Below are 119173 nucleotides of genomic sequence, written 5' to 3'. Positions count from 1 at the left end.
CTTCCATTCCCTCATATGTACTCTCTCAGGAATAATCATGCTCTCTTTGTTTTTTTTCTTTCCTTTTATAACTCCAAAGATATGTGATGGATGAGTTAGAAATTATGTGCATTTTGGCTGATAGAAAAAGCTTTTCTGTTTTTTTCCTTTTCACTTCAAGTGTTTGTAATTACAATGGTTGAACTACCTCATCCATGAACTTGAAAGAATACACATCATCCATTCATGTCCAAGAAACAGCACAACCCAGGTAAATAGACGAGGCCGTTATTCAGAACTTGGAGTGGGCATATTTAAAGCATTCAGAAATCATTCGCACAAAAAAAAGGCCCAAATGGTTCTTCATAACAACTGATTCCTCCAAGAAATGTGGCACACAGGATATTTTTTGTTGCATTATAAGACTGTTAAGAAATGGAAAATATTACAATACTCTATGTCATTAACAGTAAGATTGCATATGCACTAAGCTGTGAAAGACTGAAGTTACAAAAATAACTGTCCTAATTAAAGCAACCCTTATTCCGTCTGGGACTATGCTATACCTCCCAGAAATGTAAGTGAAAACATTACTGAAAGTGTTTTAAATGTGTAGGATATTATATTTGTGAGACATTTTTGTATTTATGTCAATAGGGTGTTATTGTGTAATACCAATATATTTTAAAGGTTTGTGTATTTTTGAGAGAAGAAAATGTATATTAATATTAAAATATTTTAATGAGCCTTGGTGTTGTGAACATAATTATTAGTTTCATAAAAAGTGATTCAAATGTTTTGTGTGTAAAACTTGAACTATCATAGCTTTAGATAGCAGCCAATCTTTAAAAAAACTTCTGTCTTTGTGTATAATATAGAAATGAGGTAAAGTAGTTTACATTTCGGGTAAAAAGTGGAGCACTTCTCCATTTACAAAAATGGCTTTCTATCTAATAGTGGTGGCAATATCTGGCTGACTTCAGTGTCATCTTCATACCCCAGAGGACCTGGGGACATTATATCTGTTCGATAGCAGAACGTACGAGTATGAAGTATATAAACACAACACTCTCCAGGGGGTTGGGGGGGAGGAGGTTCAATAAATAAGCCAATCTTTTGGAAATTTATCAAAAATTATAGTTCTTGAGAAGACATTTTTGATATGCTATCTCTTACAGGGGGTTGGGCTTCTGGGATGAGCCTCCCATTACAGGGCAAATGATTCTGAATACCCACTCCAACTTCTTTATGACAGATACTGTAAGAGAACCAAAGTTAGCTACAGCAACGAACCTTGAAAGTGACAACGACATTTATTGTTTCCTGTGGTGTTGCTTTGGTTTGCTACTGACTGGCAGCACTTGTAGCTTTAAATAAATTGGGGAAGAGAGAGTACACAGGAGAAATGTTGAATAAGATCTCAAAATATTTTCAGTGGGAGAATATTAGTGGTAACATTTGAACTGCCTTTTAAAATCTGAGATGTGTTTGGGTCATTCAAGTTATCTCCCAAAAGTCATCCTAAATTTTAAACAAGCAAAAGTACTATCTATCAAATGATTACTATGATAGCATTAATTTTAACTCAAATTTATGACTGAGTTTTTGTTATACATCATGGCTCTCCTTCCTACAGTATCAGTGTGTTTAATAATTTCATTTTTAACATTTGAAGCAGGTACTTATGATGAGGTTAGAAATTTTTTATTTTTTTAAAACATATTTTATTTATTGTGCTATTAGAATTGTCCCATTTTTTGCTCCTCTTTATTACCCTCTTCACTGTATCGCTCTCCCGCCATCATTTCCCCACCTTAGTTTATGTCCATGGGTCATACATATAAGTTCTTTGGCTTCTCCATTTCCATACTATTCTTCACCTTTTTCTGTCTGTCTTGTACCTACCTACCATTCATGCTTTGAAAAAAAAGATTTTCTTTATTTATACTTAGACGGGAAGGTAAGGAGAAAGAGAGGGAGAGAAACGATGTGTGGTTGCCTCTGCAACCCAGGCATGTGCACTGACTGGGAATCACACTGGTAACCCTTTGGTTTGCAGGCCTGTGCTCAACCCACTGAGCTACACCAGCCAGGGTCCACTTATGCTTCTTATTCCCTGTACCTTTTTCCTCCTTCTCCCCGCTCCCCCTCCCTTCTGATAACCCTCCATGTGATCCCCATTTCTGTGATTCTGTTCCGGTTCTAGTTGTTTGCTTAGTTTGTTTTAGTTTTTCTAGGTTTTGTTGGTAGTTGTGAGTTTGTTGTCATTTTACTATTCATATTTTTATCATATTCTTTTTCTTAGATACGGCCCTTTAACATTTCATATAATAAGGGCCTGGTGATGATGAACTCCTTTACCTTGACCTTATCTGGGAAGCACTCTATCTGCCCTTCCATCCTAAATAACAGCTTCGCTGGATTGAGTAATCTTGGATGCAGGTCTTTGCCTTTTGCAACTTTGAATAATACTTCTTTGCAGTCCCTTCTTGCCTGCAAGGTTTCTTTTGAGAAATGAGTTGATACTACTCTTATGGGGACTCCTTTGTAGGTAACTATCTCCTTTTCTTATGCAGCTTTTAAGAATCTCTTCTTATCTTTAATCTTGGGTAATGTAAGTGTGATGTGGCTTGGTGTGTGCTTCCTTGGGTCCAACTTCTTTGGGACTCTCTGAGCTTCCTGGATTTCCTGGAATTCTATTTCCTTTGCCAGATTGAGGAAGTTCTCCTTCATTATGTTTCCAAATAAGTTTTCAAATTCTTGCTCTTCCTCTTTACTTTCTGGTACCCCTATGATTTGGATGTTGGAATATTTAAAGTTGTCCTGGAGGTTCCTAAGCCTCTCTTTATATTTTGAATTCTTTTTTTAAAATATTTTATTTATTTATCTTTAGAGCGGAAGGTAAGGAGAGAGGGAGAGAAATATCAATGTATGGTTGCCTCTGCCGAGGACCCACAATGTATTGTGTGTCCCCTGCCAGGAACTGGCCTGCAACCCAGGCATGTGCCCTGACTGGGAATCGAACCACGATCCTCTGGTTCTCAGACCCATGCTCAATCCACTGAGCTACACCAGCCAGGGCTATATTTTGAATTCTTGACTCTTCATTCTTTCTGGTTGAATGTTTATTTCTTCCTTCTGCTCCAATCTGTTGATTTGAGTCCCAGTTTCCTTCCCTTTACTCTTGGTCCCCTGTACATTTTCCTTTATTTCACTTTTCATGGCCTTCACCTTTTCCTCGATTTTACAACCATACTCAACCACTGCTCAACCACTCCTGTGAGCATCCTGATTACCAGTGTTTTGAACTGTGCATCTGGTAGGTTGGCTATCTCTTCATCGCTTAGTTGTGTTTTTTCTGGATTTTGATTTGTTCTTTCATTTGGGCCATATTTTTTTTTGTTTCCACATGCCTGTAAGGAATGGAGCCTTAGGTATTCTCCAGGGTGGGGCACCCCACTTTGCTGCCTGTGGCACTGTGTGGCACGCTGTGGCAGGGGGCAGTGAGAGAGGGAGCAATGCTGCTTGCTTGGCTCTCACCCACTTTCAGTCACTTCCCCCACTACCCACAACACAAGCAAATTGAGCCCTTCTGGTGCTGATTCATGGGTGGGTGAGTTTGTGTATGTTCTAGGACTCCATGGGTCTCTCCAACGAACTCTCCTGTGAGGCTGGGAGTTTCTCCCACTGCAGCCTCAACCCCCACAGGTTTTTTTTAGTCAGAGGTTTTGAGGCTTCATTTCCCTGCACTGGAACTCTGGGTTGCGCAGTCTGTCTCACTTCCCGGTTGTTCCTGTCAGTTAATCTGCACACAAATGTAGGACTGCCTGCTTCGCTAGTTGCCACCTCACCCACCCTGGCTCTCCAGCTACACTGCCTTGCCATGAGTCCTCTCCACCCCGGCTGCCCTTCTCTGTTCCTCCTACCAGTCTGGATGAATGTTTCTTCAACTCCTTTGTTGTTGGACTTCCATACAGTTTGATTTTCTGGCAATTTCTGGTAATGTTTTGTTTTTAAATTTATTGTTATTCTTTTGGTTGTGCAAGGAGGTAAAGTGTATCTACCTATGCCTCCATCTTGGCCAGAAGTCTCCAAGAGTTTTAGAAATTTTTTATTTAATAATACCTTTTAATTAATGTTTTGCATAAGTACAACATTCATATGGTTGAAAGTCATAAATAGGTTCACAGTGAAAAAGTCCTCTCTCCTCCAGCTATGCAGTCTTTATTCTGGAGGCAGCAGGAATTGTCACTATCTTGTACAGCTTTGCAGAGATATTACATTTATATATAATAAAATATACTGCCTACATTTTTACATAAGTGGTAGCATACTCTGAATACTATATTATACATCTTGCTTGTTTCATTTTGTAGTGTACCTTTGAGAATGTTCATCTCAGGTGGCCTGAACACAGCAACCTGATTCTTTTAAAATGACTGTACAGGTTCAATTTTATGGATTTACTGGGTTTTTATGTGTATTTTATTTTTAGGGTTTTCTTATTTTGTTCTTGCTGTAACAATGCTACAACAAATAACCTGGTGCTGTCATTTCACATTTGAGCAACTTACCTATAGGACGTATTCCTAGAATTTGTTGTGTCAGCGGGTATGTGCCTTTGCAACTTTCATGGGTATTAAGTTGCCTTTGATGGAGGTTGAACCAGTTTACAGTCTCATCAGTAATGTATTGGGGTACCTGTTTTCCCCAAAGTCTGACCAACACAGTGTATGGTCAAACTTTATGATCAGTCCTATTTAAATTAATAGCACTGATTAAAATAATAATAGTATAATTTAAATTTGCATTTTTCATAATATGACTGAAGTTGAGCATCTCTATTGTGTTTGAGACATTTATATTTCCTTTTCTGTGAGCTACCTTTTCCTATCCTTCATCCTTTTTTTCTTCTTTAGTCTCTTTAATTAGTCTCTTTAATTTATAGGAGCTCCTTTAGACACTAGGGAAACTCACTCTTTAGAGAATGAGTTGCAAATACTTTTTCCAGTTTGTCATGTTATTTGCCTTTTGGCTTAGCTTGTGGTATTTTTTTCACACATCTAAAAAACACAGTGTATCAATCTTCTAGATTTTATATCTTAGTAGAAAGGTCTTTCACACTCAGAAGTTATAAAGAAATTATTCTATAGTTTTATTTTTTTCATTTAAATCCTTGATACACCTGGACTCCATCCTAGTGTAGAGTGTGGGGGTATGGATCCAACATTTTTGTCTTGATGGCCCATTTTTCTGGTTGGGAAACTTTTTATTGGAGTCATTTCTTGGATTATTCTGCACAAGCATGTGGATCACATTCTGTCCCTTGCCCAGAGATCACAACTGAGATGCCTGTGGAGACGAGGCAGATTCCATAAAAGGGTGAAGACTGCCAGGTGGGGAATATAGCCAAATGGAAATGGGATGGCATATTTTTCTGAAGAGGGCAGCCACTACTCACCGCCTGCTGATTATTCCCTTGAAAGAATGCAGCAGCATCCAGTGTTACCAGATCTTTGTCAAGATAAGTGGGAATTCCAGATGTACAAAGTCTCTTGATTTTAAAATGTTAACAATTTTAAGAATTTAAAGATAGCCTTGGATAAACAAAATGTGTCTTCAAGCCAGATTTGGCCTAGAGAACATTTCCAATATTCTTGGCCAAGAATGAAATGTCCATAATAACTTGACTCTCCTGTAAGAAAATACAATCACAGTCTAGAAGTTTGCTTAGTAGTTTATGGCTGGAGTTCAGGAAGAGGAGAGAAAAGCAAAGACACTCTATGTCAGCCTGTCTTTGCCCTCACTGATGGAAACTTTAATTGGAGAAATACATGCATTTCATTTTTATCCTCAGGACCTGGGAATGTGGGTGTCATCATTTATTAGAAGATATTCTGGCTTTAGTATATACTTGGATTAGAAAAATGATCTTTTAAATTTTCCAACCCTGCATTCTGATCTTTGCAAAATGACAGAATAGTTGGTGTGTGTTTTAAGGGAAGGTAATCACTCAGGTACTGATCTTTGAACTAACGTGTGGCAGACATTTTTTGCACCTTTCCTCTTTCCCTTCCCTGCTGCTGACAATCTATTATAATCCATATGCTCAGCATCTATAGTGGGATGAAATTTATGTTAATGATAAAAGTTTCTAGAGTCGATGCCTCTTTAACTCAGGAAAGTTTATGGTTGGGATCTTTTTGGAGTTGCTACTGAGTATGGCTGGGCCAGAGAGGTGGATCCAGGTTTTGTGGTACCCGACGCCTACACAATTTGGAGGACACCATTAAGAAAACAATTCAAAAATATCTTTGGAAAGTTTTACAAAAACGATATGGTTTTGTGAACACACAGGGGACAGTGCAAAAGAAGGACCTTTATGTTCAAGCCTCATTAACGCCATTGTTATCTGCCTTTTCTGACCCTACTGTGGGCGAAGGGCTTGCCACGCCTCACCTCCTGTCCTCACAACACCCCTCTATGATATAGTTACTACCTCCTATATACTGAATAGCCACGTGAAACACAAATACGTTAAATACACTTCTTCCTCTCCACATCTCCACGCTGCTTTCCACGACCTAAATCCTGGGGTTGGACGCGCTGGAGGAGTGGAGGATCGTCTCGGGAAGATTGAGAGGAGTGAGAGTCTGTAAAACGCAGTCACTAAGTTGCAGTCTGTCTCCAACAGGATGCCAGCAAATCCAGGAGAGAGACAGACTCCTGATGCCAGGAGCCCCAGGCTCCGCGTCTCTACGCACCTCCCACCCCGCCCGGCCGGCGTCTCCGCCTGCTCCCTGGTGCGCATGCTCCGTGCTGGCCTCCCGTAGTGACCGGGTCTAATGGGCGGGGGGCGGTAGAGGGGGTGGGCCAAGTTGCGACGGCTGTGACCCCGGGCTTAGTGGCGGCAGTGGGGCGCTGTTCGCAGCTGCTAAAGGGTTGTCTGTGGTGGCCAACCCTGCGTGCGCCAGAGTGCGGCTCGCTGGTGCTCGGTCTGTCCCCAGGGCCCTCTGGAGGTGACTTGGGTGGGCCTGGCCGAGTGGCGTTGCAGCTTGGGAGGGTGGGGATGAGGGGTAGAGCCACCGCCGCCTGTCTCCGCCTGCGGCAGCCGTAGCGGGACTCGGGGTGGGGGCAAGCCAGTCCTACCCCGAGGAACTACGAACCCAGACAAAGGAGGAGGAGCGGCCCGAGGCTCGAGCAGTGCCTCTGGGAAAGAAAGCCGCAGCCTGGGTCACAGCCGGGGTCTCCCAGGCTCACGGGCTGCCGAGCTTCCTCTGCGGACGCAGCGCCGGGCAAGGCCACCCGGGCGAGGAAACCGCCCCCGGAGCCCCCGCCCGCCCGCCGGCGCCGCCTCCGAGCCGCCTCGGCCGTAGCTGCGGCCCAGGCGGGAGGCGGCGGCGGCCGGCGAGGTGAGGCGGCCCGCGCTGTGCCTGTCAGGCCACCGGCACTGCCCGGCTCGGCCCGCGGGCAGCCCTGGATGAAGAGGCGCTGCCGCCGGGGCCATGCAGCAGGCGCCGCAGCCCTACGAGTTCTTCAGCGAAGAGAACAGTCCGAAATGGCGGGGACTGTTGGTCTCGGCCCTGAGGAAGGTCAGTGCTGGCGTCCCGGCAGCCACGGGGGCCGAGGGAAGTGCAGGGGCGGTTTGCTCTGCGTGGGCCGAGGCGGCAGCAGGCTGGCGGGGGGCCTGGCCCGCGCCCCCTCGGCGTTCTAACGGGGAGCGGCAGGTCCTGCCAGGTTTCGGTCCGGCGGGCCGAGCTGTTTCTTTCTGGCGTCAGGGGGTCTCAGGATTGCCTGTTGCATCCAATAGAACGTTGTTTTGGGTTGTTTTTGTTTTTTCTTTTCTTTTCTGTCCGGGCCCGGGAGGAGGGTTTTGTTATGACCATAAAACTGAATTTGATGTTGCAGTCATTTCGTCAGGCAACTTCCGCCGTTGACCAATTTGTTGTCCTCAAGGCTGGCTGGGGGCAAGAGCAAGTCCCGCTGGTATTTAGAGAGTTTCTAAAGCAAAAGCGCATTCTCAAGCTCGGTGATTACTTTAAATCAAGTTCTTTGGGGGTGTTCTCCTAGGCAATTTGCTTGTGAAGGGCCTCTACTCGCTTAAAGGGTAGTACTTTTTTGTAACTTAAGTGTGTTTGACATGTGCGAAATGTCAGTGCGCGATCCTCTCCCATTTACATTATTAGAGGTAACTAAAGTACCTCTTCACTTCCTGTAAGAGGTGTCCTTGTTTACAAAAGATTTCCCCTATAAAATTTGGTCGGATTCTGTAGTGAGTGCAATTTAGAACTTAGATCCATTTTAAGAGGACAAAAATGTAACTCATAAAAAAAATCTTTTAAGTTGGGTGCGTCGCTAGGGCGCATCTCTCCTGCAGATGCTGTTAGCCTTCCTCAGGGAGTTTAGGTAATAATCATACTATCATGTTTATAATGAACACTTTTGTAAGGTCAAGACAAATTTAAAGACTTTGAGTGTAGGGTATGATAGCATGCCCGCTGAGCATGGTCGTTCTATGCCATCCATGCAAACTTGGTGCCTTCTGCCTTTTGTGCAAAATAAGCAAGAATACATTTTAAAATAATAAAGAGAAATACATTTAAAAGATTGAACTTGAAAACTAAATCTTTATGCGCTAAATTTGTATAAATGAAAGGTGATACATTTTAAAGGTAAAACCATTGTCCTCATGCATTCAGAGTTTCAGATTTTCCCTTCACATAATTCTTTCAAGGAGATATGGCCCCCTTGGGCCATATCTGAAGAACTTGGTGGAAGTGACTAAGGGCCAGCAGCTAGACGGCTATCGTTTCACTGGTACACTAGGTGTTAATGTATTAAATTGACCTTCCTTCCATGGGCAGCCCTATTCTATAAGGAGAGGGAAAGAAATGGAAAGTGTGCTGAGTGGTGATTATGAACTCTGGCCTTCTTTTCCTTTCCAAAAGAAGGAAATGTTTAGATAGTAATTGACCCTTCAGTCAGACAGAAGTGTGAATGCAATTATCCAGTAGGTCTGTATTGTTGGCTCTGTGATGTAGGTGTCTACCTATTAGTATTTTCAGGCAGCAAATAGTATTTGAGTATGTGTTGTATAACTTATTCAGTAGGTAGCTTTGACCCTAATAAACCTTAATGCACAGATACAAATTTCTTTCTTCAAGTTAGTCTGGAAACAAAGCCAGGACTAGCATCCAATCCTAGTCCATTGCTTGGAGAGTATTATGTTGCATTTGTGTGTTATTCTTGTTTTTCTGGAACTCAGGTGTTACGTAGATCCGTATTGTCTTATTCCACAGTTTTTGTATATCCTTTGCTAATAGAATAAGTGCATCTTAGAGGATTTGGTCTTTTGAGGTAAATTCAAAAAACAATTTCTATTTAATTTATTAATTTGTTATTATTATACAATTGAGGTATAGCCCCACAGAAGACTGATTTTTAAAATATTTTTGGTGTTAGTCATTTGAATTATGTCTAGTTTTGTGGTATTTGGGCATTTGTGGTATTACAACATCTAGGTTTATAGTGCTGCTAAGAGTTGTAACTCTTAAGCAACTCAAGGTTCACTCTTTCTTTGCTGGATGTGTTAAATTCTGGTGTGTACCTACCACCCATGTCCTTGTACAATGAGAATTCCTGCCATTTCTGGAGGGGCTCAGTCTTCATAAGTATCTGGAACTTGGCTTCCTTCCTCCAGCTGACCAGATAGTTACAAAGACTACTGCCTTTAGTATTAGAAGCAGCAATAGACTAACAGGATTTTTCTTCTCCAGCGTGTGCTACTGTTGAACATGTGGTATACTCTACTTTCATTTAACAGTTGTTGAACATATTTTAGGTACTTGGCACCGTACTGGATCCTAAGAATACAAAGATGAGTAAAAGCAAAGGCCCTGATCTGAAGGTGTTTACCATCTAGACTGAAATTTTAAACTTTGAGGTTTTGGTTTATATAAGTGAGAGCAATTATGAGCTTAGAGTTCTGTAGGGAACATGTATATGTGTGTATGAGAGGAGCAATGTAGTTTTTTTATCCTGTTTTTCTTTTTAAATTTATTTCCTTTTTTTTGTTTGACTTGGGTTTTTCTCAGAAGCAGCGTAGTTTAATTGGCTCTGTTAAGGTAGTCCACATGGGTTTAGAGGTGCAAGCCCTAAAGCTGTTAAAGTATAATTTTGAGAAAGATAAAATCTTGACACCCATCAGATATGGGAGAGAGGAGGGGAGCAAAAATTGTTCATATGGAAAATAATACAACAATTCATAAATAATAATAGAAGAATAAAGCTTTGTGTACTCACAACTATAAATCTACTCTTTCCCCACCCTGTATAAATGAACATGTCAATGATTTTGATTCAGCTCATTACTTAATGAGGAAATGCATAAGATGTTAAAGCCACTTCATCTGAAAATTTGAGGAGGTGGGTATTTATAGGCAATTTAATAAAGGAATATTGAGGTGAGATCATTGTTTTAAACACAGAATTAGTTAATATCCTACAGAAACATAAACAGTAAGTTCTCAGTTATCTTTCCACTGATTAGCATTTGCATCTGTACCAGGCAAAAAAGTCTCTAAATTAATCTACAGATTTGTAAAAGAGCCCAGTGAAATGATAGAGAGCAATCAAAGGATCAAGCACAGGCTGGTATGGCTCAGGGATCGAGTCCTGGCCAGTGAACCTAAAAGTCGCCTGTTCAATTCCCAGTCAGGGCACATGCCTGGGTTGCAGGCCAGGTCCCCAGTTGAGGGCATGTGAGAGGCAGCCGAGGTTCAAACATAGCACTGCGCTGAAGAACACCTAGTAATTTCTTTTGTTTATTTTCAAATTTTTGGTAATATTTGTGAAAACCAAAAAAGTATGTGTGTGTATTTAGCAAAGTCTCCATTGTTGACTTTGAAAATGTAAGGGATTTTTTTAAACCAACATTAAGCATTCATTTCATTATGTAGAACCATGAACATTGATGGGAAGGTAACTTTGGAAATAGAAATGTGTTCTTTAGCTTTTTGTTTTGTTTCATTTTTGTTTTTTAACTTTTAAAACAGAAGTTTACCTTGAACATTTAAAAATGTACAGAACTACAAAAGGGTAAAACAGAGAAAATGATACTACTAATGGATAAATACATGCATTGTTAACATTACTGCTAAATTATGTATTCTGCCTAAAAGAGCCAGAAACATAAATGCCTTCAACACTGATCCCCAAGAATATTGATGCTGTCATGTTACTTGGGTGAAAAAAGAGCTTGGGAATATATATTTGTAAATGCAGCTTATTACCTGTGTGTTTGAAATGCCTTTGGTACTTTGTGTATATGCTGTTTGATTGTATGCTGAGGAAAGTCAGTGTAAGCGATCTGCATGTGGGAAACATACCTTAATGTCATTTTATCAGGTTTTTTAGTCCCCGATATTTTCCTTGTACATGTCTTTTCTGTGAAGTGTTCTTCAGCAGGCTAGCCGAGGAAGAGAAATTATCTGTTGACCTACTTACTCTCGGTCTATGTGTAGTTAAAGGTGTCAGAGAGCTGGAAAGAATTGGTTGAATCACTTTGCTCCTGAGCCTAATTTAATTCAGGTTAAATATCGACTCCTTACCCCAACCATTAGTTTGCTCTTAGATATTTGTCTAAAATTTAAGAGGTGTGAGAGAATGCCCGAGTTAATTAATAGCAGGCAAGGAAAAAGAGGGTGGGGAGTTCCAATTTCAGAAATCTGAAAGATTCTAGTGTTTCTGCCTTTGTACTATTGTCTCTTGGAAGTGTTTTAGAAGATTGCATTGGATTTTTCCTGGGGCCTAGAAGAAAAGTATGGGGCTTTGAGAAAATAAAATTGATGTCACTGACATGAGAAGGTCAAGGAAGTCACATTGTGCTGGGTTCTAGAGGATATATTCAGATACTTATTGAGTGCCTCCTATATGTGCCAGGCACTATTCTTGAAACTGTGGTTGTAGCAAGGCCCCTGCTCTCATAATGCCTTCATTCTAAATGGCGGTGACAGAGAGGCCTGAGAAAGATAGAAAATAAAGAAGTAAATAATTATTTGAAAGATCAACAGAAATTAAAGCAAAGGAAGGAGGTGACTTGATCAAAAATTGCTTTTTGAAAAGATCACTCCGGTTGAAAGCTGGAAACGAATTCGGATCCTATGATTTTTGTGGCCTGTTCTGGATTTCCTGAAGCCACTGATTGTAACAGTAGAACTCCAGGGAGTCATTTGGAATTATTCCAAACTAAAAATGACCCATCCTGACCCAAGGGGTACTGGATGAGCATTAGGGATGCATTTTAACTTGCTGCATTTAGCTCCCTGTCAGCCATGATTTAGTAGTCTTTTTCTAATTTCATTTTAATTTTAGTATGGTATATTTGGAGCAATGCTATTCCATTAAAGTGTTTTATGCTGAGTATGCAAAGCATTACCTGTGTTACCACTTGACATAAATCAAGTGTACGTCTTTTATGTTAACCATGGCCTCTCTTTCGAGGGAACAGCAGTTTGATTATATCCTGTTAGCCTGCATATTTGAATCAGTGAAGGAATTTTAATGGAACTAATGGATTTAGCATTATCCCATGTAGTCATGTTAAAAATTAACAACCTTAATTTTTTCTTCTTTTACATAAAACATGATAGTTAAGTAGAAAGCTTTGGAAATATATAGTGTTCCACACTTCACATTTTAATGTGTAGAGGTGGAGCAATGCAGTGAAAATAAATTAAGATTTAGATGTGAACACTACTGATGTCTCTTCCTAGTAAAGTTTTCAGTATTCCAGTTTTCTTATCAAATCACTTTCTAAATGCAAATACTACATCTCATAACATAGTGCTTAGAAGCATTTGACAATTGATCTCTTCTTCCTTGAAATCCTTTCCTTATTTGGTTTCCAGGACACCAAACTCTGCTGATTTTCTCCCTCTCTGGCTGTTCCCTGTAGGTCTTCTCCTGTAACTTGGTGCTATCATGTTATCCTGTGTTGATTCCTTCTCATCGCCCTAACTACATCATCCTAACCTCCCCAGAGCTTAGTTTTTGGACTTCTGTTTCTATTTACAGTCTATTTTTTAGAAATCCTACCAGGCCTCATTGCTTCACATATAATCAGTATCTGGTGATTTCCAATTTAAAATTTTGGCTCAGCTCTCTCCTGAGCTTGGATATTCAACTTCTTTCTTGATGCATCCACACTGGTGTATAACAGGCATCTCAGCCAATACCGAATTCCTTTTCCCACCAAAACTTGCTCCTTTTGTAATATTTCCCATATCAGTAAATGGCTACTCCATCATTGTAGTTGCTTAAAATAAAAATCTTGAGTTATTCTTGAATTCTGTCTTTCGAAACCCATATCTAACCTGTCAGCAAATTGTTTTAGCTCTACTTCACACTATAGCTATATTCAGCCACCAGTTCTTACTCTTCCACTTCTACCCCCTAGGACCAAGTCATCTCCACTCCCCTAAAGTATTAAGGTAGACCCTTAACTGGTTTCCTCTCTTCTGCGCTCAGTTGTTTCTCAGCACAGTAGAGGTCATTGAGATCATGTAATTCCTTTGTTCAAAACTCTTGTCAGTGCTTCTCAGAACAAGTCAAAGTTCTCAGTGGCTTTCTTGGCCCTCTACAGTCTGGTGCTGCCTTCTTTCCCCTTTTCCTCACTGATCTCATTTATTACTGTCCTTTTTTTCCCTTCTTTTTTTGCTTTACTCCTGCTCCTGCTCCACACTGACTTCCTTGTACCTACAACAAATAGACATGTTATATAGTCTTAGGGCTTTTGTACTTGCTGTTTTTTTTTCAGGCTAGAACAACTTTCTTGCAAATAAAAAAAAATGAGCAGCCCTTTAAATTTCTCTGTCTTCAGGCAAGCAACCATCATCTGCTTGAAGAAGCCTCTTGCAGCCTGTCTAAAACTGCTAAGTCTCTTCCTCTCCTGTGTGGATGGTCAGAACATGACTCAATCCAAGCTTATTATCATCTTGCATAAACCTGTGTCTCCAGGATGACTGATATGCTCAGTTCTCAAGTCAGAAACCTGGTCATCATCCTTCCCTTCTCTTTCATTCCAGGCTTACAACTAATCAACCCTGCATCTTGATTCTTTCTCCTAAAAGGAGTTTTCTAATTTTTTTGTTATGTATCCCCAAAAGAATTTTGAAAACCTCACACATTTTCATGTTGACATCTAAAAATTTTCATCTTTAAGTTCAGATAGTGACAGAAGATATAATTTGTGTTCTTGATGTTTTAAGATAGTTTCATCAGTCTCTTAAATGTATCCAATGAAATCTAAATACCCTAACAATTTGATACTATTCATCCTTTTAAAAATATGCATAACAAAGTGCTTTTTTAACAGTTGAAAATTTTATATTGTTCTTTTTTCTATGAACTTTTCATTCCATTTCTCCTACATAATTATATTCTAATATAATATTTTTGTGTTTAAAAATCTGATCAATCCTTCTTTTATATTTATATTTTGCAACAACAAAAAATTCTATTAAATTAAAAAATTTCCCCAATGACTATAAAGTTTTAAACCTTTCTTTTGGATTGAATTATTAGTAGGATATAGTTGATCAAGAGAACATAAATGTCATGAATTTTGAAAAATAATCATAAAGCTTTGTTGAAATGCATTATTCATTGTCATATATGTAGCTGTTTTGAATTATGTTTACATTAGTTCATGTTTTATGGCTAAAGATCACCTATTGCTAGAATGAGATAGGATCTTATTGTCATGAATCAGGCAGGATTCAGCATCAATTCTATTCCTGTTTTCCATGTCTGTAGATGTAATTCCTGAGAACCCTTGTTATCATAAGCAGAAGAAGAAAATGAAAGCAGTCAAACTCATTTTTAAAACTTTCTTCAAATTATATGCAAAAATTTATGTTGTGATCTATCAAAAATCGTTTTTAATGTGCTATCAGCTAGCAATTGAATTAGGTTCTTCTTCAGTTTTGTTTAAAGAAATTGGAAACCACCTGAGTTGCAAAATGAATTGTTCCCCAGCCTTTAGAGTTACTCACTTTTTCTTTCTTTTTTGAAAAATCCTCACCTGAGAATATGTTTATTGATTTTAGAAAGAGAGAAAGGGAGAGAGAAAAAAAACCACATCAATCAGTTGCCTCCTGAACAATCTTAACTGGGGATGGAACCTGCAACCTTTTTAGCACACAGGACCATGCTCCAACTGAGCCAACTGGCCAGGGCTACAGTTACTTTTTCATTTTCTAGTTTTTCCATGACTTGTCAAATGACTGATAATTATAAATATTACTTTTTCACTTTTTTATTTAGAGGTACTTTGTGTAGTCCAGTATATCCAAGAAAAATAAAGAAATAAAACAGTATTAACTTCACTATACCTTAGCCATGGCAGTATTTGTTGGTAAAATATATTTTACCTTATCACATTCTTTAAATATATTTTCACTGAATCCTTGGAGCTATAGATCTAACTCATTGTATTAGTTTTCTCTTGCTGCATAACAAATTATCAAAAACTTCATGGCTTCATACACCACATTTATTTTCTCACAGTTTCTATAAGTTAGAAGCCCAGACATGGCCCAGCTGGATTCTCTCCTTAGGGTCTCACAAGGATGGAATTAAGATTTTGGCTGGGGTTACAGTCTCATCTGAGGCTTGGTGTCTTCTTTCAAGCTGATGTGGTAATTGGCAGAATTGATTTCCTTGTATTTGCATGTCTTAGCCCTCAGCTCCTATTGGCTGCCACCATTCCCCACCCCCCCTACCCCCCACCCCCACCCCGTGACTGACTCTCCCTATAACTGTCAGTTTGCTTCTTCCAAGCCAACAGGAATGCATCTGCTGCTGTTTCTTGTCTCACACACTTCTAGACCCTTTTGAAAGGATTCTCCTGATTTAGGTCACATCCACTCAAGATAATCTCCCTTTTGATTAACCAAAATCAACTGATTAGGGAATCTTAGTCACCTTTGCAATATAGGGTAAGCTGATTACAGGAGTGATACTCCATTAGGTTCACAGGTGCTGCCCTCACTCAAGGGGACAGATATATACCAGGGGTGGAAGTCTTGGGGACCATTTTAGAATTCTGCCTACCACATTCATTTTATAGAAGATACCACCTCATGACTTAATTGTCAAGCCAACTAGCCCAATCATATTTATCTTCTTTCAAACAAAGTCTGGCCTAATTTTTCAGTTGAAATGAATGTAACATGTCACATGCCAACCATCTCACTTCTGAAATCCCATCGTAAGATAGAAAGGTTGATAAGATATGAAAACTTGCTTCAAATTTTTCCTCCTGAATGAAATAAGATAATGTTGCCTTTAGTATTTCTAAAAGATGCTTTCTTTTTTTGTTGTTCTCATGAGCTTTCCTCTTTGTAGGATGCATTTTTTTGACAAAAGGCTAGGGCAGCAATTTTCGACCTTTTTAATCTCATGGCATACAAAGTAATTACTGAAATTCTGCAGCACACTAAAATATATTTATTATTTTTGTCTATTTGATAATTTTGATTCATTCACACCAGATGGTTATTGTTGTGTTGGTTATTGTCATTTTTTAATTTGACAGTCTAAGGGAAGAGGGGTCCGTGCCCTTGACTAAATAGTGTCAGGTATTGCATGTTCTAGAAATTCTGAGCCCTGGCTGGTGTGGCTCAGTGGATTGAGTGCGGGCCTGCGAACCAAGGGGTCACAGGTTCTATTCCCAGTCAGGGCATAGATATATGCGGTTGTGGGCCAGGTCCCCAGTAGGGGACGTGTAAGAAGCAACTGCATATTGATGTTTCTCTTCCTTTCTTTCTCCCTCACTCCCCCTGTGTCTAGAAATAGATAAATAAAACCTTTAAAAATTCTTTAGGCACACCAGTATGCCTCTTGTAGCACATGGTTGGAAATTACTGGGCTAGGGGTTGGAAGAAGCAAGGTACTTAAATGAAAAATGTATAATTCTGTCTTTGTTTAGTGTCCTAGAATTTCTGTTTCTTTATTGTACCCCAGGGCAACACAGCATAGTGAGATTTAGGGTAAGTAAGACATCTGCCTTTCTTCAGTAAAGTGGGAGGAGGGCAGTTGTGAAGGAGAACCTACATTACTCCTTGAGTACAGGTACTTTGTCAGGCAGATCTTTTTTAAGAAAGAGTACACATGGTAGTTTGATAGTTGGCTAAAGGATGTGGATATTTGGCCTAATGAGTCTTAAATTTTGACTGAATAAAATACATTTGGTAATAGTAATAATTTCCTAGTATACAGGGGAAAAAGCCAATATTTATTTTTAATTTTATTTTTTTCTCATAAGCTTTTCTTGACTCTGTGTTCCTGCTGCAGCTTACTTGATAGTGACTAGTGGAATACAAGAACAAGAGATAGGGAGGTTTTAGAGGGAAAATGGCTTGTGGTACTTTTGGTTTTCTCTTACAAACATGGGCCTATAGTTTAAAATTTTACAGTCATTTATACTAACATATCTCTCCTTACTATGATGAAATATAAGTATATTAATATTTCATGTTCTGCTAAGAGCACTGTGACTTCCAGATGTTCTGCCACTGGAATAAGTTGGGAACCATTGATCTAATCATGGATCTAACTTTTCTTAGCTTTACAAGCTAGTGGCCTGCTTGTATGGGAAGGCACTTGCAGATCACATGCCATTTCGTCCCAATCAAGGAAAATTTTAATGATAAAAATTTTAGCTTCAGCTGATAGACTTTTCTACATGTTTTTATTATTTTATGGTAAGCCCTCACCTAATATTAACCTAATTAGAATGAGATTCCTGGCCTGTGATTTATTTTAAATAAACCTACAATACATTGAAAACCAATCAAGAAAGCACCTAATTAAGAACACTGAATCTAAGCAAGAAGTGAATATTAATAGACAGTGGGAGTGGGGGAACATGGAATAGGAATCTCCTAATTTATAATGTTTTATGAGATAAGTAAGTCTCCAGGTATATATCTAGTGAAGTTAAAACAAATATTATGGAGTGCTTAATTTTTCCCAGTCTCCAGTTTTCAGCCAGGCCAAGAAATCTGTTTGCTACCATGGATTTATTTATTTAACAAGTACTTACAGAGTGCTTTCTTTATGCACACATAGTACGTACTAGGTTACCTGTGTGTTAGTAAAAAGGGGTGGGCAAATAGGAAGAAACATTATAAGAAATGATTCCTGACCTTAGTGAGTTTATAGTATACAGCTGTGGTCTCAATTCTTTTTTTAAAAAAATATTTTATTTATTTATTCTCAGAGAGAGGGGAAGAGAAGGAGAAAGGGAGAGAAATATCAATGTATGGTTGCCTCTTATGTGTCGCCCACTGGGAATTGGCCTGCAACCAAGGCATGTGCCCTGACTGGGAATGGAACCGTGATCCTTTGCTTCACAGGCCCGGGCTCAATCCACTGAGCTACACCAGCCAGGGCCTGTGTTCTCGATTCTTGATTATGTACCTTGATCATAAGACTGATACCTTAGATTATATTTTTATATTATTTTAACAACTTTATTGGAAATATAATTGACTTAAAAACTGCACATATGTAAAGTGTACAGTTTATGTTTTATGTATATATACATTAGTGAAACCATCACAATAAAGATAGTGTATCCTTAAGCACCATAAGTTTTCTCATGATTCTGTGATTTTCCCTCCTTTTCCTGCCCACTTGTCATCTCCAAGAAATCACTGATTTAGAAATCACTGTTTTCTATCACTGTAGATTGCACTTTCTAGAGTTGTGAAATAAGGGAATCATCCAGTATATACTATTTTGGTGTCTTTCACTCAACATAATTATTTTCAAATTCACTCATGTTGTTGCATATATCAGCAGGTCATTCCTTGTTACTGCTTAGTAGTTATTCCATTGTCTATATATACCACTGTTTGTTTATCCATGCACCTGTTGATGTGCATTTGGTTTTCAGATCTTAGTTCTTACAACTAAAGCTGCTGTAAACATTTGTATACAAGTATTTGGATGGCCATATGTTTCCTTTTCTTTTGAATAATTACCAAAGAGTGGCTGACTCAGGTAGTAGGTGTATGTTTTCATTAACTGTCAAACTGTTTTCCATTCATACTGTTGTACAATTTTACATTCCCGTCAGCAATATGAGAATTCTAGTTCTTCTGCCAACACTTGGTATTTAATTTAATTTTAGCTACTCTGGTAGATGTGTACTGGTATCTTGTAGTTTTAGTTTGCATTTGCCAAATGATTAATAATGTAGAACATATTTATGTTCTTATTTACCATCCATATATTATCTTTGGTCAAGGGTTCAGATCTTTTGCCCATTTTTGTTGTTTTTTAAAAGTATATTTTATTATGCTATTACAGTTGTCCCATTTTACTGTTGCCACACTATGTCCTCTCTGCCTCGGCTCCCCATCTGCACCCCTCCCACCTGTCTGGATGAATATTTCTTCTTTAAATCCTTAGTTGTTAGACTTCTATACAGTTCAATTTTCTGGCAGTTTTGATTGTACTTTCTTTTGAGGTTAGTTGTGATCCTTCTTATGGTTGTGCGAGGAGGCGAGGCATGTCTACCTACACCTCCAACTTGGCCAGAAGCTGTTTGTTTTCTTTCTTTTTTTTTTTTAATTTTTTTTCTAGATTTTATTTACTTAACTTTAGAGGGGAAAGGAAAGAGAGAGAGAGAGAGAGAGAGAGAAAGAAATATCAATGTATGGTTGCCTCTGGTGTGTCCCCCCACTGGGAACTGGCCCGCAACCCAGGCATGTGCCCTGACTGGGAATTGAACCGCGATCGTGTGGTTCACAGGCCCAAACTCAATCCACTGAGCCACGCCAGCCAGGGCTGTTTGTTTTCTTATTGTTGGGTTTTGATAGTTCTTTATCTGTCTGAATACAAATCCTTTATCAGATATATGCTCTACAAAAATTTTCTTCTAGTCTGTAACTTTTTATTTTCTTAATGTTATTTTTGAAGGGCAGGTTTTAAATTTTTGTGTTTATTTGCTTTTGTAGAGACTATGCCTTTAGTGTCATATAAAAGAAATCTTTAGTTAATCCAGAATTACAAAAAATTTCTTCTATTTTTTCTTCTAGAACTTTCATAGTTTCAGGTTTTACATTTTGATTTATGATATATTGAGTTAACTTTTATATATGATAAGAGCTTTGTATATGTTATGTTTGTGTTTTTGCACATGGATATGTTTTTTTCTACCACCATTTATTTTAGTAATGGACTATAGAAATGATCCCTCAAAATATAGTTTCGACCATTTATTTTAAAAGGCTATCCTTTCTTCTTTTAGCCTTTATCAAAATTATTCATCTGTATATATGATTTTATTTCTGTATTCTCTATTCTGGTCCATTTATCCTTCTGCCTATCTTTATATCAGTCCAATAATGTTTTGATTATGGTAGCTTTATAAACATTTTTGAAATCTGGACCTGGCTGGTGTAGCTCAGTGGATTGAGCTGGGCGGGCCTGTGAACCAGACGATTGCGGTTCGATTCCCAGTCAGGGCACATGCCTGGGTTGCAGGCCAGTTCCCGGCAGGGGACTCATGAGAGGCAACCATACATTGATATTTCTCTCCCTCTCTCCTTCCCTTTCCCTCTAAAGAAAAATAAATAAAATCTAAAAAAAAAAAAGAAAGAAAAAAATGGTAGAGGTGCTGGTAATTTACTCTAAAATTTAAAAAAAAAAAAAGAAATCCGGTAGTTTTAGCTCTCCAACTTTGTTCTTTTTCAGAGTTGTTTGGGTTATTTTAGGACCTTTGTATTCCCATAACACTGTTAAAATCTACATATCAATTTCTCAAAAAAAGAAACTGCTGGAATTTTGGAATTGTGTTGAATTTATAGGTAATTTCAGAGGAATTGACATCTTAACAATATTGAGTCTTCTAACCTATAAAGTATGTCTTTTCATTTATTTAGGTCTTCTAAATTTTGTATCAGTAATATTTTGTAGCTATTAGTGTATATCTTTAGAATGAATTTTTTTTTCTTTTTTTGTCCTTTCTCAAGAATGCTTTGGCTAAGCTAGGTTCTTTGTCTTTTTCTACAAATTTTAGGATTAACCCATCAATTTCTATATTATAAACCTTGCTTTTTCTTTTTAAGTTGAATTTTAACTCTTTCATAACAAACAAAACTTCCAGTATTCTTAACATCTGCAACCTTGCAGAAATCTTGGCAATGGAATGAAGAATTTGGCATAAATAAATGTCACACTGTGTAGCCAAAGGGATTTATTTCTACATTGTGCCAGAAACTCAAATGTTAGTTGATTAAACAAATACACTGGCAGGAATTTTTATTTGATTATAAATTTCAAGTACTTAAAATATGAATTAGAAAATAATATTTTGAAATTTGTCAAATCTAAAGTTTCTTTGGGTAAAAATAATTTAAAGTTTAATGTTTTTTTATGTGTCTATGCCTGGATCTATGGTATGACTATTTTGTTAACAGTGTGTGTGTAAGGAAATACCTCTGGCAGTTTGAAAACATGATGTAACTAAAATACAGGTCTGACTTGTTAATCTATTAAAGACTGAAAATTATTTTAATTGCTCTTTTTCTGACTAGTCCTTCAGAAAATTATGATAGGTGAGTTTGTTCTAATGTGGTAGTTTTATGTTTACTGTTCTGAAGGTGCTAAGATAGTAAATACTGTCAAAGTGCGAAGTATGATTGTATTTTATTGTCATCTTGATGTCTGAAAATATTTATGGGTGAGATTTTTAACATTGTATATTTGTTTTTATGAATTTTCATATTTGCAATTATATTAAGAAGTTTGTCATATGAAACTTTCATGTTCAATGTTGAAGTTCCTTTGCAGGTTATTTACTGAAATCTTAATCATAGAGAAAAAAATCCATCCCTATTAGACATTATGCTTTTTTTAACTTTCTTTTTTTTCCATAAACTTGATGTCCTTTTTAAAAAGATTTTATTTATTTATCTTTAGAGGGGAAAGAAAGGAGAGAGGGAGAGAAATATCAATGTATGGTTGCCTCTCATGCGTCCCCTGCCGGGATCTGGCCTGCAGCCCAGGCATGTGCCCTGACTACCCTGATCCTCTGGTTCACAGGCCCATGCTCAATCCACTGAGCTACACCTCTTTCTTTTTTTAGAGTATATCTTATTGCTTATGCTGTTATAGTTGTCCCATTTTTTTCCCTTCCATTTATTCCCCTCAGCCCGGTACCTCCATTTCCTCCAGCATCTCTGCCTTAGTTCATGTCATGGGTCATGCATATAAGTTCTTTGGCTTCTCTATTTCCTATATTGTTATTAACCTCCCCCTGTCTATTTTGTACCTACCAATTTTGCTTCTTAATCCCTGTACTTTTCCCCCCATCTTCCCCCTTTCAGCTGATAAAAATGATCTATCTATGATTCTGTTCCTGTTCTAGTTGTTTGCTTACTTTGTTTTTGTTTTTTAGATTCAGTTGTTGAGAATTCTGAGTTTGTTGTCATTTTATTGTTCATTGTTTTGATCTTCTTTTTCTTAAATAAGTCTCTTTAATCTTTCATATAATAATGGTTTAGTGATGATGAGTACCTTTAGCTTTACCTTACCTGGGAAGCACTTTATCTGTCCTCCCATTATAAATGATAGCTTTGCTGGATAGAGTAATCTTGGATATAGGCCCTCGCTTTTCATCACTTTGAATACTTCTTTCCAGCCCCTTCTTGCCTGCAAGGTTTCTTTTGAGAATTCAGCTGATAATCTCATGGGAACTCCTTTGTAGGTAACTGTCTCCTTTTCTCTTGCTGCTTTTCAGATTCTTTCCTTATCTTTAACCTTTGACATTTAAATTATCATGTGTCATGGTATGTTCTTCCTTGGGTCCAACTTGTTTGGGACTCTCTGTGCTTCCTAGACTTCCTGGAAGTCTATTTCTTCACCAGATTGAGGAAGTTTGCTTTCATTATTTTTTCAAATAAATTTTGAATTTCTTGTTCTATTATTCTGGCAACTCTATGATTCAGATGTTGACACTTTTGGAAATGTCCCAGAGGTTCCTAAGCCTCTTTTCATTTTTTGAATTCTTGTTTTTTCATTCTGTTCCGGTGGATGTTTATTTTTTCCAAATTGTTGGTTTGAGTCCTGATTTCTTTCCCTTCACTGTTGGTTCCCGGTATATTTTTCTTTATTTCACTTTGCATAGCCTTCACTTCTTCTTCTATTTTGTGACCAAAGTCAAGCATTTCTGTCAGCATCCTGATTATCAGTGTTTCAAACTCTGCATCTGATAGGTTGGCTATTTCTTCATCACTTACTGTACTTTTCGGACTATAAGGCACACCCCCGATTTGGGAGGAAAATGGGGGTGCATCTTACAGTCTGAATGTAGCTTACCTGGATCTCTGTGAGGGTGGGGGGCAGCGGCCTATGTTAATTATGTTGTTATATATTTTACCACATTTTTTGCTTCAAATTTTTTTTTTCTATTTTCCTCCTCTAAAACCTAGGTGCATCTTATGGTCCAGTGCATCTTACAGTCCGAAAAATTAGGTATTTCTGTTTTTGGAGTTTTGATCTATTCTTTCATTTGGGCCATATTTCTTTGTCTTGGTACCCCTGTGATACTGTAAAGGGTGGAGCCTTAGTTATTCCCCAGGGTAGGGCAACTTATGTTGCTGCATTGTGGTGCTGTATGTGGGGGAGGGGTCAAACAGGAAACAATGCCACTTGCTTGGGTCTGGGCCCACTTTCAGTTACTTCCCCCGCTACCCACAAGCAAATTGGGCCCTTCTCATGCTGATTCCTGGGTGGGTGAGTTTGTGTATTTTCCAGGACCCCATGGGTTTCTCCAACGAACTCTCTTATAAGGCTGGGAGTTTTTCCCCCTGCTGCAACCCCCATATGTTTTTACAGCCAGAAGTTTTGAGGGTTTATTTCCCCTTGCTGGGATCCTGGGTTGTGCAGTCCGTCTCACTCCCCAGTTGTTCCTCCTGGTTTATCTGCACACAAATGTGGGACTGCCTGCTCTGCCAGCCACCACCTTGCCTTGCCTTGCCTTGCCTTGCTTTGAGTCCTCTTCACCCTACCTGTCCATCTCTGCCCCTCTTACCGATCTGGGTGAATGTTTTTTCCTTTAACTCCTTGTTGTTGGACTTCCATACAGCTCTGTTTTCTGGCAGTTCTGGTTATTTTTTGTTTTTTAATTTGTTGTTGTCCTTCTTTTGGTTGTGTGAGGAGGTAAAGTGTCTACCTATGTCTCCATATTGTCCAAAAGTCCTTCAGTATTATCGTTTTATATCATGAGAACTTCATTAGATATATTTTTAATAGATCCAAAATCCAGCTAGAACTGATTTTTATGTAAAGTGTGAATAGGTGTTGAGATTCATTCTTCTCCATGTGGGTATTCAGTTGTTTACTATTCATTCACTTCCGCCACAACATGCCTCCTGCTCTCTAGTGTTCTGCAGTGCCACCTTTGTTGTAATAACTGTGGACTTGTTTCTTTACTCTCCCTTCTGTTCCATTTGCTTGTCTATTATTATTATTATTATTATTATTATTATTATTATCCTCACCTGAAACATGCTTAGAGGGGAAGGGCAGAAGAGAGAGGGTGAGAAACACTGATGTGAGAGAAACGTGATTTGGTTGCTCCCTGCATCATCTTTGATGGGGAGTCCAACCCATGACCCTTTGGTTTATGGGAGGACGCTCCACTCAACTGGACCACACCAGCCAGGGCTGTTTGTCTATTATTATATGAGAATCACATTCTTAATTACTGTAGCTTTGTAACAGATCCCAGTAACAATTGCTGGAAATATTTATACTACTTTAAGAGCTTGTGACTGATTTTCTTAGCCTTTTGCATTTCCACGTTAAGTTTTGACATTGTCTTGTCAACTTCTGCAAAATAACCTGTTTGGGTTTTTATTTTCCAAAATAAAGGGAGTGAAAGGGAGACTTGATTGAAGCCCCAGGGTGATAGGGTTCAGGCAGAAGGCTGCCCTGTTGACCTGAGGAGGTGGTGGAGGGGCCTTATATAACCTTCTTGGGGTACAGGTTGTTGGTATGACTGAGTGTAACAGTTAACAGTGCAGTGATGTGCAGCTGGGTGTAACACCTGAGCCAGATCATGTTGTTGGAATTGTACTTCCAGGCAAGCTGGCAGAGGGAGGGCTTGATGATGCCACCCTACAGACGAAGCACCAAGTGCAGGGTAGACTCTTTTTGAATGTTGTAGTTGGAGAGAGTGCAGCCATCCTGTAGCTGTTTGCCTGCAAAAATGAGACATTGCTGGTCAGGTTGGATGCCTTCCTTGTCTTGGACTTTAGCTTTGATGGTCTCAGTGGTGTCGCTAGACTCAAACTCAAGGGTGATGGTCTTGCCAGTGAGGGACTTCACAAAGGTCTGCATCTTTGTGCCTGCTGGGGAGTCTGCTCTCATGCTTCATTGAGAAGGAGAATCTGTTTGGTTTGGACTGTGATTGTATTAACTTTATGGAAAAATTTGAGGTGAATTGATATATTTACAATATTAAGTTGATAATTCATGAACATGTTGTATTTCAGTTATTTAGATCATTAATTTTTCTCAGAGTCTATAATTTTCTCACTAGGGATCTTAAACTTTATTTGTAAGATTCATTCCAAAGTACTTGATACATTTTAAAAATTCTGTTGTGATATTTTTAAATTTTATTTTCTGACTGTGTTGCTGTTACATAGAATACAGTTGCATTCATTATGAATTCAAGTAATTTATTTGTACAATATTTTGATTTTCCTTCATGGGTATATTAGTCTGGTGTCTCCACAGAAACAGAATCAGTTAACATCCCCCCACCACTTTTGTCCCCCCATTCAGATGTTAATCTAATCTAGAAACAACCTCACAGATATACACAGAATAAATGTTTAACCAAATATCTGGGTACTCTCTGGCCTAAAAGTTGACACATAAAATTAACTATCACAGCGGGCAATCAAATCATCTATAAATTTGTTTCTAATTTTTATTTCTTTGTTTTGCTGTACTGCAGTAGCTAAGATCTCCAGTATAATGTGGAATAGAAATGATACAATTATTTTTCCTGATCTCAAAAGGAAAGCTTTCAGTGTTTTACCATTAAGTATTTTTACCTTTCTTTGTAGATCTACTTTATCAAATGAATGAAGTTCATTGAGAGGTTTTACTATGAACAAATGTTGAATTTTTTAGATGTTTTTTGTGCATCTATTGAGATCAGCATATTATTTTTTTCTTTTATTATGTTAACAAGATAAATTACTTTGCTTAATTTTCCAACATTAAACCAAGTTTATATTCCTGGGATGAACCCAACTTAGTCATGTTATATAATTAAAAAAATATATATATAATGGAATTTAGTTAGCCGATATTGTATTTAAGCTTTTTTAGGTTCGTTTTTTAGGTTCATGAGTGAAAAATAATGGCCTATAATTTTTGTCTTTAATTTTGAATTTTTATATCAAGGCTGGCTTCAAAGTAAGTTGGGAAGTCTGTCTTGTTTTTTTTTCTGTTCTCTGGGAAAGTTTGCTTAAGATTGTTGCACTTCTTCCTAAAAAAGCTGATTAGGGCCATATACTGAGCTATAAAAGCAAGTTAAACAGTTTCACATACTAAAAATTAAAATAAGAAAGTATCTTTTTTGACCACAGTGATATCATTCTAGAAAACAGTTTTTAAAAAGATAACTTTTTAAGCCTCATGTAAGATCATGCTTATTGATTTTAGAGGGAGGGGAAGAGAGGGAGAGAGAGAAGAAGAGAAGCATAGATTGGTTGCCTTTGTATGTACCAGAGTTGGGACTGAACCTGCAACATCTGCCAGTGCCCTGACCAGGAATCAACCTTTCTGTTTATGGTCAAGCTCCAACCAACTGAGTCACACTGGGCAGGGGGGTTAAAAGGTAACTTAAAAGAGTCCCTTATATGATACTACCAGGGTTCTGCTCTTCTGAGGATACCCCAGACTCCCGGAGACTGTGATGGCAATGCTGCCCTTTGAGGAGCAATTGTTCTGTTACTCCTCCAGCTGCAAGGACCTCAGGCTCCCATGGATTGGGCCTGTGCATTTTATCCCAGTAATCACTCTAGGTCTGCAAAGTGCCCTCATTCCCACCCTCTGGCTCTGCAGCTATGCCTTCTCATCTTATTCTATCTTCTGTGGTGGACAGTGCTACCATTACCACCACTATGCAGCCAACCGGCAGTGGGTGGAAGACTAAGAGATGTAGAAGAAGAGATACCAAACAGAGGAGGCTGAAAGAAAGGAGAGGTCTGGGGACTCAACAGTTCCTGAGATGTGGGGGCTGTCTCCAAAGTATCCTGAGAACTGGAATTTGATGAACACAACTCATTTGAAGATGAGATAAAGCACTCAGAAGACCAGCAGTTCAGATTCCAGCTCCAAAGAAAAAAGGAAAAAGACCAGCTTTGTTCTGTTTTGTGGTGTTCTGAAAACAAAACAAAACAGGGAAAGGAAGAAAAAGAGAAAAAGTCCAACAGAATGTACAGTAAATATAATGATAATAGTGATAATAATTCAGACTATGACACTGATTTTAGCTCTGATGATGGGAAACAGAAAGCCAAAAAGAGCCAAGAACAAAGAGAAGAAAAAGAAACACGGGGTTGGGGGTGGGGAGACAAGAAAAACAGAATAGGAAAACTAAAAAAGAACCCAGTGACTCAAGGTATAAGGATTCTGAAGGGGAGTTGCAAAAAGATAACTGAGCACTCAAAGACTGCAGATACCATGGATCCAATAAGGCCAGAAGCACCTATAATACACACCTCTCAAGGTGAGAAACCTTTGAGCTATGGCCATGTTCTGCTCCCAGGTGAAGGTGCAGCTTTGGCTGAGTATGTAAAAATTGGAAAGTATATCCCATGAAGAGGTGAAATTGGGCTGAAGAGTGAAGAGATTGCTACATTTGAATGAATGCTCAGGGTATGCCATGAGTGGTAACAGGCATCACAGGATGGAGGCTGTATGACTACAAAAGGAGAACCAGATCTACAATGCAGATGAGAGGAGAGTCTTTGCAGCCTTTAACCAAGAAGAGAGACAAAACAAAACAGAGAAAGGAAGAAAAAGAGAAAAAGTCCAACAGAATGTACAGTAAATATAATGATAATAGTGATAGTAATTCAGACTATGACACTGATTTTAGCTCTGATGATGGGAAACAGAAAGCCAAAAAGAGCCAAGAACAAAGAGAAGAAAAAGAAACATGGGGTTGGGGTGGGGAGATAAGAAAAACAGAATAGGAAAACTAAAAAAGAACTAAAATGAGAAAGGATAACATTTTGGCCACTTTCTAAGAGATAGTATACAGAAAGACAAAAGGGAAAGATGACAGATAAAGACTTTTGTTCTACAGAAGGACTTTGAACAACAGTTTTATATGACCAAAATAGTGTTAAAATGCTTTATGGCCCTACTGTACTTACTATGTTAGTAAGCTCTACAAGAAGAAGCTGCTTTTTGATATCTCTTCAGCAATTTACTTTTTATTTTTAACATATGCACATGGTTTTAAAAATACTTAAACAGTAGAGGAGAGTCAGTAAAACGTGAGTTGTTTACCCAAGTCCATGACCTTTCTCTCCAAAGAAATCTGTTTTGTTGTCTTCTATATCTGTCCATGAGTTCTTTGTACATACAAGCATATTCTTGCAGAATAAACAGCTATGAAAAAATAAAATAATTAAAACCCCATATTTTTAGAAATTAAGAAGTACGCTTGTAAATTTTAAAGGTCAAAGAAGAAACCATACTGGAAATTAGAAACTATTTTGAAATGGGGGACTACAAAATATTCCATATCAAAACCCGTGTGTCTTTTTTTTACCAAAGTAGTTCTTAGAGAAAATATACATATAAAAAAAGAAAGGATGAAAAATACAGATGAAGTATCTGTTTCAAGAAGTTAGAAAAAAGAAATAAAACAGAAGAAAATATGAAGATGAAGCAGATGTAAATGAAATATACAATAAACATAAAATAGAGAGGATCAGCAAAGCCAAAAGTTGGTTCTTGAAAAGTTTAATAAAATGAAGTTGATAAATCTCTGGGAGACTTTTCAAGAAAAGAATGAACACACAAATATTAGGAGTGAAACAAGGGGCATTACTAAAGATATTATAGACTTATAAAATTCAAGAGGCTATAACGAGCAATTTTATGATAAATTTTGAGAATTTAGATGCAGTGGCCAATTTCATGCTATTGTGGGAAGGTTTTAATTACTTAATGAGTTTTTAAGTAATATAAGACTTTAAACTTTTTATTAATTTTTATGTCAGTGGCACTGTGTCCTTCGAATACTGTGGCATAAGGTTACAGTAGTACTGTTTTCAATTATTCTTAAATACTTACATGGCATCTACTATACACTAGCTACTATGTTTTACCGTATTATTCTTCATTCCAGTTTGACTGGATTACTTTTTAGGACAAAATAAGGTTCTAAATTTTAAGAAATTTAACAACAGACCTCCGGTCAAGATAGTGGAGTAGGTAAATGGGGTACTTGCATCCTCCTGTAACCACATCACAATTACAACTAAACTTCAAAATAACTATTATTCAGAACTGTCTGAAATCTAGTTGAATAGAAGCTCTGTAACTAAGGATATAAAGAAGCCAGGTGGAGACTGGTATGAGGGGCAGAGATGTAGAATGGGCTGGTCCCATACCTACGTGTGGTGGTTAAAATCAGGAAGGATAACTCTGCTACACAGGTCCTCCCTGAGAATCAAGAAGTCCTAGTCATACACCAGGCCTCTTACACAGCCCAGGATTCCAGTGCTGGGAAGAGAAGTCCCCATAACTGGAAACCAGTGGGGATTGTGGCTAAGTGAGATGAAGGCTGTTGGAATACCAGGTGTTCCTCCTAGGACTTACTCTCTCTGAGCCTCCAGCATTGGGACAACAATTTAAAAAGCACCAGAGACATTTGGGGAGGAATTGAATTGTCTGGCTTTGGGGTGAGAGTTGGGGAAGCAGCTTTCTTTCAGCCAGAAATGCTGGCAGAGGCCATTGTTCTTCTCTGAGTCCTCCCCCCACAGAGCCAGCAGGCAGGTACCATATGTGAATCTCCATCGATCTGGCCAACACTGTTTGCCCAGCAATTCCCTGAGACCCTATCCACACCAAGCTGTTTTCAGTGGCTTTTCCATACAAATGGCCTGTCGTAGTTCATGCTTTGAACTTGCCTAAAATCTCTCAAAGGTTCACAAACCCCAAGAAGCAGCATCTGGCCAGTGTGCCTTGTACCTCTTGCTATGTTGCCCCACGCCCAGCACTAGCAGCAGTCAGCCTTATTTCTTAGCTTGTCCTCTCCTGGGCACCTCCTCACCTAGCACAAGTAGTGGCCATCTGAATCCCTTTGTAACTCATGCTGGGTGGCCCCAGGCAGGCAACAGGCAGGCATCAGGCAGGCAATAGGTAGAGGCCAATCTTGGTCTGCACCTCCCTGGAGGACCCAGAGCCAGCAGACTGGGTGGACAACTTCAGACCACATCAGTGCATTACCCAACCACCTCCATGAGGGACATACTTAAGGGATGAACTCATTGCTGAAGTGGGTCCTGCTGCATGAAGATGGCCATGCATTGCAGTTTCTTCTCTGTAGTTGCAGCCAGTACATTACAGCCAATTGGCCTGGGGGTAAATCCCTCCCATTGACGTGCCACAGCAATCAGGGCTCAACTACAACAGGAGGGTGTACACAGCCCCACATCTTTGGTGACTGGGGAGGCTGTACCACTGGGACATACAGGACATATACTGTATAAGGCTACTCTAACAAGACTGGGAGATGTAGCAGCTGTACCTAACACATAGAAACAAACACAGGCAGGCAGCCAAAATGAGGAGACAAACATGTTCCAAATGAAAGAACAGAACACAACTTCAGAAAAAAAAAATAAAATGAAGGCAAGCAGTCTTAATAGATGTAGAGTTCAAAACACTGTTGCAAGGATGCTCAATACACTTAGGGGAAGAGTGCATAAATTTAGTGAGAACTTCAATGAAGAGATAGGAAACTTAAAGATGGAGATAGAGCATATATAGAACCAGATAGAAATGAAGAACATAGTGCAGGGAGTCAACAGTAGAGTAGACAAAATGGAGGGTCATATTTGGAAAATAAGAAAAGAGAAAACAATCAGAACAGCAAAAAGAAAAGAGAATTAAAAAATTTTTTAAAAATTAAGGAGTCTCTGGGGTAATTCAAGCATACTAACATTCACATCATGGGAGTGCCAGAAGAAGAAGAGAAAGTAAGGAATTGAAGACTTATTTGAAAAAATAATGATTGAAAAATTCCCTAACCTGGTGAAAGAAATAGAATTATAAATGTAAGAAACACAGAGAGTCCCAAACAAGATGAAACCAAAGAGGGCCCATGTCAAGACACATCATCATTAAAATACCAAAGATTAAAAACAAAGAATATTAAAAGCAGCAAGAGAAAGCACTTAGTTACTTACAATGGAGTTCCCATAAGACTGTCAGCTTACTTCTCAACAGAAACTTTTCAGGCTAGAAGGGATTGGCATGAAATATTCAAAGTGGTGAAAAGTAAAGACTTATACCCAGGATTACTCTACCCAGCAAAGCTATCATTTAGAATCAAAGGACAGATAAGGAGCTTCCAAGAAAAAGCTAAAGGAGTTCATCCATCAAACCAGTATTACAAGAAATGTTAAAGGGTCTTTTTTAAGAGGAAGAAGAAAAATAATAAAAATATGAATAACAATTGACAATAACCAGATGCCTATCAACAGCTACTTTAAATGTAAATCTATTAAATGCTCCAATCAGACATAGGGTGGCTGAATGGATAACAAAGTAAGACCCTTAGATACACTGCCCACAAGAGACTCACTTCAGATCAAAAGACACACAGACAGAAAGTAAAGGGATAGGAAAAGGTATCTCATGAAAATGGAAATGAAACAAAAAAATGTAAAACTAGAAGTGCAATACTAATGCCAGACAAAATAAACTTTAAAGCAAAGACTGTAATAACAGACAATGAAGGACCCAGCAGTTCTACTACTTGGTATTTATCCAAAGAAACTCAGCATTATGTACAATAACCAAGACATGGAAGCACCCTAAGTGTGCCTTGCTAGATGAATGGATAAAGAAGTGATGCATATATACAATAAAATATGATTCAACCACATAAAAAAGGAATGAAATCTTGCCATTTGCAACAACATGGATGGACCTACAGGATACTGTGCAGTGAAATAAGTCAGAGAAAGAAAAATGCCATATGATTTCACTTATATATGGAATTTAAAAAATAAAATAAATGAACAAGCAGTCTAGAAAGAGACTCTAGATACAGAGAAAGTTTTGACAGATGCCAGATTAGAGGACAGTTGGAAGGATGGGAGAAAAAGGTGAAGGAATTAAGAAGTACAAATCGATGCTAAAAAATAGTCCTGGGGATATAAAGTGCAGAATACGGAATACAGTGAATAATATTGTAATAACTATGTATGGTGTCAGATGGGTAGTAGTTTTATCAGGGTGATCACAAGTTATATAAATGTCTAATCACAGAATTTTACATCAAAACTAATATAATATTGTACATCAACTATAACTGAAAAGTAAAAAGTTAGTAAAAGGCAAAAAAAGAGTGATATCTAACAACAAAACAACTCATCAAAGCCACGTGGTGACAATGAGGAGGGAGTGCATTCCATTGTAAGAGAAAGTGGACTAGTGTCTACTTCATAGACTAGGCCCATAATTTGTAAAGTGTTATGGTTATTTGTAGATACCTCTGTTGCTGGGATTTCTGAGCTAGTTTCAGGGACTTTTAGTAGATATACTAGTTAACTTCAGGGTATTTGTGATTCCTCTGAAATTATACAGAATATTGTATGTATATGTGACCTTTTTGGTGGTAAGGAGGAGAACAGTAGATTTTCATATGATACCAGAAAGCTTAAGAATCACTCCTCTGCAGGATAAGAAAAGTTTACAAAAGCCACCAAATACAGGTGTTTTTTTTAATTTTTGTGATTTATGTCTCTATTTGAGTATACCATGCTAGTAAATTACATAGATATGACTCTCTGACTTCTATTCAATAATATTATTTTGCCTGTATGTTAACTAAGACCTTTGTTTTTCAAGGTTCAGGAGCAAGTACATCCCAATCTCTCAGCTAATGAAGAATCTCTCTATTATATTGAAGAGCTGATTTTTCAACTACTCAATAAATTATGCATGGCCCAACCAAGGACTGTTCAAGATGTAGAGGTAAAACTATTTCATTATTTCAAAAACACACCAAACAACTGTACAAATTAATTTTTGAATCCAAATATATATTATTGTTAATTATTGTGGAAACTAATGCTATTGAAATCATGTGGATTATATGGTCAGTTCATTTTCAACAAACATCAAGACAATTCCATGGGGAAAGGAAAGTTTGTCAGAAAAAAAAGTGCTAGAACAACTGGATAAATTTATTGGGCAAAAAACCCTTGAAACATGTCTCACACAAAAATTAACTTACGATCATGGCCTTAAACATAAAAACTGAAACTATAAAATTTCTAGGAAAAAATGCAAAATATGTTCACAGCCTAAGATTAAGCAAGTATTTTTTATAGAGGACTCAAAGACAGTAAGTATTAAAGAATAAAATTGATGAGGAAAAAAACCATTAATTGATGAGGGAAAAAAACGTGTAAGTCATAGACTGAGAGAAAATGTTCGCAATTTCTTACAAAGAATCTGTGTACAGAGTATGTTAAGACTCCTACAAATCAATAATAAAAAGATAGCCTACTTTTATCCCAAAGGGGCAAAAGTCTTGAACAGACATTTAATAACAGAAGACCTACTAATGGCCAACAAACACGTGAAAAGATGTTTAAGCTCACAACTCATCAACAAAATAGAAATTAAAACCACAACGAGATACTATTTCCTAAAAGGGATGAAGTTAAAGACGGATAAAAGCAAATGTTAATGAGGTGTAGAGCAGCTAGAACTATTTACACTGATAATGGGAGTGGAAATTGTATAAACACTTTGGAAAATTGTTGGCAGTTCCTTATAAATATGTACCTAGCTTATGACCCAGCAATTTTACTCCTAGGTATTTAACCCTTAATAAATGAAAATTATGTTCACAAAAAGACTTATACATGAGTATCAAAGTAGTTTTATTCAGGATAGCCAAAAATTAGAAACAACCCAAATTTCTATCAACAAGAAAATGGATAAACAAATTATGGTGGATTTATAAAATGGAATACTACTCATAATAAAATGAAAGAATGAACTATTGATATATACAGTTACATACCTACAATTCCCTGACATGATATAGAGCAAAAAAATCCAGACCCTAGGGAATACATATTCCCTAGGGAATACATATACCACCATTTAGATGAAATTCAGAAATAGCTAAAATTAATGGTGATAGAAATCAAGATGGTGGGTGGTTGCCGTTGAGGGGTGGAATGTTCTATATCTTGATTAGTAAAGCATTTTCCAAAATTCAGTGAGTTGTGTACTTCAGATCTGTGCATTTTGCTGTATGTAAATATTGCCTCCATAAAAGACTAGTATAACTCTTACACAGACATCACTAAAAGATCATGTCTGATGTGCTGCTAAAATACTATTTTGGTTCAGTGACATGGGAGTATTTTTAGGTTTTTAGTAGTATCTGTCATTATAGCTTTTTGAAATTAACTTTTGCAGTAGACTGCTTATCTTACCTTCCTTTGGAAATTGTTTCTGTAATAAGGCAACAGCTTTCAGTATAATGGAAAATCTTAATTTGGAGTAATTGAGCTATTACGAGTTTTAGAGACTCTGGGAATTAAAGTATTTGTTTTCCTATTCTCTGCTGTAAGAATTGGTCCTTAAATAAATATAATAAAAGTATACTTTTCAGTAGCTAAATAATCTCAAAGCTGAATATAATTGAAAAAATAAGAAATTCTGCTCAACTGGGATTTGATTCACTTATCATTACTTCCCTTATTTGTGCTAATTACTGGTTCAATTTAAGGTTAGGTGAATCATAAATCATAATTTGAAAGGCTTGGATTTTTTTGCCAAGAGATGCATTTCCTTCATTGTAAGCTCTGCTACCCAGTTGATTCTCTAAGAGGTACATGATCTCTCTTCTTTTTAAAATTCTTCTCTGTATTTGAAGCTTCAAGGTTACCAAAAGGGGAGTGACTGCATAATGAAAATAACGATTAACTTTTGCTGATAAAGAATTTTAACCCTAGAAATATTATTGTAAAATCACTGATACAATATTTTATGCTAGCTTTAATGTTTCCTAGCATTATTACTTTTGAAAATCCATTTCATTTTAATTAGGCTTATAGTTAAAGCTTTCTGTTTAAATTTTAACTTTTTATTTACCTATGGGAGTTATGTTGAAGAATCTTGATAATCCCATTGATTTTTTAAAATTTTACTTATTACAGGAATCAAAACTTTATGTTACTGTTACCTGCTACCATTAAGAATGGTGGCAAAGTTATACGAATTTTCTACTTAGAGCACTTCTGTTAACAATAGTACTGCTATGATCTGAACAGGAACGAGTTCAAAAGACCTTTCCTCATCCAATTGATAAATGGGCAATAGCTGATGCACAGTCGGCCATAGAGAAACGAAAACGAAGAAATCCTCTCTTATTGCCTGTGGACAAAATCCATCCTTCACTGAAGGTAATAAAAAATTAAACATTGGGGAAGTTCTTTATAACAAATAATACTTACCTATAGTATTTGTGTGTGTGTGTGTGTGTGTGTGTGTGTGTGTATAGTATAGTCTGTTATTGTATATGTGCACTTGAGTTGTTTATATTTGTACTTATATATTTCTTACTATGTGTACAAAATGAAAATAAGTATACTTTGATAAAATCGGATTGCCTTTCAAATAATATTAAAAGTTAATAATAAGCAATAATTCATCTTTGTGCCATCTTCTGATGACTACTACCCTGTACTGATTTTCAACCTATTGTTGATTCAGAAAATGCATAGCGAGGGGAAGGGAGTGGGTAGAGGTGGCAGAGGGTATAGGGAGGATAAATGGTCATGGAAATATATCATTAAAAATAAATAAAAATTGCTTGAAAAGTCAATGTCAGATACTGTGACTTCAGGTTTGTTTTTAAATTAATCTGTATTTACCACAGGTATTTGTATATACATTGGAAAGTAGACTAGGGAATATTTAGTCTGTAGAAAATACTTGGTGAACATAGACTTGAATACCCCTTGGTAGCAATTTTAAGGCACTTCCTTCCCTATACACATATCTTCTCAATAGAAACCATTGTAATTTGGGGATATTGGTTAAATCAGGGTCCTTGAAGAGAGCAGATGCTTGTCAAATGGGTTTTGGATAATGTATTAATTAAGCAGTTTTTGGTGAAGTCCAGCCCAAGATTTCCTCTTAGAATGAACTGTCTCTTTTTGTTTGATATTAAAAGCATATTTGTTAGATTGAGGTGTCTCTTTTTGAAGAAAGCCCCTGGTACTGGATCTAGTAACTCATTTTATGTCTTATGGTACCTGTAAGTTTTGACATTTGATTTATAGAAAGTTCTTTGTAAGTGAGAATGTTAAATGAAATTTTAAGTGTTTAACTGGTACTTGATAGTGCCATTTTTAAAAAAATTAAATTGTTTATTTTTTTCCACAGGAAGTTTTAGGGTACAAAGTGGACTACCATGTGTCCTTATATATTGTGGCTGTACTAGAGTATATCTCAGCTGATATTTTGAAATTAGCTGGTAATTATGTTTTTAATATTCGACATTATGAAATATCTCAGCAGGACATTAAAGTGTCAATGTGTGCAGATAAGGTAAGTGTTAAAATGTATTTAAACTTAACTTGAATAATAGTGACTATATGTTATGTCTACCTCCCTCTTTTTTGTGATTATATTAGTAATTTTTATAAGTATTAGTTTTGGAAGACAGAAATGCTGATTTTATAAACTAACCATGATATTTCCAGATTTTTTCGTCATGAGAATCTCTATTTTTTTCAACAAGAATCTTTTGTGTACAGGAAAGAACATGGAGAACCTCAAACCAGTTCAAGAAAAGTAGTTTGAGTTTGTTTTTATTTATATATTTTTTTGAGTTTTATATTTTAGAAAGAGAAAATGTATAAAGTATTCAGATACTTTTAAGCTTAAGAAGTAATTTTGAAAAATGTACTTGGGTTTCATAGAATAGTTTAGTGGGGCACAGGAAGACAGAAAAAGACTACAATGCCTTACTTACTTTTGATAACCTGTTGCACTTAATCTTTTTTTTCCTGGCTGTAAGCTACTAAGGAAAGAAATTTAATATTTTTTCCCTCTTCCTTTTCTTTCCATTTTACTTTTCCTTTTTTTCTTACTTTTTAAATCAATATTTTTGAGTACCTGTTATGGGCTACTCACTGTTCTGAGCATTGAAGATATAACAGTGAACAAGTCAGCAAACACTGTGTTAAAAGAAACTTATTTTAGTGGTTAATAAAAATAATGTAAGCAACTAATTTTAGCACAATGTAATTAAAACTATTAGGCGGGTAAGTCAGAGGTGTAGAGATGACCGGAAACACTTCACAAAGATACCACCTGACCTAGATCTCTAAGGGTGAATGACCCTCCGGCGGTTCTCTACTTCGACCGTCCATCAGAGTCACCAGAAAGCTTTTGCAGAATCCTGCTGTATCTCACCCCCAAAGATTCTAATTTACTTAGCCTGCGTTGGGCCTCCAAGCCTCAGTATTTTCAACTTTTTTGAAAGTAAACCAGGTGATTCTGATGAGCAGTTATGATTGAGAGCCATTGTATGTGCCATAGTCTCAAAAATGATTAATTTCATAGCAGAAATTCTTTCTTATTTCTATTTGACTTATAAAATTATGGTTACCATAATTTTGTTTTCGTTTTTATCTCAGACTCTTAGTAAATTGCCTGTGCCTTCAATCACTTAAGAGTAATTTGCCAACATAGTTTCATGACTTACAGACAAAAACATTTTCCTACATAACAATAGTATGACAATTAAAATCCAGGAAATTTACTTTGATACATTATACCATTTAATCCTCAGATCCCATTCGAGTTTTGCCAGTTGTCTCATGGTGTCCTTTATAACAAAATGATCCAGTCTGGAATCATGTATTGCATTTAGTTGTCATGAATGTTTTTCTCTTTCTTCAGCCTGAAACAGTTCCTCATTTTTCTCTTAACTTTCACTACCTTGACAGTTTTTAGTATTGCACAAATTATTTTTTTAAATATCCTTTTTTTTTTTTTTTGATGTCTCCTCTGGATTCGATTCAGGTTATGGATCTATGGCAGGAATGTCTTAGAAGTGGTGCTGTGTTCTTCTCATTGTATTTTCTCCCATGGCACACGGTTTCATTGTTTCCATTACTGGTGATGTTCACTTTGATCACTTGATTAAGGGGTTGTCTGTTAGGCTTCTCTACTTTGAAGTACTCTTTTCTCTTTTGTAATTACAAATAAATATTTTGTGGAATATTTTGATACTGTAAATACCTTGTTCCTCATCTCACTTTTAGTTTATTCATTTGTTTATTTTAATGTGGACTCATGGATTCTTATTTTATAAGATAGATTAATGGGCCCCAATCTATTACTTTGTTATTTAAATACTCAAATTTTCCTAGATTTGGCCAGTGGGAGCTTTTTCAAGTTGGCTTCTCTGTTCCTGTTATTCTTTGAGGACTCTCTTGTTTATTGTTTTTTTAAAAAAACATTTTATTTATTTAATTTTTTAGAGTGAGAGGAAGGGGGGAAAGAGAGGGGGAGAAACAACAATGTGTGCTTGCCTCTCACACTCCCTACTGGGGACCTAGCCCGCAACCCAGACGTGTGCCTGGGAATGAAACTGGGAATCAAACCAGCGACCCTTTGGTTTGTAGGCTGGCGCTCTATCCACTGAGCCACATCAGCCAGGGCCAAGCACTTTCTTTTACTACAAGATTAGGTTGAACTTGCTTTTTACTTACTGCTCAAGCCTGGAATTGGTTGTTTTCTAAGATATCCTGGTTCCTTTTAGTGGCGAGTGGTATTTAGAAACCAAGATCTGGATGCTAGATGAGCTTATTTGCTTCTCCAAACCAAATCCAATGTCACAGGTTTATTTTAGCCTCCTCTTTTTCATATTTGTAGTTTCCTTCTCTGGAAGGGAGAAATCTGGCTCCCATTTTTCTTTTTGTTTTTTTGAAGATTTTATTTATTTATTTTTAGAGAGAGAGAAGGGAGGGAGAAAAAGAGGGAGAGAAACATGGATGTAAGAGAGAAACATCAGTCAGTTATCTCTCATAGGCACCCTGACCGAGGACTGAACACGCAACCCAGGCATGTCCCCCAACTGGGAATTGAGCCATGACCTTTCGCTTTCCCTAATGATGCCCAACCAACTAAACCACAATGGTCAGGGCCCACTTTTCTTCATGTATTTTCCTGTTTGATCAGAACTCCTGTGTAACCAACCTCCTGGCAGGCCTCTCTTCTACTTGCGTAGGCACCCTCCTTAGCCCCATTATGGCTTGGAAACCTTTCTTCCTTTTCCATGCACTTTCCTTACTCCCTCACTCAAGCTCTGACAATACTGTGTTGGGCTCCTGCTTTGGAGCGCCTTCTCTAGCACCCTTCATCAAGCTGCCTTGTCATGTGGATGGTTTCTCTACCCCAACTGATCTCTAACCTTTTGTGTTAGGTGTGCCTTTCTCTACAGATACCCTACTTACTCCATTCAGAGTCTGCCACCCTGAGATGGACCACCCTAGCTTTTCCCCACCTCCACCTTACAGGGTGTCTTACCTTATTTGCTTCATTTCCTCCTCCCCTACCCATTAGCCTTGGACAGAATTATTGAGGAGCTGTGGGAAGGAAAGACTTCATACCATGTTTGAGGTTTACCTTTTCCATGACTCTTTTTGAAGGTAAAAGCAATTAAATTCTGAATAATTACAGTTCCAGAAGTTACAAGAGGCCATATCCTCACAATAAACTGACAGTTTATCACATAGCTTCTGTTTGGACACTGGCAAACTCATTTCTTAAACATTGTTCATCCATTTTTATAAAATCCTGATAAAGTGAAATGTCTTTCTCATACAAAGTTAAAGTAGATTTCTTGGTTTTTTTTTGTTTGTTTTTAAAGATTTTATTTATTTATTTTTAGAGAGAGGGAAAGGGAGGGAGAAAGAGGGGGAGAGAAACATCAATGTGTGCTTGCCTCTCATGCACTCCCTCACTGAGGACTGGCCTGCAACCCAGGCGTGTGCCCTGACTGGGAATCGAACTGGCAACCCTTTGGTTTACAGGCTGGCACTCGGTCCACTGAGCCACACCAGCCAGGGCTTCTGTTAACTTTCATTCATTAATTCTATTTCTTTCTCCTAAATTACATTAAATAAGACCAAACTGTTTTTCAGAATAAGTTATTGGAAGTATTTTTATGTACTAAATCTTTACCTTTTGAAACTTTAAAAAATAGTCTTCATGTGACATGATTTTTACTCTTAGCCTGTAATTTCTAAAACTAAAGATACAAATCTGGATTTGGTTTGACCAACACAGATTACAGTAAAATGCCTTCCTTTATTTTGTGTTGTTAATTTATAATTTCAGCATTTTGGGGGTGAGGACACCCATGTCACTCTGCTTACTTATTAAGTTTGTAGATGTCTAAGCTCCCTAGGACTTTGCACATGTGATTATGTTATATCTTTGATTTCTTACAACTGCTATTGATTTTTTATGTAAGTTTGAACTCAAATTTGTCCCTCGAGCATTTCATACTGTTATTGAGACTGTGTCTCAACATACTGAGATACAAAAATCTAATTTTATCATCAGCATTTTCAATATTTTCCCCAGCTTTTTAAAATGTATGCAAATGGGAGAAACAGTTTTAGTTGGAATTTTTTTAAATATTGAAAAAAAGTATATGAGAAATGAAATTTTTCATTTTATTAGAGTCATGCTTCTAGGAATAAATTACCACTTTTTTTTTAATTGGGGCCTTTTGGTCAGCTACTGTTTTGCCTTTTGTGGAACTCAGTGGTCAACAGACTTTATCTGTAAAGGACCAGAGGGTAAATATTTCAGTTTCTATTGCATCTGCTCATCTTCGCCTTCACAGCACTGTAAACAAATGGGTATGGACTGTGTTCTAGTAAAGCTACTGTGGTGGGTACAACATGGTCTATGAGCTGTGATTTGCCTCTCTCTTTCTACCATGATCCCAAGTTTGTTATAAGAGTCTATCATATGCTTGGCTTAAAATTAAGATGGCTTTATTTCTGAGTTTAGTCATGTGAATGGAATAATGAGATTAGTATGACATGGTGTGATCTTCATTAAACTAAACTAATTTCTAGTGATCTCTAGTTTAAGAGCTCACAGCCCGTCTTGTTTAGTAAACTGTTTAAATAAATGATTTCTAGGGATCTGTATAAATTACCATGCAAGGTAATATAATTTGCCAGACAGGGAACTTGAGAATTAACCTTTTTTTCTTTATGTTTAAAAATAAAAGCAACATTTGACTATATGAGGTATTCTGGCACATGAAAGTTTGCTTAGAATAGATGATCACAGGAAAGAATTATATAACTCAACCCCTACTATAATTTTCACTATTAAGGAAAATAATATTCAGATTGGGAATATAGACATATGTACTTAAGAGGAAAATTGATGTCTAAGAAAGACAAGAGAATCTAAGAAAGACAAGAGAATAAGATAGCACAGAGCTGCTGTGATGTTTACTTCTCCAGGCCAAGATATAATAGGAGTTGAGCTCTGTGGGTTTTTTTCTTTCATGGTAATAATATTAATCTGTCTGTTCCAAAAACTGGCCCTACTTCTTTGAACATGACCAGAAAAAACTTTTTATTGTTCTAATATTTTTTGATCCTTAACTCATCTGCAGTTTAGTCTCCTTTACAAGTCTTAATAGTTTACAAACATGTACAATACATGTGTGCTTTTTAAGTGAATATCTTTTGTATACTTACTGTCTGTCAAATTCTGTGCATTTGAAGATGAAATCATGGTCCTTATCCTTAGAAATTTCAATACAAGTGTTTATACTGGAAAGAGAGAAGATTGCTACTGGAAGACCTAAGCCAGGGGAAAAGATTCTGATAGTGGAGCCAGAGAGAGTGGGAAAAGCTATACAAAAAAAATTATACTTGAGCTAAGTGAAGATAATGGCTAGGTATTTGTCAGATAAATAAATATGGTACTTGGAAAGGAAGTAAGAGACGACATTCTAGATTATGGAGAATACAAGGAACTGACCAGATTTAGGAAATATTTCTGAATTAACATTAACAGGTTAGGGACTGATTTAATATAGAGGTTGGAGGAGTGCTAAGTCTGCAGTAACAAGTTTCCTGGTTATGACGATCAAGTAGGTGATGTTGTTATCTGTGACTGTGAGGTGGAGTATACCTGTACAGGGCCAGTCCAATAAGGAGATAAGTAGCAAGTCTTTTGTAATACTTGTCTAGGTCCAGAGAGATGCTGAGGCTGGAGATAAACACTTAAGGAGTCATTATCATTGAGGTAGTCATTGGAAATCATCTAAGAAGATGAGCTCACACAGGAGGAAGTATATAGTAGATGTAACTGACCACATTTAAATGTTTCGGAGTTAGATTCAACAAGATCAGAAGGGCAATATTTAGTTTGTTAATTGCTATATTTTATCAATAATTGTCACTGTTTCTGGTGACCATTAAATAAGAACAATTTCAGAATGAATGATTATCTTACAGTGAGTTGTCAGAATTTCCTCTTTTTGAAGTTGTTTTCTTTTGGAGCGTCCTTTTTGGGATTATGCCTTTGTTTTTTTGAACTCTAAGAAAGTAGTTTTCAGTCAGTCTTGAATGTATAATTATGTAGGTACAATTTTTCTCTATTAACTATGTTTAATTACAAAAACTATGGTCACCTTTTTCATATTGCTTTTTATTTACAACTGGTGGTTGCTTGTCATTTGACTTATGTCCATACTAGCGATCTTTACTATTTTCTGAAAAGGGGAAATTGCTGTTATAGCAATTTAAGCATCTGTGGGTTGCTTGGTTTTAACAAACAATTTTAATAGCAGTTGTTCATGTAGTAAATAAGCTTCAGAAAAGTATCACACTTTTAATCTATCATATGCCTGTACTATATAGTATTGTGTCATTTTGTATTTTTCTCCCTTGAACTCATGTAAGTGCATAAAACCATCTTTATAGGTAGAGCAGGGAACTACCATTTTGATGTCTGCTATTTGTCAGACATAGTAGTATGCATTTTATGTATATTACTTCACTGGATTCTTTTATCAGTTCCATGTTGTATATAGGAATCTGACTTTTAAAAGAATAATCATCTGTAATCACAGCTGAATAAATACTTGAACTAGAATTTTGGTTTGGATTGTTCTCCAAAGCTATGCTCTTTTTCCTATTATGTGTGTATGTGAGAAAAAGATACACACACACACATATACACATATTTCACTATTAGGTTTATCTTATTTCAGAAATACTTCTTTTTCCACATCAGCTTTTTGTATTTCTCGTTTTGAATTTTTTCATATATATTAATCTGTAATACACACAGTTCTTATTGTTTAGTATGTTTAATTGCAAGTACTTTGAAGTGGCTTGGTGAAAGTAAGGAAAATAAATTATGCATTATTGATTTATTTCTCAGGTTTTGATGGACATGTTTGATCAGGATGACATAGGTTTGGTTTCTCTCTGTGAAGATGAACCTAGTTCTTCAGGTGAATTAAACTATTATGACCTTGTCAGAACTGAAATTGCAGAAGAAAGACAGTATCTGCGAGAACTAAATATGATCATAAAAGTGTTTCGAGAAGCCTTTCTTTCTGACAAAAAGCTGTTTAAACCTTCTGTAAGTACCTCTTTGGGTTGGAAATTCTGTCTACCCCAAAGTCAAATAGTAGCCAAAAATCATAAATAGTAATAACTCTATATACTTTATGAATATACAAAACAAAAATATTCTTTTATATATAGTATTTGTGGATTTTTTAATTGTGTGAATGTTATACTAATGTAGCAAGTTTGGTGACAATGAAAATTAGACAGTAATAGAGAAAGGGGGATTACACTGGAATGAAATCTTTTTCTGCTATGCAGTAGCTAAGATTTATAGTCATTCATATGAAGGCAGTGAAAAAGATGTATGGTCTAGAAAAGGCATGCTTTATTCTCTCTTTTGGTAGGTACTTTAAGGCAGTAGTTTAAAGACTTAACAGGGGAACTTTATAAGAATAAAAGTTTATGCAGATTATCATATAAACAAAGGACAACAGGGTGGGAGTAGGGAGAGTAGTATGGGGATCCAGGGAGCTTTGTCCATCTTTTTATATCTGTAGCTTTGAAAGTCGCCTCTAAAGAATCCAGCTGGACAAAAAACACTTTTTTCTTTTGTTAAATACTCACCTGAGGATATGTTTATTGAATTTTTTAAAGAGAGAGTGAGATATTAATATGGGAGAGAAACATTGATTGGTTGCCTCCCATGTGTGGCCCCAGCCTGGATTGGGCCCGCAGCCGAGGTGTGTGCCCTGAACAGGAGTTGAACCTGCACCCTTTTTGGTGTATAAGACGATACTCCACCCAACTCAAACCACCTGGCCAGGGTGACAAATACTCTTTTTTAAGAAAGATTTTGTCCTACATACTAATCATGAAATATATGAAAAAAAGAAATGAAGACAATTGCAATAAAAAGGGTAAAATACAGGCGAATAAATGTAACAAGGAAGTAAAAGACCTATATACACTGGAAACTACAAGACACTGTTGTGCACAATTGAAGAAGACACAAAGACATGGCAAGATATTCTGTGTTCATGGGTTGGAAGAATGAACATAGTTAAAATGGCCATATTACCTAAAGCAACATACAGATTTAATGTAATCCCCATTAAATCCCAATGGTATTTTTCAAAGAAAGAGAACAAAAAAAAATCAAATTTGAAAAAAATCCAACCCCCCAAAAAAACCCAAGAAAAACAAACAAAAAAATCTATAGTACTATGTTAAGTAAAATATTATTAAAATTTAAAATACCAAAATTATATAGAATCATGAAGGACTCCAAATAGTCAGAGTCATCCTGAGAAAAAAACAAAATCAGAGGCATCACACCCCTTGATTTCAAACTATACTACAGAGCTACAGTAATCAAAACAGTACGGTATTGAGCCAAAACTATACAATGGAGAAGGTAAAGCCTCTTCAGTGGTATTGGGAAAATTGGATAGCCACATATAAAAGAATGAAGCTAGACTATTTGACACCATACACAAAAAACTTAATTAAAGACTTACTAAAAGGCCTGAAATGATAAAATATGTAGAAGAAAACATAGATGCTAAACTTAAGGACCTTGATCTCAGAGAGGCTTTTGTGAACTTTATCCCAAAGGCAAGGGAAATAAAAGCAAAAATAAATGGGAGTACATCAAAATAAAAAGCTTCTGTATGGTAAAAGTAATTATAAACAAAACAAAAAGACAGCCTTGGCCAGGTGGCTCAGTAGGTTGGAGTGTTGTCTCATATACCAAGAGAAGATTATGGGTTCTATCCCCAGTCAGGGTGTGTATGGGAGGTAAACAATTGATGTTTCTCTCTTTGTCTCTCTCTCTCTCTCCCCCCATCTTCCTCCCACCCCCTGCTTTTCTCTCTCACTCAGATCAATAAACATATTCTCAGGTTAGGATTTAAAAAATGAAAAGACAACCAACCAAATGGGAGATGTTTGTAAATGATATCTCTGAAAAGGGACTAATGTCCAAAAGATATAAAGAATTCATACAACTCAACACAAAAAATAAACAATTTAATTTAAAAATGGATAGGGCCCCTTTCTCATCTTGTAAGGTGGTGGGTGAAAAAGCTGAGAAGCCAATGTTAAGGAGAAAAAACCGGAAGCCAAGAAGACTGATGCCGGTGGCAAGGTTAAGGGTAACCTCAAGGCCAAGATGCCTAAGAAGGGGAAGCCCCATAGCAGCCAAAACCCTGTTCTAGTCAGAAGAATTGGTAGATACCTGATTGGCTATGTATTTCTGAAAGTCCATTTACAAGAGAAAGTATTCAGCAGCTAAATCCAGGACTGGCAAGAAAAGGAGAGTTCTTGCTACTGTCACAAAGCCAGTTATGGTGATGGGGATGGTGCTACCCAGAGGGTTAAACTTTGCAAAATATCTAGATCTTATCCCGCTGAACATGTGCCCCAAAAGCTGTTGAATCATAGTAAGAAACCCTTTAGTCAGCACGTGAGAAAACTGTGGGCCAGCATCACTCCCAGAGACCATTGTGGTCATCCTCACTGGGTACCACAGAGGCAAGAGGGTGGTTTTTCTGAAGCAGCTGAGCAGTGTCTTGCTACTTGTGACTGCACCTCTGTCCCTGAATTGAGTCCCTCTACATAGAACTCATCAGAAATTTGTAATTGCCACCTCCACCAAAATTGATATCACTGGTGTAAAAATCCCCAAACATTTCACTGATTCTTATTACTTCAAGAAGCTGTACAAGCCCTAGACACCAAGAAGACAAGATCTTTGACACAGTAGGAGAGAGATGAGATTACCTAGCAGCACAGGGTGGATCAAAAAGCCATGGACTTGCTAATTCTTCCAACAAAGTTATTTCTCAGTTCCAAGGCTACCTTTACTCTGTGTTTGCTCTCATAAAAGGGATTTATCCTCACAAAGTGGTGTTCTAAATTTCTTATGAAGAACCTAATTAAATGCATGATCTGTTTTAAAAAATAAATATAAAAAATTGAAAATGGGCAGAGGACTTGAACTTTTTCCCAAGAAGACATACAGATGGCCAACAGGTACATGAAAAGATGCTCAACTTCTCTACCTGTAAAAGAAATGCAAATCAAAACCACAATGGAATAGCACCTCACACCTGCCAGAATGACTCTGATCAATAACACAAGAAATAAATGTTGGAGAGTTTGTAGAGAAAAAGGAACCCTTATACACTACTGGTGTGAGTGTAAATTGGTAGTTACTATGGAAAATTAAGAACAGAGTTACCATATGATCCAGCAATCCCTCCTCTGGGTATCTACCCCCAAAATTTGAAACGTTTATTTGTAAGGGTATTTGTACCCACTACGGTATTCATCACAGCATTATTCATGGTAGCCAGGGCATTGAAACAACTGAAGCATCCTTTGATAGATGATTGGATGAGGAAGATATACATATATGCAATGGGATATTATTACTCAGCCCTGAAAAAATGAAATCTTCCTATTTGCAACAACGTGAATGGACTTAGAAGGTATTGTGCTAAGCGAAATAAGACAGACAGAGAAAGACATATATGATTTCACTTATATGTGGAATTCTAAAACACAAACAAAATGAAACAAACAAACATAGATACAAAGAACAAATTGATAATCACCAGATGGGAGGGGGTTAGGGATGAGTGAAAAAGGTGAAAGGGATTAAGAAGCACTTATTGCCAGTTATAAAAATACTCATGGGGCTGTAAAGTACAGCATAAGGAATATAGTCAGTAATATAATAACTGTGCGCGGTGTCAGATGGGTGCTAGACTTACTGGAGTACGTACTCCCTAAGGTATATAAATGTCTAGACATGGGGTTGTATACCTGAAACTAAATAATAATTTATGTCAACCATAATTGAAAAATAAATTTTAAAAAAGCTATTGAGAGTCTATATTTTCTAATACATTTATTGCATATAATCCAAAAAGCTTTTAATTTCACTTATTTGTGGTTGACTTTATTATGTTTTGGGATATATTATATATCTTGGAATGTATTAATATGTGATTGGGTGAATATACACTCTTAATACTTATATGACTTTAGTAACTTTTAAACAAAATTCTGAACCTCACATCTTAACCTTTTTGTTTTTCAGGACATTGAAAAGATTTTCAGTAATATTTCAGATATACATGAGTTGACAGTAAAACTTCTAGGGTTGATTGAAGACACAGTTGAAATGACTGATGAAAGCAGTCCTCATCCCTTAGCTGGCAGCTGTTTTGAAGATTTGGCAGAAGTAAGTTCATGAAACCACTTTATTTTCATTTAAGTCTTAAAAGATATATTAAAAAATTTAGTAAGATATTCTTTGTGAAAATTAGGAGATCCTGCTGGCTGCTATAAAAAATACCAGTAGCATGCCCTGGCTGGTGTAGTTCAGTGGATTGAGCACAGGCCTGCGAACTAAGAGATCGCGGTTGGATTCCCAGTCAGGCACATGCCTGGGTTGCAGGCCAGTTCTCAACAGGGGACGCACGAGAGGCAGCCATACATTGATATTTCTCTCCCCCACCCTTCCCCTCTAAAGATAAATAAATAAAATCTTAAAAAAAATACCAATAGCAAAGTACAATTTCACTGTATTTATAATGACACTTGATAGTGTGTTTATGATAATAATCATAGCAAAAGTTAATAGAATAGTAAATTTTAAGCTTTTTTTTTAATGGCAAGTGCATTTAAAGTAAAAGAAATGATATTGACCATAGCTGTTTAGCTTCTGTGGATTTTAGTCTTAACTTCCAAAAATTGAAAAGGAAGTTTGTATTTCAATTTTGTTTCCAAAGTGAAAATCATTTTGTTGTTTTAAATGATTATAAAAATAATGTAACTCATTGTAAAAAATAATTACAAAGAGACAAATATAAATAAAATGAAAATCACTTCATTTGCAACACCCACAGATGTTATCCTTATAACACAACATTTTCTGCACACACATACAAACCTATGTGTACTTACAAAAATAGGATCTCACGCTTTTATTACCTGCTCTTTTTTTTCCAGTGAATATATCACAAACATTTTCCAGGTCAATAAATGTACTTCAACACAACTTTTAAAATCTGAAGAGCACCATGTTGTTATGGTGACACTGTAATATTTTAGCTGTATACTATCATTAAGCATGTATGTTGTTTGTATTTTTGTTATTGTCATACTACTGTAACAAACATATTCATAGTATGCCTTTGTAGTCTAATGATTATTTTAGGATATATTTCTAGGAGAAGAATTGTAGTACTGAAGAGTTGGTACATTTTTAGAATTTTAAAACATTTTCCCACATCTTCACTAACTCAGAGATTATGCCATTAATTTTTGCCAGTCTAGTGGTAAAGACACCCCAGTATCTCACTGTTCTTTAATTTTGCTTAAAAAAAAACCTGATGATGTTGAACTTCTTGTCATACTTACTGGCCATTTTTATTTCTTTTGAAAAACAGGATTTTAAAAGTCTTTCTTTAGAGTTCATATAAATTTCCTAATGTTATAACCTCTGGTAATATTTTTCTGAAAATACAGCTTACATTTGTTACATCTGTATTCTAGACAATGAAACTGATAGTATAGAAATAATCAGTTACTGATGTCTAACCAAAATATTCAGCTTTGGTTCTTATTAGTAAGTTTTTATATTATGATAACTTGACTCTTAAAGCTATCATAGTTCAAAAACAATGTATTTTCTAATTTTTGTTTTGTTTTTATTATAGCAAAATATATATAACAAACTTTGCCATTGTAACCCATTTTAAGTATACCACTATTTCCGAAACTTTTTCACCACCCCTGACAGAAATTCTACTCGTTAAACAATTCCTTATTCTTCCCTCCCTCCAATCATGAGTAACGTCTAATCTACTTTCTATCTCTATGAATTTGCTCATTCTACTGTAGATATTTGATGTAATTAGAATCACACAGTATTTGTTCTTCTGTGTCTGCTTATTAAACTTAGCATAAAGTTTTTGAGGTTCATGTTTTGTTTACCCAGTTATTTGGTGGACACTTGAATCTACCTTTCCGCTATTGTGAATAATGGTGCACTGAACATTGGCACACAAGTATCTGTTTGAGTTTCTGTTTTTGGTTCTTTGGGGTATATACCTCTGAGTGGAATTGCTGGGTCATATGGTAATTCTTTGTTTTGCTGTTTGAGAAAGTGCCAAAAATATTTTGCACAGGAGCGATACCATTTTACATTACCATATGCAGTGGATGAGGATTCCAGTTTCTCTACATTCTTGCCAATACTTGTTATTTCAGGAAAACGTAATGTATTGTTTAAGTACGAAAATGAAACAAGCCTCTTAGTTCTAACTAAATATTGCAGATATTGATTATTATCAAATAATAGGAAGTTAAATATAAAAATTGGACCAAGTATATACAGTTTCTGCTTTGTTACTTTACATTAGTTTTTGCTTTCTTGTTCTAATTTTTATCCAAAAGAGCAGTATCATAACAATAGTGTTTTTTCTTCCTTCATTTGAAAGTATCCTAAGTAATTGAGTAAACTTATTTCAACCTAGGTTGAAATTTCAAATCCCAGCCTTTTACTAATGAACACACTTTTCACTTGAGATAAATGTGCATAAGCATTTTAATAATTAAATGAAGTCAGTGACCTATTTTGAGATCAGTAGTTTCTTGTGATCAATAGCTCAAGGTTATTACTTACATTTTAAAATATTTTCCATTTACAGCCATAGTTGTTATTTGTTCCTGCAAAGTAGGTGACACAAAGTTCTGAAATCTAGTGAGGACTTGAATAAAAATTTGTTTTTACATAATCTGTGCCGTATTAGTAGAAAAGATGATCTTTTAAACTCAACATATTTTCTTTTTAAAAAATAGGAGCAAGCATTTGATCCTTATGAAACATTATCACAGGACATTCTTTCACCACAATTTAACGAATATTTCAGTAAGTTGATGGCCAGACCTGCAGTGGCTCAATACTTTCAGGTAAACTTAAATTGAATGTTGGTTTTTTTTAATAAGGCAACTAAAGAATTTGTTTATTATTTTATCTCTCAGATACTTGTGATTCTAGATTTCTTTTACAAAGCAACTGAGGAAAAATTTCACCAGTCTTTCAGAATCTGCTAATTCTAAGCCTATTTAGATTGAAAAAACTAATCTGTCCTTAATGTAGAAATCTTTTATAGAATGCCATTGCAAGTACTGATTGACCAGAGAAATCTGGCAAATTCTACATCTGGGATATAGAGATGAATATAGAGAGCTATTTCAGGTTCTTATTTTCAACAGGATAGAACTGAAATCATCCAGAGTAGAGAATATCCTCATGTATACTCATACTGATTTCTCTACCAGGCCTGTAATTTAAAGGAGATAAATATATTAATGGGAAGTGTACAAGTTAATTAGTTCATTAATGCAGTTATATAAAATAAAATAATAGAAAGAGACAAATAAAATTTATGGTTTTTATTTTTCAACACTAAATGAAGGTTATTTTAGTATTGATGACCCTTGACTATTTATTGCTATAGAATTTCTTGAGTTTAGACAAGCTCCTCTCCCTAGCATATGAATACTGTATGGTCAAATATTTATCATCCTAAAACTAGCAGTAAATCTTGTTATTTTCTTTTTTGTTTTTTTTCTATTTTTAGCCAATTGTCTTCATGTCACTTTTTACTATTCTTCATTAAACTGCTATCATTTGTGTCTTAATCAGGATATAACACTAAAAACTGTCCAAACAATGACCTTAACCACCAAATCCAGTGAATATTTTGATTTCATATTTATGTCTATAGTATTTGTTAGTTCCTTTCTTGTCATTTTGGCTCCCATGATACTTTCTCCTAATTTTCATCTTCTCTCATTTCTTCTCTGTCTCCTCAGTCTCCTTCTGCGATCATCCCCTGATTTTCTGTCCCTCTAATGCTCTCTTAGAATGACTTTATTTATACCCTTTGCTTTATCTACTGCCTGTGTGCTGGTGACTTCATATTTGTAGCTTTAGCCTTAACTCTCTTGAGCAGTGAATGTGTGTGTACACTTTTCATAGAACCAGCTGCCCTAATTCACTTAAGATATCCCACGGGCACTTCAAACGTATAAATGTTTGAAACTGAACTTACCCTCTATTCCCTGCCTTCTTTACTGTGAATTCCCATTATTGTCTTCTACTTTTATCAAAAGCTTGTCAACTGAGAATAAAAATTACATCTAATTCTCAAAATTTACTTCAACGAAGGAATAATTTTTACGTCAATCTTAAATGGAAATATAAACCATAAAGTAAAAGTCTGTTAAATAGGACAATTTGCCTATAAGATCTTTGTATACTCATTAAAAGCACTCACATTTCTTGTTTTGTTCTTTTATTAGTAATTCTTACTGTGGGACTTCAGTGTCTAGGGCCCAGTTATTTAAGCTGCTGCCCTGGATAGTCAGTGAAGTTGAAAGAGTTAGATAAAACCCCTTTTCAGGCCAAACTTACTTGTACTATATTAACTTTAAAAAGATGAAGTAATGTTTCATTTTAAAAATAATAAAAATTCTTTAGAAGTTATATAGCACACCTTAAGAATATGAACTTTAGCCCAAGTAATAGTTGTCAAGTATATTGAACAAATTACAATTTAATTTCAGTTAATAATATGTGAGAATTATGGGAGTGTTTACCTGTGAGGATATGTTTTAAAAACAGCATATCATATTCTTTCTTCATATTATATGTTGCTGTTGTTTATATTTAATTAAAGAGAAATACCAATTTAAATAAATCAACCTTAATGACATTTAAAATCAACATGAGTGACTTTCAAATTCCTCATAAATTTTAGTAAATCACTTATTTTACAGACTATTAGTTTTCAGAACTGGGATATGTGTAACCCTGGTTATACACAGAGATCTTTCAGGTGATATAAGGGCACAGATAACTTGAAGGGAATCAGTTTCTAGTCTGCCTGCCACCTTATTTCTATTCTCTTTTCTGATTTCTCTTACACATTACCTATCACCATATTGAATACTCATTATGCACTGATCCTAGGTATAAAAATTTTCACGGCACCAGCCAGAAAAAAAGTATCGCCCCTAAAATACAGTTCTAAATGAGGTTCCTAAACCCAATTCCAATGTAGAGGGGTGCTTCACTTCCACCAACAAATAAATCTCAGATACCAACAAGAATTCAGCTCAGTTCTGACATGATTTACTGGAGATAGGGTCAGATTCCACAGGTTTAGGGTTCAATCCTACAATACTGTGTCCTCTAGCTCCCCACTTCCTCACCCCTGTATACATGCACAACACACACACTTCAGATGCCAGCAGCAAACCCAGGATCTTACCTTATCTGACCAACTGGCTATCTGGGAGATTCCAGCGACTCCTTCCTTGGACTCAATATGCTAAAATGGCGCACAGAACTCAGAGAAACATTTTACTTACTAGATTACTGATTTATTATAAAAGGATATTAAAGGAAAAGGGTATTTGGGGGCATGAGTCAGCAGCCAGATGAATAGATACATAGGTTGAGGTCCTGAACAAAAGAACTTGTTTTCATGGGACTTGGGGCCTTGGTATGGTGGCACATGGAAGTGTTCTGGTTCCCCAATGTGGAAGCTTTCTAGAAAGACCAGTTAGTTCTGGGTTTTTATGAGGGCTTCATTAAGTGTTTTACATGGACTGTCACTGGCCACTGGGTATTGAACGTGAATCTCTAGGCCCTATCTCTCCCCTGAGGTCAGGCCAGGTGGTGGAGCTGAAATTTCCAAACCTCTTATCACAGGGTTAGTTCTCCTGTCAACCAGCCCCCTGGTCTAAAAGTTACCTTTAACATGACAAAAGGCACCTTTTTTTCACTACCTGAACTTAGAAAATTTCTAGGGTTTCAGGGAGCTTTGAGCCTGGAACTGTACGTAAAGACCAAGTATCTTATAAATCACAATATCACAAGTTCATTGAGTGTAAAGCAAAGAGCTCCAAGAGAAATCTTGTACTGTTAAAAACTCTTGGAAGTTGAAATGGCTTGTCATATCTAACTAAGAATTAAATGAGATGGTTGTAATAGCGCAAATATTAACTTTTTAAGAAGTACTTCACCAATCATTGGACAGGCGGGTAAAGGAGAGGGAGACTTGTAAAGTTAAAGTTCTTATACCTGGATGGACGTTGGGTTCTTCCAGATGCTTCTTGTACTTAAGACTGTGGCATTAACATGAATATTTGAATGTAAGAAATGTATATTTTGCAGAGATAAAGTATAATCTGTTTGACAGTGAAGATTGGCCTTGTCAATTAAGTTATATGCAGACATTTTTCATAAATTAGCTAAATCTGAAACTTATATAATCATTGTTTAGTGAAATATGTTTAAATTATATCTGCAATATACATGTAACATCCTGTTACTGAACACAAAAGGGGGTTCAGCTGCCTCCTGTCACAAAAAGAAAGCTCTAGAGCACCCAGTGGGCTGGTGAGAAAGGAAGGGTTTTTATTCAGATGCTGAGCCATCTGGGAGAATGGGGATTTAAGTCTCGAAAATCATCTCCTCCACAAAACCCACATAAAACCTAGCCACCCTCAGCAAGACCAAAACAAAAGCCAGTGCCCAGAGTTCTTGCTCTATTTTAAAGTACCATCCTTTGGAACCCAAGGTGACAGCTAAGCAGTCATCCAGGTAGCTTAACTTGTCCTCAGCTGCTGTCTGTCTTCAGGTTCCCTCCTGGCAGCTGCATGTGGAGCCAGCATGGCCATCACCATGCAGCTACTAGGGCCATGAGGTCTTGTGCTCCTGGGCCAGAGAGCTCATGAATACACCAACAAATGCTTTAACAGGTCAGGGGAGGGGACTCCTTCCTGGAGCCCACGAAGAGGACAGGCCAGTGTACCATCCAAGTGCAGGTTCTAAGCCGTGAACAAGAAGCAAGAGAGAGTTTCTTTGTTTCCCTGAATTTATACAAGCTTTGTTTGTGTGATGGATCAGGTGCTTCTTGAAATGACCAATCAACTTCCCAAATTTCTGTGAACTTTGGAGGGGTCTGCCTCCCAACCAGTCCCTTCATTTCCAAGGCTAGACTAACAGGTTTTTTGGTCTAGTACCTCCCCCTGCCAATATCTTGACTTCTGTTGTGCATGTGCCTGCCTCCCCCTAGTCCCAGCACAATCTAGTACCAGAGGGAATAAGAGGGCTTTTTCCTCTACCCAATTATCTTGCTAGCCTTGCACATGCTCATTGTAAGAACCTCTCCCTGCCATCATCTTTGTGGTCAACTCTGTCAGTTCTGCGCCTGCCATGCTCTAGTCCCCACTTGCAGTGAGTTACCCATACTTGAGGCCCACCAGCAGAACAGGTAACTCTAGAAATTCAACATGGTCTCCCAGGCAGCACTGAATGTGACCACAGTGGAAGGGACAGAGCACCGGCCAGGAGCAGGACCTCTGCAACAGGGGTGGAACATCTGCAAAGCACATGCTTGATTACCTGGGTAATGCAGCCTCATGCTTAGAAGCAAAACGCAATGTTGTTGCCATGACCCCAGGAAGTTTGTGAAGGCATTGACTGACTGCACAGCATGCTCTCAGTGCTCAAACATCCAACTTCTGTCCCCAAGGGGTATGGCTCAGTGCACAAGCAATTGCCAGGTTCTATTCCCATGGCCTAGCTCTGTCTTGCCCGGTGGCTTCTCCCACTTTTGAAATGGTGACATAAAAATGTGTGAGAAAGTTCATAGCTTTTCAAAATTCCTGTAGAGTATGTGGAACTTAAAATCTTTGAAGAACAGCTGACTATTGTGAAAGTTATTTTTGCAATATAAGAGGTGCAGAAATGTATGTATTCAATCACTTTAAAGAGTAAAAAGAAAAAAAACTTGATTGACAGCACTTTGATTTTAATATAGAACATGTTTGCCATTATAGTTTTAATAAATCTCTATCTGCTATTTTCGAAAGCTATTTCTTTGCAACACTGCTGTTATATATCCTTGATATCAGAGATATAATATTATACCATTTTGCTTTGCAGTCCATTGCTGATGGTTTTAGAGAGGCAGTTCGTTACGTCCTTCCACGCCTTATGCTGGTACCAGTGTATCACTGTTGGCACTATTTTGAATTGTTAAAGGTAAGATGAAAGCTTTCCAAACCAAAAGCATTGCATTTATGAGGCTTAAGGTATAGTTTTTGGTGTGATCATATTATTGTAAAATACTTTTTATTTATAAAAATAAAGTGTCTTAAATGTCTACCTTCTTTCCACAGACTGTGGAGAAAAGCTTGTATTTGTTACTTATCTTCATATTATTTCCAAATGGCAGATAGAAACAGGAAACTATCTTTATCTGCCATTTTATAATATAGAACCTCAAAGTATTTAACATTATTTAAATATTTACTTTCTAAAATTAATTTTTGGAGGCACACAGGAATAGTGGTTTAACTTTTAAGTAAGTAATAAGATATATAACATTTTTCTAAATTTCTATCTTGCCTTATTAAGGAAAACACTTTTAAAATTGACATATATTTTCCATGCAGAATAGTATTCTTCCTTTCTTAGCTAGGACTCAAACAACAGTTAAAAAAATATGGTAAAACTTGAACTCTTTTCAGAGGTCAGTGAACATAAAAATGTATTGAATTCTTTAAGGTTCTAATAAACAGTATAAACTTTATGATGATAATAAAAGTATGTAATAAAATGTAATATCACTTCCGGTCAAGATGGCAGCGTAGGTAAACATGGCTCACCACCTCACTCAACCACAACAAAATTACAAGTAAACTGTAGAACAACCATCATTCAGAAGCATCAGAAGTTGAGCTGAATGGAAGTCCTACAACTACAGAATTAAAGAAGAAACCACATAGAGACTGGTAGGAGGGGTAGAGACGTAGAATAAGTTGGTCCCATACCCACATGAGGTGGATAAAAATCAAGAGGGTTATCTCAGCAGTAAGGAGTCCCAGCCCCAACCAGGCCTCCCAGCTCAGGGTTCAAGTGCCAGAAAGATAAGTCCCATAACTTATGGCTACAAAAACTAGAGGGCACTGAGGCTGTGGAAGACAGAATTGCTGGACTCCTGGGCAGATCCTCTTAAAGAGCCCAAGCACAGACTTACTCAAACTCACTCCCTCTGAGCTCCAGCATGGGGACTGCAGATTGAAAGGCATCAGAGACATACAGAGAGGAAATGAATTGTCAGGCATCAGGGCAAGAGCTGAGAGTAAGCTTTATTCCAGACAGACAAGCTAGAAGAGGTCATTGTTCCTTTTCCGATCCCACTCCCAACAGAGACACAAGGTGGGTGCCATATCTGAGACTCTATCAAACTGGCTCACACTGTTTGCCCCACCCTGGTGATTCCCTGAGGCCCTACCTCACCCAACTTTCAGGCCTACGCAAGCTGTTTCCGGTGGCTCTTCCATATGAATGGAATGTCTTGGCCTATGCTTCACATTTTCCTAATTTCTCTGAAGCAAGCAGCATTTGGCTTCAGCAAGCCCCATCTCTCTTCTAAGTGGCCCTGGGCCTGGTACTAGCAGCAGATGGCTTTGGTTCACAGCTTGGCCTCTCGCGAACACCTCTAAGCCCAGCACTAGTAGCTAATGCTGTGTGACCCCAGACAGAACACAGGCTGACCTTTGACATGACAACAGCAATCAAGGTTTAACTGTAAGAGAAATATATACATAGCTCACACAGTGGACACACCTCAAGTACCCAGCTGAGGTAATAAAGGAGGCTATGGACCCTATGGGACACCTACTATACCTACTTCATTAAGCCACTCTATCAAGCCTAGGAGACACAGTAGCTCTACCAAATACATAAAAACAAACACAGTAAGGCTGCCAAAATGAGACAAAGAAACATGACCTAAATGAGAGAACAAAGCAAAACTCCAGAAAAAGAACTAAACAAAGTGGAGATAAGCAATCTATCAGATGCAGTGTTCAAAACACTGGTTTATAAGGATACTCAAGGAACTTAGTGAGAACCTCAACAATATAAAAAGATCCAGTCAGAAATGAAGGATATGCTAATTGAAATAAAGAACAATTTATAGGGAAGTAACAGTAGAGTAGATGAAGCTGAGAATCAAATCAGTGGTTTGGAACATAAAGAATCAAAAAAACACCCAAGGAGAACAGCAAGGGGAAAAAAGGAATCCAAAAATAATGAGGATAGTGTAAGGAACCTCTGGGACAACTTCAGGTATACCAACATTCACATTGCAGGGGTGCCAGAAGAAGAGAAAGAGCAAGAAATTGGAAATCTATTTGAAAAAAATAGTGAAAGAGAACTTTTCCTGATTTGACGAAGGAAATAACACATACAGGTCCAGGAAGCACAGAGAGTCCCAAACAAGATGGATACGAAGAGGCCCGCATCAAGACACAATCATAATTAAAGTGCCAAAGGTTAAAGATAAAGAGAGAATCTTTAAAAGCAGCGAAAGAGAAGCAGTTGGTTGCCTACAAGGGGATTCCCATAAGACTGTCAGCTGATTTCTCAAATGCTACAGGCAAGAAAAGTCTGGCAAGAAATATTCAAAGTATTGAAAACAAGGACCTATGCTCAAGATTACTCTATTTTGCAAAGCTATCATTTAGAATTAAAGGACAGATAAAGAACTTCCCAGACAAGAAAAAGCTAAAGGAGTTCATCATCAGCAAACCAGTATAACAGGAAATTTTAAATGGTCTTCTTTAAGAAGAGAATAAAGAATATGAACAATAAAATTCCAATAAATATATATCTTTCAACAATTGAATCTAAAAGACAAAATAAACTAGTGGAACAGAAACAGAATCATAGAGAGAAAGTTTTGATGGTTACTGGATGAGAAGGGGCCTGGGGTGATGGGTGAAGGAGTGTGGTGATTAAGAAGTACAAATAGGTAATTACAGAATAGCTATGGGGTTGGAATGTACAGTGTAGGGAATAGAGTAGTCAAAGAATATGCAGGATCTATGAACAAGGACAATGGTGTGAGGGTTACCTGAGGGAATAGGGGGGTTGGATTCAAGGAAGCAAAGAAAGGAAAATTGGGACAGCTGTAATAGCATAAACAATAAGGTGTAGTTAAAAAGTGTAATACAAATATGAATGTGTTACATAATAAATAAATATAATATTTTTCCACTTGAGGTTTCATATACATGTTCCCTTAATATTTGAGATCCCAGATAGGTATATGAAGAGATGAAGATTTTCTGAGGACTCTCTATTCCCATTTCTCTACATCATAGCTACTGATCTTCACTGATTCCAGCTAACATCTAAGGATTTTTGCCTCCTTTCAGATCGTTTCCCTTTTCAATAGTACAATTATTTCAACATATTTTGCTCAGTAAAATTTTTTTCTTTAACGATTTTATTGCTCTTTTATAAGCAAGGCGTCTTTTTGCTTGAGCATTTTATACTCTCCTTGAGTGTAGCTGGTTGCTGGCTCAGAAAATCTGTTCAGACTTTCTTTAACTCATTAGTAATAATATTAAAATAAAAGCCAGAATAACTCTATATGTTGTAGGTGTCCTAGGCAAGGTACTTATTTTATGATTTCTAATGAATGCCTACCTCAAGAATTCTTTTTTATGACATCTTAGAACCCATAATGTGTGGTATTGGAGCTCACTAGCTTTTGTGCACAAATAGATAAGCAACTTGATTATGTACGTTTCCATGGAGACTAATGGATCCATAAAAAACTTAGAAGAAGGATTGCAGGCTTCCTATGAATAATACATTGGTAGCTCCAGATGTATATTTGGATTCCTAAAAATTTTTAGGTAATGTTCATGTTTAATTGGATGTCCTATCTATAGTGTTATAGTTGCCAATATTTTCCAACATTTAAAAATCCTGGTTTGATTCTATAATTAAAGATTTTTATTTTTCCCCATCTGGATGTTTAGTTCTTAAAATCCACGTGCTTTTGCCTTGGCCAGGAGGTTTAGTTGGCTGGAGGGTTATCCAGTACACCAAAAGGTTGTGGGTTCAATCCCCGGTCAGGGCAACTGATGGATGTTTCTCTCTCATATCAGTGTTTCTCTCTCTCTCTCTCCCTGCCCCTCATTCCTCACTCTCTAGCGTAAATAGAAACATATCCTTAGGTGAGGATAACAAACTCCCCAAGGTCTGCATCTAAAACCAAGTTACCAATTATGGCCTGACTCCTCCTGAGGCCATAGCTACTTTTATCACCAGTTAATCACTGGATTCCAAGTAGTCTGAGCCATTGTGATTGGGACTAGTAGTTGGTCAGTTAATTGAAATAAAGTAAAGAATCATAAAATTGACTCATATATTTTATTTTAATAAAAACACACACAAGCCCCTACAAATGAAAATTTATATGTATTTATATGCTAATCTGTTGATTTAAGGTAAAATCTTTTCTTTGAATATGAATCTTTGTGATTTAAGTCACAAAAATTTTTTTCTGTGATTTCTATTTTCCTTTTCCTCTAGATGATACATGAACTTGACAGTACTTGTAAAGCAATCTTAGAGCAGAAACCTAGGATTTTATTATTCTTTCAAATCTTTTTTTTTTTTCAAATCTTTTACACTTATTGTTCCTATACCTTTTTAGAGAGACTTGCCTTTAAAATTATTTGATTGTTTCTACATATATATCATTTTAATACTTGTATTGCTTTGACTTATAGAATGTGTTATTAAATTACATTATTAGAACATAAGCACAACTGCCATAAACATTTGGGAACACATGCTGCGGATTCTTGGTAAGCACGTGACTTAATTAGTAGGATCCAGAGGGCTTAGATAGTTTAGAAGATGGCCCGTTTATTGATATTTAGAGCACTTATTGTCCTGTGGGAGTCACCCTGTATGTCGTACAGTGGAAATGATCCAGAGTAAGAAATACATGTAACATTATGACTGTACGTACATACACACACACACAAAACAAAGTTTCATGCAGTGTACTCTGATATAGTCTCTTCTGTTTCTTTTTTAAAATTATTGTGATGCACTAATAGATAATAACATACAGTTTGAAAAACACAGATGGACTAATTCTAGACACAAGCTAAGTGGATTATCATGTGGGCAAATGAAAAATGATTTTTAATTTTTTTAATCTGTTCTGATTGTGATACTTACTACTTGCTTTTTAAAGCATTTTATTACTTTATTTTTAATTGTGGTAAAAATACAAAACATGAAATTTAACATCTTAATCATTTTAAGTATGGAGTTCAGTTAGTGCTAAGTGTGTAATTATGCAACCAATGTTGTCTTACACTTGGATTGCTTCTACTTTTTGTCTATTGTAAATAGTGCTACTGGGAATATGAGTACACAAATATTTCCTTGAGACTTTGCTTTCAGTTCTTTTGGACATATAACCAGAAGCGCAATTGCTGGATCATCTGATAATTGCATTTTTAATCATTTGGGGGGGAACTGTACTGCATTCCATAGCACTATGCCATTTACATCCCCACTAACAATGTACAGGGTGCCAGTTTCTCCACATCTCTGCCAGCACTTGCTATTCTCTGTATTTTTATTTTCTGGTAGTAGCCATCCTAATGGGTATGAGGTGATAGCTCATTATAGTTTTGATTTTCATTTCCCTAGTTGTTAGTGATGGTATCTTCTCATGTGCTTATTGGGTATTTGTGTATCTTCTTTGGAGAAATGTCTGTTCAAGTCCTTTGCCTATTTTTAATTTTGGTTATTTGTTTTTATTGTTGTGTTATAGTTCTTTATGTATTATGGATATTAATACCTTATTACATGTATCATTTGCAAGTATTTTGTCCTATCCTATAGATTGCCTTTTTGTGATAGTGTTCGGTATCAAGTACTCATCCAAAAGAAATTTCTTTTCATTTCATGTTACACTCACTTTGGGATGAAAACCATAAGAAAGAAGGCTGGACCAGTGTGACTTAAGACTTTCACATTCCCTTGGTAATAGTAAACACAATCCTGGAGCACTTTTTAATTTAAATATCTGCTTCAGTCACATACCAAGGGAGATTTATGTGTGGACATATTATTTAAATATTATTCAAGTTTTACTTCCCAGAATCAGAATTTATGATAAATAGAAAAATAACTATATAATGAAAAATGATAGGACATCATATATAGTTTGCCTGAAATTATTTTAGAGTACATTGTTGGATTGTAGCAATGCCTTAAAGTGTATTTCATAGATAAGATTTTTTTTTGTTCTTGTCAAATTTAATCCCCTTGGGGTTAATCATGAACTACTTCCATTTTCTATTTTTCCTTAAAGAAATTTTAGGGTTTTTTAAACATATATTTCAATTTTTCTGTGAGAGGAAAAAAGAAAAACTATTTTATTATTTATAGCTAACTTTATAATATCCTTCTTATATTGTAAGAAAAAATCTATGTTCATCCTTCTGTCATTAAGAACATAATCTACTCTCTCACTTCAGAATTGATTCATTCAAAGACAACATTCTTTTGCTCTCTAAATCTCTTGTCATTCCTTGGAAATTTAGTAGTGGAAAGAATAAAAATTCTCCTCTCACAAGAACTTAATCTTACTTTAGCTTAAAGCTTAACAGGAAGACCTAGTATTAATAACTTTAATAAGGTTCATTGGGAAAGATAAGCCAGTATTTCAAATATGAGACAGTTGCATTTTTAGGTAGTACTTTTTCACCATTTACTAAAAACATAGAAAAAAGTTATAAAAGTAGTATTGTGAGTTCTCTTCACCTAGATCTACCAGTTGTTGACAGGTAATATTTGCTTTGTCACCACCTTTGTGTTCCTGTGTGTGTGTGTATGTGAGTGTGTTCATAACATCAGCATCTTGAGGTAGTCTGTTAAAAGAAATGCTCTTACTCTTGAAAAGGTTATGAAGAATATCTTATAGCATAATATTTACTCTTTCAGTACCGACACATCACTCAAGGACATCTGAACAAAGATAATGCTGTTTTTATTTTAATTCTCACCCAAGGTTATATCCATAGATTTTTTTTTAAGAGAGAGATTAAGGCAGATGGAGAGAAAGAAACAGTGATGTGAGGGAGAAACACCGATTGGTTGCCTCCCTAATGTACCCCTATCAGAATCAAACCTGCAACCTATCTGTGTTTTCTGATGGGGAATCAAACCCAGAATTGTTTGGTGTACAGACAACACTCCAACCAACTGAGCCAACCAAGCAGGGCAAGAAAAGTAGTAAGTTTTTTTTTAGGATTTTATTTATTTATCTTTAGAGGGGAAGGGAAGGAGAGAAGGAGAGAAATATCAATGTATGGTTGCCTTTCGTGAGTCCCCTGCTGGGAACTGGCCTGCAACCCAGGCCTGTGCTCAATCCACTGAGCTATACCAGCCAGGAGTAGTGAATTTTAATGAGTTGAATTTCCCACCAAATTACTAAAATTCTATTTTTATGACTGTAGAGAGAAATTTATTGTTAGCAAAAAAGGATTGATCACATATATTATTTCGCATTTATGATGAACTAACTACCAGTATAATGAATTAGAGACAACAGTTTTAATTTATTAAAATTTCCCTTGCTTTAGTCACACAGATATCTATAGTAGATACAGCACTTCATAGGAATTCAAGAGAAGCATGGTAAGTGTTTAAGTGAAGGCTTATAGAGCTAAGAAAACTTACATGAAGTGCAAAATCTTGGACAGGATGCACTTATACACAACTAAGGAGAATAATGATTACCAGTTAAACGAGGAGAATATTCAGTCAAGTTCATAAGATATTACACACAAATGAAAGTTCACTGCCACTTAATTGCTTAGGTTAAGAGTATATTGCAAGGGCATTTATTCTCTTTGACCTCTTTTCCAAAGCACACTTAGTTATTAGTGATAATTTATTTCTTAAACTATATAATTTTCCAGTTTGTTTTTAACACAGGGGGATTCCCCTTCAACTCCTGGTCTCCAGGCTTAGGCATAGGCCATAATTGTTATTTGCATGAATTGTCTGGTGTTATTGCAGAGAGACAGTGTAGTCTTGGCAGAAAACTTGGACCCTGCTGTCTGTTCCCGAGTTTGCACACAGGCTCTCCTACTTATCTTGGGTGAATTACTTACCTCTCTGTGCCTCAAATTTTTTTGATCTGTAACATGTATAATAATAGTACCTTCTCATAGAGGTATAACAAAGATTAAATAAACTAGTGCATTAAAGAGCATGCATAGAATAAGAGCTCAGTAAATATTCATGATTGTTATTTGTCAAAACACTTAAAATTATCAGTATTTATACAATCATCATTCATTCTAATTACCTTTTTGGGTACCTACCAATGCCAGTACTATACAAAAAATGGGTAAAACATATATATCTCCATATTTAAGGAATTCATGGTTTGGTAAAGAGATGAATATCAAACAAATAATTACAATATAAGTGCCTGATATACTGTAAGTAGTACATATATTATTTTATGTGGGATCCCTGAGGCAGTAATAACTAACTCCATTTAGGGAAGTTAGAAAAAGTTAATCTGAATGTTGGATATATAGAGGTTTATTTAGGTATGTGTTTTTTATTTATTGGGAGAGCCATGAAGGACAAATGCCAAGGAACTGTTGCAGATTAAAAGAGACAATAGAAACGTGACGGCTAAGTGCAGCACTAACTGGGTGCTATAATGGGGGAAATTAGCCTGAAGTACAGGGTTGGGCCATTTTACAGCACAAAATTGGGCATGTGCTGTAAATTAGATAATAGAACTTTATTAATGTTTCCAGCAGTTGATCATTATATTTTAACATCTTTGTTCTAAGGCATACCACTGAAATACTAAAGGAGTAAAAGGGAATAATACTATTTGAGAGTAATTGCTGATACATTTGAGCTTTTCTCATACTCCAACCAAAAAACAATCTCAGAACCATTCAGCAATGGCTATTCTTCCTGAGCAAGGAACCTGAAAGAATTTTATCACAAACTACTCTCAGATAGTTTGGGCGGGGGGTAGGGGGAAATGGTACACATTCACTTACACACAGAATGATAAAGTATATATGGTGAATGTTAAAAATTGGTGACAGGATGTTTATTTTTACAACTTTTCTATAAATTATATATTATTTCAAAAGAAGAAATTTAAGTTGGGGGAGGGAAAAGAAGAGCTTCATGAGGAGGAGGCATTTCAATGGTAATTTCTCTGTCAGTGTAAGATGTTTAGAATAAACTCAGATGTTTGTAGGGATGTGCTTGGACATTCATTAATGTGATGGTTATTAAATCTCACTGCAGAAAATTCAAGAATTATTTAGCAAATCCTTGGAATAAGGTTGTACCAAATAGAGCCATCATTTTATACCAGAAAATCCTGTACTTTAAGTAGCCTGAAGTTTTATTTCCCTTTGATGGCCTATAATGATTCCATGGATATTTAGAAATGATATAGTCATTTATGTGGAAGAGTTTGAGTAGCCGGAAGATGAAGTAGACAGTAGAAATTTGGTATCATCATATACCTGAATTGAAAAGCAGTTCTCATTTTGGTAGGATGTCATTATTAGTGATAAGTTCTAAGTTTGAATCAACAAAAGCAGTGAGAATAAAAAACCCATAATTATTTTATATTATCAGTACCCTTATTTACTAAGGAATTATTTTACAGTGGAGTTGAAGACTCTTTCTGTAAGAAATCTTTATAACAGCATAAATGATTTGATTGTAATTTTCACCGTTAGAAATTAGAATGATCATGTGCTGATCCTTTTTTAAACTTCGTGTGATATTTTGTATTTTGTCTCTTTCTCCTTTATTTTCTCAATTTTTTGTTTCTTAATAAGGTTTTACTTTTAATGATAGTCACTCATTTATATTGCAGATCTTTTGATAGAAATACTGTTGCAAGTATTATGAAGAATACCAACTGACTCTGTGCTCCATATAGAGAATAATTTCTAAGTCATAGAAATGAGAGGCAGTGCACCTAGTACATTGCCTAGGTGCAATGTAGATCCTTGCTACATTCAGTTCCTTGCTCAATTCAGTTTCTTGCTAAGGAACGGGAACCATTTATGAATGGTTTTCAGGTTGCTCTTGGAATGGAAGTAAAATTTATCACAAAATTTCTAGTAAGGTAATTTAAGATCTTGAAATAGATTTAATTTTTTTTTAATTTTCTAAAAGAAGTGATTATAATTTTCCCAGGATTTATATCAATGTGTATTTGTATCCATATGCTTTCTATATCTATATAATGCTCCACTTTGAATTCTTAGGTCAAACAAATTTAACTCATTCAAGCTGAATTATATTTTTTAGAAAAAAAATTAAGATTTTATTTATTTATCTTTAGAGAGAGAGGAGGGAGGGAGAAAGAGAGGGAGAAAAACATCAACTGGTTGCCTCTTGCAAGCCCTCAACTGGGGATGCGGCCTTTCGGTTCCTAGGCCGATGCTCAATCCATTGAGCTGTTCTAGCCTGGGCTGAATTATTTATTATAAGGTAAATTTTCTTTCATTTTGAGGGTGAGATACAAGAGAAATTTTTGGATAAATAAAATAAAGCCGGAATTGGGAAGATTTTTTTTTGGGGGGGGAAGATTAATAATGCAGTTTATAAATCTAATTTCTAAGGGTTCATAAGGTAGAATATTAACTTTCATGGTTTTTTGATATTTACTAAAATGGTTGAATTTTATGTTTAAAAATATCACTTGAGGTTTTTGTAAGATGCTGTTTTCAAAAAGGTTGACAAAGGATTGAAGTGCTAAAGTTAGCAGTTGATTGTTGTACAACAAAGACACTCAAGCTTTTGGAAATGTCTAAAACCTAAGAATTTAATTATTAAAGAATATGAAATAACCGTGATCAGTGTGGCTCACTTGGTTGGAGAGTTGCCACAGAAACCAAAAGGTTGCAGGTTCGATTCCTGGTCAGGGCACATACATAGGTTGTGGGTTTGATCCCAGTCAGGGTGCTTTTAAGAGGCAGCCAGTTGATATTTCTCTCCCTTTCTCTCTCCTTTCCTTCCCCTCTCTCTAAAATCAATAAGCATGTCCTTGTATGAGGATTAAAAAAATATGAAAAAATTAGTGTATCTTATTTTCTCTATTCATAATTATTAACAAATAAGTCACTTTTAAGTTTCATTTTTTGCATGTTTTAAACTATTTTCACATATCTGGAAAATGTCCAAATGGTTATTACAGTTGCTTCTTTTTTCCTGACTACTATGGTTAAAGGACTGCATATCTGTATTGTAGAAGAAGGTTGGTTTGAGGGATTAGGAGGTATACATAATTACATACAGTTATAGCTGTTTTCATTAAGTATTTTAAGATTCATTTAGAGTTATTATATTGTTGCTTCCTCTAATTATGAGAAAGGTAAAGAATTGAACAGTGCAGGTTTAATATTTCTTTTTGGTTTTCCTAGCAATTGAAAGCATGTAGTGAAGAACAAGAGGACAGAGAATGTTTAAATCAAGCAATTACTGCTCTCATGAATCTTCAAGGTAGTATGGACCGAATTTACAAGCAGTATTCACCTCGACGCCGACCTGGGTAATTCTAAACTGTTGAAAATATGGATGCCTCTGCGTACTTCACTTACACCTGATGCCTGGTTTTCTCAAGAAGTCTTTTTTATAGTGATAGTTGCATTCTTGCAAGTTATACTTCTGTTTTACATTTTTATTTTGGTCTTGTAGTCTTTTAAAGTTGGCATTGTAATATTGATAAGATATATGTAGTAAAATTTTAAAAGACATTTAATAATTTTGTGTAACTTCTGTAAGGAATAGGATTATTTGCCATTTAATTGTTATGGCACTAGGAATGAAATATAGAGCCTGTAGTACTTCTCTTTCACAGTAATGAGGCATGTAGTGGCAAAATTAGTCAAAGAAAGTAAATGCTGCGTGCAAAATCCAGAATTTGGTCATTTAATATTTTTGTCACTTGATTTAAGGTAGTTTACATTTAAAGAAATTAAGGTTGCTTAGCTACTGAATAAGCTAAATTTGTTTTGGTATTTCTTTTTTAGGGATCCTGTTTGCCCTTTTTACAACCGTCAGTTAAGAAGCAAGCACTTGGCTATTAAAAAAATGAATGAAATTCAGAAAAACATAGATGGATGGGAAGGCAAAGATATTGGACAGTGTTGTAATGAATTTATTATGGAAGGTCCATTGACAAGAATTGGTGCTAAACATGAACGGCATATTTTCCTCTTTGATGGCTTAATGATAAGCTGCAAACCCAATCATAGCCAGTCACGCCTTCCAGGTTATAGTAGTGCAGAATACAGATTAAAAGAAAAATTCATCATGAGAAAAACACAAATATGTGATAAAGAAGATAGTTGTGAGTACAAACATGCATTTGAATTGATATCCAAAGATGAAAACAGCATAATATTTGCTGCTAAGTCTGCAGAAGAGAAAAATAATTGGATGGCAGCACTTATTTCTCTTCATTATCGTAGTACTCTAGATCGAATGCTAGATTCGGTATTATTGAAAGAAGAAAACGAGCAACCACTGAGATTACCAAGCCCTGAAGTGTATCGTTTTGTGGTAAAAGACTCTGAGGAAAACATTGTTTTTGAAGACAACTTGCAAAGTAGAAGTGGAATCCCCATTATTAAAGGAGGAACAGTGGTGAAGTTAATTGAAAGATTGACATATCATATGTATGCAGGTATGTGAAACTCATTACAAGTGATTATCTAGGGCCAAGGAGCTAAAAGCTTTTATGAATATTCAGAAACGTCTGAGGCCTGGGAAAAATGATTACCTCTAACATATGAAAGAATACTGCAGAATCAAAAGCAATAAATAACTAATTAAACATGTCTAAAATATAATGTTAACTTCATTAACTATTAAATATTCATAAAAATTGTATGTTCATAAATCTCGAATTTGAAATAATCCTCATTTATCGAGAAATACTGATATTGGCAGGAAGAGCCACAGTGGAAGATACCAGAATAAAAATGAAACGGAAGTAAGGCCTCCAAAATATGCTGAATAAACTGAACATGCATCTATTTTATGCTCTACCTTTGCAGATCCCAATTTTGTTCGTACTTTTCTTACTACATATCGTTCATTTTGTAAACCACAGGAACTGCTAAGCTTACTGATTGAACGGTAAGAAAATTTTTTTTATTTATATTAACATTTTATAAAAAGTTAAGTTTTGTATCTTGTGAAGTACTTGGTACCTAGTATGTATTGAAGTAGTTTTTGAGCATAATTTATTTGGCATTAAATTAGCAGTATTTCTGTTCACTTTAAACAGTGTGCTTAGACTGAAATCCCTGTTTATAACAGTGCTTAGCAATATTTATGGTGGTAATCAGAAAGACCCAGTTTTAGAAAGGATAGGAAACTATGTATCTTAATGAAAATTTTTTCTGTATAATAAAAAAGGCTTCCTTAGAAGAGACTTTTTTATTTTTAAAACAAACTTTTTATTATAGAATATTTCAAAATATGTACAAGAGTAAATAGGAGGATATAACTCCATTTATCAATCATCTTAACTTTGGTAATTATGAACTCACCTGTCATCTGTTTTCTACCACTTCAACATCCTAACCCCAGGATTAGGATGGTTTTCTGTATCCATGTGTGTGTTCTCCTTATGCATGTCCATATCTGAGGATATGCAGGGCTAACTAAGGGACTCCAGCACCAGTGGATTTGCGTATCTGCTGGGGTCCTGGAACCAATCCACTTTGGATACTGAGAGGCAGCTGTATTTTGCAGTAAATCCTAAACAACGTATTGTATCTGTAAATATTTCCAGTTGTATTTCTAAAAGATAAGTACTCTTATTAAAAACATAATCAAATACCACTTGTAGAACTAAAAAATTAACATTTTTTATTATGATTAATTTTAAAAAGTAAGTTTTAGATTGACTTTTTCCCTTATACTGAGTGTATTAGTGGCATTTTAAATGCTTTATAAGTTAGAATGTAGTATCTGGACTCCAAAATAGTTTTTATTCACATTTAAAAACAATACCAGAATTTTATCTTGACCTCTATCATTATGTTCTGTGGAGCAAAGCTTACCAGACTGAGTCAGTATGATGAGCTGTGAAGATTTACTCAGTTGTATCTCCGTGTAAAAAAATTAGGGAAACACACTTTAGACTTGTATTTTAGCTATATTTTCTGTGGTTGGGCAAAATTGTTTTTCTCTTTTTTTAACTTTGGTTTTTACTTTATCCACTTAGGTATGTTTTTTAAATATTGTTTACAATTCAGTTTGGACCTTCTCTTTGGATTTATATTCATTTATTTCAGGAAATTTATGTCTACTTGCATTTAAAAGATAAATATTAAGGATAGATTATTAGATTAGCCATTTCTGTTACATTCTTTAAAGAAATTATATTCCTTAAAGATTTTTTTCTTGGATCTTTTCCATTGATCTTTTCTGTGTTAAGTGCTAGTTATTAAACTTAATATTGATAAAACTAAGACTATAAAACCTTACTACTATATAGCTGAAGGGCAATTTTTTGTAGTATGTCATGCTTTAACAGAAGTTTATCACTAATTGTACTTTTCACATAAATGGTAGGAAGAAAGGTGGCTTAATTAAAGTATTTTTCCTGCAGTATTTGAAATTCTTTTCACTTATGTAAAAACAATGAAAATATTTCTCTCATTTTGCTTTTCTTCTTAGATTTGAAATTCCAGAGCCAGAACCTACTGAAGCAGATAAATTGGCAGCAGAGAAAGGCGAACAACCAATTAGTGCAGATCTTAAAAGATTTCGCAAGGAATACGTCCAGCCAGTACAACTTAGGTTTGGCTTGAATATTATATTGTTTATATGCCATTTAATTTTTAATATATGGTTAGCACAAAAGTTCTTAAATCTTAATTCAGGTATTAGTATTGTTGTCAACCTCCTAGCAGTTAGGTTAAACTTCCAAAGTTCTTTGCATGTGAAGCTACTCTTAAATACCTTGAAGAATTTTAGTTATTAAAATATATGTTATTTGCATCAGGTATCTGGCATGTGATATGCTTACACACCAGAGTACCTATAAAGTAAAATTTATAAAGTTGCATATGAGTTTGCCTACCAGCAACTAGTCCCACCCTGTTTTCTTCATGTCTCATTGTAATTAATAATCTTGGGCTTACTGATTTGCTATACTGACTTTATCATATGTCTATTCATTTATCATTCTTCTCTTGGTCCATTAGTTTAATTTGGGGAATATATTTCAAAGTACACTTCTCCTTTAATATTTTAATTGGCATATAATTAATGATATTTGTTTATTATTCTTTTGTTCTAAATTGTGTATGCAGTGTACTTTGGTTGAATTTTAACAAATACCTCTCTATAATCCAGATTCCTTTCAAGATATAAAATGTTATCATCACCCCAGAAAATCCCCTTATGCCTATTCTAATCAATTTTTGTTCTTATTGCCCAAAGCAGTATTTGTCCTCCTACATAGATTAATTTTATCTATTTTAGAATTTCATATAGATGGATTCTTATATACTCTTTTGTGTCTGACTTCTTTCACTAAACATGTTTTTGAGTGTGTTGTTGGTTATATCAGTGATTTGTTGTATTTTGTTGCTGAGGTGGTATTCTATTACATGAATATACCACAGTTTGCTTATTAATTTTCCCACTGAAGAACACCTGGGTTCTTTTTAGTTTTTGATTATTATGAATATAACTGCTATGAACTTAATTCTACAAGTATTTTTGTGAATGTATTTTTTCATATAGTACTTTGAAAACCTTTTCCCAAAGTGATCATACTACATTATGCTCTCATCAACAGTGTATGAGAGTTGTAGTTGACATTCTCATCAACATTTAGTGATGTCAACTGTTATTCCTCAGTCACATTAGTGGGGAGTAGTGGTATCTCTCTTTGGTTTTAATTTGTTATTTTTCTGATGACTAATGATGTTGAAAACGTTTTATTCTCTCTCATTGGCTATTTATACTTGTTTTGTGAAGAATCTATTCAAGTCTTATATTTTCTGAGTTTTTTTTACTTATTAATTGAGTTGTAGGGTATTGAGTAGGATTAGATTCCAGTCTTTTGTCAAATAAATGTTTTACAAATGTCATTTCCCAATCTGTGGCTTGCCTATTACTTTTCTTAATAATACCTTTTGATGAGCTGGAATTTTAAATTCTGATAGAGTTTAATTATGAGATTTTTTTCCTCTTACATGATAATTTTAAACTATTTTGCATGCTGTAGAAACTAGGAAGGAGAGGAAATGGAAGCAGTTATTTGAATTTACCTAGTGTAAACTAGAAGTTAACAGTTTTGTGATATCTTGAAATATTCTCTAAGGCACAGAGCTAACCAAGCACTCAATAACTAAGGTGCTTTTAGTTCCAATAGCATGGGAAGATTTGGAATTTTTAAAAAATTTTTCATATTCTTTGAGAAAAATTATTGTCAGTTAGTGGGGGGAAGAAAGCTAACCTTGAAAAAAACAAGTGCTGGTGAGGATGAAAAGAAAAGGGAACCTTTGTGCACTGTTAGTGGGAATGCAGACTGGTGCAGCGACTGTGGAAAGCAGAGTGGAGTTACGTCAAAAAATTAAAAATGGAACTGCTTTATGACTCAGCAATTCCATTTCTGGCAATATATCTGAAGAAACTCAAAACACTAATTCAAAAGAACATAAGCACCCCTATGTTCACTGCAGTATTATTTACAGTAGCCAATATTTGGAAGCAGCCCAAGTGCCTGCCCATCAGTAAGTGAGTGGATAAAACAGCTGTGGAATAATACTTGGCACTAAAGAAGAAGGAAATCTTACTCTTTGCAACAGCATGGATGGACCTGGAGAACATTATGCTAAGTGAAATAAGCCAGTCAGAGAACGATATGTACCATATGATTACACTCATATGTGGAACCTAATTAACAAAATAAACTAACAAACAAAATAGGAACAAATTTGTAAATAAGGAACAGGCTGACACCTGTCAGAGAGGAGTGAGTTGTGGAACTGGGGTGAAAACGGTAAAGGGATTGAGAAAAAAGAAAAACCTCATAGACATAGACAACAATATGGTGATTACCAGAGGGAAAGTGGGGTGAGGGGAGGTAGAGGAGGGCATGGAGCAGATAGATGGTGATAAAAGGAGACTTAACTTGGGGTGGTGAAGGCACAGTGTAGTGTACAGATGGTGTATTATAGAACTGTACATCTGAAACCTGTATACTTTTATTAACCAGGATCATTACTACTAAGTTCAATAAAAAGTAGAAATAGCCACTTACTAAAATAATGAAGGAAAATGCTAATCTAATTAATTTACAGTATAAGTCTCTGGTGGAGAGTAGAATGTTATATTTGTATGGATTGATTAAATCTCTACTTGGAAGGTTATCAGTAACATATTTGTGGTACTGCAAAATAAAGTAGCACTTTCTGAAATAATTTTGTTATTTGAAATAAAATAAGAGAATATGGATATACCTGTCAGTTATATAGAAATTTATTGATAGCACTTGAATTTAGAACCAAATACAATAAATCTTTAGTTGATTTTCCATCTTATGGTAAAAACTATGTAAAAATTTAGATCTTAAGTCCTTTTTAATAGAAACACTTAAAATAGTTTTGTATAATATAGGGGAAGGATGTTGTACATATCAATAAAGGAAAGGTATTTTTCCAGAACATAAATGGGTAAATAAGTATAGTTTTTATGCTTATAAATTTTTTAAAGTATAATTTTTTAATAATAAACATTGTGGAGATTTTCTATCTTCATATAATTGAAGCACTTAAGATATTAATTAAATACAAATTACAGACTCCTTAAGTGTTATAAATGGCCTTGTATACAAGGTGTGTCCAGGAGAAGTGCAGCCATTGTTAGTATAACAAGAATAGTTTGCGTGATGTCAATGTAACCTGACAGCCAAGGAGAGTGGACTGGAATGGGCATGTGTGAACAATGATGACTTCACTGTACTAGTCAGTGGGGGCCAAAGACACCATTGAGTGAGCCTATATACTGTGTGGCTGTCACATTCAAAATTAATGAGTAGAGCAACAAATCTATCAGATTTTGCATTAAGCTTGAACATTCCTTTGTGGAAACTATTTGGATTCAGAAGACTTTAGAGAATGATGCAGTGAGTGCAGTGCAAATAAAAGTGTGGTACAAATGTTTCAAAGATGGTCAAGATCCGTTGAAAGTGATACACATTCTGGAAGGCCTGCTGAGTTTTTTTGCGAAACATCAAATCACCCAGATGACTCAGACCCCCTACAGCCCAGATTTGGCGCCCTGCAACTTCTGGTTCTTCCCAAAACTGAAATCACCTTGGAAAGGGAAGACATTTCAGACCATCAATGAGATTCAGGAAAATATGGTAGGGCAGCTGATGGTGATTTCATCAAAGGATTTTACAGAGTATTTTGAACAGTGGGAGAGACATTGGGAGAACTGTATGAGGTCTCAATGTGCATACTTTGAAGGAGACTGAGGCATCATTTTCCTGTGTACAATGTTTGTATCTTCAATAAATGTCTATTTTTCATATCGCACAGCTGGATACTTTCTGTACAGACCTTGTATAAAACTGTCACCATGGTATTAGAGGAGTAAAAGAAATGTTATTGAATGCTTAGGTTTTACTAAAATGTGTTTTCCCCCCATTTTATCAGGATCCTAAATGTATTTCGGCACTGGGTTGAACACCATTTCTATGACTTTGAAAGAGATTTGGAGTTGCTTGAAAGGCTAGAATCCTTCATTTCAAGTGTAAGAGGTATATTGTTTAAAGGTTTGATTGAATCTTATGTTGCACATGAATTTATTTTTAAATGTATGTGACTTTTAATTTAAGAAGCGAAACTGGTTTTCATTTTTTAAAAATAACATTTGGAATGATTTTTATATACTCTAAGGAGCTGCTGTATGTTTGAGTCAGCTGAAGTCCTAGAACCTTACCTTTTCAAGTTTTTTAAGAGAACCTTTCTTTTAAAGAAAGTCAAAAGTCTTGTTTAAGAAATTTAAGCCTTTCAATTTTATCTCATGTTAGTGTTGCCATTCCTTCAACTAATTAAATATTTGTATAATTTTATCTGTTTCTTTATTCTCCTTAACCTTATTCTTTCATTTTGAATAGTTAACAGCTTTTAAAATAATGTTTACTTCTTCCAGCAAAGTTTTTAGTGCATTTTTGGTATCTGAAAGATAGGAGTTTCCTACCTGAAGTTGCAGAACACAGCCCATGAAATGAAACTCTAGGCCATGAGCATTTAAACAAATGTGTCATCAAATATATATTATTCAATTAAGAACATTTCTGTTCTTTTCTGATAGTATAAGGCCTTAATTAGGAATACTAAAACTAAACCTAGCTTAATTCATCTACTTGTTCTTTAAGAGGAGTTTTACTTAAAATAGAGAATATGATTGCTTTGTTTCAATTTTGAAATGTTTAAGACACATTTTTTTCTTGTGTACTTTAAAATTGTTTATAATACTAAATTAAATAATGCTAGTGGGAACATTAGATTGTATGTGATCTAAGAAGCTTCTAAAATATATACATGCATTAGAATAAAACAAGTAAATCATGCTAATGCCGATAGTTAATGTCTAAAGGCTTTTCCTATATGCATAATTCAGTATAATCAAATAATTGATGTGTGCAAGTTTTTTTAAAGAAGTATTACACCTAAGAAGTGAACAAGGAGTGTTAGGACTAGAATATTACTGTTTCTAAACCCTAGTAACATCACAAAAAGAGAGGAAACTGGACTTTATTTACCTCCTTTAGAAATATTCTTGCAAGTATCCATATCAAAAATCGATCCCGAATCAGATCAAGTCTCTGTGTCTGATTCACAGAAAATACAGTGACAGAGATACATGGCAGTGACACCACAGGGACAGAATTGGAAATATTCAGACTTGTGGCAATACCACACAGTAAAAAATAAATTAAAAGCAAGATGAGAGATTAAAGGAGACTTGAAACATATTGACTTAGTGCAATGTGTAGATCTCATTCAAATCCTGTCACAAAAGAAACAACTATAAGAAAGCATTTATGAGCCAACAGGAAAATTTGAGCACTAATATTTGATGATATTAAGAAGTTATTATAATTTTATATGTGGTAATGGTATTATTTTAATCTTTAATTACATATTTAAAAATGAAATGATACATTTTAGATTAGTTTTGAAATGACTAAAGACATAGAAGGGAGGACACGAGTGTGGTTAGATGAAATGAAAAGGCCATTGAGTTGATCATTGTTGAAGCTGGGTAAAGGTTAAAGATTACATAAAAAGTTATAGTTTTCTATCAAATAAAAGACATTTTTGTTCTGTGTCTGTTTCTAGGGAAAGCCATGAAGAAATGGATAGAGTCAATTGCTAAGATCATCAAGAGGAAGAAACAAGCTCAGGCAAATGGAATAAGCCATAATATTACCTTTGAAAGTCCACCTCCACCAATCGAATGGCATATCAGCAAACCAGGACAGTTTGAAACATTTGATCTCATGACACTTCATCCAATAGAAATTGCACGTCAGCTGACACTTTTGGAATCTGATCTCTACAGGTACACAATTAACAATAACATGCTGTTCTGTTTCTGAGAATCTTGAACATACCTCTGTTTTCAGAACATTTAGCAAATCATTCACGAGTGCTTAAAAATACCTCATCCATTCTTGTGGGTATGATAGAAAGTTCATAGCACAGTTTTTAACTAGTCTGTTCTGCAGGTGCAAATCTTAAAACATATTGCTATTTAGGCTTAGATTTGGTAATAGCAGTCCTTCCCGAGAGCAGTGGCAGCAAGACCAATGCAGCAGAACAGCAGCCACTTTCGAGGCGGTCCCTGAGCTCCCACTCCTGCTGCTTTTCTCAGATTATTGAATCATTTCAACTAAGTTAGTCATGGGTGCTAGGCTCTTGGCAGCTAAGTGGATAGAGTGTTTAATGAGATAAGATTTCTTATTTTTTCCTTTCAAATTCTACATAATGAAAATGTAACTTGGGAGCTTGACTAGGTTAGGTTAGGCCTATTAGACAAATGAATATCAGAATTGTTAGAGGAATAAATATTTCTTATCTTTTAAGGAGTCTCAAATACTTTAGGTTTTTGAAATCAATATTAACTTTAAAGAAAAGTTATTTCTGAAATAGTATGATGCTGAACCATACCTTCAAACCATTTTCTCTCATCAGCATCGCTAGAAATGTCCTTGGCTATTTATTTTAATTTGTATCCTATCATCTGTCTTTGTATATTAAGCATTCTTACCATCGCCATATGTCCGTGCAGGTCACCCTTCACAACCTAATAATTTAGTTTCATAGCTTTGTCACTTCCAAGGTCATTCTCTACTCCAAAATAGACACCTCCCCTGGTCATATTCTGAATCTTTTTAACATTTCAAATATGCTTATTCCAAAGTTACTAATTGAAGCATCTCATTGATTCCTAAAAACATTCTACCCTGGCTGGTGTAGCTCAGTGGATTGAGCTTGGGACTGTGAATCAGGCGATCGTGGTTCGATTCCCAGTCAGGGCACATGCCTGGGTTGCAGGCCAGTTCCCAGCAGGAGATGCACGAGAGGCAACCATACATTGATATTTCTCTCCCTCTCTCCTTCCCTTCCTCTCTAAAAATAAATGCATACAATCTTAAAAAAGAAAGTCTTCTCTCCTTTCTGCTTGCTTTATCAACTTTTTCTTCTGTCATCTTCTTTTAAAGTACCATCCTTCCTCTGGCATAGCCCCTTTCTGTCCTCTCTTCCCTCCTGATTTAAGCTTTCATCTTTCATTTACAATCCAGGTTCTGTGAAGAGTATAGGCCACATAGGTAACGCTATCCCCAGTGTCCACCTTCCACCCCCATCAAAAACAAAAACAAAAACCCTACCACTACCATCCCATCAAAAACCTCTTTTTTACCACTTCTCAGCCTTTTAGCTAAGATCAAGTGTAAAAACCTCTTTTAAAATACAATACCTTTAAGAAGTTATCCTGGTTAGCAACCAGTTTTTTTTTTACAGGTATTACACAGAGAAAAGTAAGAACATGTAAAGTTTAGGGCTAATGGAGAATGTAGGAAGGCATCTTGTCCATTAGCAGTAGTTAGAAAACTTTGCCTTCTTTAGAATTAGGCTTCTGCTCTGGCTGTGCTTCAGAATTAGCACACATGTCAGAGGTTATTTACATCTGGTTCAGAGTGTCATGTTATAGTTTAAGTAATTTGGAGTTCAGGTGGTTTTTGTTTATACTGTGGGATTTGTGATAGGAATGAAAGAACCTTTTACTTGAGATACCAAAGCAAATAGTACTGAATCATGTTTTTCTTCATACAGTGACTATTATATGAATGGACATCAAAAAGAAAAAAGCACTTAGCTTTATGTGGACTTGCTTTTAGAACATAGAAATGCCTTTGTTAAACTTGTATTATGGAAAATGGGTAACATATATAAAACATTGCCACTGTAAATTTCTTGTGAAATAATGGAACTACTTTAAGACAATTTATTTTGAAAACTGCTAGCAAGTACCCATTTGTACTCAATTTTACTGATTAAAAACATTTTAAAAAATTAATAACCTAATCTGTAGGACATTGATAGCAATGCCCTGGTCAATTTATCCTGACTCACTGTTTATGATTTAATCTGTTCCTTTGTTTGACATTTTAACTGTCGTAAATATTTCAGGTATTCTAAAAAATGTAGAAAACAATATATGAGGGCTCATGAACAACAAAAGCATTATGAATAAAGTTGAAGTCCTTTGTGTAATTGTCTCCAATCCCATTCTTCTTCTTTCTCCCAAGTAATACCACTGCCTTGTATTTGGTATTTACTATTCCTGTGTATGTCTTTATAATTTGCATACATGTAAATATTCATAAATAATATATAGCATTGTTTTTGCATATTTTGAAACTGTTTATATATCATCCTGCAGCTTATTTTTTACTGAAATTGTTTCTGGTACTTGTTCAAGTTGATAAATATAGCTCTAGCTTATTTTAATTGTTATGTGGTGTTCACCTGTATGAATACTGCATGATTTCTCTAGTGTCTTGATGATGACCCTCTAGGTTATTTGGGACTTTTCACTCTTGCAAACAGTGCTTCATGGAACATCCCTATAAACGTGTTCTTATATTCTATTGTACGTAGAGTATATATCTAGGCATAGAAATCCTGGGTGTCTAGTGTGTGTATCTTTAGTATTATGAGATACTAGATATTGACAAATTGCTTTACAAAGTAGTTAACAATTTTTAGTTGTATATCAGTGTTTGAAATTTCTTGGTTTTTTCCCCCCACATTTGTACCCATTTGGTATCAGACTTTTGTTAGTCTAACAGGAATAAAATGAGATTTAATTGTGGTTTAACATTCTTTTCCCTGAGTAAGAGATAAAGTTTTTTGTTTGTTTGGTTTTGTTTTTTATGTTTGGGTCTCTTCCCTGGTGAATTACCTCTTCTCTATTTTTCCATTTATCTTTTGGTTAATTGTGTTTTTCTTATTAACTGTTAAGAGACCTTTAAGTAATTTTGATAATAATCCTTTGTAGGTTAAATTGCATTGATTTTTTTGTTCCACAGGAAAGTTCAACCTTCTGAACTTGTAGGGAGTGTATGGACCAAAGAAGATAAAGAAATAAATTCTCCAAATTTATTAAAAATGATTCGTCATACTACAAATCTTACACTCTGGTTTGAAAAGTAAGTTTTTACTTACTCTGTCTCATTCTCAATAATCATAATATTAAGTCATATATGAGCTAAAATCTTTGCTGAAAATATATTTCTTCCTTTCTACACATAAGATGAAAAAAAGAAATTGCTTCTAAGCCATGCGTTGTTTATTTTTATTTTAGGTGCATTGTGGAAGCAGAAAATTTTGAGGAGCGGGTGGCAGTACTAAGTAGAATTATAGAAATTCTGCAAGTTTTTCAAGATTTGAATAATTTCAATGGTGTATTGGAGATAGTCAGTGCGGTAAATTCAGTGTCAGTATACAGACTAGATCATACCTTTGAGGTAAGTTTTAGGCTTATTATTTCATTATCTGCCCTTCCATTCTAAATGATAGCTTTGCTGAGTGGAGCAATCTTGGATGCAGGTCCTTGCCTTTCATGACTTGGAATACTTCTTTCCAGCCCCTCTTCCCTGTAACGTTTCTTTCGAAAAATCAGCTGATACTCTTATGGGAATTCCTTTGTAGGTTACTGTTTCCTTTTCTCTTGCTGCTTTTGATTCACTCATCTTTAATCTTGGGTAATGTAATTATGATGTGTTTTGGTGTGTGCTTCCTTGGGTCCAACTTCTTTGGGACTCTGTGTTTCCTGGACTTCGTGGAAGTCTATTTCCTTTGCCAGGTTAGGGAAGTTCTCCTTTGTTATGTTTTCAACTAAGTTTTCAATTTCTTATTTTTCCTCTTGTCCTTCTGGCACTCCTATGATTCAGATGCTGGAACATATAAAATTGTCCAAGAGGTTCCTAAGCCTCTCCTCACTTTTTTGAATTCTTGATCCTTCATTCTCTTCTGGTTGAATGTTTATTTCTTCTTTCTACTCCAAATCATTTGTTTGAGTTCTAGTTTACTTCCTTTCACTGTTGGTTCCCTGTATATTTTTCTTTATTTCACTTTGCATAGCCTTCATTTCTTCCTCTACTTTGCAACTATACTCAACCATTTCTGTGAGCATCCTCATTACCAGTGTTTTGAACTGTGCATCTGATAGGTTGGCTACTTCTTCATCACTTAGTTGTATTTTTTTATGGAGCTTTGATCTTTTCTTTCATTTGGGCCATATTTCTTTGTTTTCATGTGCCTGTAAGGGGCAGATCCTTAGGTATTCACCAGTATGGGGCAACCCACTCACTGTGGCTCTGATGTGGGGGAGTGATCTGAGAAGGAACCATGCTGCTTGCTCGGCTCTCTGCCAGCTTTCAGTAACTTCCCCTGCTACCCACAGCAAATTGGGCCCTTCTTATGCTGATTCCCAGGTGGGTAAGTTTGTATACATTCTAGGACCATGTGGGTCTCTCCAACAGACTCTCCTGTGTGGCTGGGAGTTTCTCCTGCTGCTACAATCCCCACAGGTTTTTACAGCCAGAGGTTTTGAGGCTTTATTTCCCCACGCTAGAACTATGGGTTTCATGGTCTCTCTTGCTCCCCAGTTGTTCCTCCCAGTTTATCCTCATACAAATGTGGGACCACCAGGTCTTCCAGCTGTCAATTTGCCTACCCTGTCCTCCAGCTGCTGCCTTGCTGTGTCCTCTCCACCCTGGCTGCCTGTCTCAGCCCCTCCTACCAGTCTAAATGAATGTTTCTTCTGTAACTCCTTGGTTGTGGGACTTCCATATAGTTCACTTTTCTGGCAGTTCTGGTTATTTTTTGTTTTTAAATTTGTTGTTGCCCTTCTTTTTGTTGTGCAAGGGGGCAAGATGTATCTACCTATGCCTCCATCTTAGTTGGAAGTCTATTTCTGCTTTGGGATTTTGGATTTTTTTTTCTGTTATAAGTAATTTAACCTTACATCCATATACAGAAATCTTTGTAAGAATTTGATTATTTCCCTACAATAAATTTCTAGAGGTAGAATACCTGGGTCAGAGTAATTGTACATTTTAAGACTTTTGATTCTGTCATCTAAGTCCTCTCTAGCAAGATATAATAAATTCCCCTAGGTATTACCTTATTAAAAACTTATTACAGATTTCATTGTCCAGAAAAAAACCTTCTCATTTTTTAAATTTGTGTTTTTAAAAATGAGTAGTAAGGTTGAATATTTTTAAATGTATTTATTGGTCATTTTAATTTCTTCTTTATAATTTATCTTGTTATATCCTCTTTTAAATTTGGATGTTTACCTTTTATTGATTTTTATCAACTTTTATATATTAAAGATATTAACATTAGGACAAGTATTGCTCAAATACTCTTCACTGTCTATTTGTCATTATCTGTTTTTTAATTAAAATATTTTTATATAATGGTTTTATATGTGGATGTTTTATCATTTTTTATCATTTTTATTTAATTAAATATATCAACCTCTGCATTTATGAGTTTTTCCTTTGCTTTTGTACCTAGAAAGTCTTTTTTTATGTCTAAGTGAAGGATAACAATGTTAGAGGCACAGCCATGCAAATAATTGTGAATTTTTGCAATCTTTCTGGAAGGTGATCTGGCATTATATGTTAAAATTAAAATACACATACTCTTAGGTTCAGAAATAAAAGTGCCAAACTACGAAGTTAATGTACAAAAATGTGATTTCTATAGCATTAGTTGTAGTAACAGAAAACTAGAAATCCTGTATGTTCAATAAGAGAATAATTGAATACATTATTCTACACCTATAATGTAGAATATTGTTTAGCTATAGAAAAAGATCGAGTAAGAATCTGTGTGTAGGTCTCGGAAGAATATTTGTGATATTTTATGGGGAAAGTCATTTTATGAAACATCAGAATAATTAGTACAATATGACTTCATTTTGATATAACAAAACAGAACAAACATCCCTGGCCAGTGTGGCTCCGTTGGTTGGAGCATTGTCCTGTAACCAAAAGGTTGCAGATTTGATTCCTGGTCAGGGTACATACCTAGGTTGTAGGTTTGATACCTAGTCAGGGTACTTGTGGAAGGCGACAAATCAGTGTTCTCTCTCTCACATCAATGCTTCTCTCTCTAAAAACACTAAAAAAATGTCCTTGGGTGAGGATTAAAAAGAAAAAGAACAAACACTAGACATCTAAGTTGTGTGAGCATTGAGAAGAGTGAGGATACATACACTTTTCTTAATATTGGTTCTTTCAATGGGTTGTGATTAGGGGGTGTAGAGGATAAACAGCTTTTACTATGCATTTTTCTTCTTGGGTGTTTTTGTTTTGTTCATCTGTATGAACTTTTACTGGGCAAAGGGGGGCAAAGGGAAAAAATGTGGAAAACTGTAATAGCATATTCAATAAAATATATTTTGCCATTTATAATTCACACATTTTTGTCCACATTTTTGAGGGAAAAATAAGGATGCACAGTATACATGGGTAGTACTAATTCAGCATCCATATAAATGTTTTTAGTTCTTTATTTATGTTTATGCATTAAAAGTGTAACTCTAGAAAGCAGTGACAATATCCATATGCAAAATAATACCCTGGAATATGAGAATTGGTTTTGTTTCTAAATATAAATAAATAAATAATTGGATTAAAAAGTTAAAATGAAAGATTTTTTTCTCTGAAAGTTTGGGCCATAAACATGGGTGCTCATATGTGGGAGCGCATTATACATAGCAAAATATGACATTTTTTTAAAGATCAGCAGTCAAATACTGCCAAATATTATCTATTTAATATATCAATTTCAATTCTGATTTTTAAGTATTCTGTGTAGTATATTCATTTTAAAAGGTTGAGCTTTAGTTTCTTAAAATATCATTTACAGAACAATATTTCTGAAAATATGCATAAGGTATAAAGAATAAAATACAAAGCACACCTGTACACCTGACATCTAATTTATGAACTTCTACCAATTCAGTTTTATTTTCTGCCTCTTCAGAGCCAACTACCATTCTGAATTAAATGCTTATCATTTTCTTACTTTTTTCTATAGTTTTATAATTTACATCTCAACATATTATTATTTTATTTTGTATATTTCTTAATTATATATAAATTGAATCCTTTAAAGACTTTCCACTAAGTATTATATTCCTAAAATTCTTCTGTGTCATTTCTTTTAGCTATAATTTATTCTCTTTCATAGCTGTGTCCTAGTATAAGAATAAATTTACCAAAATTTATTTACTTATTTATTCATTAGTTAATTGTCATTTGGATTATTTCCACGGTGGGGTTATTATCAGTAATATGGCCATGAACATTTTCTACATATAATCTGGTACACATATGTCCAGAAAGTATCCAGCCACACACTATGAAAAATAGAGGCATTTATTAAGGAAGATACAAGAAACATTGTACATAGGGCAATGACTCCTCAGTCCCCTTCGAAGTAGGTACCTTGGGACCTCACACAGTTTTCCCGCCATCTCTTCTGCTGTTCAAAACACTCTGTAAAATCTTCTATTGGAATTGCCATCAGCTGCCCTGTTGTATTTTTCTGAATCTCATTGGCAGTCTGAAGCTTGTTCCCTTTCAGAGGTGATTTCAGTTTTGGGAAAAGCCAGGAATCATAGGGCGCCAAATCTAGACTGTCAAAGAGCTCAGTGTCCTGGGTGATTTGATATTTTGCCAAAAAATCTACATGAGATGTGATGCATGAGCAAGTGCATTGTCGTGATGAAGCTATTAATCACCAATTACCCGTAGCTGTGGTCATTTTTGTTGTGTTGTATCTTTCAACCAATGAAGAACTTGAGGTAATCCTTATTAATTGTTGGCCTGGAGGGGTGTACCCATGAAGTATAACACCTTCCCAGCTAAAAAACACAAGCAAACATGGTCTTGATCTTGTTGTGACTTTGCTGTGCCTTGTTTGGGTGTGGAGAACCAAACTTCCACTGGGACAACTGGGCCTTTGTTTCCAGATTGTAGCATTAGACCTACAATTCATCTGCGGTTATGATCTTTTGTAGGAAGTCTGGTTCATTGGTAGCAGGTGAATCAAGTCATTAGCAACTGTAACATGATACTCTTTCTGCTCTGGTAACTGAAGCCCCAAAACGAATTTTGCCACGGCCCATTTCATGCCAAGATCCTGCAGCAAAATCTGGGACACAGTAGTTTTTGGAATCCCCAGATTAGCTTCTAGTTCTTGAGCTGTCAGTCAGATCTTTGTTGATTGCAGCTGTATATGTTCAATATTCTCAGGTTCTGTGCTTGTTGCAGGCCTCCCAGAATGTGTATCACTTTCAACAGATTTTCAACCATCTTTGAAGTGTTTGTGCCACACTTGTATTTGAGCTGCACTCATTGCATCGTCCCAAAAGCCTTCTGAATCATCTGAATAGTTTCTGTGGATGAATGTTCAAGCATAACACAAAATCTGATGCAGATGCATTGCTCTACTGGCTCCATTATTTCGATGCAGTGGCCACACAGTTCACATGCTCTATCAGTGGCATCTACTGCCCCCACTGACTAGTACAGTGAAGTCTCCATTGTTCATGCATGTGCATTCCAGTCCACTCTCCTTGACTGCCAGCTTACAGCCATGTTACACAAACCATTCTCATTATATTAAAAATGGCTGGACTTTTTCTGGATAGATCTTCTATATGCACAGATTTGTCTAATTTATTTATATAGAAGTATAATTACTGATGATAAGATGTGAATAGCTTCAGCTTTACTAGATATTGCCAAATTGTTTTCCCAGGTAATTGTACCAGTTTATACTTTTACCAGAAATGTATGAATTCAACTGGTTTCACATTTTCACCAACACTTATTATTTTTAATTCTTCTAATTTTTCCAGTCTCATGGTTTTAGTTTATAATTTCCTGATTCCTGATGAATTTAAACCTATTTTTAAATGTTTACTTTTTCTTTGTATTTCTTCTTGTGGAAATTATATGACTTTTTTTGTTATCCTTTGTATGAACCTCTGTATGTTCTCTGATATACTGGATTTTAATCCTGTGTTGGTTATGTGTGTTGTAAATAACTTTTTCCAGATTGACACTTCCCTTTTTTTATGATATTGTTTAATGAACAAATTCGTAATGTAGTCAGATTTACTCATCTTTTCCTTTGTAATTTGTGCCTTTTGGTTTCTTGTTTAACCAAATAGATTAATAATAGATTCTATTATTCTATTTTAATAATAGATTCTATTTAACCAAATAGAATAATAGATTCTCGTATTATTTTAATGTTTTGTCTTTCACATTAAGTAAGTTCTTAATCCAGCTGGAAATAAGTTTTGAGTACGGGGTATGATGGGAGTCTGATTTCATTCTTGTTCCATCTGTCTAGCCACTGCTCTCACATACTTGCTGCAAGTTTATCCTTTCTCAGTTGATATATAGTGCCCGTTGTGTCATAACTTGAGTGTCCATAAATACGTGGACTTGTTTCTTGTTTCTCTACTATGGTTCTTTGATGTTATTCTTGCACTAGTGCCACATGTCTAAAGTACCATAACTTTATACTATTTCTTGCTATAGTAGGGCAAATCCCCACCAATCTTATTCTTTATCAAGAGTTACTACTCTTGACCTTTTGTTCTTCTATATACATTTTAGAATCAGTTTAAGTTTCCTTTTTTAAAAAGTTGGGATTTGATAGGACTTGCATTTCTCCAGAATCAGTTAGTGAAGAGCTGACATTTTTATAATGAGTCTTTCCAGACATGACACGAATATGATATTTATTTATTAATTTAATAAGGTTTATTGTTTTCTTTTTTTAACATTTTATTTATTGATTTTAGAGAGAAAGAGAGGAAGGCAGGGAGAGAAAAAGAAACATCGATTTGTTATTCCATTTTTTTATGCGTTCACTGGTTGCTTCTTGTATGTGCTCCAACTGGATTATCGAACCCACCAGAATCTTGGCATTCTGTGATGACACTCTAACCAACTCAGCTACCTACCTGCCCAGGGCCGTTTATGGTTTTCTTGATGGGGCTCTGACACCTCTTTGTTTAGATTTGTAATAGGTTAAAGGGAATGTGTTGAGTGGCTGTCAACAAGTATAGTGTTTGCATTGTGTGTATGTGCTCTCAGGTTAAAAATAATGTAATTTTAATAAGAAAATAGAATAATAGAATATAAAATAAATTATTCTGCTTACTTGGCGTATTAAATTTTTGTTTAGTTCTCTCCCTACCACAGCCTTCTTCTCCTTACCAAAACCTTGCCTTATCCTCAAAAGATCTTTTAGTGGAAAAATATTTGAGTACTAAAGGATTATATTTCTCTCCTAAAGCTATAACTTAAAACTCTAGGTTAATCAGATTTATAAATAATGAGGTCCTGAGAAAGAATTTTTTATTGCTTAATCCTTTGACTTATATTAGAAAAACTAGGTTTTTAAGTTTTGTATTTATACACATCAGAAGAAAAACCATTTCAGGGAAGTACAGAAAGCAATTATACTTATCTCTTAATTTAGAAATTGTTTTTTCAAGTATTTGCAAAATTCTATAAAATTAAAAGCTCTGCATTAATAAAATATGATTGAATTGTAAAAATAAATTATACTCAATTTATGTATTTGCAAGGCATTGCAGGAAAGAAAGAGGAGAATTTTGGATGAAGCTGTGGAATTAAGTCAGGATCACTTTAAAAAATACCTAGCAAAACTTAAGTCAATCAATCCACCTTGTGTGCCTTTTTTTGGTAAGTTACTAAATATGGGTTTATATAGGGGGAGAGTTGGTTGTACAAAACAGACACCATCCTTTAGAGGCAGCTCATTGTTATTTTATCTCTGAAAACATCCATTTTTTATTAGCTGTCTGTTAATAAATAAAACTTTAAATTTCTTTTTCCTTACCTATAAAATGAATATTATGACAATTACCTCATAGAGTTGTTTTTAAGGAGCTCTGGGGTCTCTTCCATAATAGGACATATCTCATTCATGAGGCCTCCATCCTCATGACTTAAGCACCTCCCAAAGGCCCCACTTTCACTTTCAATACCATCACCTTGGGCATTAGGATTTCAACACACGAATTTTGAACATTCAGACCATAGCATTCATGCATACATACACATGTGTACCCTGTTGTGATAACAAAAAATATCTTCATACATTCCCAAATATCCTCTGGGGGGCAAAATTGCCCCCAGTGAGAACTACCAATTTAAATGAATCAGTGCTTATGTATGAAAAAGGAACTAAAAACTTTTTTACTGTCCAGAATGAGGAATAATTCCTTGTTAATCTAAGTTATGGGTGTTGAGACACAGAAATAGTTTATAAATCTATACAGTCTTATTAATCAGAATTGACTTAAAACTTACTGATCAGTAATCATTTATTATCATTGGCACTAGATATGTATAACCAAATATTAAAATGGTTAGAATAGATTTAATACTTAAAATTTAGACTTTGTGAATGAATCCTCCCTTTTATATTAGAGTATTAGTCTAAGAAATGACAAATTAAGCTTTTTTCAAAACCATAATGTTCTCTTTGTTTTAAATTGTTTTAGATTTAAATTCTTAATGTAGAATTAATTATTAAGTACCAGAGACTTACCAACATTTTAGGAGTAAGTTGCTAAATTATAGGATATCTTTCAACTTTTCTAAATAGATTGTTTTCCCAAATGGTTAAGTAACAATTTTATAACTTTTCTTCCAAAACTTTTTTTAACTAGGAATATATTTAACAAATATTCTGAAGACTGAAGAAGGGAATAATGATTTTTTAAAAAAGAAAGGGAAAGAGTTAATCAATTTCAGTAAGAGGAGGAAAGTGGCTGAAATTACTGGAGAAATTCAGCAGTATCAGAATCAACCTTACTGTTTACGGATAGAACCAGAAATAAGGGTAAATATTTTCTTTTCTTTTCTTTAAAAGAGAACATGTTAAATCTTCTGCCATCTCTAAAAATATCATAATTACATATTCTATTTTTTCTATGAAAATAACAATCAGTTATTAATCAATAGATATAAGTGATAAATATTAGATATTCTGCTCTAACAATCTGAAGTTATTAATATTATTAGATATCTTAGCTTGAAAGTATTGCTTCTTTGTGTAACTGGTTCAGGTAACACTTGCAAGAAGTGTATGACAAAATGGAACATAAGAAGCTTTCTGATCTTCATGCAGTAAAAAAATCTGCTAGTGCTATCATTGATAGCCATTTTAGACATGTTCCGTGCCAATAAAACATTAAGTAATTAATCCTTTTGTAAGAATACTAGGTTTAAATGAGAAGTTGCTGATAGAATGATATGTATATATGCATAGCAGAAAGTGGTTTTTTAAACATTCTATCATCGATGTTTATGAGCAATATTGAGCTATTTTGAACAGTAATTCATAATATTGATTCTGTGGTACTATAAGATGTGGAATACCTTCTAAATTAGAATAAATTATAATAACTTGTGTTAAATGAATTATATTATATTATACTTATTTGAAATTCAGAACATAAAATAACGATTGATCAGAATAAGTTCACTTGTCTCATTAAAAATTGGGCTAAACTTTCAGCTGTAGTCTGCAGGTTGGCCATATCGAGTGAAAAGGCCACCATCACTCCTCCCTCTTAAATTATAAAGTGGTAACTGTTCTTTGTTTTCAGTTCAAAACAAAGTACCCTGAAGTCCTAAGAAAGAATGACCTAAAGTTTAAAATATACCATTATGAAAACATAAACAAATACTGGCTGTAAAGATTATGGTGATAAGCTACTGTTTCATCCCATTCCCTCATCATTGGGCCAGCCATCTTTGATGTGGAATTTCATAGGGCTAAGCAAATATGTTCTTGAAATCCAGATTAGAGTTCACAGTATATATCCCCCATAGAAATAATTTTACATTGTACTTGGTTATACTTGAAATAGTACTGTTAGCATTCTTATCTCAGTATCTTCTAATAGGTTTTTGTGACCTAACAAAAACTTCCTGCCATTTTCTAAATCATTCTTTTGGGGATGAGGAGGGTTGAAAACAGAGAATGTTTTCCTTATGACTGAGTCAAAGAAAATTTCATATGTAGATAAAATAGCTACTCACTTTTCAAACCATAGTTAACCAGACTAAATTGTGTTAAAAAGTAGAGCAAACAATGAGAAAAACAAGAATGCTGCTGTTGTAAGTTCATAAAAGTCTTTAAATTACTATTGGTTCATATGATTTAACATAGTTAACCTAACTTGTTTCAATATAATGTAATTTTATTGAAATTGACAGAATGCCTTAAAAGTGGAAGAATTTTACACTAGAAACTTTATAGCTCATTTTGCTTACTGCTAAAGGTAAAACCCAGTACTTGTTTTTATATATGATTCCAACTAAAGCACTTTAAAATTAAATAAAGCTAAATCAGGTAATTTGCTCCTAAGGAATGTTGCTAAGGAAATCATCACAAATGAACAGAAAAATTTATGTACAAGGAGGTAATAATAACAATAATTATTATGATAGCAAAAAATTAGAAGGTACCTATGTGGACAGCTACCTGTATGGAGAATTGGTAAAATAAATTTTGGAACATCCATCTGATGAAATATTATAGCATTAATATTTATATTTTATAAAGTAAGTAAACCATGTGAAAATATAATTTAATATACTGAATATAAATTTTAAAAGGTTAAAAATAACTACAGCATATTCTAATTTTGCAGAAGGGTATGTGATATGTGTATCCATGCATATACTCACACACACAGTTAAGGACAGTCTAATAGTGAGGTGTTAACAGTGAGATCTCTGGTTAAATGAGACTACTATTTCTTTTTGAACTTTACTAAATCATCTCAGTTTTCTACCTAAAAACTTAAATTTAAGCTTAGAAAATATCTCCTAAAGAAAAAAGTTTATTTTGCTATATAAGTTTGTTTACAATTGTTCTTGAAATTGCTTTTAAATAGACCTTAGTCCAGGTTATCTCTACTCTTTTTCTGATTGTCAAAGTTTCATTGTGGATTATAACTATAATTCTGTTGTAAACACTTTTGCTAGCTAACTGGTAATGATCATTTTGTTGTAATAATAAATAGGAATAATATTAACTGAGGGATATTAAGCCATTATGTGGTAATAAATGAAAATCTGTTCATCTTCTTAACACAACTCTTAAGATTAGAATATATAACTTCCAAAGAGATGAACAGAATGTTATTCAAAAGTAGAATGGTTGGAATCAGCAATCCTTGTGGACTTTTCAGACATTATGATCTCTTAATTTGTTGACAATTTTTATATTAAACTGATGAAATAAATGGTTTAATAAGGTCTAAAACATATACTTAATGAATATTTAATTCCAGCGGTTCTTTGAAAACCTTAATCCCATGGGAAGCGCTTCTGAAAAAGAGTTTACGGATTATTTGTTCAACAAGTCACTAGAAATCGAACCTCGAAACTGCAAACAGCCACCTCGATTTGTAAGTTTATTACAATTTTAGAGAAAGTGTTTTTAAAACAATATTATCTTTAATGTTTAACAACCTGTTTCTATTAAACTTGTAATTTACTTGAATAGCTGTTTTTATGTGTTTTGTTTTGCAGCACTATACTATTTCTAATATTGCATATACTGTGGAGAAAAACACTAGCCTTTTGATAAAATCTGGTTTATCTTTTATCTTAGTACCACTTATTTACCTGTTCAGTTTTTATCCTCCTAATGTAACTGTGAGAAAGTGAGAACCTAAATGACAGGTAGCCAGATGGAACAGGAAACAAAAAGCCCTGAGAAGGAGTAAGCATATATGTCATATATGTCATGGTTCTTCTGCTTGACCACGACTCCTGCCATTAGAGCACCATGGTCTTTGGTTGTCACTAGAACCCACCTGTATTGCTAAATTTTTTTGCTGCAATTCCTAGTTATTCCTGGGATTAATGGCAGAAATAGTAGCAGACCAATTCTTATTAGTTAAAAGTGAAGCCAAATGTGAAAGGAAGTAAAAACACACCGATTTTGAGTCAAGCAGTATGTTTATAGTTTCATATTATCTCATTTCTATAACACTTGTATGGTATACATCTTACTCTAATTTTACAGATATAAAAATTGGGGCTTAAGGAATTAAATAACTTTTTCAAGGCTACATAGCTAAGATATTGACATACTTGAGATTTTTAAAAATATATTTTATTGAGTATGCCATTACTGTTGTCCCATTTTCCCCCTTGATTCCCCTCCACCCTGCACACCCCCTCCCCCCACTCCCCCTCTTTAGTTCATGTCCATGTGTCACAAGTTCTTTAGCTTCTACATTTCCCATACTATTCCTGCCCTCCCCTGTCTATTTTCTACCTACCATCTATGCTGTTTATTCTCTGTACCCTGTCCCCCCTTCTCCTCCTCCCACTCCCCTGTTGTTAATCCTCTTTCTGATCTCCATTTCTATGGTTCTGCTCCTGATCTAGCTGTCTGCTTAGTTTGCTTTTGTTTTAGGTGTGGTTGTTAATGACTGTGAGTTTGCTGTCCTTTCACTGTTCATATTTTTTATCTTCTTTTTCTTAGATAAGTCCCTTTAACATTTCATATAATAAGGGCTTGTTGATGATGAACTCTTTGAACTTGATCTTATCTGAGAAGCACTTTCCATTCTATTCCATTCTGCCCTTCCATTCTAAATGAAAGCTTTGCTGGATAGAGCAATCTTGGATATAGGTCTTTGGATTTCATGAGTTGGAATACTTCTTTCCAGCCCCTTCTTGCCTGTAAGGTCTCTTTTGAGAAATCCGCTGACAGTCTGATGGGTACTCCTTTGTAGGTGACTGTCCCCTTATCTCTTGCTGCTTCTAGGATTCTTTCCTTCCTTTTAGTCTTGGCTAATGTAATTATGATGTGCCTTGGTGTGTTCCTTCTTGGGTCCACCTTCTTTGGGACTGTCTGAGCTTCCTGGATTTCCTGGAAGTCTATTTCCTTTGCCAGATTGGGGAAGTTCTCCTTTATTATTTGTTCAAATAAGTTTTCCACTTGTTGCTCTTCCTTTTCCCCTTCTGGTACCCCTATGATTTGGATGTTGGAACGTTTAAAGATGTCCTGGAGTTTCCTAAGCCTCTCCTCATTTTTCTGAATTCTTGCTTCTTCATTCTTTTCTGTTTGGTCATTTCTTTCTTCCTTCTGTTCCACTCCATTGATTTTAGTCCCAGATTTGTTTCTATCACTATTGGTTCCCTGTGCAATTCGCTTCATTTCACTTAGTGTAGCCTTCATTTTTTCATCTAATTTGCAATAAAATCAACCAGTTCAGTGAGAATCCTGATCACCAGTATTTTGAAGTATGCATCTGATAGGTTGGCTATCTCTTTATTGCTTAGAAGTATTGACTCTGGGGCTTTGAGTTGTTCTTCTGCTTCAGCCATAATGTTTTGGTCTGTTCTCACCTGTTATGTATGAGGGGTAAAAGCTTAGGTGTTCACCAGGGCGGGGCAACCAAACTGCTGAGTTGTGACTGGGGACAGGGTCAGAGAGGGAGCTATGGTATTTTTTCCACTCTTTCTCAGATTTCAGTCCCCTCTGCCACTTCCCACAAGCAAATTGGGCCCTTCTGGTGTTGATTCCTCGGTGGGTGGGCTTGTGTTCGTTCTAGGGCCCTGTGGGTCTCCCCAGTGAACTCTCCTGTGGGGCTAGGAGCCTCTCCCAGCACATCAGCCCCTGAAAGTCTCTCCAGTCGGTGCTTTTAGGCTTTATTTCCCACCGCTGGGGCCCTGGGTTGCGCAGTCTGTCTCACTGACTGTTTTAAACCTGCCTGGTTTCTCTGCACGCAGATGTGTGTCCGAGGTCAGCCAGCTGCCTTGTGAGCCTTACTGGGTTTCCGTGTATGGCACCCCCCACCCGCTGTGCCAATTACTGCCTCCTCCTGCTGGGACCCCTCTCCTCGGCCTCGGACTCCACCCCTCATACCAGTCTGGATGAATGATCCGTTGTTGTTGTTGTTGGAGACTTCAATACAGTTTACTTTTCTGTGTGTTTGGTTGTGTTTTTGTTTCTAAATCTTTGTTGTCCTTAAATTTGGTCGTGTGAGGAGGCACAGTGTTTCTACCTACACCTCCATCTTGGCTGGGACATACTTGAGATTTTAACTCAAGTTATTTGAATCTGAGTTTTGTGGTTTTTCATTAGATTACCACGATGAGAATTTCAAAAAGGGAGGGGATGCTGAGGTGGGGACAGTGATAGCAGTTTCTCTAAAGACTTTAAGTGGTGTTGTCCGATTGATGTTTGTCACACATCGATGTTTCTCTCCCTTTCTTTCTCACCCCCCTTCCCCTCTATCTAAAAGTAAATAATGAATAAATATCAAGTGCTCTTATACAGGTTGCTCACTTACTATTACGAAGAAAAAAGCATTGATATTTAAAGCAGTGATTTAAAGAAGTTTAGGTTGAAGTGTTTTGAGAGCAAAAAGTTATTCTCACAGATTTTTAAAATTTTTATTTATGTAGAATGAAAGGAAGTTTACTTATATTCAAGTCCATCTTAAAATTAAGCCAATCCAAGCTAAACTTTTCTTTTTTAATTGACTTTATTGGGGTGACATTGCTTAATAAAACCATACAGGTTTCAAGTGGACAACTCGATAAAACATCAGCTCCATACTACATCATGTGCTCATCGCCCGAAGTAGTCTCTTTCCATGCCCATTTATTCCTCGTTCGCCCACGTCCACCTCACCTGCCCTCAGGCCCCACTCGCCCTGGTATCATCACACTGTTGTCCATGTCTGTGTGTCCTATATCCAGAGTGTGCTGCTGGAATGCTACAGGCTGTTTTTCAGCTACAGGCTGAAATTTACAAATTGGAATTTCACTGTACTCTTGTAACTGTAAAATTGTAACTGTAACTGTAAAATAAACTACATCCAAATTAATAATGATAATTATGTTCACTTTTCCTAGCCCAGGAAATCAACTTTCTCTTTAAAATCTCCTGGAATAAGGCCTAATACAGGCCGACATGGCTCTACCTCAGGCACTTTAAGAGGTCATCCAACACCATTAGAAAGAGAACCATGTAAAATAAGCTTTAGTCGGATTGCTGAAACTGAGCTTGAATCAACAGTGTCGGCACCAACCTCTCCAAATACACCATCTACTCCACCAGTATCTGCTTCTTCAGACCTTAGTGTGTTTTTAGATGTGGATCTCAACAGTTCCTGTGGTATGTATTTGATGTAAACCATTTGGTAAAGAAAGGAATCTTGCATTTTAGATAATTCTCGTCATTATAATTAGGAAACTATAGAGCTCTTTTTAAACTGTTAGCATGGAAAGTGACAGTGAAATGTGAAAATCGTGATTAACACAAGGGAATAAAGCACCATTTGTGCATTGTTTATGTGTATTATTTTTTTATGTGTTCATTCAACAAATATTTATTTAGCACCTTTTGAGTACCACTACTTCTCTAACAAGAGCAGTAGACAGTAAGAAAATGAGCAGGTAAGTTCTATGAAGGAAATTTAAAAAGAGACTGATGGAGAGGAAACTAATGCTGATAAAGGAAAAGCATTCCAGCTACAAAGAGTGCTGGGTTCATTTCTTTAAAAACAAACATGGCAAAAAGATGATGATGAAGTTTTGTACTCTGTGTTACTTTATGCATGCATATCTTAAAAATAAAAACCATGCATATCTTCCTTTTCAAATTAATTTTTCTCATTCCAATAGGCAGCAATAGCATCTTTGCTCCAGTTCTCTTGCCACAGTCAAGTAAGTAAGAATTTGAGTTGATTCTAATGAAATGACTATAAAAATAATAAAGTTGATTAAATTTGTATATGAGTATTTGGGGTTTAGCAACATTTAAAAATTTAATACGTGAGTGAAATTTTTATAGTAAATTGAATTACTTGCTTACAACTGTGTACTGTTTAAACTTTACTATAGTTTATTTTCATCATTTTATAACCTATCTATGTTCTAGGGGCTGTGTGACCACTGAACAAATATTTAGCATCTATAAGCTTGTTAGTGATCAAATGAGCTGACTGTGTAGAGCATCTCCACATTACCTGGCCCAGAATGAGGAGTGATTTTATATCAGTTACTGTATTTTTCAGCCCATAAGACAGACTTTTTTACCACATTTTTGCTTCAAAAAATTTTCCCCTATTTTCCTCCTCTAAAACCTAGGTGTGTCTGGGGTCCACACCTAGGTTTTAGAGGAGGAAAATAGGAAAAAAATTTTTGAAGCAAAAAATGTGGTTTAAAAAAAAGTGCGTCTTATAGTTTGAAAAATATGATATCTCTTCTCTTCCCTACCCCTCCCAACTCATTTTCCTATAATTTACTAAATGTTTATTAGGCTCCGTGATTACTTATTTTTTCACATGATCTTTTAAAGCAGTATTTTAAGTAAAACATTATTCTGCCCTCTATTTTTTTAATCCTCACCTGAGGATATGTTTTTATTGATTTTAGAGAGAGAGGAAAATGAGGGAGAAATTGATGTGAGAAACATCGATCAGTTGTATGCCATACATGTCCTGACTGGGGATTGAACCCGCAATCTAGGTTTGTGCTCTGACCAGGAATCGAACCTACAGCCTTTTGATATACAGTGTTCCAACCAACTGAGCCACCTCTCCAGGGCTCTGCCATTCTTAATTATTTCATAATTTCATACTTATTTCATAATTTATGACACATGTTGTCATCCTTCTTTCTATAGTCATTTGTTTAAAACAGTATAACTCAGGAAGGACATAGCAGCTTTGGGGATAATTCTCCCAATCTGGAGGACTTCTGCTTCTATCATAGTAATGTTTATGATTTAGATAGTAGCAAGAGAGTACCTGTCTTATGAGAAAAGTAAGTTTATTCTTTTAAATATTTAATTTCAAACTTTAGTTTAATTTCTTAAAAAGCAAATAATGCTAAAACACTTGAAATTAACAGCAGTTCACTATCATAGACTACTGTCCCCACATCTGGAGTTTAGACTCTCCAGAGAAGAAAACTCCCAGTCTCCTATAGTGGTGGAAATGAAGTAGTTGCTTAGCCTCACAAAGTGGAGAATGGGGGATTGGGGTCCTAACTGCACTTTACATAGATTTAATCAGGTTTTCTATTTTCATGCCTCTGCTTTCCATTGTACCAAGTGCCTTGAACTTCTGATCCCTCTTTTCGTCCTGTGGGGGCAAATTTACAATTGGTTGTCGGTATCACTGACTATGGGTGAAACCCACATGCGGGTTTCATCTTACTCCATTTGTCCCTTTCATATTCATTCTACCTTCGTGCTTCAATGTTTCCTGGCTTCATCGAAGCTTGTGTAGGTTATTAATTTCCTTGTTCTGTGGTAGAAATGTTTTGTTGTGTGTATTAGTTTCTCTTGCTGCTGTAATAAAGTACCATAAACAAAGTGGCTTAAAAGAGTTCTACAGAGTTCTTCCAGTCCTAGAGGCTGGAAGTCCAAAGATCAAGGTGTTGGCAAGGCCATGCTCTTCTGAAACTTGTAGGGGAGGATTTTTCCTGGCCTTTTCTACCTTCCAGCATTTGCTGGCAGTCCTCGACATCCTTTGGTTTGTAGATGCATTGCTTCAATCTCTGCCTCGGTTGTCACATAGCCGTCTTCTCCCTGTGTGTCTGTCTCTTCTCCCCCTCTTATAAAAGACACCAGTCATAATAGATTAGGACCTGCTTTCACACCAACTTGATTATATACAGTTTTAACAAGACTGTGTTTTCAAATTAGGTCACATTTATAGGTACTGGGAGTTAGGGTTTAACATAGTTTTGGGAGGGGCACAGTTCAATCCATAACACTGCCATTTTAGAACCAGGAGTATTTTGGATGGTTGTATTTTGGAGCCAGTAGTATATATTTTAGATGGTATCAAAGCATATTTTCCATATGGTAAAGAAAATTGCTTTGAAATTTAATAGAAAAAATTAAGAATGACTGCCTAAAATTCTGAATATCCTAAAATAAATCTTGAAATAAAGAAAATATTTATAGTAAGTATAAAAAGTTCTCACATGTAATGAGAGAACAGCAAGAGTGAATTAACAATGGCGATGAATAAACTGTTCATATCAAAGTATTGAGTAAGACTGTTAAAAGATTCTTTCATATGTTACTTAAACTTTATAAATTGGTATATTAATGTAACCCTTTTGGACAGATATCTGAAAACAACATATCAAACTATAAAAATGTTCACAGCCTCTGGTCTTACTCAACAAAAAATTGAGTACTTTGTACTTAGTCACTCTGCTAAGTACTAGGGATTCAGTACCAAACAAGAAAGACAAAGTCTCAGCCTTTGTTTATAGAAAATATCATCTTTTTGGAAAAGAAGTAACATACATGAAGATCGCAATGTTCATCTACTCTCTTGGTTTTTCTACTTTACTGTTAGCTCCTTAGTCTCTCTTACTAATTTCTCTTCATTTTTCTACCTATTAACATTGGAAAGCCCTAAGACTCAGTCCCTGGACCTCTTCATGTCACCTCCCTAAGACCTCCTCTTGATTGTCTCATTCAGTTTTATATCATCTATGTGATGATAATTCCTCAGTTATTTTTTCTCTACCCAGAATCTCTCTCTTGACGTTTTAGACTCAGATATTCAGTGACCTATTTGACACATCTCTATTTGGATACCTAATAGACATCTCAAAGTTAACTCCTCCCAAATTGAGCTTGTTTTCATCCCTTCCAAAGTTGTTCTTCCAGCTGCATCATCATCTCAGTTCTAATTGCATTTGCACTTTGGGCCAAAAATAATCGAGTTCTCTTTTACATCTCTTTTTTTTTCATACCCCAAATGTGATCAATCCACAAATCTTCTTTACCCTCAGTGTATTTAGAATCTAACCACTTCTCACCATCTCTACTGTTGCCACCCTAGTCCCCACCACCATGATCTCTTATCTTCCCACTCTCCACACGTCAGTCTGTTTTCTGTACAGCAGCCAGGTCCTTTAGGAATGTTAATTACACTTGTCTCACATATGCTTGAAGCCCTCCAGTGGCTTTTCAGCTCAGAGTGAAAGCCAAAATCCCTTCAAAGGATGCATAAGGTGATTCGGCTTCCTTTGATATGTCAGAGTTCATCACTTACCCCTCTCCCCCATCACTTACTCTGTTCCAGCTACCCTGCCTCCTGAACACAATAGACACACTCCCAGATCAGGACATTTGCTCTTGCCATTCCCTCTGCTCACAGTGCTCTTCACCTATATTGCCTCATGGCATGCTCCCTTGCCTCCTTCAGGCTTTGGCTCAGTGTTACTTGAATTGGGCCTTCCCTGATCACCCTATTTAAAATTGCTCCCCTTTTACCTATTCTTATCTCCCTTCCCTACCTAATATTCCTTCTAATTTATAGTCATTACACTTTCACTTAATTACTATGCTTATTCTCCATTCCCAGCCTAGAGTATAAGCTCCATAAGGACATGAATTTTTGTTTGTTGTTGTTCACTATCATATTGCTAGTGCTTAGAATAGTGCCTGGCAGTATAGAAGGTGCCTGGTAAATATTTGTTGGATGGATGGATGGATGAGTGGCAAAAAACTGGAAGTAACTTACATGGTTCACTAAACATTACAGAAATTATTTAGTAAATTATTCTACATTCACTAGTGTGAAATATTGAGTTCTTTTAAATGCTTGCAAAATCTGTAATCTTGTAGGGAAATACTCTTGATAGAAAATAAAATTCTGTTCACACTTCAGCAAGGGTTATTGAGTGCCCACTATGGAGAAGTATAACACAGTTACCGAGTGTTCTAACTATAGAGTCAGACCCAGATTCAAAAACTTTCGCAGCTGGCCCACCATCTTTCGGATACTTTTCTTCCTTACAGAAACATAAACACTCAAGGAAGCAGAAAGACCCATGACCAGGGTTCTTTTTGACTCTTCATTTTTTCAGATTATCAGTTGTATCTAAGGCTGTTTTCCCTCAGTCATAAGAGTGGTGGCAGGAGTATTAAAGTTTATTTTCCTTTGTTCACTCAAGTAAGAAGGAAAGAGAGGTACAGAGACAGACTTGAGTGTTTTCCAAAAGGGCATGGGACTTTTTTTTCAGTAGCCCCTGTAAAATCTTTCAGATTTCACTAGTCTGAATTAGGTCATGTGCCTACAGCTAAACAGTGTGGCTGAAGGAATGGGATTACTCTCATCAATTTGATCCAGCCCCATCTCTGGAGTAAAGGAATAGGTCAGCTTTTACCACAGGCCCTAATGGCCAATTTTTCATTTCTACTTTTTGGCACCCTGAGCCAACAAGACCTCCTGGGATGACTGCAGTCACATCATTAGGACAGCAATTTTTGGCATAGAGTAGTAAATTTAACATCCTTACTTGGATGTCCCATAGCAGTTCACACACAGTATGTTTAAAATTAAACTAATCAACTTCTTCTCAACTAGCTCCTATAAACCCAATCTCAGTATAATAATAAATAAGACATGGTCACTGACTTCATAGTAATTGTGTGTGAAAAGAGATATCAAATAGGGAATTAGCCCATAACTACAGGTATTTTTAATCATATGAGAAAGGTAAATAAATGAAAATAGTTCTTATTCTCTGTCTGGTTGGCATGTTTAGTGTTAATTTTCCCCTTATGTTACTTAGTAAATTTCCATCAATGTGGTTATATAACGTGTCAATCATCAATAAGAGATTTGCAAAGAGAAAGAGTTATGTGCAACAACCCAAATGTATGGTCTCCTGTGTGGAGGTTTTATTACTGTTATAGAAATGTGTTCATACTAGCTGCTTCAAAAATGCATGGTCTCTGTTTATGGATGATCTTTCTCTAGAAGTTACTGTAGCTTATACAAATATGTCTGTTTTGTCTGTTTTAGATTTTTAAAAGGCTTTCAGGGGGCAGAGTGTCCTCATTAATCTTAATTAAGTAGTATGCTGTTAGTTAGCTTAATATCTGCTACATGCCAGGCAGTATCATTATGCTAAGTGCCAGAGATACAAAAATAAATACACACTGCCCTCAGAAAGTTTACAGTTTAATGGAGAGGTTAGATAAACCAGTAGTCAGCTATAATACAGTCTGACAGATGCCATAGCAGAGGTGATCACAAATTGAAATTAAATTTGTGTAATGATTGCACTGTGAATTATGGTTAAAACTGATCTTTTTAATTCACAGAATCTTTCTTCAGTTCGTGTGGTAGTTTACATAAACTAAGTGAAGAGCCACTGATTCCTCCTCCACTTCCTCCTCGAAAAAAGTTTGATCATGATGCTTCAAATTCCAAGGTAGTCAATCGGACTTAGGTTTGCCTTACTCACCTCATTCAAAGTTGTAAATCTTTAAAACTGTTTATTCTTATAAAGAGTCTCAGTTAGAATCTGGTGACCCTTTATGGCTTTTAAATATTTGTGTGGTTTTATTTGAAAAATATTTTTAAATATATTATTTATTTATTTTTAGAGAGAGGAGAAGAGAGGGAGAAAGAGATGGAGAGAAACTTCATTGTGTGAGAGAAACAATGTCCATTGGTTGCCTCTCACGTGCCCCCAACGGGGAACCTGGCCCATAACCCAGGCATGTGTCCTGACTGGGAATCGAACCAGCAACCTTTCAGTCAGCAGGCCAGCACTCAATCTACTGAGCCACATCAGCCAGGGCTATTTGAAAAATAAAAAATTGTTTAATCCTCATAATTATTTTTCTTTTTTAAAAAAAGATTTTATTTATTTATTTATTTATTTATTTATTTTTTAGAGAGGGGAAGGCAAGGAGAAAGAGAGAGAGAGAAACATCAGTGTGTGGTTGCCCCTTGTGTGCCCCATGCTGGGGACCTGGCCTATACTCAGGCATGTGCCCTGACTGGCAGTCGATCTGGCAACCCTTTGATTTGCAGGCTGGCACTCAATCTACTGAGCCACACCAAGCCAGGGTTTTTTATTTTTTAAATCCTCATAATACTTTTTCTTCCTCACAACACTTTTAAAATGGCTGAGCAAATTCACAGATACTCAGAAGTACATTTTCTTTCATGTAGAGATAGATATAACTTTATTATTCAGCACATTGTTCAAACTTTAGGGTGCTTCAAAATTACCTGGAAGCCTTGTTAAAACCAGATTGCCAGAGTTTCTGATTTAGTAGGTCTGGAATAGGGCCCAGTAATTTGCATTTCTAACGAGTTCCCCACTGTTGCTGATACTGCTGGATCCTGGATCACAGTTTTCAGATGGTGACTCTAAGCCTCACTGGGAATGGTGGAAGAGGATGGCCAGCAACTAGTAGCTGGATGTGAAGTCCTCTCAACATCATGTTCTTCCATGTCTACAAAACTATGTATTCTTTTCATTTATTTTTCTGTTATTATCATTAAAGTTCATAAATTTATGAAATGTATATATAAAGCAAGATAACCTAAGGCATTATGTTCTAAGATTTCAATTAAAACATCTCAAATATAAAAATATTAAACTGGGCCCTGAATTAAACTGGGAGTAATTTATTCATAAATCTGATCATGAAATCAAATTAACCTATTTTGAACCTCTGGATTCAATCTGACACATAGGAATTTTTCGTTCTTTTAAAAACTTTTTGTTACAGATTTTTCAGTAGAACAGAAGTATAATTTAATTGCTTTTTTAAAGGGAAATATGAAATCTGATGATGACCCCCCTGCTATTCCACCGAGACAACCTCCTCCTCCAAAGGTAAAACCCAGAGTTCCTGCTCCTACTGGTGCATTTGATGGGCCACTGCATAGTCCGCCGCCGCCGCCGCCAAGAGATCCGCTTCCTGATAGCCCTCCACCGGTTCCCCTTCGGCCGCCGGAACACTTTATAAACTGTCCGTTTAATCTTCAGCCGCCTCCAGTGGGACATCTTCACAGAGATCCAGACTGGTTCAGAGACGTTAGTACTCTGAATTCGCCAAATTCGCCAAACACTCCTCCTAGCACACCCTCTCCAAGGGTACCACGTCGATGTAATGTGCTCAGTTCTAGTCACAGTAATGTTGTTCATCCCCAGGCTCCCCCTGTTCCACCAAGGCAGAATTCAAGCCCTCACCTACCGAAACTGCCACCAAAGACTTACAAACGGGAGCTTTCACACCCTGCATTGTATAGACTGCCTTTGCTAGAAAACGCAGAAACTCCTCAATGATCTTAGCCATATGTAGTCATTGACACTGGAATGATATTTGTAAAGTTTTTTTTAATTTATTTTAAAAAAGGCATAGTATTTTAGTACTTTTTACAAATAATGCTCTTAAAAATGCAACTGATCAAATAAGCTTTTAAAAATTGGAAAAATAAAAATATAAATGTCCTTTGCCATTATCCTCAGGTGATCAGTAGCATTGCCTTGTCTTGGATCCTCAGTGCTGCCAAATGGCCAGTATAAAGAATTTATATTTGCACTGTAGACTCTGCTAAAAATATGATTTAAAGTGACATTGATTGCACTGAAAAGGGTTAGTGCATTTGTGGAATTTTTCGAATTTGAGTAATAACTGCCTTTTTAAGGCAATAAATTTACACAAATGTAGGGGTGTGTGGTGTTACTGATTTTTAAACCTCTTTGACTATCTTCCAATTTTTACATTTAGGAGAATTGTGAGTAACACCCACTGTTCTTAAACTCTTTAATGCCATGTCTTAAATGCCAGAATTTGCTGCTGAAGACAAAAGTGAAAAATAGAGTGAAAAGGATAGGATGCACTGTGTTTATTATTTTGTCAAAATGTCACCAAAAGACTACCTAACCCAATCTTAGAGGAGAAAAGGGCATGTATCTTATTCAGACGTGCCTTTTGTTTTTGCAGACTATGGTGTCTTTAGCAAATGAGTTGCCTATTGTTTCGGAGATCAAACAATATGCCATGTATGTACAGTTTTGTTTATATTGTATATTTAAAGATAATGCTAATAACCTATATAAATTTAAAGGACTCAAGGCCTATAATACATCTGCTACTTTACTAATTCATAAATTCAAAGGAAAAGTTTCCTGTGGCATAGGAATCAACTGCCTTGCCTTCAGAACCTAGTAACTTTGTCTGTAAATCTTGTGTTAACTAAAATTTTCTTAAATATTTTTTTTAGATTGATAATATTTAAACCAGCAAATACTTAAAGCTTTATTAAACTTTTTAATCAGAGATGTGAGTAAAACTTTTACTTGCCATTTGGACTCCTTTGTTCAAAGTGATTAAAAAAAAGTGTGTTTTGCTGATAATGCTGTAACAGCAGTTGTAAGGTAGCCGAAAGCCACGTTGTTTATTTACTGGTCTGTGGCCTTTTACTGTGCTTTGTATCAGAGTTCTTAACAAGATCAATAAATCACCCCAGTCTTAATTTTTAAAAGGCTTTTAAAAGATGTGTTTTCACTGTAAGGAACAAGATGGGAGATTCCTGAGTTCTGTACAAATATTTGTACATACGTTATTTTCAATATTTTTGTACAGTTTGTTACATAATCCCAAAGCATTTAAATGAAGTTTAGAGGAATAACTGTCTTCACTGTCTTCAACGCAGTTAGCAAGCCTCTAGCACACCATTTTTTGAATTTTTGAAAAATTAGGAGCATACTGTCAACTTTTGATAAGCAGGATTATAGCTATCCTTAGTAAAATCTTGGAAACTGCCTGGATTTAAGGCCAATAACAGCTGTGTGAGTCAATCTCCAACCAGGTAAAAACATCGAGGTTGGCTTGCCTTTGTTTTTTAAGCAGCACATTATTGTACTCTTTGTCTGGAAAAATGATTTAAACCAGACTGGTAATTTAGAGGAGAGGGAAGCAGGCAGTCCAGCGCGAAGAGGAAGCTTTGGCCAACCCTCGGCCACGCCCGATAATGCTGCCTTCCGGGCTTTGAGCCTTTGCTCCGGAATCGGAGGGGCAACCGCGCCACTAGGAGGCGCCGGGCTCTTCGCAAGCCGGGCCTCCGGGTGATGCGCGTAGGTGTGACGTTACTTCACGCGCCGCCTCTTGTTGCCGGGCAGCAATGGAGGTTACTCAGGAGTCCTCAGTGGAGGATCCAATGCGGAACTTCGTGCGGATTTTGGAGAAGACAGATGGCACAGTGCTGCGGCTGCAGCAGTATGGCTCCGGCGGCGTGGGTTGTGTAGTTTGGGACGCTGCCATTGTCCTGTCTAAATACCTGGAAACGCCCGGGTTTTCCGGCGGCGATGGGACCCACGCGCTGAGCCAGAGGTCGGTGCTGGAGCTGGGCTCCGGCACCGGGGCCGTGGGGCTCATGGCCGCGACCCTCGGGTAAGAGCTGGCGGGAGGGGCGCTACTTTAGGAAACTGATTACTGGCTTCCCACCCTTCTGCCTACGCCTCAGTCGACGTTATTTTATAGGGCAGATGTTGTAGTTACCGATCTTGAGGAATTGCAAGACTTGCTGAAGCTGAATATTAATATGAACAAGCATCTTGTCACTGGTTCTGTTCAAGCCAAGGTACTGAAATGGTTTGTATGGCCTTTTGGCTTGTTTTAATAACGATTTGTAGTTTGCTTTAAGTTGTGTTTTGCTAAAAGCATGGTTAATAGGAAGGGGATTTTCCGGGTCTTGTTTTTAAAACAGGATTTTTTAATTAGGAAAGCAACAGTTAAAATATTTGGTTGACATTTTTAAGGGGGGAAGAAATAGAAGACTTTACTTCTCCACCAGACTACATACTGATGGCTGACTGCATATACTACGAAGAGGTAAATATTCAATGAGAGAAATCTCTTGAGAAGATGTACCATATTACCTGGATTCTGGAGCACACATTTTGAGATACCTGAATGCAGGATATCGTCACCGGTGACTACGTATATACACTCGTGTTTAACATACAGGTCTATGAATCATGTTGAGAAAAGTGTTATGTGCATTTTATTAAAGGCTTCTGTAAAGTTTTTAAAGAATTTTTTTATTAGGATCTGTTTTTTAAAAGCTTTTTTTAAACTTAGCTGTTGCTAGTGAACATATAAAGCATGGCATTGAGAATTAAATTAAAGTCATTGTTCTGTAACAAGATTTATTAGATTCAATGATTTTTAAAAACTATCAGTTTGTGTATAGCAGACCACTAATTTTTTTAAATTATGATTATTGATTCAACTTATGTTCAGGTTAGATCGCACTTGCTTTTGTAGGTAAATTGCTGATTATTTAAATCCCAAGTTAAATTAGATTAAATAAAATTAAATTTTTAATATTGAAGTTATTTCCACTTGTTTTCCCATGAGAACTCGAAAATGAAGTGACATGACTTTTCTTCGGAAACAAGTCGATACAGTGGTTAAGAGGAGTTTACTAATCATTAGTTACAGAGTCTTTATGTTCTTTGTTGGATTGATTCAAAGATGGGTAAATTGTAGAAGAGGTATAATTACATGTTCTACCTTCCCTAGACCTTTTTGCAATAAAAATATGTATTTTTTAAAGTCACAAACAAAAATTATATTCTATTTTTGAACAGTCTTTGGAGCCGCTGTTGAAAACGCTAAAAGATCTCAGTGGACCTGAGACTTGTATTATATGTTGTTATGAACAGCGAACAATGGGGAAAAATCCAGAAATCGAGAAAAAATATTTTGAGGTGGGTACTCTACTAGATTGAACTTTGTAGTGATTATTCTTCAGGGGAGCGCTGTGTGACTGTGTTCAAGTATATTATGAACAAGTATATTATGGTGATTTTGAGCTGGGAAAACAGTCTGCTTTTAAGAACCCAAGGAGGATTCTCCAAAGCCCCTTCCCCTTTTTTATCTTTTTGAGCCTTTCTTTTTTTTTCTAGTAAGTTGATGTAGTATATACAGAACAATGGAAAATAATAGTGGTGATGATGCCCTTGTCTTTTCTGAGAAAGTTTGCAATGTTTCTTTATTAAACATGCTGGCTTGAGGGAAAGTACTAATGAGATATCTATTACTGTTGGAGAATACATCATAGAATGGAATGTGATGTTTTTACTTATGTTTTCCTCTGTGTTTTTGTGAAAACTTTAACTGAGGTATCTGTTTTCAGGCATTGATATTGTTTTGTTTTTTAACATAAAAGCTTATAGGAGTTTGCCAAAGTAGTACATAGAGTCCCATGTATCTTTCACCCACCCTCCAGCAGTGTCACCCAAACCGTTGTTATGGACAGAAATCCATCATAGTACAAATGACTCCCCTTGGGGGTACATACATATAGCTCTGCAGTTTTATCCACTGAAAGGACTTTGGTTACACAAGAAAGCAACTAAGCAACTATGCAACAAAGCAAATATGTGACTCTGCCTCAGATACGTGCTAAAATTTTTTTAAATGTTTTTCTTGAATGTTAGGAATATTAATGAACTTCTGAAACTTTATCATTGAAAGTTTTATATTATTAAAACAGTTTCAGTTGAGTTTAAAAAATGTAAAATGCACATATATCAAGTGCTTGGCTCAATTTCTTATGTGTATACACCCAAATAACCGCTACCCAACATAGGGATATGGAACATTTTTATGACCACAAAAGGCTCCCCATGTTCCCCCTTCCCAGTCAGTACCACAAATAACCACTATTCTGACTTCTGTCACCACGGTACAGTTTACGTTATTGAATTTGAAGTATATCTCTTTTAAATTTATAGCTCCTTCAACTAGACTTTGACTTTGAAAAAATTCCTTTGGAAAAACATGATGAAGAATATCGAAGTGAAGATATTCATATTTTATACATCAGAAAGAAAAAATCGGTAAATACATTCCTAGCTCTTTATCCTCTGAAGGAGGTTTCTTTGGCTGGATGCTGTCTCTGAGCTTATGTGTGATATAGATACTGACTTTGATGTAGGGAAATAGCTATGATGATTCACTGGACTCAGGCATTAACTCAATGTTAAGGTCACTTTATTTGGCCTTGGGTTTTTCCTCTAAAATAAGGCAGGCATCTTCGGTAAAGGTCCTTTCCAGCTATAAATTATGTAGCTTTATAATTGGGCATTACCTCAGACAATTAACTTAGCTATTTATAAGTTTATGTTATTGGGTTGGCCAAAAAGTTTGTTAGGTTTTTTTCCTGTAGGATGGCTCTAGTAGCACTTAATTGTTTTTAACTTCATTTGAAACAGTTTTATTAGACTGTACTGTGACAGCTGTCATATCAGCATGCATTGAAAAAACTTATAAAAATTGGTGAATTTTTGTGCAGTCATTTTAATACGGAAGATGGAAGAAAGTAAACAATATTTTTGGCATATTATGCTTTATTATTTCAAGAAACGTAAAAACACAACTGAAATGCAAAAAAAAGATTTGTGCAGTGTATGGAGAAAGTGGTGTGGCTGATCGAAAGTATCAAAAGTAGTTTGCAGTTTCATGCTATAGTTTTCTCACTGGATGATACTTCATGGTTGGGTAGACCAGTTGAGGTTGATAGTGATTAAATTGGGACATTAATTGAGAACAGTCAACATCATAGCATGCGGGAGGTAGCCAACATTCTCAAAATACCCAAATAAATAATGAAGAAATGTGTCGTTTATTGGCTAAGATTAGCCAGTTTCACTGCTGCAACTCAGGTTCATTTCTTCATAAGGGAGTTAATATGTTGAATCACTATGTTGTACACCTGAAACTGATATATTTATGTCATCTATGCTTTAATAAAAAACTTTAAAAAGTAAAATAAAACAAGGCAAATCTGTCCAATAATGAAAAATGCAGTCAATGAAACAATTTATCTTACACTCTTTTGCTGTTTCCTTTACTTGTTAAAACATTTTATACAAGTTGCCTCTGTGATACCTAGAGTTTGAGTCTGTAGAAAGGAAGAATTGTATCCATTTTTTCCTCTAAGCACCTTCTGTATATGTGACTGGTTGGTATAAGGCAGGGACATGATTAATTTATGAATTTAAGGATGTTAAACACGGTTTTTCTGTTATCTTTGCTTTGATTGAATCTGTGCTGAAGTTTTCTGATTATTGCAAATGTTAGCCAAAAGCAAACAACTTGTAATTGGGGGGATCAAGATTAGATAGATGTTAGGACTGTAAGGTAAAAGGAGTGGTGGGATCAGTAATTCAGATCAATGAGTGTTTATGTGGCGTGATTCTGGAGATAACAAAGATTAAAAAATGGCTTGTGACTTAAGCAAACCAGTTTTAGCTGAAGTTGCATAGTTTTAAAAGTAGAATTTTTTTGAGCATAAAGATTTTTGTCTTCTAAATATATAAGGCTTTATTTTGGCAAAGAATCATTTCTCTCTCTTTTTTAAAAGATTTTATTTATTTTTAGACAGGGGAAGGGAGGGAAAAAGAAAGGGAGAGAAACATTGATGTGTGGTTGCCTCTCCTGCGCCCCCTACTGAGGACCTGGCCTGCAACCCAGGCATGTGCCCTGACTGGGAATCAATTCTGTGACCATTTGGTTTGCAGGCCATCACTCAATCCACACCAGCCAGGTCTTTTTTTAAAATTGATATAATTCATGTACCATAAAATTCACCGTTTTAAAAAGTGTACAATTCTGTGGTTTTTAGTATATTCGCAGTTGCACAACCATGACCACTTTGCCAATTTTAGACATTTTCTTTACCCCAGAAAGATACCCCAGGAAGCAGTCACTTCCTGTTCCTGCTTCAGCCCCTAATTTGTGGTTACCAATTTATTCTGTGTCTGGATTTGCCTGTTCTGAACATTTCATATACAGGTATCCCTTGCTTTCCAAAAGTTCACATTATGCCATTTTGCTTTTATGAAAGACCTACATTAGTATGGTAATGGCTTCTGTAAATGAGAAAATTCTCTTTGGATTTCTTTTGGTTAGTGAAAATGGATACTAATGTAGGTCTTTCATAAAAGCAAAGTGGCATAATGTGAAACCGGGGTACTCTCCACTTTATGCCATTTCAGCTTGTGAAAGGCTGCATAGGAATTCATGGTGGGGCGGGGGTCGTGGGGGACACTTGCAAATGAAATCACACACTGTGTGGCTTTCCTGGGTCTGGCTTTCATTCAGCAGAGTGTTTTTAAGGTCTGGCTATGCTATGGCGCACTTCCGTCACTGAACTCCCTTTTTTATAGTTGAGTAATATTTTTCAGTATTGATAAGGTGTATTCCACACCTCAATCCATTTATGAGTTAATAAGCCTTTTAGTATTTTTCACTTTTTGGTTCTAATGAGTAATGTTGCTGTGAATATTCATGTAAACATTTGTGTGTGGCATGTGTTTTCACGTCTTTTGGGTGTATTCCTAGAATAGAACTGCTAGGTCATATGGGAACTCTATGTTTAACTTTTTGGGGAATTACCAAACTGTATTCCAAAACTAGTATAACATTTTACATTTCCACTAGCAGTGTGAGAGAGTTACAGTTCTCCATAGCCTCACCAGCACATTTGTCATTGTCCATCTTTTTGATTATAGCATCTCAGTAGGTACAAAATGGTATTTCATTATGGTTTTATTTTCATTTCCTTAATGATTAATGATGTTGAGTTTCTTTTTACATACTTAATTGGTCATTTGTATATACTTATAGAAATCATAGGTGAAAAGATTTTTATATATTCTGGATACTAGACCCTTACCAGATACATAACTTCCAAATACTTTCTCTCATTCTGTGAACAATTTTTTCATTGTTTTGGTAGTATGTCCTTAAGCACAGAGGTTTTTAATTTTGTACTTAAGATCATGTCAAACATATCTTTTTCTTCCGTCGCTTGTGTTTCAGATGTTAGCAAAGAATCATCTCTAAACATTATGCATGACTGTTCTTTTGAATTTAGCCATTACTAGGCATATTAACCTAGTACTAAGTACCCAGTAAATACTTTATTTGTAATAATAAGAATTCAGTCTGTAAAGTTTCCTTTTTTCCTTATAGAAACTTTCATCGTGAAATCTTTAATCATTTTACCCAAGCCTCTAACGACCTGGCTAAGCTAAAGATGTGAATGGCGCATGTGAATATAGCATGGGAAGGTTGTGCTCACAGATTTTTCCAGCACGTCCTTAAAGATCTGACATGTAGACAACAACCATCCTGGGCTGCAGCAGAAGGAACACTGCCCGCCTGCCCACCGGCCTGAAATCCAGCTTAGTTTACTTTTAGCTCAGCATCAAGTTCCGCTTAAGAGAAACATTGTGTATTTGTCATTCCTCAAATAAAAATAGGTCCTAAAGTTGGCCAAAGATAAACAGTGAAGCAGCATGGTTGACTTGGTTTATTGTCAGGAAATTAGAGATAAATTTTATTTAATTTCTAAAGAAAAGTATCTATTGCTATATAATAAAGTTGAAATTCAAACCAGTAAATTCGAGTTTGTCTTCAAAATAGGTAAATCTAAAAGGTTTTCCTTCTAGCATAATTATGCAGTGGTTTTTATCTTATGTGTCTTCCTCATTGATTTTATTATAGCTTTAATACTTAAATGTTCTTGTTCATTAAAAAAACTGAAAATGTTTTGTATACTTACATTGGCCAAAGTTTTAATCTTTTCTTCCAGCATACATGTCTACCTGAGTTAGATAGTAAATTAAATTGTAGTGAGTTCATGAATGAAATCAGGAGATTATGAGGGGTGGGAAACTATCATAAAATTTTTTCCTATGGGAATGAGTGAGAATAAAAAGCCTTTTCAGGCTCTTGCATTTATGTGGTTCATGAATGACCAAAAAGTCCATTACATTTTTTCCATAAAATAAAACACATTTTTCATTTTCACCAGTAACTTGGTTTGGATGTTTTGAGTATGTCAGCTCTCTCCCACTATTGGCTTCCAGTGGGTAGAGGTCAGAGGTGCTACTAAACAGCTTCCAGCACATAAGATAGTCCAACAGCAAAGAGTTATTTGGCCAAAACGTCAGTAGTACCAAGAAACTTGGCACACCACTTTTTTGATACATTCAATCAGTCATGGTGTTTCCATACACTGCACAAATCTTTTTTTTTTTTCATTTCAGTTGTGTTTTTACCTTTCTTGAAGTAAGAAAGCATAATATGCCAAAAATGTTGCATATTTTCTTCCATCTTCAGTATTAAAATGGCTGCATAAAAATTCACCAGTTTTAATTTTTTTTAATACACACTGACAATGATTGCTGTCACAGCACAATCTTAACAAAATTGTTTCAAATGAAGTGACGACTAAGCACTACTAGAGCCATCTATGGAAAAAACATAACTGACTTTTTGGCCAGCCCAATATATCTTCCCGGGAAAAGTGGCTAAAAGTCACTGGTGTTAACTTGTGTACATGAGACAGAAACATTTTTAAATAACCACAAATGTAGTTCTGTATACATTTAGCAAATGATTTTGATTCTGTGTCTTTTATGTCATCATGAGAATCGTTTGCTCACAAGCTGATCTGTGTAGAACTTGTTTCACCAGTTCCAAAGAGTAATAGTAATAAAATAATGGTACTTACAGGCATTGGTGCTAGCTAGGTTGCACATTTTATGTATTAAAATAAACTTTCTTTTTGAGATCCTGTGACTTTGTGAATGTTTCAGAAATCACTTTGAAGGAAATGAACATCTAAAGCAGACCATTTCCAGAAAAGCAAAACAACCTTCTTTAGAGAAACTAAGGCTCAAAGTCAAGACAATAGTTCTTTCCTCAGGCTTCAATCTTTAGTTTGTTTTGCTGTTCTTTTTCAAATACTTGGTTCATACTGTCCTTAGCATTTTATTAATGGCTTTACTAAGCAGTTATTCTAACCTAAATATGTGATAGTTTGTTACAGAGAGCACCAGCTATTATTAGTGAAGTCTTAGGACAAATGACCACTTCCTAGCTTGTTCCATAACATTATGGAACTTGTAAAACTAAGTTTGGTATTGACCAGCTGCAGTAGCCTCCCAGATTCTTCCGATTCTTTTGCACCCTCCTTTTTCACTGCACTTGTGATAGACAGTCTGCCTGTGGGTCTTCGGCCTAAAGTGCCCCTTGACATTCCCGTGTAAAGGCCCAGCTCCTTTACCTTGGACAGGTGCACCTTACACTCCAAAAACTCCCTGGAGGAGTCAGTCTGAGGTCAGCCTCCATTCAACTTCACCAGAATCACACCTTTGTGTGTACGTCCCTTCCTGTCCTATTCCCAGTCCCTTACTTAACATCTCCTTAATGACTCGCATACATTCATCACTTTCTGGGGAACTGACCTAAGTTATTAACTGTACAGTTAAGTAATTTGTAACAGAAAGTCAAGTGGGATTTTTTCCTACTGGAATAAGGCTAAAGTGGAGATTAAAAGTCACCAGGTCCCCACATTCTAAGATCAGGGAACTATTACTGATGGCTAGGACCAGTGAGCCCTGCAGGGCTTACTGGAAAGTCCCAGTTCACATAACGTGACCTATCACTAATAACCATTTCCCACACGGTCAGGGAGACTGGGATGGGAGAGGTCTTTTACAGGAGTGCAGTGTAGAAGGATGGGATTTAGTTTAGTCCTTTGGGCTAAATGAGGTGCATCTGCACTTAGAAACCACGGGAGGGAGGCCTGAGAATAATTCAATATTCTCAATAAGGACAGACCAGCATTTTTCCCACTTGGGTGGATTTGTGTTTACCCAACAGATCAGCATGTTTGTTGTTTTATCCAAAACATAGGAGTGGCGTGGAGAGGTAATGGGACTGTCAGGCACAGAGGTATTAAAGGTGGATCCTGCCAGCCTGAGAGTTGGTACATGAATTGGGGGCTAGAGAACTGCAGCAACTTGAGGTTAAAAAGCAGGTGCAACAGATGAGTATGGTGCAGTGCCTCTGAGCTGGGAGTCAGCCGGAATATAACTAACTCTCAGATCTCCAAGGACAGCCAGTGCAGGGTAAAGCTGCTGAGGGATGAGCCTCTGGCTTTTCTCATCAGTGGGGATTGCAATGTATATACACAGTGAAATCCCTGGGGCACTTATCAGAACACAGTCAATAAGTAGTCAATTGACTACTTATTGTAGTCAACCCCCCACAATAAGGCAGTGTTTCTCAAACTAGACTACATATGGCATCACCTGGAAATTAAAAGGAAACAAAAGCATGTTCAGGTCCCATCCCAGTCCAATTACATCAGAGACATGGTATTTTGTTAAAGGGCTCCAGATGGGTTTAATGTGTAGTCTAAACTGAGAGCTACTGCAGTAAGGAAATCTAGCATCTGCTTCCCAAAGAGAAGAGAGCAAAGGGAGGAGAAATATGAAAACCTCTCCTTGATTAGAATGGGCCTGTACTTGTAGGGAGGTAAAGACCTTTGAATCCAATGTGGAATCTTCTATGAAACAGATTTTAAAATAAACAGGACTGAGCTTTAGAAACTGATTATCTGAAAATTCAGAGAATCTGGCGAAGAAGGTAAAGGTGATACTACTGAGAATAGTAAGAAGCTAGGAAAATTCCTTGGCAAGTGCAATAGGGAAACAGCTGAACAATCTGGCTGAGCAATTTACAGCCAGATACAAAAGGTCCCCTCCCTAGAGGTAACATCTAGGCCTTGGTTGTATTTTAGCTCCAGGCCCAGAAAAGCAGCAAAAACCAGGTGGGTGACGCAAGGACCAGCTGCAAATGACCTCCTGCCCTGGCACTGACCAACCAATAAAGACCAGAACACTAAAAGGACACACTCGGAAAACTGCCAAATCTTCTGCTAGAATCCCCCACTTCTCCGCCCCACACCACTGCCACTCACATACAGGACCCAGTGCACTGCATGCTCTCCCTCTGGGGAGCAGCCAGCGCCATTCCTTTGCCCTCATTCCCTCCTCCACGGGCATGCATCTCCTACACTGAAAGGGTCCCCATGCGACTTGCAGTAGGGAGAAAGGGGCAGCAACAGCTTGTCCCAGGCTAATCCCCTGAACCTGTCCCCAAAGTCCCCCTTTCTCTGACTCCCAGTGAACTAAGGCAGCCCAGCCCAGGCTCTCCTGTTGCTTCTTCTAAGCTAACCTCTCGTTCCACTCTCCCCAGTTTTAATAAATGTGCCCTCCTAGTAGCTGGCATCATGTGAAATCTTTCCTACACAAAGTTGAGAACCCACACACCACAGCTGGCCCAGGCAGACCCACTTAGGGCCAGGCCCCTGCCTGGTAGCACTACTCAAGTGAAAAGGGGAATTCAACAGCTGCAAAACGAAAATTGGCAACAGGTATAGTCACCAATGATTTGGGTTTCCTCTAGATGCCCAGTTATAATGAAAGATCTTTGAAGTTGCATAGCGCTGATTCCTAACCTGCTACAGTTCATAACCAAGGGTCCACAGATAATGTATTTGGTGAACTAGGGAGTGAAGTTATTTTTAATTCTTTTAGAAAGTACTGTGTTAATAATCCAAAATGATTGGTTTTTTGGATTATTGGATTTTTACACAGCATACCTTTTAGATTTTTCTTACCCTTTTCTTTGAAAGTTTTCTTGTTACATGATGCCAGATACAATATTAAACTCAGACTTCAGATGGATTCATTTAAAGAATGAGGGTCACAGAACTATGACTTGTTGTTCTAAAGGTTCCCTGTAGATGGCAATGCTTGACTTTATCTTTAAATAGTTTATAGGAAGGAAGTTGTTAAAATAGAGTATTCTGAAATGGAATCACACTTGCATTCTAAAGGTGAGTTTAATTGGATTCTAATACTGTGTTGTATTATTCTAAAGAATAATCCTACCTACCTGTTACGAGTTGCTTTCAGAATATAACTGAAACATTCTAATGAGTCTATTTTAGACTCTAATGAGTCTAAAATATAACTGTCTTACTTTGTGTGGGCTGCTATAACAAATTACCATAGATTGGATGGCTTATAGACAACAGAAGTTTATTTCTCCCAGTTCTGGAAGCTGGGAAGTCCAAGAGCAAGGTGCCCAGTTCCTCATAAGCTGCTGTTCTCATTGTAACCTCACATGGCAGAAGGGGCGAGTGATCTCCCTGGGGCCCCTTCCTTTTATGGGGCACCAGTCCCGTTTATGGGAGCTTCCACCTCGTGATTTCCTGATTGCTTCACCTCCCAGAGTCCCCCACCTTCAAATACCATTACTTTAGGCAAAAAGGCTTCAATATATGAATTGGGGCAGGGAAGCAGGGTGGACACAAACATTTAGACCATAACAATAGTATAAGTGAAAATGGCTTTCTTTTCTTATACAATTATTTGATTTATCTTTTTTGTCCATTGCATTCTGATACGCCTTTTGAATTGTTGAATGTCATTCATAAAGCTACATAAATTGCAATTTATAAGCCTTTTTTCCTGCAGTCTTCTATGAGGGAGACAGACAGACATTTAAGAAGCTAAATTTAAGTTCAGAAAATTCACCTCAAGAGTACCTTTTATATAATGCATGGTTTTACATCCGAGGTACTTGACACTTTGTGGAAGATACCAGTTGTATCTTCCTCACTAGAGTTGTTAGTAGCTTTTACACCCAAACTAAAGCTCTGTCTTTGGCTATACCACACTCCTGGAAGCTCTAAGACTTTCAGTTTTTCTTTTGCAAGGAACCTCAGAATTTGAGAGAGTAGTTGATTCATTGGTAATAACCAGTGTAAAAGTAGAAAAATTTCTACTCCATTTCCATGCCATAGAGGCCTTCGTGTTAATATGAACACGGGGCGGGGGGGGGGGGGAATCGGCAACAAAATTTTCNAATATGAACACGGGGCGGGGTGGGGGGGGGGGAATCGGCAACAAAATTTTCCTGAAAATTAATCAAGTAGTGGAAAAGCAAAGTTTCTACTTTACATAACATTTTGGGTAGGAAAGCAGTAAATTCTCAAATGATTTTCACCAGTTAGGTTAAAACTGTTAGTCATTTAACAGGTTAAAACCGCTGTGGTCATTTAAGATGTTGTCCTAAGTCTTTCGTGTTGGTAGAATTCTGTGAAGATCTAGTGTGTCCATCAATTGTGAGTTACGTTTTTATGTAATTCATGAATAGTAACAAGGTAGTTTTCAAAATCATAGACTTTAAAAATATTAGAGCAGATTATTTCAATGATGTTTCTTCCCACGTGCGTTCTGAAACCAAAGTGCTGTTGGAGCACACAGCCTCTGACACTGGACTCTCTGGGTTTGAATCCGGTTCTGCCGATTGCTAGCTGTGTGACCTTGAGGAAGTGACTTGAACTCTGAGTGCCTCGGTTTCCTCAAACGGAAGGTGAGGAGCATAGTAGTATTTACCTTATAGTCTGCCATAGGGATTAAATCAGTTTAGTACACACAATGTACCGGAGCAGCAAGTCTTCTGTAAATGTTGTGATTATAGTAGGGGCAGAGTTATTTATGTGCGGGGACTGGGGAAATGTGACTGGTGTAAGCCGGTTTTTATCTGGGCCGCAGTGCCGAATCTGGGCATCTTGCTGACAGTACAGAACCCATGTAAACGTCACTCCTCCATCACGGTGGGAGGGGGTTGAGAATACTATCACAGTTCCGTTGTTTGAACAAGTAGACAATTTTAGAAGAAAATACGGGGGGGGGGGCGGGGAACCTTTGCTCTTCATTTTTATGGTTCTAAAGCAAGTTCCTTGAGCATTCCAAGGCCAATAGAAACAGAAAATCCTCATTTCTAAACACGGGAGCCTGGGCTTGCTGGCTGGAGCTGCAAGATTAACATTCCATTGCCCTGGATCCTTAGGCAGTTCTTCCTTCTTTGGCTCTTTGTTAAACTGAGACCAGTTAGGCAGCAGGTTCTTATCTCTGTTAAAATGAGACCAGTTAGGCAGCAAGTAATTAAAGTACTCTAGCAGGTCATTTTTTTAAAGTCTGGGGCTTGATGTATCTCTATAACCATTTTCAGAGGTTAGATGTATTAACTCTAAAAGAGCAAGATGACTGAAAGGCTTCAGTAGCAGTTGCTTTCTGGATAAATGATCTTTTACCATGTAACAAGTGTCTGTGGCGGGCTGCAGGAGCTTAGCTTAGCGAATCGCTCAGACTGTGTACCAACAGACAGGAGTGAGAGAACCTTGAATCGTATCTGCTTCTCCATGAGCCAGTGTAAGCGGCGCACGTGCTGAACTGTGTTGTATTAAACTCGCAAGGCCTTTCTGTTTGCAATTGATGGAAAAGATTGTGATGACTGTCATGGACACTAAATAGTTGGTCTTAATTTTTAGAAACATTTATTACCTATAGTACAGTAACATTTTCATGAAGAGTAAGTTCACACTTTAATATTCCCGAGGTTGAAAACAGTGCTACTTCCACCACGCAAAACAAAGTGAGGGCTTTTGAAAAAGCTGCTCTGGACGCACTTCTCAGCAGCTTCCGTGTTTCAGTGGTTAGTACACTGCCTTCACCCTGTTAGTTCTGATGAAGCTCCGCTGGCAGTCTGGTAACCCTTGATGGGTCGGTGCTTTTAAAACACTCCTGGTGTCAAGTTTTAAAGGTTAACTTCTACTTCCCTTTGTTACTCTATCGAGTCCAGCCATCCACGGTCTCAGTTGCAGGTCTACATGTTGCCTCATTGTTGCTTTGATAAATCATTGTCAGAGTTATGTGTCTACAGTACAAACAATCCTATGAACTTGCGTTCAGCACCTGACCTTGTTCTTTCAAGGATGTGTCCTGAAGACCCACCTGTGCTATGTGCCCAGTACAGCCGCATGCTGGGGTGCTCTGCGTATAAGTAGCACGTTTTATCCGAAACTTAGATGAGAAGCTTTACATTTACATTCAGAATGAGTATAAAGAATATCATTCACGTTGAACATAGGCCTGGTTTCCTGAAATTTAAAAACAGGAAAAACAAGTTTCACACTCCCACAAATAATAAATGTTTAACCAGAGAGTGTCTTTGGATTTGGGTGCCATTTATGAATGTGGGTACAATAATGTGCTTTTAAAATAATTATTCTTTCTAAATTTTGTCACAAGGCTTTTTAAAAAAAATTCTTTGGCTCAAACCTCTTTTCACTCCCGAGCATGTATTCGACACCACCATTTGGTCTGTTAACCCGAGAGTCCGTGGAAGAGGAGAGAACATCAGAGGCTCAGTGTGGCTCGTAGACACCAGATTCCTAATTTACTCTGGAAAGCAGCCCCAGTTCAGTTCCAAATCCCATCACCTTGTCTTTACCCATCCGAGCTTAAACACTGTTTTCCTCCTAAGGAGAAAATGGCTCACTTGATTACTACCTAATCTGGCTTTATGTCTCAGGTGAGGTAAACTCTGGATGTTAGTGTCCCTTTGTGTAAAATGAGAGCTCTCCCTACTGGAGAGCGTGGTCCTGACGGTTAAACTAGGTAACTTACGGGGCAAGGGCAGGGAAGAAGGGCGTCTCCACAGCAGAAGCCCCAGCTGTTCACTCTGAGAATTCAGAGAGTTAAATTCACATAAGTTAGGTGGTGTGTCCTTAAGTAAACAACACAAAATGTGGCCCAGGGAAAACAAACAAAAGGTTTCTTGTCAAAAAGGAGGGATCCTAATTTAGCAGCGGGCCTGTCGTTCACTTTCATCTCCCACCATGACTTCTTCACCTCCTGTTTAGACTCTACGTCCATCACAGGAAGGAGTAAGAAGTGGCAGGGGAGAGGATCCTGTAGAACGTCAATAAGATACAGGGCATTGCCAGGTGGGTGCTTCCCAGCAGAATGTCATACCAAAGCAAAACAGAATGGAGAAATAGCCGCCCCCCC

General features: G+C 36.2%; 2 protein-coding genes and 3 pseudogenes across 3 annotated transcripts; 4 read left to right on the top strand and 1 right to left on the bottom strand.

Annotated features, from left to right (window-relative positions):
• The first annotated feature begins 6804 nt into the window (after positions 1-6804).
• SOS2 (SOS Ras/Rho guanine nucleotide exchange factor 2) lies at positions 6805-103766 on the top strand. The gene is made up of 23 exons (XM_037054251.1): positions 6805-7571; positions 33175-33300; positions 35622-35753; positions 36739-36903; positions 43795-43998; positions 48034-48177; positions 50802-50912; positions 55966-56064; positions 67344-67471; positions 67953-68608; positions 68982-69063; positions 70615-70737; positions 74613-74716; positions 76305-76527; positions 79562-79681; positions 79837-79999; positions 87166-87283; positions 88276-88448; positions 90913-91029; positions 94502-94763; positions 95273-95314; positions 100734-100843; positions 102203-103766. Exons 1-23 carry the CDS (start codon positions 7485-7487, stop codon positions 102716-102718), a joined length of 4005 nt encoding a protein of 1334 aa, XP_036910146.1. The 5' UTR covers positions 6805-7484; the 3' UTR covers positions 102719-103766.
• On the bottom strand, positions 24836-25454 carry LOC118992375 (ubiquitin-60S ribosomal protein L40-like; annotated as a pseudogene).
• LOC118992471 (NKAP-like protein) lies at positions 26990-28370 on the top strand (annotated as a pseudogene).
• Positions 45934-46844, top strand: LOC118992373 (60S ribosomal protein L6-like; annotated as a pseudogene).
• A 206-nt stretch (positions 103767-103972) lies between the features above and the next one.
• On the top strand, positions 103973-110590 carry VCPKMT (valosin containing protein lysine methyltransferase). Of its 2 annotated transcripts, XM_037054253.1 has the most exons (6): positions 103973-104828; positions 104919-105029; positions 105197-105269; positions 106031-106150; positions 107180-107284; positions 110424-110590. In XM_037054253.1, exons 1-6 carry the CDS (start codon positions 104560-104562, stop codon positions 110436-110438), a joined length of 693 nt encoding a protein of 230 aa, XP_036910148.1. In that variant the 5' UTR covers positions 103973-104559; the 3' UTR covers positions 110439-110590. The 2 variants fall into 2 exon arrangements, with proteins under 2 accessions (XP_036910148.1, XP_036910149.1); XM_037054254.1 differs by lacking the exon at positions 105197-105269 and having other exon boundaries at positions 104919-105018.
• The last annotated feature ends 8583 nt before the right edge of the window (positions 110591-119173 follow it).

The sequence above is a fragment of the Sturnira hondurensis genome, unplaced genomic scaffold (assembly GCF_014824575.4).
Source record: "Sturnira hondurensis isolate 20B ecotype Veracruz unplaced genomic scaffold, ASM1482457v3 Scaffold0008196, whole genome shotgun sequence".
Taxonomy (NCBI): domain Eukaryota; kingdom Metazoa; phylum Chordata; class Mammalia; order Chiroptera; family Phyllostomidae; genus Sturnira; species Sturnira hondurensis.
The sequence above is the reverse complement of the archived record's forward strand: the minus strand, read 5'-3'. Positions and strand labels throughout refer to the sequence as shown.

What these genes read in the sequence shown, in the direction of transcription:
- SOS2 (XM_037054251.1), top strand. Translation starts at nt 7,485, where the DNA reads ATGCAGCAGGCGCCGCAGCCCTACGAGTTCTTCAGCGAAGAGAACAGT. An exon ending in GTTTTGAAGATTTGGCAGAA is followed by an intron (nt 48,178 to 50,801) that starts GTAAGTTCATGA and finishes TTTAAAAAATAG; the next exon opens with GAGCAAGCATTTGATCCTTA. An exon ending in CTTCATTTCAAGTGTAAGAG is followed by an intron (nt 74,717 to 76,304) that starts GTATATTGTTTA and finishes GTCTGTTTCTAG; the next exon opens with GGAAAGCCATGAAGAAATGG.
- VCPKMT (XM_037054253.1), top strand. Translation starts at nt 104,560, where the DNA reads ATGGAGGTTACTCAGGAGTCCTCAGTGGAGGATCCAATGCGGAACTTC. An exon ending in CTCATGGCCGCGACCCTCGG is followed by an intron (nt 104,829 to 104,918) that starts GTAAGAGCTGGC and finishes GTTATTTTATAG; the next exon opens with GGCAGATGTTGTAGTTACCG. An exon ending in TCGAGAAAAAATATTTTGAG is followed by an intron (nt 106,151 to 107,179) that starts GTGGGTACTCTA and finishes TTAAATTTATAG; the next exon opens with CTCCTTCAACTAGACTTTGA.